A 121,896-nucleotide genomic window follows, 5' to 3' on the forward strand; every position below is an offset into this window, starting at 1 on the left:
CCGAATCAGGCCTGGATTTCAAATATATGTCCTCATAGAGCACTTCTGCTGTGATCTCCATCCCTATTGATGCAGAATTCCATGGCCACAAGCCAAGTGGGTATGGGGTCATTGGAAATAATAGGCTCCATCCTCATCCCCCTTTACATGCTTTTATGAGTGTTAACAAAAGTTGGTAAAAGCATGATGCCATTGGTTAAGAGGCCTGATGCTGGCATACATAAAAGATTAGAAGATGTTGGAACGAGTGTCCGCTTGCAGCTCCTGCATGTCTGCCTCCCTAGGTCTGGGCAAATGTTTCCTTTCAACTAATCCATACCTGAGTGTAAGCTTAAGTGTCAAAAGTCCAATGTTAGTGTTAGCTCTTGAATCAAGCGAACATGTTATAACCCAATAGTCTGATGATGACTGGGATGATAGTGGATGCTTATACTGTGAGAATGAGATGTAAACAAAGTGATGTATGCTGCAATGGATTGTGAGATTTGAAGATAAGAGACTGTAAATATCACTTATTGTAAGAGAGAGACCCAAGGTAGGTCTCAGAAGGACACACTACCTCACCACACATCTACACAAGTAGTGGTCATAAATATACAAATGAGTGCACAAGTGCAGCTTGATTATACGATCACGAGTTTGGTACAGATTATGAAAGAATGCAGCGTCTTGGGCTCCCTACACTATATGTATTGTAACCTGTGTCTTGTGTATGCCATTAATAACTAAAGTTCTCCTCTACCCTGTGGAAATATCTTTGACTTGTATCTGTCCCTGTATGTCTCAGACAAATCAAGTACACTTTAAAACTGTTCTATTTTGCTTCCTGTTCTCATGAAATTGAACTTCCCTGTGCTTTGGCCAAAACTGCGGCAGTATCTTATCGGCCATGCACCACACAAAGCAGGTGATGGTGGTAGTTCCCATTAGCTTATTGGGATACTGGTGCAGACTATAAAACTACAAATTAGAGGGACCCAGGAGAGCTTGGGACCCCCTGTGCTCAGTATTGTCACAACGATACATGAACTAAAGACATCTCCCCTAAATTAAGGGGGTGGTCCAAATGTGATGTTAGGCCGGGCAAGTGTATTCTGATCATGACCACAATCCCAGAGACTATCATGCATGGAAACACCTCAAAAAGTGGAATGTGGACACACACCTGTGTGTGAGTACAGTGGAAGTATTAGCTGTGTGTGAGTACAGTGGAAGTATTAGCTGTGTGTGAGTACAGTGGAAGTATTAGCTGTGTGTGAGTACAGTGGAAGTATTAGCTGTGTGTGAGTACAGTGGCAGTATTAGCTGTGTGTGAGTACAGTGGAGGTATTAGCTGTGTGTGAGTACAGTGGCAGTATTAGCTGTGTGTGAGTACAGTGGAAGTATTAGCTGTGTGTGAGTACAGTGGCAGTATTAGCTGTGTGTGAGTACAGTGGAAGTATTAGCTGTGTGTGAGTACAGTGTAAGTATTAGCTGTGTGTGAGTACAGTGGAAGTATTAGCTGTGTGTGAGTACAGTGGAAGTATTAGCTGTATGGCAATAACATTCTGTGGAAAATAGGCATATTTGGCAATTGATAAAGTAACTTAAATTTTATTTATATAACCAATACTGTATGTTTCCAAATATTTATCAGACTTGTCTAAGGCTTGGTTGATCTTAGCTCAATAATATTTACTATTATTAACTACCACTACCATCTGTACTGTTATAGTTAATAATGTTAATGAGTCATTGAAACAATTGGTCTTGTGGGAACTCAGTGTCCCAGGAGATTTGCTGAGAGATTATTTAATTCTCTGTTCTGTTTAGAGAAATTAGAGTTACACAAAGGATGTTCTCAGTAGCAGGTGAGTGAACTATGTAACCTGAATTAATTGTATATCTATAGTAATGAGCTGTGAGCTAGTTCTGAGGACCACTGACAGGTATATTTTCAACTTTTAAAGAAAAACTAAACCTACATTACAAGTGGTTGACAGCATAAATAGGCAAACTGTGGCACACCAGCTGCGGTAGAACTACAAGTCCCAGCAAGACCTGCCAGGCTTGAAAATTCACAGGTTGCCCAATATTGTTCTACAAGAAATATAATACTAACAGGGAAGTGCCAGAGCCATAAAAAGGATTTTATACAGGTACAGGAAACCCCAGGTGACTGGACGCATCTGTAATAACTGACAGTAGGGAGTGCACCATTCCTTATAATACAAACATTTTCCTAAAAAATACTGAAGTGACAGGTATAATTTACAGGAGTTTATACATATATTAGTATCTTTTGCGGATAAAGTAATTCCACACTTTTTTTTATTCATATTAGACAACTGATTTACATATTATTTTTCTGCTACATTCTTACAAAATAAGTATATTGAAGTTATTTCTAACCCATCTACTTGAGAGCTGGAGATTAAGCGGCAGAGTGGGTATGACTGCTGAGTGTATGTTGTCCCCATGCTTGCACAGATTAGACCAAAATCATAGTGGTATGTTAATAGGCCTCCAGCAAAATACGTGTTCACAGCGTACATGCCTGGTTCAGGGAGTTTAGATTGTAAGCTCTACAGTGTCAGGGAGAGCATAAACAGTAGATGATAGTACTGCGCTGTTTAATACTGTATGTTGGTTCTATATAGAGAATAAAACTAACATTTACCAACCCTCCCATCCCTATGCAAAACAGTTCATTTTAAAGTAGAGATAAACAAAATCGTGACAACATTTTATGCAAATCTAGATTTGTTGCAGAACAATCCGTTTTGCAAAAAAAGGTGTTTATATTTTCAAAAAAGCTCTATAGCAAGTGTCATACAGGAGCATAACTAGAATTTCGTTGCAATTTTTCCATAATGATTGTTGTACTGTGTTTTGTTTCAGCTGTCACCTAATAGTAACAGAGATGGCATCATGTGATTGGTCAGATCCCAAATAATAGTCTGATCCTCTGAAGATCCAATCTGGTCAGTGACTGTGACAGAGCGACAGATCTAAAATGTAATTATGACATTGTTTTATGGGTGTGCAAACAACAGTATACAAGTATAGAAGATTCTCAATTACGAACTAGAATTAGTATTTGGTAAAAGTTAGTTATGACCATTATTATCTTAGTGCATTTTATTTTATGGGGATAATTTCTACTTTACCATTATGCATTTTGACATTTAGGTTTAGTTCCACTTAAAGCAACTATACAATCTTATTTACAAGTTGCCATAACTGCTAGCAACCTGTGATTTATTTACATGTACTTGATAAAAAACAACAGCCTGGATTTTCTATATTATTATCCTCTTGTGCTGAATAAGCCCCATTATTAGGGGTTTCACTATAATTAACTCTGTTACATGTTTTTTACTATTTGATTCTTTGAGTATTTTTAGTAGTTTTAGTATTTTCAACAGCGATTAGAGGTTCAGGTTTGGGTTAATTCCATACATCTGAGTTTTACATATCCATGTTGATACATAGATTGATTAAAAAATCATCCTGCGCCCCTCGCTTCTGAAACCAATGCAAAATGTAATTTTCAATCGACGTCGGACATATGTGAAGCACAAACAAAACATTAATTAGATTTCATATATAAATAAAAAAATAATGTTAACAATGGAACAGCAAAAATAAAGATATTGATGTTGAACTATTAAAAATATTGACTAATTCATTTGCAGACTAACCATTAAATTATAATTATAAAACCAGACAGCAAAAAGAAAACATAATTGATTTGAACTTTGCTAATATTGAGTGATTTTTTTTCTTGCGGTTAGCATTCAGTTATAATTAATGATCAGACAGCAAAAGAAACATGTTATTAAAGTTGAGCTGTTGAGAATATAGATCCATTCATTTGAAAACTAACATAAAATTATAATTAATATTCAGACAAGAACAAAGAGTTATTCAAATTAAACTATAGATTACATTTATTGAGTCGTTTGCAAACTAACAATAAATTATCATTAATGATCATACAGCAAACGAAAAACATTATTAAAGTTGAAGAACTGAGAATACTGATGGATTCATTTGAAAACGAACATTACATTATAATGAATAATTAATAAGTATAATTAATAAGTGTACAGCAAAGCCTTTTGAAGGTGAGCTGTATTGATTCTAATATCAAACTACTTCTGCATCCTCATATAGGTGTTTGCAAGCATAATTAATTAATTAATTAATTATAAATTAGAGGGTGGACAACTATGCTATCTGTGAAGTAATTGCCACCCCCCCCTCCCCACCCCCCTAGGCATGATCTTCTGAATCTCTTATATTTCAAAATTGTGTATGGTACACTGTCTGTACCCTAAAATTACCCTGTGAGCAAACAGCTCAATGTTTCATCTACCTACTCTTCTTTAATGTTTACAAAAAGCTAATTCAGTTGTGGCATTAGGTGTAATTTTTTTAAATCTCCTAAGTTTTAGAATTGTGTGTGCGTGTGCTGTGTATATGTAGGCCCTAGTACAACTGTTAAGCAACTAAATTGATAGTAGTATACAATATACAGCAACAACCCATAACACATTACATAATACATAAAAAACAAAATAATACAAAGACCGGACATCAACTAATTAACAGGTTACACCCAGATAACTTGGTAATGTCGATCAAGTTATTTATGGCACAGTGAATAAGAGGGATGGTAATGTCCAACATGTAGTAGATTGGTCTCAAGAAAAAGGGGGACGCAAGGAAAGAGGGCCAAGCTCATGAGAGCTTACAACATAAAGGGAAGAGGAAGACACAAATAGTGTGGCACCAAATGAGGAAGTGTAAGTGGTACCCATGGCAAAGGAGAAAAGAGGTTTCAATAAAGAAGTGAGTTTTTAGGGCATAATTGAAGCCGTGGAGAGAAGAGGCTAATCTGATAGGGCATGTGAGATAATTCCACAGGTGGGGAGCAGCACGAGAGAAATCCTGGAGGCGGGTATGGCAACAGGTAATCAGTGTGGTAGTGAGGCTACAATCATTGGCAGAGCAGAGGGGAGAGGGAAGGAGTGTGGGTAGAGATGAGGTTGGAGATGTAGGGAGTGAGGATTGGTTGAGAGCTTTGTAGGTGAGAGTGAGTAGACTGAATTTAATTCTGTAGACCAAGGAGAGCCAGAGTAGTGACTAACAGAGAGGGACGCCAGAGATAGCATGGCGGGAGAGTAATATAAGGTGGGCAGCAGCATTGAGGACAGACTGAAGAGGGGCAAGGCAGGAATTGGGTACACCAGAGAGAAGGAGAATACAGTAGTCAAGTCATACTACTTATTAAACTAGCGGAAAAGCATCTCTACTAAGTATCTTGACCTTGTAGATCAAGATTTTATTCACAATGCCAATTCAAAAAGGTTATTTATTGAAATCTAATCACTACCTTTTGGAAACCACACCGGAACCTAAGTCTTAAGTTCTTAAGGCAAATTAAATGACTTTGTTTCCAAAATACACAGATATATCTTGCCACCTCCATGCCAGTTCAAACTCAAACAGTCTCTCTCGATCGAATACTGGAAGATTACTTTAATACTAGTAGGAAGTGGACATCAGAGATGGTCACTTCGAATATTGGTCTATTTAAGCTGCCCACTCTCCTGTGTGTATTCTGAGTGTTTATTAGAGCTGGAAACATTGTAAGTTATCATTGCTGGTGGTTATTTCCCACTTCATTTGCACGCTTTGTTCACAGAGTCTATGAGAGGGTTCACAAACACCAACACCAGCTGGAGAAGTGGGGCTAACATCCGTCTGGATATTTCCCACAGGTTCAAAGGTACTCCCATCATGAAGTTGTCCAGCCATTGTTGAATCTATATGTAGAAAAACTGGTATACCTCAAAATAAACTACAATTGTTGCCAGTGGCGATGAACATATATTGGATAATGATCTTGACATCAATGATGTTGAGTAGGAGGATGATGTTAATGAGTGAATTTAGCAAAATACCCACTCTAAGCATGAACCCAAAACTCTAGTCCAAATTGTTTCTTTTTGCTGATCGAGAGTAACACATACACACCGTGGGTATTGTGGGGGGTTATCATGGTGGTAGTGCGGCTGGTGTGCAGGAAACATTTTCACTTTGGAGCCCATAACAACCAAGAACTTAAAAAGTGAAATTCCCAAGGCTGAAATGCCTGGTATGTAATACTATATATGTCCTGTTTAATCTACAACATATGGGTAGGTAGGTTAACCTAAGGACAACACAACTACAGATACTGTGAGAACAAAAGTTTCTGCAGATACCATCATGTATCAATGCCACCGCCGGTACCATCCTAGTACAATTAAAAAAATACTGGGCTTTGACCACCTGTATCTTTTATTAAACTGCCATCAAACTGCTCATCTGAGGCAACACTTTACATTTGTTTATTTACATACAATACTGTTGTACTAGTTGGAAATGCTGAGCTTTGCCCATCCGTATCTTTAATAAATCTGCCATCTAACTATCTATCTGGAGATGTTTTTCCGCCTGTCCGATGCCAACTCTTTGTACTGCTAGTAAATGTTAGGCCTTGCCGAACTGTATCGTTTTTTAAAATGCCATCGTTCTACCTATCTAGGGCTAACGTATCTATTTACATTAGTCCCAGATTTTAATGACATCCAATGTCATCTCGTTGTAGTGGAAACTAAGACACAACATTTCAGTAAGTCTCGATAGTTAATCTATTGAATAGGTAAGAAAAAAAGGTCAAGGTAATTGGATATTTCATGCTTGATTCAACCGGTCACAGAATAATTTCATATTGGGTTATCCATTCACTGATTATGGTACTGATAATCCATAATCAGTACCCTTTCGCCATTCCACGGTCCACTACCAGCATCTATATCGCATTGATACTCACTCTGCTTGTTTCTTCAACATTCATGTTGTTTTTGTTGCTTTTCTTAGTTTGATGCTGTTCCAATTATTCATATTTTTATTTTCCTGCTCCACTTGGCTCATTATGTATTTATGTTTTCCTTTGGTTAACACTGTGTAACCGATTTGCATATCCATTGTACATTTGTTTTACCTATATACTTCCACACCACACCTGCTATTAGTCAATTCCATACCCTATATTTTCAAGTCCCTAGATGAAGGGCATCGTATTTGTAGCTCATACACATACCAGCTCCCACCACAACTTAGAGCATTAGTGAATCTGCAGATATATCATAATTTGTGTAGGTAACATTTTCGGCCAGCCAGCTTGCTGCAGTCTTTAGTTAATGCTACTACCTATCTGGGGATGCTCTTCCTGCCTGTTTCATGTGTCCTATGCCATCTCCTAGTGTTAGAAATGCCACCCTCAATTGTTTTTTTAAACTGCCATCTTGTTTCATTTACGTCAAGTGCCATCTCCCGGTTGTAGAAGGTCATGCCGGCCATCTCTAATTTTGAAAGACTTTTTCAGAATTGTGTTTATTGTATAATATTAATCTTCCTTTGTCTCTAGGTGTAGAGGCCTTAATTTTGGGTGTCGATATTCTGCCTTTAAACAGTTTTTTAGAGAGAATTTTAAGAACAACAGAATGCGTAGTAGATCCTTCCTAATAATTGACTTCAAAATAATTAGTCCTCAACACTTAACAGTGACGCTTTGTTTCCCAACATCATACTGTGATTTTCTTTTAACTCAGACACAATCCTGTTTATTACATGGAAGAAAATAATCAGACGATGGTGAGCTACTTCATTATTAAAGGGATTTCAGATGTTCCAGAATTGCAACTTCCAATCTTCCTCCTAGTTCTTATCATTTATCTCATCACATTTGGTGGTAACATGACCATTCTTCTACTTGTCTGCCTGGACCCTCATCTCCACACTCCCATGTACTCCTTCCTGAGGAACCTGTCAATCTTGGACATTTCATCCAGCACCGTCAGTCTTCATAAGGTCCTTGTAACCTTTTTATCACATGATAACAGAGTTTCTTTCGTTGGTTGTACACTACAGTTTTATGTGTTCTCTTGCTTAGCTTGTAGCGAGTTGTTGTTATTGGCAGCCATGAGTTATGATCGGTACGTGGCCATCTGCAACCCTTTACGTTACTCGGTCCTCATGAACTCCAGACATTGTGCTCTGCTAGCCACTGCCTGCTGGACTATAGGTTTTGTTGAAGTTGTACCATATGTTGTGTTGTTATCAAAGTTCTCCTGTTATAAATCCAACATTATTAACCACTTCTTCTGTGATCTTGTGCCCCTTATCAGACTTTCCTGCAGCGACACGTCCACCTTGGAGATGTTGACCTTCATTGAAGGACTGTTGCTTTTAAGTCTTACACCTTTCGCTCTAACCATCGCGCCCTATGTTTTCATTATTTCCGCCATACTGAGGATCCGTTCCAGCACTGGGAGACTTAAAGCTTTCTACACATGTTCCTCACACCTTACAGTTGTCGTCCTTCTGTATGTGACCCTCACCTGTCAATACCTGAGACCAACTTCAGCCGACACCTTAGATTCCAATAAGTTGTTCTCGCTCTTTAACACAGCTGCTGTTCCCATGCTTAACCCACTGATCTACAGCTTAAAAAATAGAGATGTTATATCAGCATTCAAAAGAAAACTAAATATAGTAAAACATCAGTAGTATAACAGGCTTTATGTATTACGTTTTCTGCCGAAAACCAATTCGTTGTCTTGAAAAAATTCCACAATTATGAACTTTGAAATATGACGAGAACTGAGATTGGTCTGAGATTAGACTAAATGTTGACGTGTTTCTGCAATGTGTGCAATAAATGCAATTAATGTTCATTGCGCCATTGTGGTGCTCAGGAAAATTGCAAAAATGGATACATAAAAAAATAGGGTGTGTTGATTATAATGTGCCATCAACCATTGCTAGTTCTACCATAAGTGATCAGGATAGAGTAAAAAAAATAGGGCAATTTGTTCATTTATACTGAGACACGTTATCCTGAATGTATCGAACATACCTACAAGTTTTTAATGCAGTGTTCATGATTTTATGTCTGCATACAATGAGGTACCCTTGACACTGGGATGCAGGCTTAAATGCTTTGATCAAAATATGAATCGCTTCCTCATGTTTTCATTTTGCTAGGTACACACAGATATGCAGTGTTCAGGGTAAGCGCTGACAATTGTCTTTTTGTTGTCATGATTTCATCCCTGGTGTGCACTTAAAAAGCATTGAGAGGACCATTTTTCCCATGACATTTAATTAAAATGAAGGACAGTAGTGGATCTAAGGAGAAACAGGACTGCAATATTGGGTCAGGAGGGATTTTTCCTGATTGAAACAGATTGGCAGTTGCTTTATCTGGATCAATTTCAAATATAAGAGAGGGATTGCAGGAGATCCAACTAGGTTGAACTTGATGGACTGTTGTCTTTTTTCAACATCATGAACTATGTTAATCCTCCTGTGCTGTTACCCACATATGGAATTTCCTACCACGCCCAATCAGGCTTTCCCAATCTGCTAATCTTTAGCCACTCTCTGAAAAACCATCTTTTTATTAGAGCTTACCTTACCCCCGATGATACTACTCACACTAACACACTCTTACAATCTCCTTGTTTCAGCTGTGCCCTCTTCCACTTAGAATGTAAGCTCTCTAATGAGCAGGGTCCTCCATACCCTTTGTTTTCCTGTCTACATTTATTTTGTCTACCTTGTATGTCCGTTTTATGTATGTACTGTTTTTCTTACTGTATGGTGCTGTGTAGCACTGTGGCACCTCACTAGTGTACCATAATAATAATAAATAATAATAATAATGGGCTATATTTTTATGAATCCTACATTAGAAAATTTGCTAATCCTTCTTGATGGGACAAGACTGCTACAGCATGGTGCATTTTTTGAGATGTTCTCCCAATTAGAACCAGTGATCCCTCTAAGATGAGCTATCTGGAAATTAAAGTGTTAAAAGCTTAGTCTAAACAGAGCACCACCATGAAGAGTTGCATAGAGAATCTGCTGCTTGGTGCAACTCTGCAGAACAGATATCCTTTTCCAGTCACTAGCTCAGTTTTTATCACTATAATTTCCAGGTTCTTCAGCTTAACAATACATTAATTAGGACATTTACAGTCTAGTTTCATCTGTTATTAGATGTGAAATACAGTAACACCCTTTCTAGTAGAAATTTGCGACAGCCATGCAAGGAACATAAAACCAGGTGATTTATGTCCAAATGGCTGCATTTGTGGTCGTAAGATTTACTGAAAGGTAAAAACCCAGCACTAGATTCAAAGTCGGTCATTATGACGCTTCTACACTTTGCTTTGTTGCACCTTCTGCTATCAGGGAGTTGTTGGCAATAAAGGGCTCACCAGTTGTTAGAGAATAGGCATGCTGGGACTTGTAGTTCTGTAACAGCTGGATTGCCACTTGTCTAAAGCTTTGTTTAGGCTACTGGTGCAAGACCATTACATGGTCTATCCTTGGTCTAAACGACTTGAACAATAGCCCAGGAAAAACGGCATAAGAATAAAAGTAGCAGCAATATATTGAAAAAGTCACACTCCAGGGACGAAACGCGACAGTTTTCAGACATCTTCTGAGTATTCAGGCTCCTTTACAATCACGGAGGAACCAAAATCAAAGAGGAACTCAGTATTACTACAGCCGTTTCCGGACAGCCGATTCAGTAGGTGCACCTACAGGACTTCAACAGAGACTAATTTGGCACACGGCGCAGCAAGATCAGTGAGTAAACCTATTTTTTGCCACTCCAATGTGGAAACTCAATATACTGCGCTTGTCATCTGGATCCCCACGAAAGTTTCATCTACACGTAGATGCGGGTTAGATCCATTCCCTAAGGGGATTGTATTTCTCTGTATCACAGCTCTGTCCGGACGCAGATTTATTTTAGTCACTCCTCGTTGTTTGCTTAGTCCTTGGATTAATCTGGACACTTATCCATTCAACTGGACACTTGTTTTTTGATTGGGGACTATGAAACATGAGCCCTATATAGACAAAGTTCTGTGACTACACGTTCCATCTAGTATGGTATGAGAGACAATTTTACAGATATCTTTAATCATACAATGTTGTGTAGCTGTCGATAGCTCTGATAAATTGTTTTATAATTGTATGAAAAAAATATAAATTGATTTCGTATTTGCATTAATTTTATTAAAGAAAAACTAGTATCACTATAAAAATACACCTAGTGACTGAATAATGAAAGATAGTTATAAATTATATACCATTTCTAAATAATTATTTTTAGCAACAATATATTCACAAACAAACATAACTCTTTCATACCTTCTCTGTAAGTATGACGGAAATTTAGAAGATGTGCGACACCTTTTTTAAATGTCAAAAACAACAACACTTTGTGTATCCTGCCCCTTCAGTTTATTATAGATAAAAATATAATAAATAAGAAATCAATTATATGTACAAGATAACATATTAAAACATAATAATTATTTTACTCGTTGGTAGTGTACAATACGTTTACAAAGAGGGGATATTTCTTTTATCGACTCCGACGTCCAGAAATCCCGCTTAAAACGTCCATTAATGTTTTCAATCAGTTGGAATTGTTGAGACAGATTGGATGAAACCATTACAGATGCGTCAAAGTTTATTTTAATCACAGAAAACATGAAAATATTTTTTGGGGTAAAAAAAAAGCATGTTGTAGTAGAGAAATAGCACCAGGGACCCCAAATACTTCCCCCTCGATTATCTAATGAAAGAAAACAATTTATTGTTTGGCTTGGAGAGTAGACTTCCTGTTACTCCATTCAGGAGAATACTGTTGGACATTTTAAATAAAAGTCATCTCAGATCAACCATTACATTTCTCAGAAATGCCTCTGTCTTATTACAGGCAAATAATGCAAAATATTTTTTTGTTGTTGCCTGTCTTGAAGTACCTTCATTATTGCTAGTGAACAAACTTATTTATGGCAAACACTGTTGCCTGACATGTTTGACCCTCTGGAGACGAGGGGGAGGGGTGATACAGAGAGGGGTCAGTTCTTAAATCTGACCGCTATGTTTAGATGTATTTGTTCAGCCTCACCATCGGACACTAGATCTGTGTCCAATACGAGTGGAAAAATTGGATAGGTCCAGTCTTTCGGAAGTTGGACAATGCACACAACATATGCAAGTTGCTGTTATCACCAATCAGGAAAGATATCATCATAATTTATTTATATAGCGCCACTAATTCCGCAGCGCTGTACAGAGAACTCATTCACATCAGTCCCTGTCCCATTGGGGCTTACAGTCTAAATTCCCTGACATACACACACACAGACAGACTAGGGTCAATTTTATAGCAGCCAATTAACCAACTAGTATGTTTTTGGAGCACCCGGAGGAAACCCACGCAAACACAGGGAGAACATACAAACTCCTCACAGATAAGGCCATGGTCGGGAATTGAACTCATGACCCCAGTGCTGTGAGAAAGAAGTGCTAACCACTTAGCCACCGTGATCAGATTTGTAGCATATTGAGTAACTGTTAATGCCTTAATTAAACCAAATTCGCAATCGAAAACACCAGACGTGACCAACTTTAGACTTGTGGTCCATACGGCTCCAGATGGGTGGATGTCAACGGGTAAAAATAAAGCTCCAGAAGACTCTTAGTAGCACCTCCTCCTCAAACTATTGCCCCATGTGTTATATATTGTACATGAAACCCTATAATGTAGTCACCACTTCTCAGAGCGTTGATGCTTTACAGATCTCCGACGGATTTCTTTGGTATTTCAGTAGAAAATTCAATAAAAGACACCAAAATGTTATATGCACTGAATAACTAAAGCTGAAAAATGGTTTGACATATCGGAGAACTCTTCCCTTTGGATGACAGGACAACCTGAGAGATCATTATGGCTGCTTCCATTCAGCAACAACTGAGAAGAAACTAAAATATTTAAGTCAGTGTTTATTGCCCATATGTTAATTTTGCAGACATGCCCGTGGCATGGATACTACCGTGTTGACACGTTTTATCAGACCAGTCAGTACATAGTTAAATTCCCAGAATTCCCTCATGCCAGTGGCATTGCGTTGCTTTAAATGAAATATATTTATCCTTAAAGCAATGATGTTTTTGTGTTTACATCACATTACAAGTTCTCTGCTACCCTGTGTGCGTTTTCTGGTGTATTACAAGATTCGACCTATACGTAAATGTCTTCCCGCACTCTCCGCATGAGTACGGCTTCTCCCCGGAGTGGATCATCTGATGACTGGCGAGGTGCGAGGTGCAGACGAAACTCTTACTGCACACAGTGCAGACGTAAGGCCTCTCTCCTGTGTGGCTCCTCTCATGTATGGCAAGATGTAGGCTCCGCGTAAAAGATTTCCCACATTCAGAGCAGATGTACGACCCCCCATTCGTGTGGGTTTTATGGTGATCCACATAGTGCGATCGGTGGGTGAAGCTTTTTCCACAGTCACCGCACACAAACGGTCGCTCCCCAGTGTGGGTTCGCTGATGGCTAATAAGGTTCGACCTGCGAGTGTACCGTTTTCCGCAGCTGCCGCAAACAAATGGCTTCTCTCCTGTGTGGGTTTTCTGGTGGCTCACAAGATGGGAGCTGGAAGTGAAACGTTTGCCGCATTCCTTGCATCCATAGGGCCTTTCTCCCGTGTGGGTCCGTTGGTGGATAGTCAGGTGCAAAGCGCGAGTAAAGGATTTACCGCATTCACCGCAAACATGCCTTCCTTCCTTCCTCCGGGTGTTCCGGTGGATGACAAAATGCGAATTAGATGCAATGATTTTACCACTTATAGAGCACACGTAGTCTTTGTGATGTTCGTTGTTTTTATGTTGCTCTTCTGCACAATTATTTACAGCATTTTCGCGTTTATTGCACATTACTTCTTTTTTAATGTTAACCTCAGAATTGTCTTTTTCCCCCATTTTAAAACTGGAAACGCACTGGTTACGTTGAGGTCGATAGTGGGTGGGGCTTCGTCTCTCAAACTCCACCCCTGGTTTCCTAGAGGTCATTTTCTTGTTTTTTGCTGTGGTCCTCCTTTCAGGAATAATATCTTTTGTCGACCATTCTTTCATAGGGCGATTGTTGTGAGATTTCTCTTCCACAGGAAGCCAGGCCTCGTATTCTGCAGAAAGGGGAATAAACAGGTCATTACATGTTATCACATCATTTTATTAAATGTTATTATATAACTCTGATATATCTGATTCTATCCTATCCCAGTACATGCTCGGGTTGTCTGTGCTGCCAAAAATCAAAGTTAAAGTTCTGTAACTAACCTAGAAAACCCTCTAATACTCCCAATCTGGCCTCACACTCAAACGAAGCAGAATCAGACCTGGAAATTATTTGAAGTTGATTTGTCACCTATATACAGTAGAGACAGTCATGTGGAGTAGTGGTTGGCACTTCTGCCCCACAGCACTGGGGTCATGAGTTTGTTTCCCAACCATGGCCTTATCCGTGAGGAGTTTGTATGTTCTCCCCGTGTTTGTTTGGGTTTCCTCCGGGTGCTCTGGTTTCCTCCCACACTCCAAAAACATATTAGTAGGTTAATTGGCAGCTAACAAATAGACACTAGTGTGTGTGTGTGTATGTGTATGTATGTGTGTGTGTTAGGGAATTTAGACTGTAAGCTCCAATGGGGCAGGGACTAATATGAATGAGTTCTCTCTACAGCGCTGCGGAATTAGTGGCGCTATATAAATAAACGGTGATAATGATGATGAGTATGTAGCTTATTATTCAGCCCAGAACCAGTAACATCACTAAGGCCTAACTTTCATGAAGTATTAGTTAGTTCCTAGTGAACGGACAGGCCGCAGTCCCATGAAGTCTATACAATGGCTCCCACCACTGTCTGCAGGTTACAGGTTCATCAACATAACTAAGATAAACCAAATATCGTAACACAAATGAATGAAAAGGTTGCGCCCATTTGTTGATCTACATTTCACTGTAATGGATCATTTTTCACACATATAATTTTAACAATTTTATACATAATGACCATTATAACCATATAACAGAGTATATATGACAGCATCCACTGGTCAAGGCCTCATAGATATTAACAATGTTCAGGGACACCAATAAAGATAAAGAATTGTTAGATGCGTGGCCTGTGTATAACTTCTGTATCTGTGACACAAAGAACTGTAGACTGCAAAACTCTTACCCGGCGTTCCGACAGCGCGGTCGTTCTCCAGCATCACAAACTTGTAGACCTCCTTGCGTCCTTCTATGAACTCCCACTCCTTCAGAAAGATCTGGAAAGCAACACAAGCTTTGGTAGAGAACACAAGAGGCTCAGGAAGTCCCTATTGTCCTCAAGCTGCAGGTTTCACACTCCAACACCAAATCTATTGATGAGATTAACTCTCCACAGTGATATCTCTAGATCAGTGTTGGCTAACCTGTGACACTCCAGGTGTTGTGAAACTACAAGTCCCAGCATACCCTTCCAGCAATAAGCTGCTATATCTTGACAAAGCATGCTGGGACTTGTAGTTTCACAACACCTGGAGTGTCACAGATTAGCCAACACTGCTCTAGATCATGTGTGGCTAATGTCATATATGTATTCTAAAGAACATTATAATGAATTAAGAATTCCATGTCTTGTGTCACAACATGGACTTTCTGCTGCCCAGAATTGCGGAGCGATTTCTACTATCCTTATAAATAGCAGCAATTTGCCATATTTAATCACACGTAAGACACTGGATAGCCATAGAGCGGGTTAAACATTTCGAACTAAATTAGAACATAAAATTAGAATAGTTATAACCTGACCAAATGGACATTGGTTTAAGGTAGATATTTATCCTAACCCACAGTATTATAAACTATATGTTGTGCAGGTTTAAAAAAATAAATAAAAATATTTGAGAAGATTCACCTGTATAATCCTCTAGTTATTGTCTACTGGATATAGCAGTTGTGTGGTTGAAGTCTACACAGTGTGCACTGAATACATATTAGACATTTGCTTCCCCACATAGCAATGCCGGAAAAATCTTAACTTCTCAGATCTTAATGAAGTGTTTATTTGTTAATGTTGCCAAGTAACTTTATTGTGAGAAAGATACATTTACACATCAAACACAAAAAACGTGATGGTGTCAGTACGTGAAGGTATTTAAACCTTAGTTTTCTGGTAGAATTTCCACACGTATTTCTGCTACAAAGGCCTACAAACTACCTTTCATGAATCTGGACTATTGTGACATTTTCCAACGTACGTCTCCAGTCAGCAGACGGATGATAACGGAGGCATGTTCTACTATCTTCTCCATCGTTAGTATGGGCATGTCCGCCTTCTCCTGCGTGTCGTCTGGACGATCTATGATGGTCTTCTGGCTCCTGGAGAAATGTTCTTGGACCTGCTCCCCATTTCTCTTCATGGTTAAATAATCCTGGAAAAAAAACAGAATATTAGAGGATATGATGCATGTAGTGGGGGCTTTCATGGTGGTCTTAGCACCATTCCCTGCAGAACAGGTTCATCAGTATCTACACATTCACGTAAGGACATCTATATCAAGTCCAGGAAACCCAAAACGTCTTTATGGAACCTATGGGCCTCTGATTGTTGTTGTAATACCCCTCCCAGCATGCTCAACAAATCAGGGGAACTCATCAGTTATCACTCATCACTTGGGCAGCACGGTGGCTCAGTGGTTAGCACTTCTGCCTTACAGCATTAGAGTCATGAGTTCAATTCCCGACCATGGCCTTATCTGTGAGGAGTGTGTATGTTCTCCCCGTGCTTGCGTGGGTTTCCTCCGGGTGCTCCGGTTTCCTCCCACACTCCAAAAACATACTAGCAGGTTAATTGGCTGCTAACAAAATAACCCTAGTCTGTGTGTGTATGTTAAGGATTTTAAACTGTAAGCTCTAATGGGACAGGGACTGATGTGAGTGAGTTCTCTGTAGAGCGCTGCAGAATTAGCAGCGCTATATAAATAGCTGATGATGATGACTTATCGCCATACCACCACTGGCAGCTGCTGGCCAAATTCTGGAGGCATTTGCCCACTCATCCATACCCACTGCAATAATCCCATGAAACTCCAGAACATAGTGAGACATTGACCAGGGCTAGATGTCTCCAGCACATCTCACCGCTCCGGTCAGCAGGAAGATCATGTCTATAGCGTGACTTAAGATCCTCTCTGTCACGTGTTTCTTGTCTCTGTTCATCTCCATCATCTGCCGTCCCCAGGACGTCCGGCGGTCACTCTGAAAGACATTCACCACCAGTTAGAGAGACCGACAGCCGATGGTCACCTTCATAGGAAACCAATAGAAAAGGTTTCTCTTGGCAATGTCTCTGTGCACAGTACAACTTCTCATGTCACTTATGCAGCGTGATATTCTCAGTGTGTAATTTGGAATTTATTGCAAGTTCAAATTTAAATGCAGTTGACCTGTTATGAGATCAAGCCCTGTGATCATGTTATGTTATCAAGTTACCTTTATGTACATCCAAACTTCACCATGGGGATGGAACACGGCATTTCCAGGGCCTATGGTAAAATTTTGGGGGAGGGACCAGTGGTGACCGTCTACCCTCCTGAGAGGGTATTGTGTTAGTGTCAGTCCAGCAGAAAAATGCTTTTGAGAAGAACTAGTATCCAACTACTGAAAGCATTATGTAATAAGAACATATAATACAAAATAATGACCAGGAACTAGGAATTACATCCAGCACACTGAATAGAAGTGGTACTGTGCAGGAGCCCATAACAAGAAAGGATAGATAGATAGATAGATAGATAGATAGATAGATATATCTATAATATAAATGATTTATAACAAATGATTTATAACAAATATTTTCTTTTGACGCTTATCTCTGCGATAGAAAATCTAGTATCACTGCAATTTTCCAATAAAATGTTGCGGGGCAACGGAGTAATATTCCTCTGCAATACCGGCAGCGGTAAAGGGAGTCTTACCTCTTTGCCAGCCAAGTCCTGCATGACTCTGTGCATGAATGGCTCTGCTTTGCTGGTTCACACATACACAGTGCTGGGAAACCCTAACTTTTGGATTTTTATTATAGAAAAAATAGTTATAAAAATGATGCTGATAGCCTTATTAGAAAAAAATGATTTATATATATTAAGCATATTTTTCCTGTATTAACTTCAGCTGATGGTATCCTGAGATATTGATATATGAGGATTGCAGCGGTAAATCTACCACCGCGATGCTTCTTCTATAAGAATTCATCGCTGGGAGAGAACAGGCGCAACCTCTTAATATACTATGCAAAGCCCTAACTCTAGTAAAACCGATCTCCCACTCATAGACAGGCCACAGAGAGAGAGAAACATAGAAGGAGAAAGAGACAGAGGAGAATAAAATTAAGTTATACAAAATACAAATTACATTTCTATAGTAAATGTGCTCAGACAGCCCATCCCATGCTACACCACAGGATATTTAGCAAGTCTCTGTAATCTGCTTGTTGTCAGATACACAATACTGGCAGTAGTGATGTTTAGCTAAGACTGGAGCTCTCTACACATTCAATATTTAATAACCCTCAGCTCCTACCTGCTGCAGCTCTAAGGCCCTTTGTGTCCCGATTCATTCTACAGCTGCACTGATTGGAGGCAGCCTGTCATGTGACCTCCCTCTGCCGAAAAGGATTTCGGTACATGTAGTTCCTTCCATTTATAACTGCAGTAAGATGCAGCTGGACCAAGACCACAGATAACGCCGGTGTCATCCTAGGTGTCCACTAGAGGGCAGCACGTGTACGGAGAAATTCTTCCTAGACTGCAAAATAAAGAACAACTACTGTCTGAGACCCCATCAGGGATATTCTGCATTCATTTGTGAAAATTATTCTGCAAAAAAAACTATTGCAACATTGTGCTTTCTCTCTTAGTTTAAATCTACCAAACGTGTAATATATTGTGGTGTCCTATTTTAAAGGATAGTAGATCACATATTATTATAATATTTATTCTTGTTAATTATTTATGATACAATTAGCTCTGTACATTTAAGTCACAGAAGAGTTATAATAGCTTGATTAACCCAGCATTTACTTAATCTGTTTTAAATACCTGGGATCAGGTTATGTAATGAAAATGATGTTACTGGGAAACTGAGTCAATCAATTGATCCATAATATTTCTTTAAACCCAAAATGTGAAATTTTCAAATGTGAGGTAAATTAATTATTTTGTTATTATTATCATTATTGTAAAGCCAGCATACTCCACAGCATTTTACAATTGGGATTGTTCAGTGTTAACCTGATATTTAAAAGCAGCTCTGTTAAAAAGTAAAGTATAATCCCCCCTCCCTTATAGATGCCCCATCCCAAAACTTTAGGGCAGCGTCTGATAAAGGTCAAAAGCTGAGACTGCAGTCATTTCAGCTACTGTGACATCACCGACCCTGCCCCCTTGTAGGAATCCACCAATCCATACAGTGAATGTTTGCAGAGTATGTCTGTCATGCTGTCAGTCACTCTGTGTCTAATGCGTTACAGAAGCCCCTCCCTCCTGACAGTACAACCTGCTGCAGCAGAGTGAGAGTAGGATGGTTTAGTTACGTATAAACTCTCCATTTATTTCATGTAAGTTATTCAGCTCAGTAATACACAGCTCGGGATATATATTAATGTCAAACATTGTCTTTACCTGTTCTTTAAAGTTATCAGAGGATATAGGTGAACTGGCTACGTAGTGGTGTGTGAGGCTAGATAGAGACAATTTAAGGGGCAGTTGTGTCTGATATACCTGGTATTTCTCATTTCATACCGTTCACTTTAAATATTTAGATTTTCACTGTACGTTATTTATACCATCCATAGCCTACACTAAGTATTCGCCTCTATGCTGCAATAAATATGTCTTTACTCACAGAACTGGTAATGATATCATATATTATGTTTGTTTTACGTTTTAGATACTTCTCCTTAATGAATATTAATTTATTAAAGTCCAGAGAATAAGAATATATGGTATGAATTGCATTCAGCATGCAGAAAAAGAGGAATTTTAGTGTACAATTGTATAATATAAAAAATTGGGGCAATTCTAGGGACAAATCATTAAAACCTTGTCCGTAGACAGTTGACAACTATGGTAGCATCCTGGTTGCTTAGCAACCCTGACAATTGGGGTCCTGCACGTAATTTAGCTGAGGCAAGTAGGCACCAGGATAAAGTACAAACAACATACCGGGCACAGTGTATGCAACATCATCATCAACATTTATATATATAGCGCCAGCAAATTCCGTAGCGCTTTACAAATTGGGAACACACATTAATAAGACAATACTGGGTAATACATACAGACAGAGAGGTAAGAGAACCCTGCTCGCAAGCTTACAATCTATAGAAGTGAGTTATTACTAATTTAGTCTGTGGCTTGGGCTTACTCACATACTTCCCTTACTTCTTGACGGACAAACACAGATGTTTAAAAGAAAAAGAAATATGCATTGAGCAATGCATTAAGGTGGAAAACCTCTATAGCCTATATTCAAATATTGCTAATTTCTGTGTGTCTTGGTATAAAATGTGTTATATATAAAACATATTATTCCCCCTGTAATTTGGGCTTTGTATACCCATTTCTGACGCTAGCTCCCTTTGTTTTCCACCAAAGTTTTACAGAAACATCCAGTAAATGAAACTCGGACTTAGACCCAGAGCTTTTGTCAATAACATTGAACACATGACATAAGATATTTATTTGCAGTCTATAGTGAGTGCTTGTTGCAATATTTATCCTGCAAACAGTTTAACTTTTGTAGAAAGTGCATTCACTTGGTTAAATATCTACTAAACAACTGTGATGTATATAATGTATAAGGGCCTGATTCATTAAGGAAAGTAAGGCAAAAAAATGAGTAAATTTTCTCCTAAACAAAACCAGGTTACAATACAAGGGGTGCATATTAGTTGATTATTTTGCACAGAAGTTACATCTTGGCTGTGTTTTCATGTAGCACACAAATACTTGATAGCTTTATTTTTACACTGAAAGTTAAAGATGATCTAGGACATGCCCTAACCCAACTATAAATCTGTCCCCACATTTTAAATGTATCTCCCCCTCCAATGCAACATGGTTTTGCCCAGGTGCAAAGTTACTAATTTTTTTTGCTTTACTTTCCTTAATGAATCAGGCCCATTATGTATATGAAGATAAATGAAGAAGTGAATAGATACTTTACTGCTGTACAAAGCTCTTGTGCAGACCCGCAGGCAGTTGGTTCTGGTACTACTAAGACAATTTTATAGAATGACTCCACCCAAAGCTTAAAATTCAGTTCGGTTCACTAAGTTAAACAATAATACTGAATATGTCTTACCTGGGGTCTCCTGATGTCTTTCTTTCTTTAAACAGATATTCTTCAGACAATGTTATCAAGAATCTATCTCTATGAATTTACCACTTACATCAATGGGAAATTCATAGAAGAGGAGTTTTGATATCATCGCTGATAGGCGAGTGGCAGAAGAAGTGAGGAGAGCATCGCTGGGCCGTTACAGACACTGGGGGGCGCGGGATCAGGATGAAGACCCCAGGTATGTATTATTGTTGTTTAACTTAATGAATGCCACAAAGTTTTGGGTGGAGTTATCGTTTCACTCATATTTGCCCCCAAATTTGTCCCAAGACAACAGAAACTTTAAAAAATCTAACAAATTGTAGCAGAAGTTTCTTTTTCACAAGTAACGTGATCTGAAGGCTCCTGGAGAACGCACCGGGTCACGCCATTATAACCCCACCCACGATATAGTAATACTATTGAGGTGCAGCCCTGGGAGCACAATCTACCTTCCGTATGACAGGCGCTCAATTGCACTTTTCATCCAAAGCAATTGTACTCCCTCCATACTAAATCTCATACTCCACGAACTATGCAATAACATTAACAGCATATCTCCAAGTTCATTGGAATATAATGCAAGCCCCACACCCGAGCTCATAGACAGGGTCATTTAGAGTTGGATGCATACATGTAATTCAAAGCAAACACATGATTGCGTCGGTATGATCGATGTTTTTTCCTAGGGGAGATGCCCACATTTTCTTCATGGGCCCAATTCCCCTAGGCAACTCAGCCCAGTCCTGACCAGGCTGGGTGCCTGGCAGGAGTCTCCGCCTCTAAGTAGAGAGCAGTTACATGACCACGCCTTCACTGTACTTGGCCTACATTTACATGGGCCTTGCCTCTCCCATTCCACCGCTCTGAACACAAGGAGCCACAGGTCAGGTATACACAAAAAGCATCATATCAACGCCAGTGCCCACATTTCTTGTTTGTATGCGTTGTACAAAAAAAATGTGTATTTATGCTGAATAACGGGTCTTGCATCCAACTCTGAGTGAGTCCTATATCTCTTGTCAAGGTCATATTTATATAACTTAATTTCAATTCAGGCGCACAACCAGAAAAACCATTGTATTCCGCCACGTCTTGCTCATGAAGCTGGCCACACACATTATAACTCAGTTAAACTATTTCATATTTTTTTCATCCAGACCAATGAAAACCTTATTGAGATTGGTCAGAATTGGCCGGACTGACTGGTAAATGTCTTGGACCGATAGCTGCATCTACGTGTGAATTTGGTTTTAAGCTGTCAGCAATGTTTGAGATCCAGTTATTCAGTCCAGCTAGACCTATGTAATCTGGCCATCCGCCTCTGTGACCATATTGACCACAGATATTATATTTCGTGGTTGGCTGAACAACTGAATTGCTCATTGTGGGCCTGATTCATGTTCACACATAAGTCTGTCTGCTTCTTACCTCTACGTATGTATGTACCAGTGCCGTAACTAGACATTTTAGTGCCCTGAGCGAGACAAGGCACCGGCGCCCCCCATCTAAATGGGAGTGGCATTTGCCGAGTGGGTGTGTCCAACCTAATGTGGGGGTGTGGTTGGCACTTTACTGAAAGAATTCCGTTACACATATTTGCAAATGCACGATAAGCCAAATGCATGCATATATATATATATTGATATATCTTTATAGATAATTTATAATTATATAAATCTATATAATATAGACAAGTTAACCCGTGCATGATACTCATGCATTCTAGTCAAATCAAGCTACTTAAGGTGTTAAAAAGGTTCTTGTCATGCATTTGGGCCTAGCCCAGGCCTCCTCAGGGGAAGAGCGTTACTTCCCAACACAAGCGCCCTTTTTTAACGTGGTTTTGTCCACATGTCACCACCTCATCATTCTTCTCCATCACCTCATCCTTCATTTTCATCGCCACATCTATCCAGATGTCTATCCAGACACAGGGATCTCTCTCAGCGGTCCTGAGTATCACACTCCTCTCACTCTGTCACCCCCGGCAACCACCAACCACTCCCCACTGTCACCCCCGGCAACCACCAACCACTCCCAACTGTCACCCCCGGCAACCACCAACCACTCCCAACTGTCACCCCCGGCAACCACCAACCACTCCCAACTGTCACTTCTTCAAGAAATATATATATATTTTTTTTAAATCTTTATAAACACTTTTAACAATTAACAAATTAAATTAACAAATTAAAAACATCTTAGTATACCAAATTTCAGCCCTTTCTGATTTTTTTTTTCCACACACACTAAGAATTTAGTAGGTCAGTGTATAACTCCGCCCAGCAGGTAGCGCTGCAGCTTGGTTTTATTTTTTACACACACACACACATACAGACTAACACACGCCACTAGACATTTATATTATAGATAATAATATATAAATCAAATGCTGTCTGTATTTGTACTTATACAAATACAGACAAATACAGCATTTTGTAATTTCGGTTAAAACAAAAAGAAGAACTGCGCACTAACCAAGTAATAATATCTATGAAGCAGCTCGGTATATGGCAAGTGATTCTAACCTACCTAGATAAATTAAAGGAGAGCAAATACCAGCTCTAAACACAGATAATAATGTTTTCTGGTCCTAAATGGCAGGTCTAAAAACGTAAAGCAATAAATGTCTTGGAAATGCACATATAGAATAATAAATAAACATTATCTGTATGTCAAATGGGATCAATTAAAATTATGAATGCAAATGGATTATAATCATACAAATATAAATTCATTTCTAAATGAGGACAATATTGAGGTATGTATAAAACCATATAAATCACTGAAGACAAAAATAAACAATAGGTAAAATAAAAAGGATAGGGCTTGTTATAAGAGTCCAAGGAATCCTTAACAGAAATCCACATGGTCAATGTAGTCCATATATAAAATCCATATAAAAATAAACATATAAAAAAACAGCCTGCGCATGCCAGGTATGAAATAAACAAGAAAAACTAATCAAAATTGGTAAATAATAAAAAATAATGTCATAATCTTTGCTCAGCTGGACGCACTGTCCGCTGAAATACTTGCTGTGTACGTATCATGAAAATTCTCTTGACTAGATGTCAATGCTAAACATGTCAGTGGTAGTGAAGGCTGGCAATGAAGTAGCTCTGCAGTCCGGTGGTGGCGTGCGTTCCACTCTGGAACGCACGCTACTTCCTGTTGTCAGTATCCTGTGTTTAGAGTCCCGACCAATCACATGACTTTCTCAAGGGATGTCCTGCTTTCAATGACTGCTTCTGATGCCGGGAATGAGTTGATGCTTGTGGGGGAAGCTCGCCAGCTTCCCCCACAAGCAACAACTCATTTATTAGAGATGTGGTAGGCACAGTGTGGAGCGATTCAGCCTGGGCATAGAGGCAGGTGTCGGGCGGCTGCGTCCTGGGCGACAGCACCGCCCGCACCTCCCTAGTTACGTCTCTGGTATGTATTACCCAGTATTGTTTTATTACTGTTTGTTCCCAATTGTAAAGCACTACGGAATCTGCTGGCGCTTTATAAATAAATGTTGATGATGATGACGATGCTATAATCTGCGTGACATTGCTCTGTGCCCAGTGACAGACCTAACACCAATGAAAGCAATTGCATGCGGTTCATGACTGAGCGCAAATGCCTATGAATTGAAGGGCGGAACGGGGGAGGGAAGGGTCGGACCAATGTAGGTAATGTACAGTAAGGACGCGCGGAGGGCGTCTGACGCAGATGCAGCCAATTCAAGTCCTGGGTTTCTCTTAAGTACGCTGTGTTCAGATATATCATTTGCACCCCCAACAGAGCAGGTGTTAGAGCTGACTGATAATGATAACTGACACGGTATAGTCTTTTCATTACAAACTACATGGATACGTGCCCCTAGATGGCAAAAAATATGTATATAAGGAAGATAGACTATAAAAACACATTGCGTGTACAGTACGCGTCCAATGCATCTTGATTTACGTATTTGACATAAAATAAATGATGTAGGGAGCATTAGTGTGATGCAGGGGGTACAATGTGATGAAGGGGCAGTCGTGTAATGCAGAGGGGGGCAGTGTGATGAAGTTGTGTGATGTAGGGAGCAGTCGTGTGATGAAGGGAGCAGTCGTGTGATAAAGGGGGTGGCAGTGTGATGTAGGGGGCGGCAGTGTGATGTAGGGGGTAGTAGTGTGATGTAGGGAGCAGTCGTGTGATGAAGGGAGCAGTCGTGTGATGAAGGGGGCAGTCGTGTGATGCAGAGGGGGGCAGTGTGATGAAGTTGTGTGATGTAGGGAGCAGTCGTGTGATAAAGGGGGTGGCAATGTGATGTAGGGGGTAGTAGTGTGATGAAGGGGGCAGTCGTGTGATGTAGGGGGAGGCAATGTGATGTAGGGGGCGGCAGTGTGATGTAGGGGGTAGTAGTGTGATGAAGGGGGCAGTCGTGTGATGTAGGGGGTGGCAATGTGATGTAGGGGGCGGCAGTGTGATGTAGGGGGTAGTAGTGTGATGAAGGGGGCAGTCGTGTGATGTAGGGGGAGGCAATGTGATGTAGGGGGCGGCAGTGTGATGTAGGGGGTAGTAGTGTGATGAAGGGGGCAGTCGTGTGATGTAGGGGGTGGCAATGTGATGTAGGGGGCGGCAGTGTGATGTAGGGGGTAGTAGTGTGATGAAGGGGGCAGTCGTGTGATGTAGGGGGTGGCAATGTGATGTAGGGGGCGGCAGTGTGATGTAGGGGGTAGTAGTGTGATGAAGGGGGCAGTCGTGTGATGTAGGGGGAGGCAATGTGATGTAGGGGGCGGCAGTGTGATGTAGGGGGTAGTAGTGTGATGAAGGGGGCAGTCGTGTGATGTAGGGGGTGGCAATGTGATGTAGGGGGCGGCAGTGTGATGTAGGGGGTAGTAGTGTGATGAAGGGGGCAGTCGTGTGATGTAGGGGGTGGCAATGTGATGTAGGGGGCGGCAGTGTGATGTAGGGGGTAGTAGTGTGATGAAGGGGGCAGTCGTGTGATGTAGGGGGTGGCAATGTGATGTAGGGGGCGGCAGTGTGATGTAGGGGGTAGTAGTGTGATGAAGGGGGCAGTCGTGTGATGTAGGGGGCGGCAATGTGATGTAGGGGTAGTAGTGTGATGCAGGGGGAGGCAATGTGATGTAGGGGTAGTAGTGTGATGCAGGGAGGACAGAGTGATGTAGGGGGGACAGAGTGATGTAGGGGGGACAGAGTGATGTAGGGGGGACAGAGTGATGTAGGGGGGACTAAGGGAGGTAGGGGGCAATAGTGTGATGTATGGGACAGTAATGTGATGCAGGGGAGACAGTGTGATAGAAGGGGCAGTAGTGTGATGCAGGAGGGACAGTGTGGTGCAGGGAGAACAATGTGATGTAGGGGCCAGTAGTGTGATGCATGGGGGACAGAGCGATGTAGGGAGCAGCAGTGTGATACAGGGGACAGTAATGTGATGCAGGGGGCAGTAGTGTGATGCAGGGGGAACAGAGTGATGTAGGGGGAACAGAGTGATGTAGGGGGGACAGAGTGAGGTAGGGGGCAATAGTGTGATATAGGGGACAGTAATGTGATGCAGGGGAGACAGTGTGATAGAAGGGGCAGTAGTGTGATAAATGGGGCAGAAGGGTGATGTAGGGGGCAGTAGTATGATGAAGGGGACAGTAGTGTGATGAAGTAGAAGCTGGTTTATGAAGGGACATGTTAGGGTTGTCTATTCTGATTACTTATCATTTCCATTCGGACCAATAAAGGAAAGAAGATTCCCATTGGTTTTAAAAAGTGTATAATATATAGACAAGGACTCAAATCATCACAACAAATTGTCTGCTGTCGGCTTATTGTGTCAAGTTTATTGTTCCGAAATCCAACACCTGAATATCTCCACTCTAGAAATCCTGTTTGTCCCTGGGCAGCAGTGGAGTCTGGACAGTGTATTATGACTGCTGGAGGAGGAAAGGCTGATCATTTTTATTTTACAAAAGTCAAGTGTGTGAGGATCTGTGGGGACGACGACAGTAGTTTGAATCTTTGCCCAGGGAGCTGAGGAACCTTACACTGGCCCTGACTATATATGTTCCCTTTAAGTCTGTTCATTGCTGCCTACTACTCATAGGTCAAAGGCTAACGGCACATGATATAATTTATTTATTTAAATTCCAGGGTATTTACTCTGTGTGTTTGAATAAAAGATAGACATTGCCCCCTGATTGCATAGCTCGGTCCTCTTCCCCCTAAATATAAGTGGAACGGGAGAAGTGACCATTATTCCAGCACAATGTCGCTCTTGCCTTGCTCTCTACTGCTCTGTCTGCTGCTGAAGAGCTGCATCACCAATAGTATTAGTACAGACTCTTCTCCACCATGCAAAGCCCTGAGTGACTTCAACCACCAGCTGTCCCAGAAAGAGGTGAGATAAACCTTGTCTGTCTGTCCATGAATTCCTACTAACACTACAGCTGTGTCTATACCCTACATGTTTAGGTGTGTGGTGGGGGGGGGGGGGGGGTGTATGGTCACAATATGACAATAACAGGTAGAAAAACTCTTGTTATAGCTGGAGGGAAGCTGGCACCTTTACTACAGCAGTGCTGGGTTGTCAAATGAGCACGACATCATTAATTCCTGGCTGGACCTTCATTTCACCAATGATGACCATGTGCAGGTCCGACAAGTTATAACACTGTAAGTAAAACACGACCTTCTTGACTTAGTAATGATACCGGTTTCTAGTAAATTGACAGAGTGTTGGTTGATGCAAAATGGCTGCCTACACTGTGTGTTTTTTTATGGCTTGTCAGAATAAGTATAAGATACTTCAGATGCTTCTCATAGTCCGTTTTAAGTTTTGCTTCCTGACCAGGGTGTTATTGTCCTATTGGATTACCGTTACCAACCAACGCTTTCTTCCTGGCCATCGTTCCTTGCTTCCTGCCCTTACTGATTATTTTGACTTTAATTTATTTTTTCACCTAGTTTTGAATAATTTTTGGGTATGACGCAGCCTACATGACATCTCTTTCCCTTTTGTTGGTCATTAGTTGTCCCCATATTGATCCTAGACTATAGCAACTTGGGGGCAACCAAGTACTGGTAAACACATTAGGTTCTATTGGACATGGGGCTGCTCAGAGTGAAGTCCATGATTAGCCTGGATATTGTGGATGATCTACTGATGCTGCTGGTGAACTTTACATTAAGCTCCTCAGAGCACAGTGAAGCATTCCAGGCCTACAGCATTGCTACGTAGAACCATAACATTACGTCATATCTATATGTTAGGGACTGCAGCGTTGGGCACAATTCAGGAACTTAGTCTTAGGACAGTACTCTATGTTGTGTAATGTTTAACGCCAGTCACAGGTCTGCAGTCTACCAGTGTCCCCATCCTTTATGTTGTACGTCCTTACTTGCTTATTAATGAGAAACTGAGCTCAAGCCCTTAGTCTCCAGTACAGCAAACCACTGTTCCTACACTACAATCCACGCCAATTCTTAACTGTACTGTACCCTTATATGTCAACTTCCAGCTAAAAATCTCGTTTCATAACCATTTTCATAGTGCAGTTGTCAGCTCCAGACTAAAGGGCTCATTTTCTAACATTGCATTTAGGTGCAAAATTTGCTCCATCTGAGCCAATCATAGACTTTCTTTTATTGTCTAAATTGCACTAATCAGCTTATCATTAATTGTTTGCTATGGTCCAATAAAACTTTCTCAGCTAAATGCAATGTTAATAAATGAGACCTTGACAGTTCTGATCATCATTTATAGAATCCACACCTCAAATAATGATAAACAATGAAGACTATTTCTTTAGCACCCGACTTTATGGACTACCACATTTTCTCTTCCTAGTGTGAATGCATTATTTTTTTTTTTGTGTTTCTTTCTTTTTAAGCACTTACTTTGTGAGAATAGAAGCACATGAAATGCAAATTACCAAAGAGAAGGACAGTTATATTCTGACAGGTATGACGTTATAATTCCTTCATATTTGGGGGGTAAAGGTCAGTCAATGAGGTTACTTTCCATATTACCACTGAATTTTACCTGATTCAATGTTTGCCACGGATACTTCCATCTCTGCAGTAGTATTGGCCACTTGACCAGATATGACAGTGTTCAACCCCAAAATGTGACAGTTTATAATTTGTAAACTCTGTATGCTCACTGTTACCATCTAGTTACCCTATCACTCCTGCTTCACTGTCCTCTCTTGGCTCCATTGCTAGAGCAAAACCCCCCTCCTTCCATCCGCTCAGGTGCCCCTTGTCTCACATCATGTCTCACCACCCCGACGCCCCCTCCCATATTATGCTCTGTCGCTGTTACCTCCTCTGCCTCTTGCTCCTACACCAATAATTCCCTCACCAACTTCTTTTCCACCCACATTTTCCTCCTCACTTCACTTGATTGCCATCTTTCCTAACCCTGAGCCTGTCGTAACCACACTCTCTGCTACGGCCACTTCGCCCCCCGGCATACCAGCAATCCTGCTATCCTTATCCACATCTCCCCACTCTCCTGTGCTCTCTGGAAAGCCACATCTGTCTACAGTAAACTGGCCTCTTTTCACAATCTCTTCATTTCCAACTTTCGTAACCTGTTCGTCATCACCAAAACCTGGCTTTTCTCTTCCAGCACACCTGCTGCTCTCTCTTGTGGGGGCCTATTTCTTTGGACCGACAATGAGGTTATTCCCCCAGAGCCCTCACTTTCCTTTTCCTTCCTTGAGCTCTTCTTCATTCATCTCTTCATCCCAGTCCACCTTCGTGTCACAGTCATCTACCATTTATCTGGTCCTTTCTCTCATTTCCTCGATAACTTTACAACCTGGATTCCCCACTTCCACCTCTCAGACCTTCCCTTCCTCATCCTGGCTGACTTAAATATTCCTATTGACATTCCCACAGATGCAGCTGATACCAAACTTCTCTCCCTCCCTTCTTCATTTGGCCTCTCGCAGTGGACTTCCTATTTCTCCCTCTGTAATGGTCAATCGCTTGATCTCATATTCTCTCACCTTTGTGTCATCTCTGACTTCTCCAACTCTCTGACCACCACCTCCTCTCTTTCAGCCTCTTCCTGTCTCCTGCACCTTTCCCTTCACCTAAATCCATGCTCATCAAGCATAACCTTGACTCTCTGGACCTGCTACCTTTTCTTCATTTGAAACACTACTCTCTCCAATTACTGCTTGCTTCCATCTATCAGGCTGTTTCCCTTTACAACTGCACTCTCACCTGTGCCCTTGACTCTGCTGCCCTAAACATCAATCATAGCATTCTAGACAGACCCGTTTCCTGCAAAAATACTCTGGCACAGCCAAGTGCTGCTGGTGAAAATCCTACTTTCACTCCAAGTTTCTCAACTTCAATTGATTTTTTTCATCCTATAGTTCTGCTCTCTCTCTCTCTCTAAACAATCTTATTTCTTCGCAGTTTTCCATATCACATCACCTCTTTGCCTCCTTCAACTCCCTCCTCTGCTCTCTCCTCCTCCCTTGCCACTCACTTCATCTCCAAAACTGACACCATCTACCAAGAAGTCTTCTTCTGTCAGGCTCCTCCCACTCTACCCTCCCCCTCTTGGTCTATCCACCATGTGCTCTTTCCACCCCATATCTGTGGATGAGGTCAAAGGGGCCAGGTATAGACCTATCTCCTCTAACCTTCTGTGCTCCCCCTCTCCCAATGCCTGCTTCCACCTTGCCCACCTCTTCAAATTGTTCCACTCCACTGGAATATTCCACTCTTTCGTTAAACTTGCTCATCTAACCCATTCTTAAAAATCTCTCTCTCTACCCTGCCACTCTTTTAAACTACCACCCAAACTCTCTCCGCCCTTTTGCCTCCAAATACCTCAACCTGCTTACCAGCTTCCTCTCCTCTCTCCTTAACCCACTCCAATTTGACTCCTCTCTGTGCTAAGTCCAAGGGTCACTTCTCCTTGTTCATCCTTTTGGACATCTCTGCAGCTTTCACCACTATGGACCACCCTCTACTGCTGCACACCATTCACTCCATTGGCCTCTGTGACACTGACCTCTCCTGGTTCATCTCCTGTATTTTCCAACCGCTCTTTCTCTAATTCTACCTCTGGCTCTTCCTCCCCTCCTCTTCCTCTACTCACTTGGTTCCCATTAGGCCCTCAACACTGCGAAGTTATGTGGCGCCTTGTAAATAAACAATACTAATAATAATGTTGGTTAGTGTGGGTGGAAGATGACCATCGCCGTCCTGTATGTGCGCTCATTAAATACGTACAATGTGCTAGCGGTCACGGTGACAGCTGGAAAAGTTCAGGAAATATAGATATTAATTGGGTATTAGACTAAGGATCAAACCCTGGACCTTAACAATATGACAACATAAACCTAGAATCTAACAATTAGCATCTAGTAATAGTCAGATACTAATTAAAAACCCAGAGATAAGCTCATTAATAAAAGACAAAACTGATTTATTACATAAAACAACATAAAATGAATAATAAGCAATATAAAGTGGAGGTCTACTAAAGACAGATAAGTAATTGTATATCAACAACTAGTCCATGTGATATTAGGAGCCAAAGCTTTAGTCCCTACTTTTATAAAGTCCCAGTCACTGGCAGATGATGGAGTGAAAGTCTCAAGACCCTCAGTTGGGGAACAAGAAACATCCCAATTGATGACAGAGGTAAAGTTCAACCCTCTAAATCTCTAAACTGCATCCAGTGTAGACAATATGAAACCGGTGACTGAGTAGAAAAACAGCACTTTAATGGTTCAGGTGTAAACAGTCTAAAATCCTCCAAAAGTTTTGTGATCAGCTTCACTTCTGTCACTGTCTGCAATTAACCATCTATAACTTCAAATTCATGAACTTGGCAGAAATGTAGGATTTCATCATCTTGCAAAAAACATAACCATTGTCATCATCATCATCCTCTTCCTCCTGTTCACGGCCATTCTGGAGACATCTCGCGTCAAATTGAATCTCCCCCATAGGGTAGAGAGGACCCTGCCCGTGAGAACTTTCATTCTTATCTGTGTCTTGCTTATAAGTTGCACTTTAGGCATCTTTTTTTAGCATGGTGGCCATTATTATAATGCATACTTGCCGACTTTCTTCAGCTCCCTTCCGGGAGCCAGCCAGTGGAGGGGGGCGTGAGGGGGACGGGACGGCCAAAATCGCAGCATTTTGGCCCCGCCCCCTGTGACGTCATGACGCAACTGCGTCTTTTGACAGCGGGGGGCGGGGCCAAATGCCACTATCCACCGGGAATCTCGGCGTTTGGGATCTAATTCTGCCCACTTCACTAGGAAGTGGGGCACTTCCTAGTGAAGTGGGCAGTATTCGGGAGATTGCCACACTCGCCCGGGAGTCCGGGAGACTCTCGCAAAATGCGGGAGTCTCCCGGACATTACGGGAGAGTTGGCAAGTATGTTATAATGAATGTCTTTTGTATGTCAGTACTTTAATACACACATACTACAAACTATAAATCTCGCTATACCGACCTTATACTCTTGGTGGCGCCAAATAACTTGCACGACCTTCGTTATACTCCTGATGTCACACACTGTTATATTCATTACGTTATTAAATATTTTTTTTGTTTTCCCCACAGCAAAGGATGGTCATAAATTCACAATTTACCCTGTGAATGACCATGTGATCCTCTATGAAGACGAAGATGGAATCAGACTGTTCTGTAACTATAATTATTCTTTTCTTCCACATATAAGTACTTCCGATAATTCTCCTTATGTCCCATTCATGGTTCCTGTATGTTTGAAGATCTATAATATGTCATAGCAGTTGGCAGCTCCTAGTTCCAAGTTTTGTGTCCCTGGAAATTGTTTTCCCAAAAACGTTAAACTCCATTTATAAATCATTATACAACTTGGAATATTGCCCAATACTGACTAAGTGCAGGTATAATTTCTATTTGCTAAATTTGCTTAACTTAATTCTCAGTATCTGTACTAACTCTCTGTGCTTTGCTGGTTTTTTTTTAACTATTAAGTACCCAAAGACAAAGTGTACTTGGACATTGTGTTCAAATGTTGGCAAGGATGTGGGTGCCATTATCTGTTTTGGCAAGAATTGGTATTAATCAGGACTGATACAAACATAGGGCTGAATTGCAGAGAAAATAACCTTGACTTTTTCACCAAAAATCTTTATCTCACTAAAGTGATTTTCCCATAGTTTAAACTCCAGGTGAACCCAAATTAACAGAGTAGGCTGGAAAAGGCTTATATGACTGTTTTACCTTATGTGGAATATAAAATTAAGTATATGTGACAGGATGGACCTCCTATGCTTCCGTCTAGGTAACTCTCGCCGCTAATGTATCCCCTTGCTGGGCACCTGGGCTGGTAACCCTGACCTCTTGCCTTCAGATCAGGGTTGCTGTGGATGGTTCCTTCTGGCCTATCACACTGGCCAGAGCTGCAGGGTAGCGGGCAGAGCGTTGCTACTGGATGCTGGGTCCCAACCTCAGAACAGCCGGATAAAGGATTATATTGGTCTAATATATATGTCTAATGAATTACAACAGGTAAGTAGGCGTCAAAGCAGGATCTTGAAGCAGTGATGTTTATTAGCTGAAGTAGTCCTAATAAGAACAGTTATAGCTAGTTTGAGGTATTCGTGATCTCCAGTAGTTACAGACAGAATGATACATTCATTAATTACAGTGTAAAATGGTGCTATTTTTATACAGTTTTTTACACACATGTTGGCAGGGAGTAAACCAGCCCCCTTTTCCGACCAGGCACCAAAACATCTGAGACATTACATCAGATATTTTAACTTCAGGATGTGATATATTCTCTAGACTTGGAGTTAACGCAATTTTAAGCTTTTTATTTTCAATAAAAAGCTTATAAAGGTTATGATATGCCTTGTCATGGGGTCTGTTGGATGCCAGTATTTTAGTACACATAATGGGCGAGTAATACAAATTTTGCACTTGTTGCACCTGGAATCCATATTCTCACCATGATTAAGCAATAGCTTTAATACACCAAAGTTCTAAACAAAAGAAAACAATTCCAATATTACTGGATCTTTGCTGCTTTGTGGATACAGCTTAATAATACCTTCCAATGCTTCATCTTCAAGGCCCTTCTATGCAATAGTTTTAAACTTTGCTGGGTCCAAGCAGGAAAAATCTTTATACAACCATTTGTGTTGTACAAAGCATGAATCTAGTGACTGGACAATGAGGTCCATTATTAGGTTCAACACATTTACTCGAAAATCAGCTGGAGAATCTCAGGAATTTCCTTCATCATCTATGAGCTCATCTGTCAGTCTTTACTTCTTCCTCTGCCTCTTAACTGGCAATGTTGGCTCCAAAGAGTCAATTTCCAAAGTTTTATTTTCATCCATTTTCAACTGTGAAATCTTGTCATTATATTTATTACTAATTCCAATGCTTTGCTGTGAACGTTATCAAATGTTCTTGTCTGTTCCTTCAACTTTGTTGTAACTGAATCTACCAAACTCCATGCAGTAAACATATCTAAACCACTTGTCTGTAAATATCTTGATAACGGGGCTGTAGTTTCAAATATACACAAGTAACTAAATGCTGTCAATATTCTTTCAAACTTTAGAAGACTTTGAAGTAAAACATTTGCTTCTTGGTTTGATTTTGCATCAAACCTTTCTGAATCTTGGATCATTGATAAACTTGTCAATAGATTTACAAAAGTACTGACAGCGGCACCATCAAAACATCCAAATACAGTTGTTCCTGCCTTGGATTTCCCTGACCATCTTGTCTCACCAATTAGCTTTCATCGTTTTTATCTTGTCCTAGATGTTTTCCAACAGCTTCTATCCGTACAGCCGTTCTCTGTATGATGTTTTCACAAATGTCGCTAAATTCTGGAGAAACTTGAAAAAAGAAACTGCAACATTTTGGTGTTTCAGTTATCACCAAATTCAAGACATGGGCACAGCACCATATATGAACATGCTGATCAGCCACATCAGTCATTTTACTTTGTAAACCATTATACTGGCCATGGGAGCTTACAGCTACATCTGTACTATCAGTCAAACATTTTTTTGGGATCAATTTTAAGATATTGTAATGTTTCAGTCAATAGATCAAAAAGTCCCTGTCCTGTACCATCATTACTTGGTGCAACTGAAAGTGGTCGCTCGCAGATAACACCTTTAAGCACATACCGAATAATAATGCTAAACTGATAGATGCTTTTTCCTTCTCCATGCTGGTAAGGGTAATATTCCTGAAATTAAAACTTAATTAAAAATACTCCACATTGGGAAAAAATTAACATCTACAATTAAATGTTGAATCCAGCATTTGCCATAAGTTGACTATTTGTACGTTTGCATTTGACAATAATAATTATTATTATTGTCTTACTGTATTCTGCATTTTGTTTGTAAACTGTTGGAGAGTATTGTAGCAAATTTCTACAGTACGGTAGCGACGTCCATTATGTATTTCTGCTAAAAATACATAATGGACCTCCCTGCAAGAACGCGTCAATGGGAATATTTTTTTCTAAATGCATCTATAATTAACAACAATTTTAGCAATCACAGTAATTTTAACTGTAGTAAATAAAAAGTGTCATTATTTAAAGAACTTGCATTATGCATATATATTATTATTTGAGACTGCAGCTTAAATATATTTTTGTACTAATATTATGCAATGAAAGAAAATACATTATATTTAAATTAAAGGGCATAGGGCCACAGTATATAAAAAATATTAATTAAATATATACCTTTATAAAACACATCAAACACAGCAAGCAGGAGGTGAAGAGCTGACGACGCGCACTCAAACTGAGGCCGACGCAATGAAAAATATTTGCTGTCTTTGCAATCTATGCAATAGCTCGATACAAAGTTGACTGCGGCTGCTCGTCATAATCCCAGGCTGGGATTCCCAGCTAAGCTTAATTGCGCAGTGGCAATAGTAAAGATCTGAGATTATATAAGGTATGCGTCGGCCTCACGTAACCCGAATCAGAATTAATTTTTGAGATTTATTTATTATACTCTTAAATAAAAAGTATCCTCGAAAAATTATTTTATTAAATTAGTAATACAACGTAAATTTTAGTTGCATGCAGTAATAATATTGGAACTTCTATTATATTTTCAAGCTACTAAAAGGTCATTAACATTTTTAACATATTGTCTAATGTTTAAGGGGCCCCGCTTCATCTGGGGCCCCCAAGGCCCACTTGCCATCGGGCAAGCTGACACCCTGGCCAGTCCGCCACTGCTTCTACTGGATCAATATAATTATTATTTCAGAAAGGTGAAAATTAATGGGTCACCTACATTGTTACCAAGACCCAGGGGAGGGCTGGCAAATTTTAGCCCGAAGGACTAGACTCGACTCAACAGACTATTAGGAACATTTTAAAGGGAAACAAATGCAGGTGATCCAGCCCAAGGTAGCTCACTATGGGACCAGCCTGGGGGGAAGATGCACAATATCCCTGTAATCAGGGACGTTACTGCCCGTAATGCTGCCTGTAATGGACAATCCCCACATACTCCCCTCTCCCCAGTCGAGAGTATTATTCTTATAATAATCATTACAGAGAAAACAAAACTTTGACAATATAAAACTTAGATTGAAGATAATAAACCATCCCATATGGTAACAATATAACATTCAGGAGTAGAATTCTAGAATGTACTGGATAAATGATAGTCAGAATCTGATTGGTCACTATGGGCAACATCTCCACTATTCCTTTTTAGAAAGTTTCATATATTTACCCTTCAGTCTGCCAATGTTTTTTCCTATCCCTTGGATACAACCATAGAGCAACAAGGATAAAATGAATGCAGGAGCAGTGGATAACGACACCTGGCTCTAAAGTGTCTGCAGTATTGGTCACTCCCCAAATCTAAATAGATACAGGTTCCAAAATAAGTCACTTCAGTAAAGTAACAAAGCAAACAATAATATAAAACAGGAGTATATATTTAAAGCAGCAATCCCATGAAGAAAGGTGAGGTGTGATTTTCTTAAACACAAATCACATTGGCAGACTGTAAGAAGGATCTTTTCTTTTTTATTCTTTCTTTGGTTTGTTTTTTCAAGCTGAAATTAATGATTTATAATTGTGCACAGTGGTATGTGACTACAGTCTACAATGATGGGTCATTTATGAACCACACACGTATAAAACCACAGCGCAAATGGTTTTTGTGATGTCACTTTTACGCAAGTGCTTCTTGGGAAGTGCATTGATTTAAGGGACAAGAGGACAGTGTTTGTCAGGGGTGCAGCTATGGGATGAAATGGGCAGTTGAAGGGTGCCCCTAGTTTGCAGTGAGGAGAAGAAATGAGATTTAATTTTGCAGGATGAAATTGTTTAAATGAGATAAGAGGTGGAGAGGGCGATTTACCTGGGTGTTACCTGCATTACAGGAGTGGGCACAGCCTTTCCTCCCCCCACAAAAGTACTTAATTTCTCCTCCAACTCTGAGTTCTGGACACCTGACTCTATATAACTATAATTTAACATATGTCTAATATACAAAAATTATTTTTCAGCACACAGCAAAGAGACTTCTGGTTATACTGAAGAAGACTTTAGACACCTCTCTCAGTGTCTGGGGCAAATAAAAGTCAACGTGCATTTGACCAGAACCCCTGGTAAGTGTGCAGGTATATAGACAAGATGATAAGATCAGGTTTAGACTTTGGACGAGGTCTTTCAGTATTGAAGGACAAAGGTGGAAAACGCCTTCCACCAGACAATATCTGTAGTAACAATGTACCAAACCCATTGTAGAATTCTGTGTAAGAGTATCTATTGCCTACTAATTGAGAATTGACACAATTTTGTGGGATTGATGCAGCCAACCGTGAAAAAAAAAAGGGAGCCTCTAACTCTTATACTGATCAGTTTCGCTATACAGGACTAGCTCTGCTTCCATACTTTATCTCTGCTTCTCAGCAACACTATCTTAATCAGACATAATACCCTCAAATTTGACTCGGCTCAATGCTCAGCTTTCATTATTGAGCTCAGTCTTCTTTTACTCCCTGAACCAGATTCCCACTCCACGCCTCTTACGCCAATGCAGATCTCTCAACCCTCTCCCAGATGGAATGTCACAAACTCCCATGTCACTGGGGCTGTTATTAGTCATAAGCGCTACGGAATACATTGGCGCTATATAAATAAATGTTGATGATGATGATGATACTTTGTCTCTTCCTACCACCTCGATTTATTCCACAATATCCCCGCTCTCACCCTCCTTTATCATCCATATTGTCTGATTGCTTTTAGATTCTGAACATTCCGACAAGGACTGCCAGGACTACAAACCCATCTCAGACAAGTTCTCCGTGGCTGAGGTAAAAATGACATCTCTCGGCTGAAAAAAAATAAAATAACCGTTACTAAAAGGTCTCAGGGTTGGTAGATGGATTTAAGATGGCTCCACAGATATAGGCTTAAACAGGTGGCCCAACCATGTGTTTGGTCTGTATTATCTACACATAGCAGTGTCCTTTAGTTGTAATGAATAGTATGATACCCTTACAGCGCTACATATACCACTTCTGCAGATCAGTGAATTTGAACTACACACCAAAGTTAAATAACATAAAAAAATTTAAATCACTTTTCTGCGCTGTGGTTTCCTAAACAGAACTAGTAGAGTGAACCATATGAGTATATAAAAAACAGAAAAAATACTTATATCGACTGGTGGTATGGTATTCAATTCCTCTCAGGCGATCTTTGAAATTTTCTGATAGCAATCAGACCATGTAAAGGAAAAAATAATAATAGTGTAATACTGTATGGCACAACAGTGTATACTCCTAAATATCAACAATAGGGTAGATATATAGAAATGAATTGTTCTCCAACAATAATGATTTTGACCATATAGTCGATACAGTTGATAGATGTTCCACCATATATTGCAAATAAATTTCAAGTAGGTAAATTACGTGTGTTGTGGGATGCCCCACAGTCAAATCTACTTACACCGTAGATTCTTTAAACATGGCACTTCAAAGTAAGCATAAACTCTCCGCTCCTCCCTTTTTCTTCAGAGCCTCTCGGTAGATATAAGAAACAGAGAGGTATATATTTTAGGTAATAACTAAAAACATTTATTTAATAAAAACATAGATGTTCCTACCGCGGAGTAAATAGTAATCAGCATATCAAGTGTAAGCCATTCCAGCGGGTAAAACAAACACAGACGGTCATTGAAAAGAAGTCCGCTGCGTCCGGATGTTAACTGCAGTGTGCTAAGGAAACAAACTGACAGACTGAACGTTCGCTGACATCTAGGTCTGGACTGATCCCGTCTCGGCAGGCAGACACAGGAGAAACACAGTTGAAATCACTGACGCGTTTCGATCCTATAGGTTGGATCTTTTTCAAACCCTAAAAGTTTTATAAGTATATAAAGGGCAAAAGGATTAAAAAAGACAATATATGACCCCTAAGAAGTAAGATAGGTAGATTGACTAATGATAATAAGAAAAGAAGCAGAGGTATTAAACACCTTATTTTCTTCAGTATTTAGTAGAGGAAGAAATGGTAGAAATAATACATAAAAATGGAAATGCAACCCTTCCATTAATTAATACTTGGATGACAGAAGAAGAAGTCCAAAGGCGACTGAATAAAATTAAGATAAATAGCTCCATGTCCAGATTTTTTCGCCAAGGACTGTACACAGGACACGCGGTCACCCCCTAAGGTTAGAGGAGAGGAAATTTCACAACCAGCAAAGGAAGGGGTTCTTTACAGTAAGGGCAGTCAAGATATGGAATTCACTGCCAGGGAAGGTTGTGATGGAAGATTCAATTGATATGTGTAAGAAAGGGTTACACAAATTTTTAGCTGAAAAACAATTTTGATATTGAAGGCGAGGCACTGAAAGGGAGATATGTATTTGGCGAGTAAGTATAAGAAGAGGATGGATGGATGGATGAATTAATGGATGTATGGTATCCAGGGTTACGACCGTTAATAAAAATAAAGGACAATAGTGGATCGAGGGAGAAATAGGACTGCAATATTGGGTCAGGAGGGATTTTTCCCGATTGAAACAAATTGGTGGTTGCTTTATCTGGATCCATTTCAAATATAAGAGAGGATCACAGGAGATCCAAAATAGGTTGAACTTGATGGACTGGTGTCTTTTTTCAACCTCATCAACTATGTTACTATGTATCAATATGTTTAGATCCATAAACATGGCCTAATTTCAATTTTAAACACCCACTCACCCCCAATTATTCTGTAGAAACAGTTATTGTATACCCTGCATCAAATGTCTAAATAATTTGTGTCTAGATAACATTGCTCTTATTTTTGTCAGATTTTAGGAAAAAAGATGTTGGTTCTAAGTGCTTATTCAAGTAAACTCTATTCCACGTTGGATCAGAAGATACATTTTGTCCTCAACAATTTTGATATTGAAGGCGAGACACTGAAAGGGAGATATGTATTTGGCGAGTAAGTATAGGAAGAGGAAGGATGGATGGATGAATGGATGGATGAATGAATGGATGGATGGATGGATGGCATTCCTGCCTTCAAGCACTGTGGCCATGGATTTATGATCAGGCCCTATCTCTAAGGCGTTTGTATATTTTCCCCATGTTTGCACGGGTTTGCTGCCTCAGTACCGAAAAATATTGGTTACATTGGCTGCTGACAAAAAATGGACTCTGGTGGTTGTGTGTGTTTTGTGTGGTAGAAAATTTAGATTGTAAGATCCAAATGTTCAGGGACTGATGTAGATGATGAAATATTCTCTGTACAGCGCTGTGTAACATGATGGCACCATATAAACAATAATACATAAATTACGTAGATAGGTAGTAGATGAATAGATAAGATGAGAAAAGTTGCAAAATCATTTTATGCGGATTGTGTTTGAAGGCAGAATAGGACAAGTTCTGCAAAGCTGCAAAGTTCTGGTGACACAATCTCAGATCTTCGAATTCCATTTTTGCTTTACAATTGAAGCAATAATCAACAATTGATTATTTGTAAATGTGCATTTTTCTGAATTTATAGTCTATGAATAGAAGTGGGGGGGTGACTGTCAATTCATCCTGGTGTGTAGTACTGGGATTACTTACGGCAAAATTCCATAACGCAAAATTCCAGAAAAACGTGATAGATTTCACTGTCACCTGTGGAACTGGGTGAATATTTTGTGAATTTAGAAAATTCGAATATAAAGTCACAGGGTGTTGGTGCAATACATGTGGCTAGCACGGCATGTATGTGCCATGGCATTAAGTCTTGCTCATTTGTTTTGCCTTGCACGATTAGAGCATCGATAACACAGTCCTTTAGTATGTGCTTCTGCCCAATATTGCCTTTTGTGAGGATGTTGTTCCCTTGGAGTTCCATGATGACATCACCTTAGACACCATTGCTCAATAAACATTAGAAGTTGCCCTGTCTTGGTCACTGAAGCTCCTGCCAAAGCTGCACCAACATTCATCCCTCTGTCACTGAGGTCCATTGTGCAGCCATAATTATAGACAACCAGGGCAGTCCAGCACCCGGTCCCTGGTAATCAGTACCCGGCCCCCCGCTCTCGGGTGCCCCTGGTTATGAGATATATAGATATATATGACTTAGATCTATGGATAGATAGATATGAGAAAGATATGAAATAGATAGATATCAGACAGATAGATGTGGCATAGATAGATAGATCTATAGATAGATAGATGATGGATAGATAAACAGATAGATATGCATAGATAGATAGCTAAGAGATAGATAGTTATGAAATAGATATACAGGACAGAGAGAAATATAGATATGAGATAAATGGATGGATGGATAGATACTGTAGCTAGATATGAGATAAATAGATACTGTAGTTAGATATGAGATATATAGATAGATAGATCTGTAGATAGATACTGTAGATATATGATAGATATCATCATCATCAACATTTATTTATATAGTGCCACATATTCCGTAGCGCTTTAAAATTGGGAACAAACATTAATAAAACAATACTGGGTAATACAGACAGACAGAGAGGTAAGAGGACCCTGCTCGCAAGCTTACAATCTATGGGACAATGGGAGTTGAAGTGCAACATATTGCATATTGGTCCAGCTAGAATGCAAAGGTATAACGTGCTTAGTGGCTATATGATAGAGTCACATAGCAATGTTCGTCAAAGGGTTAACTGTGTAGAGGGTGGTAATAGGGTAACCTAGGAAAATTAAGAGGGTGGTAGAGGAATATTATAAACTTGTCTGAAGAGGGGGGTTTTAAGAGAATGCTTGAAGGTTTGAAGACTAGAGGAAAGTCTTCTGGTGTGAGGGAGTGAATTCCACAAAGTGGGTGCAGCCCGAAAAAAGTCCTGTAACCGAGAATGGAAGGAAGTAATGACAGTGGAAGAGAGACGCAGATGTTGTGCAGAACGGAGGTGTCGAGTTGGGAGATATTTTGAAACAAGTGAGGAGATCTATGTTGGTGCAATTTTGTTGACGGCCTTGTATATTAGTAGTAGAATTTAATATTGGACTAGTTGAAAAACAGGCAAACAATGTAGAGACTGGCAGAGTGGCTCAACAGAGGAAGAGCGGTTTGCAAGGAAAATCAATCTAGCCGCTGCAAAATAGATTGTAGAGGTTCAAGTCTGATTTTGGGAAGACCAGTAAGGAGGGAATTGCAATAGTCGATGCTGGAGATGATGAGTGCATGAGTTAAGATTTTTGCAATGTCTTGTGTCAGATATGTGCGTATTCTGTAAATGTTCTTTAGATGTATGTAACATGATTTAAGTATAGAGTCAATGTGGAGAACAAAGAATAGTTGTGAGTCAAGGATTACACCTAGGCAGCGAGCTTGCGGGGTGGGATTTATGGTCATGTTATCGACAGAAATAGAAATGTCAGGCAGGAAGCTTCTGTTTTTGTGTGGGAATATTATTAATTCAGTTTTTGAAAGATTGAGTTTGAGTTGGCGAGAAGACATCCCAGATGAAATAGCAGAAAGACAGTCAGTAACGCGAGACAACACAGATGGTGAGAGATCAGGAGAGAATAGATAGATTTGTGTATCATCCGCATAGAAATGATATTGAAATCCAAAGGAGCTTATTAGTTTTCCAAGAGAAGTGGTGTAGATAGAGAATAGCAGAGGACCTAGGACTGAGCCTTGTGGAACTCCAACTGATAAAGAAAGTGGAGGTGGATCCAGAGAAATTACCACTGAAAGAGCGATTAGATAGGTAGGATGAGAACCAGGATAGGACAGTGCCTTCAAGACCTAGGGATTGTAGCGTCTGTATGAGGAGAGAGTGGTCAACGGTGTCAAATGCAGCAGAGAGATCCAGGAGAATTAGAAGAGAGTAATGACTTTAGTTTTCTCATATCCATCTACAGTATCTATCTTTCTCACATCTATGATCAGGCTTCAAACCCTAAAGCCTTTTTAATACATTTAAATCTCTTGCAAATCCTCCCACCCCAAACTCTCTGACTACCATCAGTGCCCAGGATCTTGCTTCCTATTTCAAGGACAAAGTAGAGAAGATCAGACTTGAAATGGTATCATCATCATCAGCAGCAGCAGCTATTTATATAGTGGCACTAATTCCACAGCACTATAGAGATATCTCTCACATACATATCTCCCTCGACAAGCAGATAGCTCAATTCCTTTGTAGCACCCTCTGACGCTCTCTCTTCATTTGATCCCACAAATGAAGATGAAGTTTCTACTCTCTTCTCATCTTCCTACTCTACCTCCTGTCCTCTTGATCCCATTCCCTCACAAATTGGTAGGTCCCTGTTTCCTGTGCTCATTCCACCTCTAACTAAAATCTGTAATCTCTCTCTCTCTCTTCTGGTATTTTTCCATCACTATTCAAGCATGCAGTGATTGGGTCACAATTTCGTTTTTTCAAAATAGGACTAAACTCTCAAATTACCGCCCCATCTCTCAGCTCCCATGCCCTCCAAGCTTCTCGAGAGAATAGCTTACACTCGCCTCACACAATTTCTTACAACAAACAAGCTACTGGATTAGATAGATCTATAGATAGATACTGTAGATGAATATGAGATTGATAGATCAATAGATTGATATGACATAGACCTATCGATAGATAGGTACTGTAGATAGATATTAGATAGATAAATAGATCTATAGATAGATAGATACTGTAGATAGCTATTAGATTGATAGATATATAGATACTGTAGATAGAAAGATAGATAGATAGATAGATAGATAGATAGATAGATAGATAGATAGATAGATAGATAGATAGATAGAGAGATCTCCTCCACAGAGATAACCTCCTGTAACCTCTTATTACTGTATATATTTTCAGCCACAGGTCAATAAGAAAACACCATGCAACTGTGCATTTGGAAGAAGAAAATGGAGTGGCTACCTTGCGAGGTAAAATTTGGGATGGGACTACAGACCTGAACCAATATTCATGAGAATGCAGCCTACAATCCACAAAGACATAGGGACATCGATGTGGCACCAAGTATATAGAATACTTAGACAGAGACTTACTTGCTCACATATGGGGCAAGTGCAGGATTTTCACCACAAAGTCTATCTATAGACAGACAGATAATTCACCATAAATTAATATGCAGAGTATTAAAGTATTAATTCATTAGATACTGGAGAAATCACTGAAGCACTTTGTAAATGGATAACTTGAATTATTATGGATAACTGGAATTATTATGAATATTGATTCGTCAAGTAGAATGACTGCATCAACCGTAGTGGAGCGATACATTTTAAGATGGAGTTAGGGGGAGAAATGAAGGTAAGTAGTGTGGAAGAGTTGAGATGAGGAGGTTACGGTGAGATGAAAGAGTGAGTGGAGGTAAAGAAGAGGTTCCAAGGGTTTTAAATTATGGGCAATTATATTTAGGGCAGATGGAGTATAAGTGGGAGGAGGCAAATAAATAAAGTTTAATTTTATTTTGTTTAATCAGATGGCCATGTTACTAATGTTATTCTAGTCTAAAGTATGTAAACCCTGCATGACAATTCATTGACCCATCCAAGCTAAATGTAAGAAGTAATTCCAAATATGAGTCACATGGCTTCCTGAATGTAGCGGTTAATGAACGTCTCCGTTGCTATATCTCTCCTCTTACTGTTATTTCAGACACCGGCAACAACCGGTCGGTGAAGGTGCACAGAGTTGATGACAACTGCTTGGCTCTCACAGCCACCGCTGAAACAGAAAAAAATGACACCCGATTCCTGTTGATTTACTGTAAGTTTAGATCATACTTTGGCTGCTTCTATGTAATACCTCTGTAGTGAAAATGTAGGAATTACAATTATAAGGATTAACCTATAACATAACTGTGGTGAATAAAGCATAATCATAAGGAACTGCAATGTAAATACTGTATATCAAAATAACCCATTTAGTAAGTTAGAGGGGAATGTACGGAGGTAAGGGTTGGATCAGCGCTCCCTGTATAATGTAAAGCAGCCACTCGGGAAATAGGATTGGGGTGGATAGATGGGGAGGGGGACGGGATAGATTGCCGGGAGAAGGGTAGCTCAACCCTGATATACAGTTAAGTGGTGTTTTCCTGGGCGCTAGTGGGAAATGGAACTGCAACATGAAACATGAAATAAGCACATTTAATTGTAAAAATGAGTTGCAATTCAATTGACAGTAATCAGTGACATGTCAACATGGCTTACAGAATGAAACACAGCATCCAAAATGTGACACACTTGGTTATGCTAAATGGATAAACAAAAAAAAAACAAAAAACAAAATAAAGTCTAAATACAAAGTCCTGTGAGAAATAAATTCCCACTGCCAATCCTTGTATGGCTAAAAATAGAAATATATAATAATGAATCAGTCCGTGGACAATAGCTGGATAATAAACAAATTCCTTATTCGAGACCTAGGCAGTAGTGTCCAACGGATGAAGACCAGAGATTGAGGCTGGTAATCGGACTTACCCTTGAAGTTTTCAGGGCTACAGCTTAGCTGCATAAGCTTCCGTATACCTCTTCTGTGTATGCCTCTAGCTGGTTACCGTGGGGACGCAAAAAGCGTCCTGCTGCCAGGCGGATAACTCGATGTTTCCGGGGTATGGTGCGCATGCGGAAACTCAATTCCGTTTGTGGAGCGGTGTTCAGAAAGGGTCCACGATAGATGTGGTGACAGCCTTGGTAGATGTGTTGAGTATGGGGGTATACACCCAACGCGTTTCGCCCTGCTGGCTTCCTCAAAATACGATCCCTGAGGAAGCCAGCAGGGCGAAACGCGTTGGGTTGGGGTTGGGTTTCATTCACGAATTGCCCAATCCCTTTAGGGGAGAATGCCTACCAGGTCTTGAATGTGTCCGCTGACTGGGCTGCTTACCGCCAATACGAAACTTTATTTGTGAAAATTTCAATCAACTGACCCAACACTAAAAACCATAAAAAAAGAAAAAACTAATATAAAAAACCAGAGCGAGAAACCAAAATAGGGACTGGGTGGGTGGGAAAACTCTCCAGACAGTGAAAGGGGAAGCTGACTGCTGGTACCTGGACCTTATCCTGCTTCCCCCACTACATTCCTGTAAACCTGCCCCCTACTGATTGGCTGACCCCTGCCCCCCAAATGGAGTTAACTCTTGCTATACTGGTACTTTCTTTTACCTGCCCCCTCAGCGTTTATGTTACCTCGGGCTAATCCCCGCCCTCTGTTATCTTTGTTAACATGTTTTTGTTTAGCTAACCCACATTTCTTGTTACAGGAAAGAGACTTTACTAAAAAATGTGTTTGGTAAAGTATTTCTTCTTCTTGTAACAGGAGACATCACAAGGCGAGGGGGTGGTGTTAATGGGAAGCGCTATGCTCCATCTTCTACTGTTGTGTAAATATCTCTGTGGTCTGGTGGAGGCAGGAAGTGGGGCACAGTCCAGATGTCCGCATAGTGCTACTGCGCATGCGTGAACCGGAAGTTTGGCTTTTCATGCTGTTCCTCCGAGATCGCTGATGTGGCAAGACGAAAGTTCTACTTATATACTCTTGAAAATGCTGTCACTTGTAACCGCGACTTTCATATTTAAAGCGGCAATGCAATGGACCCCACCGTAGGATCATATAATGAAGGTATGAGGGTAATTACAATGGGACTTTACTGTACCATTAGGGTTAGGATTAAGGTCAGAGTTAACATTAAAGTTCTTACTTACCATACATGATCCTACGCCGGGTCCGTTGCATTGCTGCTTTAAATATGAAAGTCGTGGTTACAAGTGACGTCATTTTCAAGAGTCGGCCTCTCCTCAGATCGGAACCGTGGTGTGTCAGTGTATACTTAAGTCTGTGTTTTTAACAGGTCGATGAGTTATGTTTCAGATTCTTTTTGTCGCTGTAAACACTGTCGGTGTTTACAGCACCGTTAATACGTACTACACCCTTATCCAGTGATCGTGAGTTCAGACTGTACAGTCAAAGCAGGTCTAGGGGGATAACTGAGTGTGAGCAGCCAGACCACTGACACTCAGGCACAACAGCCCTTCTGGTAGATACCAAAATTGCCAGTCCAGACCTGCGATATTCTGGTACTCTCATAGAAGAGCAGTTTGTCATCCGTTTGCAGCTGACCAATTAAAGAGCTACGGTATACTGGAGTTTCAGGTCAGGTTTGATGTCAGATATCAACCTCAGTGTTGGCTGTATAATAAAGGTTACAGGAGGGCAGATATATGGCACTGGGTCAATCAGGGTAAGTAGTTGTCCTCCAAACCCTGATTTTTCTTTCAATCATTTTCTGACCCACTAAGGAGACCTTTACTTCCTCTTTACAACAGCTCAGGTAAGTATTAGTACATACCACGTGGACTATAAACCTATTTCTGGTGGCATTTTAGGAGTTATTATGGTTATTTGTTATCCTTGAAGAATTGTGTATTTTTTATAGGTGGGCCAGAACCTGTTTCAAGCGAGGATATCCAGAAATTTGTACATCATGCAAAATGTCAGAATCTCTCGTACACCATTGTTCGAAAGGATTCTGCAAAACTAGGTATAAATACATTGTATAATGTAAAGCTAGAGTACACAGGGGCGCTTTTCAGGTATCAACGGTGGGTTATCCTAATGTGGATTCTGGAGGATATGGGGGGCCAGCGGTGGGATTTGCAGAGTGGTGCAGAAGATGTGGATCGGAGAGATAAAGATCAACCTTGCCACGGCACTTAGGACGATTGAACGGGGATAGATGGGTGAGGGGGATGCCAGATAGGTAGAAGTTGCGGTTGCGGATAATAATCCTTTCTATGTGCCTCTGCAGCTTTCTCCTGTGAGGATTCCGCTTATGAACTGGACCATATAACGCAGGAGCAGGTAAGGAAGAGGCGCGTGATGAGCCCAGATCCAAATGGCTGATATTATCAAATAATTAGTGTATTGTAGGTATAGTATTTTATATTATTGTTTATTTAAAATATTTTCTTTGTTTGATTGTCACGTGCACAATCCATTGTCCCGTATTGAACTATCCCCTATAGATACAGCAGGTGGAATGGGTCTAGCTCTGAAGTTTTTTGTTCCTCTTTTGAGTGTTAACAATACGGTGCCTCATGTTGGGTTGGCCTCACACCTCTGCGTCGGCGGCACATACGCCTGGTTACGATAAATCATCATCATCAGCATGTACTTGTACCTGCCCTATTGCAGATGCAAAACATACGCAGGTCTGCATGAGACGCCTTCTCATGAACACGCCTTTAGTGTCCCCGGTCTGCGTTTGCAAGCGGCATCCCTTTCCCATCCCGCCTCTCCCGGTGCAGGTGGGTGTAAATGTCAGAATTAGAGATGCTCAGACTCGGTTCCCCGGCCTGGTACTTTTGCGCACGCTCAGAATTGAAAAAGAGGCAAAACGTCATTGTTACGTCGTCGGATCTTGCGAATTTGGATTCTATAAGTACAGCCCTCCATGGTGATCCAGTGCCATTTCACAGAGAGACACAGAATGGGTAGCACTTGGCAGTCTCTAGTGCAGTTGGGCAACGTCATAGCTAGAAAAGAAAGAGGAGGGGTAGCAGTGCTCTTCAAAGTCTCCAGTGACATTCTACTGAGTTATAGCTCACACAGAAACAGGAGAGCTCCATTGCTAATTGTCATTTAGAAATAATTGTCAATAGAAATAATAGGGCTGGTAGTCTTGTTCTAAATCTGCAGTCACATTGTACTGTGTTATATAGCTAAAACACAAACAGGACAGCTCAGTTGTTCCATTGCTAATTGTCATTGCTGAAATAGAAATAATAGGGCTGGCAGTCTTGTTCTAAATCTGCAGTCACATTGTACTGTGTTATATAGCTAACACACAAACAGGACAGCTCCATTACTCCAGTGCTAATTGTCATTGCTGAAATAGAAATAATAGGGCTGGCAGTGTTATTAAAAGTCTCCAGTCACATTTAACTGTGCCATAACTCACTCAGAAATAGGAGAAGTGGAGGTGTCCTTGTCACTCTCCAGTCTTCAGTCACATTGTTCTTGTCACTCTCCAGTCTCAGTCATGATGATACTAATCCCTCTACCTTATGTGCTAAAGCCTATGTTCGAGCATAGTGGTTTTAAGTCAGGGAATCAAAAATTTAAATAAAAAGCTTGTACCTTTTTAAAGAAAAAAACACCTCTCTAAAAATTGTGAAAGTTTACTGTAGAAAAACATAAAATTGCCAACATGTCATTCTACCCAAAATATTACCAAGCATACCAGCATTAGTTAGCTCCCTTCTCTCAGCTAGATCTCAGCACCTGCAATCAACACTGTCAACATATTCACCCTCACCAGTGTGTACATCATCCTAAAACAATACTAATTCATCCCTGCTGGAATCCACTGTGTACTTTGATGAAATTGCCGGTAATGGCCTTCCTCCTGGAATTAGTGGTTCATTTTACGGCAGAGTTGTCACGATTTTTGGCCAATTCTTTTAGACCAGACCAAATGTCAAAATGTTGTGCTGACTCATCTTCATCACCACTGGGTGCCTTGGGAAAGCTAAGTTTTTTCCTAGCAGCAGTTTCCAGAGAAACTGCAGGAGGAGACTTTGTTGTATCATGTACCACTTGAGCTGTGAGCTTGCTGACCAGGAGCTCATTGCATCTCTTGTGATCTGGGTCAGTTGAAAAGAAAGATAAGACATAGCTCTTAAACCTAGGATCAAGCACAGTTGACAAAATGTAATGATCCGATTTCAAGATGTTGATAACTCTTGGATCCTGGCGAAGTGTATAAAGTACTTAATCTACAAGTCCAACAGAGTTAGCGGAATTGTTTTGTTTAATTTCCTCCTTCAATTTCTCAAGCTGCTTTTCAAAAAGTCTAATTAGGGGAATCACTTGACTCAAGCTAACAGTGTCTGTAGTCTCTTCACAGGTGACTACTTCGAGTGGTTTCAGCACCTAGCACAACATGGAAAGTATTCTCCACTGCGCGGGACTAAAGTACAAGCCCCCTAAATTCTATTCTTCTTGCAGTTGCTGCATTCTCCTACATGCTGTTGCAGAATGCCGAAAATGACCCTAAATACGGGACACAGACAGCATCTCCTGCATGTCACTGTCATTTATTAAAAAGTTCTGTACCACCAAGTTGATTGTGTGAACAAAACAGGGAATGTGATGGAATCCCCCTCGCTGTAATGCTCTAACAATATTGGTGACGTTATCAGAAATCACATATCCTCAGGAGAGTCCAAGCGGGATAAGCCATGTTGCAATGACATACTTTAGTTTTTCAAACAGGTTGTCAACGGTATGCCTCTCAGTGAAGCAGATTATACACAGAGTAGCCTGCCTCTGAAAGATCTGGCGTTGTTTGTTAGATGCTGCTGCTGTTCCTGCTGGTGAAGGCAATTTACCAACCCAGCGGGCTGTCACAGTCATATAATCTTTAGTTTTCCCAGTTCAGCTTGACCCCATATCTGTGGTTAAGTGTACAGAAAGTAGAATGGCATTTTGGAGCCCAATAATTTTCTTTTTTGTAATCTCCTGGTACAGGTGAGGAATAGCTTGTCTAGTAAAATGGTGTTGAGATGGAATTTGGTAATGTGGGACACAGGGCATCAATTAACTGTCTTATTCCTGCTGCATTAATGGTGGATATTGGATGCAGATCTAATCCTAGTATAGTCACCATGGCGCCTGTGATCCGCTGTGCGACTGGGTGACAGCTTTCATACTTGCTTCCTCTTGCAAAGGATTGTTTAACAGTCAATTGTTGTAAACTACTAGTAGTCTTCTTCTTGGTCTGCTTCTGGGTTGAAGATCCACCCCCAGTAGCAGAAGCAGCAGCAGTGGACCTAACGCTCAAGGATTCTTCTGATGTGTCCTGGATAGGGGAGGAGTCATCTCACCTTAGCAATTTGGATGCAGGAATAACTCCAATTACTAGTGAGGAAATTGATGATGAAGGTGTTTGGGGATGTAGATTGCAGGTGCTGGGATTTAGCTGAGAGAAGGGAGGTAGCTGATGTTGGACTGCTTGTTATTTTTTAGCATAAGTTTCTGATTTTCACAAAAGATTTCCATTAACTCTCTTCAAATGGCGTAATATGGATGAGGTTCCTAGATGGTTAAGGTCCCTACCTCTAATGACTGTGGCTTTACAATGCTACAAACGGCTAGACAACTGTTGTCAGGAATTGTGTAAAAATAATTCCACACATAAGAGGTGTATTTTTTGGTCTTATGCCCAGGCATGACAATGGCCTTCTTCTTATCACTGGCAAGAACTGCTTCCACTGGTGCATGTCTTGCCACAAAAAAAAGCAAAATTAGGTGATTTTATCATATTTTAGCTATTTTAAAACAAAAATACAGATCCAAAACCAAAATACGCAAGGGGGGGTTTCGCCAAAACAAAAAACAAAACACGAAGTTAATCCGGATCCAAACCAAAACACGGGGGGCAGTGAACATCTCTAGTCAGAATCACGGAAGTCTGCATAGGAGGATATATGTACTCCCACTTTCTGGGCATGCGCAGAGAGATTTCACGTAAGATACGCAGCGCAAACTGGCGTATGTCCCGCTCTGCATCAGCCCCGCTGTGTTCAAATTCACACTTCGAATGGAAAATGTTAAAAATACTATACAATGTCGTCATTTAAGCTCGAACATGTTCAACCAACTCAAAAATGGTCAAACCTGCTCGCCTTACTCGGATTGATCTTATCTGTTTATCCACAGTTCCAAGATTTTTTTCTACTTTTAGCGGGGAATTCGATTAGCCGATATGTTCTGAGGCATTTTTACCGTCACTACGGTAAAATCTCAGCTAATTTTTTCTCGCACCTCTTTGAGGCACGAGGAAAAATGAGTGGAGATTTTTTTCTTAAAATCTGTGGCTGCATATTATGAGGTTGTGAGGTACATCGCGGCTAATTGAATCCCCCCTAGAGCTGTAGAACCGCTTTGACTAACCACTTTGAGCATCTCCAGTGGCTGAATGTGACCAGATCTGACATGAATACGGTATGTTAGTTTGGTAGTAAGATGTCGGCGCTCACAGGCCATAGTGAGGATCTGTATGTTTTATATTCGAACAGCATTTACCAACATGCCTGGCGCACCCGATTTAGATCAGATTGTTATCAGCTATCGCGGTCAATAGCCCGATATCAACTGAGTTGTTGCATCACATATAACCAGCGTTAGGCAAAAAGAAGTACTTTAAGTCAGTTTATAAACTGCAGGTTGTTGCTTCTTCCTGTTCAGTTTTCAGTTGGTCCCTCTGATATCTCCAGCACCGATGTTAATAACAGGGTGGTCTTATTGTAACTGTTTCACAGGAGCCCTGAAGTGAGAGCTTTCTCTAGTAATTCAGAGCAGAATTGTTCTCTGTCCATCATTTCACTTATTGTATAAATCTCACCGGGCTTCTTACCTCCTTTCCTAACGATAGTTGCTCGGTCGCTGGCATTGTGTTGCGTCTGCCTTCAGATTAGGCCTACCTGGAGATTCAGTGGGACAGTGGGTGCAAATTGATGTTCAAGACGGAGAAGTCAAACTCACAGATTCATTCAGGTAATAGATTATAGTTAAAACTCAATGATTTGGCTTAAATATGTTTGTAACCATATGTCTTGGACGTGAACCCACTATATGCTTGGCGCTGGCTAGATCTGTGGCACGGAGTTTAATGAGAATCGCTTTCACCAGTGACCCCTGACTTCACCACTAACCGATCTAGTCATCAGTAGACAATACAGAAAGACGAGATGAGAATAAGAGTCCTTATACAGGCCAAGGTCAGGGCAGGCAATAATGTTTCAGGAACGGTATAACCGGACGGGATCTGGGTCAAGATCAGGGTCAAGAACAAGCCGGGTCAGTATCAGTAGGTCAGATAGAAAAATACACAAGCACAACAAGCGCTAACACAACCTGTTGCTCGCATACCATAGAATAGCCTGCGCTTATCAGCCAAGGGGAGAGCCTTAACCGGCGCATCATCATCATCATCACCATTTATTTATATAGCGCCACTGATTCCGCAGCGCTGTACAGAGAACTCATTCACATCTGTCCCTGCCCCATTGGAGCTTACAGTCTAAATTCCCTAATATAGACACACACTCATAGACAGACTCATACAGACAGACAGAGAGGGAGACAGACAGGTAGAGACTAGGGTCAATTTTGATAGCAGCCAATTAACCTACTAGTATGTTTTTGGAGTGTGGGAGGAAACCGGAGCACCCGGAGGAAACCCACGCAAACACAGGGAGAGCATACAAACTCCACACAGATAAGGCCATGGTCGGGAATTCAACTCATGACCCCAGTGCTGTGAGGCAGAAGTGCTAACCACTACGCCACCGTGCTGCTAAAATGCTCCAAACCGGGAATGAGTTTATAGAATGCACCTATCCAGGAGGGCCTATACAGAATACACCTATCTGCTCTTCTCACGACTCGTGAATAAGGGACACAACATCCGAAGGACATGTTCAGTATAATTTCATTTTTCCCAGTTTCTGGAGCCTTTATTTATACACAAACTAGAAACTGTGCTTTGCCCTGTAATTTCCTTAACCACCAGAGAGGCGCTATAACACTAGGGTGGCATACGGTGGCAATTAGTACACAAGTACTGTCTACCTTACTGTTGTTGGTCTGATGAGCATGTAATAGTTTGTCTCCTGTCTATTTTATTTTATTGTAATTCCTACTTCAAACTTCTTGGCAGGTTTCATACAGGAATCCCAGTGAAAGTATCTGAGAAGAGTTTGACTGTCATAACAGGTAGGAAATCACCAAAGTTAATTAGACCTCCGTACCCTCCCTTGGCTCTCTGTGAGCACAGTATCACACTTCAGGCTCTGTTGTGTTTCCCCCTAGATCTGGCAGATAAAGTGACAGTCACGCTTTATGAACTGGGCGAGGATTACATAATGACAAACATCCATGTCGAGTGCAACTGGGGAAAATATAACACCCTCAACCTATTCTGTAAGTAAAAGAATAACGCCTGATTGAGCTCTTACATAGAATGCAGAGACAACAGCGGTCTCTGCACAACCTGTAGTGTAATACAGCACATTTTATTATGCCCAGTTATTATTGGGTTTACACCAAAGCATTTTTATTATACATTTTCATAAACTCTTTCTTGATCATCTCATTGGAGTATTTACAGCTCATCAAATCAGTTTTTCTGAATGTTCACAGCAGCACAAAGTATTACAGTGTGGGTGTTGATCTTGTGGGAGACAGAGGAAAGTCCACTTTGGGAGGATGTGATGAGAGTGGAAGAGAGACGCGGATCTTGTGCAGAGCGAAGGTGTTGAGTTGGGAGATATCTTGAGACAAGTGAGGAGATGTATGTCGGTGCAATTTTATTGACGGCCTTTTATGTTAGTAGAAGAACTTTATATTGGATTCGCTGAAATACAGCCAACCAATGTAGAGACTGACAGAGTGGCTCAGCAGAGGAAGAACGGTTCGCAAGGAAAATCAATCTAGTCGCTGCATGCAAAATAGATTGTAGGGCTTCAAGTCTGACCTAATGGGCAGCCTAGCACTTTACAGCGCCAGGGAGCCCTCGAGGGCCACACACCCATCGCGATATGACCACACACCCCTGTCGGGGACAGACATGATGAGGGGTAAAATAGAAAGTCAACAAGTATGGATAATTATACAGGAATGTAGGAACAAGTATGGCAGTAACCTGCAGCTCGGGTAAAGTATGTCAGTGAGGGAATCGCGTTTACACTTTACGGGACAATACAATACTGTCCAGTAGGTAAGAGGTTATATACAGTATATCTTGTTGGGAATGGTTTAGCTAAGACATGTATTTAATCAGACATCTGTTTGTAATTGATTGGTAGCTGGATAACTATGTCTTTATTTTTCAGCTAAATCGGGAAATGCAGATGCTAAACAGATTGAAAGATTTAAGCTTACGGCCACCTGTCTCGATCTTCCAGTAATAATTACTAAACAATAAGGGTGAGGATACCTCAATATATTAATACAAACATAATAAATCAATATTAACACAGAATAAAAACTGCCTTTATGACACCAGAACAGGGCAATTGCTGCCACAGAACTTACTGGGATGGGGAACCCCCAGCCACACCGCCAGGGAACTGAAGGTGTCCCTGGCTGCAGAAGTCATCCCAGGGTAGCATGACACGATCAGCTCACATCCTACCTGGGTACAACATTTTCTGCCAGGCAGGGTCGGCACTACCATTAAGTGAACCTAGGGCACCAATGGTGAACGGGCACCTAAATCACTGAATGAATTACATAATGGCAGCACTACTGGTCTGAGGAATACATGATACTACTGGCGCCTCCACCGGCCAAGACAAGAAGCAGCGAGGTTCAGGCACTGCTTCCAAGTGTGGGCGTGCCCTCATGGCCTGCACCAGCCCTGCATCCAGGTACACCCTACCACTGATAATATATTGCTATGTGGCCAGGGGTTTCCCCAATTCTTTATGTAATGCAGGAATAAAATGCCCCATCGTTCACACTTGTTGAAGATGCCCACCCAAAATGTTTATTTTACAGCGGAGATGCCATATCTGGGACCCTTGCAGGGGAACATCTCCATGGCTTATACACTAAGGACATTTAATGAATACACCCCACAGTATATTGTGTCGATAAATCTGATTGGATGGCCAGGGTATGTCCAATCAGTTTCATTGACACTTTCTACAGAGTGGTGCATTCATTTAAACTTCTGAAGGATGGTGCCCCTGGAGATCTGACCGTTACTGGTGGTAGCAGGGAGATTCTCTGGGGTCCTGGATAGGAGAACATTTTTAAAATAAGAACTTAATCACACGTGTAACCCATTGATATGACTTAAACAGTAACACCACCAATACCTTTTCTGTTTTCTTCCCTTCCCAGGTAGGAAACCACTGGAACCGGTGTCAGAAAACCAAATTGTTTTAAATTTATGCTTTTATAGTATACATATTTATAGTATACACATTAACAGTATACACAGTTTATCCATATAGAACAGATGTAGAATATCGGTCTCATCCCAGGCTGGCTGAACATGCTGAGAATTTTAGACATGGCGGCCGGGGCTATTCCACCACCTCTTATTGTTGTATAATATAAAGACTTAAACTATCAATGTTTAAAGGGCTGGAAATTCACCGGCCACTGGCTTAGCCCAAATAAAATCTAAATACCTTTAAACCTATTACCTTTAAACCTATTCCATCAATATGCCTAAGTTATAAGCAATAAGGTCCTCTCCCTCTCTAGAATTGGTAACTGATGTCTAATAATCCTACTATTACTCTACATATATGGAGCTGACAAGCAAATCAACCACAGCTTGAGAAGACATTGGTGTGATAAGGTCTTGTTCTAACCACTGCTTCCTAGCTGAGCAATCATTCTAAATTCACTAACATAGAAGTAATATGGACTCCTCACAGTGTGACATATAGAGGTTTAGAGGCTGGTAGAGTGTTTGTGCCAGTATTATACTGTCAAATATGTCTGATAGCCGCCCCTCAATGGCTCCTGTCTCTCCACCTACATGCTGCCCTATAATAAAAGAAACCATGCTTACTAATAAACAATAAATGTAGAAATGTGTTGTGTATAATGTCTTTTTATTCGTTTTGAATGTGGGCCAGGCAAACTTATAGACTCAAATTTAATATTGGTGGATCCTACAAAATGGCAGCTCCCGGTGTGTGTGACAGAAATAGGAATGCATGTACATTATACGCCTGCATGACTGAATTTCTGACTATTATTATTGTTCTCTGTGAAGACTTCACAAAGGCAGTATATATTATCCAGAGCAGACACATTCCACGTACAACCATTTTCAAACGTAAAATTAGAGTTGTAATAACAAAATGTATTGGGGAGAAGGTGGTGAATGCTGCACATGAGACTTCTCTGTCAGTAATCCATTGTAATGATATGGTAACGGACCCTCATAGAGGTCAGAATGAAAATATTACATGTGACTACAGCTTGCAGTCAACCAATAGCAATACAATCACATACAGGACTTCTATACAGGAACTATTTTACATACAGCGTTATGGGACCCTTTACCCAGAAACCCATTATCCCAAGAGTTTAGAAAGGCTAAAAAGTTAATTAAACTACATAACCTTTATGCTTTCTTACTTTTGTACCATAACCTTCTACTGTCGTAACCACACTTAACATAACTAATAAAAAAGACACTGAGATTTAGATTACTAGCAAAGAAGGTCACAGTTTATTAATATTATATTGTGGTGGAGAAAGTGCACTGCAGGTCAACTAACCCAACCTGAACCAAGCGTGTATGGCTAACGGCCGGACTCCTCTTAGAACGAAACAAATCCATAACTGCTTGGCCGGCGCTAAATCTGGGGTCAGGTCCCTAAACCCCCTCTTCACTCACAATGGCGAGCCCTTATAGGGAAGCCAGGGGATTCTCCCTATAAAGGATCATGAGTCACGTTCCTGGAAGGGGGCAGTGCCCTTCGCCCAATCAGCGATAATACTGTATGACCCAGCCGTTGAACGCAGTGCCTTCCTACCAACCGTGCCTGCTCGGTGTCGGTAGGGAAGAATTTGGCTAAACCACGTAAGGCACAGGAGCAGCAGGGTCCATAAACAGGAGAGGGTGGGAAGGATCCCGTGAAGAGAGTGAGGCCGGACATGTGACACACAGGGGCCTATATAGAGAAACTTCAGCCACTCCCCCATTCATTCTGATTGGCCGGCCTGGGAAGAGGAAGCATTAACTCATTAAAGGTAAGATTTAAAGCTACAAGCACACAAGTATGCGTTTAAGTGCTTTAGTCTATATGGGACTCTTTTGTCATGTCGCTGCAGAGTGCAGCGATTATGTCACCAAGCCTTTCCTGTTACAGTCACTGCAAAACAATTTGATAAACCAGGGGCAGTGTGGGTAAAGATTGAGGGGGAGATTTTTAAATTCTGCTCTTGCAAATTTTAGGCAAATGACAGAAAATCCCAACAATTCCAGACTCACTATTTCATACGTTTGTATATTTGTGAGGGTTACAAGATGCCTTTTCCTGTTGTATCACCTAGTGCAGTCCTGGCCAACCTGCGTCTCTCCAGGTGTTGTGAAACTACAAGTCCCAGCGTAAAGCGTTACGGAATTTGCTGGCGCTATATAAAAAAATGTTGATGATGATGTACACGTTTGCACAATTTAGCTATAAGTCCTTCACAGCCAGAGGTAGACCGTATCTTTATTAGTTGACTCAGGCGCATTTCCTAAGTCTTTGACGAATTTCTGACATCTGGCCAACTCTTTTCAAGGATCTGGGAAATCAGACATAATTGAATGTTGCTCCGATCTAGCCCAAGGACAATGCATTGCTACATGTTTTATAGGAACTACACCATCTTTGTCCGCTTTCCCATTGGGAACTGCTATTGTGCGGACAGAAAAACACCAACCGAATCGCTGCATTCAGGATTAATTACAGGAATTACTGTCTCAGTACAATGATTGTTCTCCCTTCTATTACTTGTCCCACTACTCTCACCAATTTCAGCCGCTGCAATTGCTGGTGGGACCACTCCCCTTCCTTGTCTGCGCTGTACTTCTAGCATGTTAATAGCATGCGCAATGGCTGAAATTACAGTGGGTTCATCATCTTCCTCAGAAACATTACCTTTAAACCGACTTAAAACAGGATATAATTTGCTTGTTTCATTTTTATTATCTTTGGTATCGGCTGTACTTACTCCCCCAACCGCATAGGGTGGCGGGGATGCGCCTGCGCTCAGTTCTCCACGCTTCTCAACTCTCCCTTCCGGTGGGCACATGCGCTTCGCAACGCTTCCTTCCGGTGTGCAACTGCTGCTCTGTCACAGGTTCCCTTCCTGTTGCCACAACTTTAAGCGGTCATCGTTTTCAATTCTCGTTTTTGTTGATTTAATCAAACGTACTCTATCTCTAACATTATTTAACACCTCTGGATCGAAACTACCAATCTTTGGAAAAGGTCTCACACAATCCTTGGTCATCTTGACCCATTTGTACAGTACGCCGCTGCGTACGCACCATATTTCTTAAACATAAAAAAAACCTCGCCAAACCAATCAGCCCTTCCTTAGGCAGCACATCATTGACCATCTCTCTATATCTTAGCACCCATGTGGAAACAGAATTTTCCCCAACGCTTTGCAACACACAACTACCACTAGAGGTTTTTATTGGCCGTGGACGAATTGCTCAAGCTGCGTCCACTCACTTCTTCTCAAATAAGTACCACTGAACAACAACACTCAATTGTCAACGTACTCAACGAGGAAAATCTAACACAGAAACTGGGAGCACAGAAATATTAACTTCGCAATACCCCGCTTTCCCAGCACACCTGTTTGAGTGTATTCCCACTGGTAGGACTGGTTTTACCCAACCTTGCCAACGTAATTCCTCCAGCTACTCTCCCAAGTTAAAATCACGGTCTCACGCTGTACCGTGCGGTCCGATTGCACAGCTTAGAGATACTATCACTAAACTTTGCGATTACTATTGGGCGTGCTGCGAAAACCTCTTGTTTTCGCCACCAGTATACCTGCCATGTATACCGTCATCGGCTGTGCCACCTGTCTCATCAAACAGAAACCATTACTCTCTGCTTAAATCAAATTTTCCCTTCAGAATCACACAAATCACATACACATACACCTTTGTTTTCTGCGCAGAAAAATTACTTTCCCAAATGATCGTAATAACTTTTCAGAGGCTTTAACAATTGATCATACTATAAATATAACAGACTATCAAAACGACTGCTTAAACACGTGGTAACAATACCGGAAATACACATATGCAACGCAGGAAGTACACATACGCTATTCAACACATTTAAAACGCAAAATGACAATAAAAAGAAAGTTTTCTTTCTTGTCCCTAGATTCAAGTTGGGGCTCCTTGGATTACACAAAAACAGACATTCGGTTTCAAAACACAGACTGAAAAACAGGTTTTGAACAAATTGCGTTCTTACCCGTATATGACGCATCTCTCCACCCTTGGTTGAGGAGCCGAAATCCGTAGGCTTTGCGAATCTTCCAATAGTGTAACCTACGCTGCAAGCCCCCAAATTGTTATGTACGTCTAGTCGCTGTCCAATAACGATTGTCCACTTCTAGTGATGTGGTTCCAAATCCCAACGCGATTTAGTAGCAAAAACCAGCAGAGTAACAATTCAATAAAATAAGTACAGCTGTTACATACGCAGGCGCCCTGGACCCAAATCCTGAAGTCTGTGGTCAAAGAGAGACTGTCTGCTGGTCCCAGAACTCCTGCTTATATACAGAAAGGTATACAGTGAAAACAATACAGATGATTTGGCATGATCTGGCATGTTTCCATAGGTGCAGGCTTTCAGAAATGTCCAGTGTAATGCAGGTCATTGGCCAGTTCAAACAATGCCCTCCAAGGGTGGGGGTCAGCTCTCCGACAAATGCATACTAATCTTCCCAACGAAAACTAGTTCAAACTGGTCTATTTACATTACACACACAATACAATTCTGATCACTTATTCCCTATAATCCATATTTTGCATACACAAGGTCCGATCCTTTGTGCGATTGAACCGGACGTCTGAGTATAAATAGGGGATTAGAATGATACCAGACATGATATGTTTCCAGTATCCTGAACCTTAGGTCTCACTAACATGTATATAACATTATACTATTTAACTATAAATTCTAAGCTACATTTCATTACAAATAACTATGTGTTGCAACTATATTTATATGAACTAATTACAAGTGTATGTGTTTCTGTAAATGTGTTTATAAGTGTTCGTATGTGTTGTGATTAATTACGCTCCTCCACGCTGTAGCGTGCTATTCACATCATTTCAGACATAGACAATCAGATTGTTAGATATTAACTTGAAATGACCATGTCCAATTATTTAACCTCAACAGCTGTTTTCAGCGATATCCTTTGCACCAGCTACAGGGCAGGTGTAAGTGCCGACTGATAGTATCTGTCTACATACTGCCAGTAACGTCTAGGCAGAGCATACTTACACCCAGATTCCAACTACGCTCAGTTCCATGCTCTATTTTAAAACCCAAGTTTCATGCAGGTTGAACATAAGTCAGGGCCTGTGTGACCACATTATGTTATTCCTTTGCACCATCAAGTCTTGAACTATTTTCTTTCCAATTTCGCCACTAGGGGCACTGTTTTTGTGACTGATGTAGTCGAGCAAGTTTGACAGCAATAACGAAAATATGCAAAGAATTTCAGGTTCTTTGTAAAGAATGAGCTCTTCCTATGTTTTTTTCCTAAACATCGATTAAAAACAAATGCTATTTATAGACTGTATATATGTTCCCTTTAAGTCTATTCATTGACTGACTATTTGCTGATTACTACTCATAGGTCAAAGGCTAACGGCACATGAGATCTTTTATTTATTTAATACCAGGCTATTTACTCTGTGTGTTTGAATAAAAGATAGACATTGCCCCCTGATTGCATAGCTCGGTCCTCTTCCCCCTAAATATAAATGGAACGGGAGAAGTGACCATTATTCCAGCACAATGTCGCTCTTGCCTTGCTCTCTACTGCTCTGTCTGCTGCTGAAGAGCTGCATCAGCAATAGTATTAGTACAGACTCTTCTCCACCATGCAAAGCCCTGAGTGACTTCAACCACCAGCTGTCCCAGAAAGAGGTGAGATAAACCTTGTCTGTCTGTCCATGAATTCCTACTAACACTACAGCTGTGTCTATACCCTACATGTTTAGGTGTGTGGTGGGGGATGGGGGGGTGTATGGTCAAATATGACAATAACAGGTAGAAAAACTCTTGTTGTAGCTGGAGGGAAGCTGGCACATTTACTACAGCAGTGCTGGATTGTCAAAGGAGCACAACATCATCAACTCCTGGCTGGACCTTCATTTCACCAATGATGACCATGTGCAGGTCCGACAAGTTATAACATAGTAAGTAAAACACAATTTAACTAATCAAGCAGCTCCACCAGACATCATATGGTTGTAATAATTTGCATCTAATAATTAGTGCTTTTATTGGTTCCCTCATGACATAGATACCCAACTATCACTGGTTTACCCTTCCTAGTGGTGCCTCAACATTATTGACTTAGTAATGATACTGGTTTCTAATTTGACAGAATGTTGGTTGAGGCAAAATGGCTGCCTACACTGTGGGGCAACAAGACTCAGGGGCAAGAACTGAATATAATCATTTATTCCTGTTTTATTCTGAACCTGACCATCATCAATAAGATGAATTTCCTGCTTTATTATGGCTTATTAGAATAATTTAAGTATAAGATACTTCAATTATTCTTAGTGGCATTTCTGGGCTTTTCATGGTCCGTTATAAGTTTTGCTTCTTGACCAGGGTGTTATTGTCCTATTACCGTTACAGACCATCGGTTTCTTCCTGGCCATCATTCCTTGCTTCCTGCCCTTAGTCATTGTTTGGACTTTGATTTATTTTTTCACCTGGTTTTGTATAATAATTTTTGTGTTTGACGCAGCCTACATGACATCGCTTACCCTTTCTTTGATCACCAGTTGTCCCCATATTGATCCTGGACTATATCTACTTGGGGGCAAACAAGTACTGGTGAACACACTGGGCCTGATTCGCTAAGGAAAGATAGGCAAAGAATTGAGTACTTTTTCTTACTCAAGTTTTCGGGACAAAACCACGTTACAATGCAAGGGGTGCAAATTAGTTTATTATTTTGCACATAAGGAAAATACTATCTTTTTTTCATGAAGCACACAAATGCTTTATAGCTTATTTGTACACTGAAATTTAAAAGTTGATCTAGAACATGCCCTATCCCAAATACAAATCTGCCATCACATTTCAAATTTACCTCCCCCTCCAATGCCACATGGTTTTGCCTTACTTACTTACTTTTGCTTAACTTTCCTTAATGAATCAGGCCCATTTGCTTCTAAGGAACATAGGGCTGCTGAGAGTAAAGACCATAATTGGCCTGGATATTGTGGATGATCTACTGGTGCTGCTGGTGAACATGACATTAAGCTCCTCAGAGCACGGTGAAGCATTCAAGTCCTACAGCATTGCTACATACAACCATACCATTACGTTATATGTATATGTGAGGGACAGCAGCATTGGGCACAATTCAGGGACTTGGATGCAAAAACACCTTATCTTGCCACTGTTGGTACCACTTATACTATGTAAGGACAGTGCTGTATGTTGTGTAATGTTTAACTCCAGGCAGTCACAGGCCCCCAGCCTAGCAATGTCCCCATCCTTTATGTTGTATGTCCGTACTAGTTTATTAATGAGAAACTGAGCTCAAATCTTTAGTCTCCAGTACAGAAAGCCACTGATCCCTTGCTACAATCCATGCCAATTCTTAACTGTACTGTACCCTAATATGTCAACATCCAGCTAAAATCTCGTTTGATAACCATTTTCATAGTGCAGTTGTCAGTTTCACCCACTAACTTCCTATATTGCAATTGGCTGTTCCAGCTCACAGTCGGTTGGGACATCTAATAACAAAACAATAAGCAGTTTTGCCCCATGGAAACAGCTGTCTGTAGAGGAAGAGAAATCTGCCACAGAGTTTTTATCCATTTTAATTAGGGCTCCTATGTGTCTCGATTTTTCCGGGACAGTTCACTTCAAAGATAATTATTTTACCATCATTAAAACTTGTGATGAACCCAGATTAACAAAATAATTAGAAATAAGTTTTACCTTATTTGGGACCTAAACAGAAGTAGGTGATTGATTTTTTGGCATAAGCAAATTTTAGGCTCATTTTCGAACATTGAATCTAGGTGCAAAATTTGCATCATCGGAACCGACCAGAGACTTTCTTTCATTGTCTTAATTGCACTAGTCAGCATATCGTTAATTGTCTGAGATGGTCCAATGAAAATTTCTCACCTAAGTGCAATGTTAGAAAAAGAGCCCTTGACAACCTCTTACCAGTTGTTATCAACATTTCTATTACAGTTTATGGAATCCACACATTTTCTTTTCTCCTAGCGTGAATGCATTAATGTTTTGTTTTGTGTTTCTTTCTTTTAAAGCTATCACTTTGTTAAAAGAGAGGCACATGAAATGCAAATTACCAAAAAGGACAACAGTTATATACTGACAGGTATGACGTTATAATTCATTCGTATTTGGGTGGTAAAGGTCAATCAATGAGGTTACTTTCCATATTACCACTGAATTACATTACCAGCTTCCACTCTTCTCACTCACTCCTCAACCCACTCCAATTTGGCTTTCATCCCCTCCACTCCACAGAGACTGCATTTATTAAAGTACTAATAAACTTCTCTTTGCTAAGTCCAAGGGTCACTTCTCCTTGTTCATTCTTCTAGGCATCTCTGCAGCTTTCGACTCTATGGACCACCCTCTACTCCTGCACACCATTCACTCCATTGGCCTCTGTGACACTGTCCTCTGCTGGTTCACCTCCTACATTTTCCAACCACTCTTTCTCTATTTCTACCTCTAGTTCTTCCTCCCCTCCTCTCCCTTTACCCACTGGGGTCCCTTCTCTTCTTGTCCTACACTTTCTCTCTTGGCCAACTAGCCATTAGGCCTCCACTAACACCTCTATGATGATTACACCCAAATTCACCTCACCCCTGACCTCTCATCTTTGCTCCACTCTCGTGGACCCAGCTCTCTCTCTGCCCTCTTCTCGTGAATTTCCCAGCGCTTTCTCAAACTCAAAATGTCCAAAATTCATCTCATCGTCTGTGCTCCCTTCAAAGTCCTAACACCATCCTTCACCATTGATAACACTATGCTTTCATCTGGTTTTCATGTCCTCTGTCTGGGTTTCATCCTAGACTCCTCCCTCTCCTTCATTGCCCACATTCAGTTACTCTCCCAAAAATACCATCTTCACAACATCGCCAGTATTAGTCCCTTCCTCACCTTTCATGCCACAAAAACTCTTATGCACTCCCTCATTATCTCTCATCTCGACTACTGTAACTTCTTCCTGTTTGGCTTCGCTCTCACCCACCTCTGCCCACTTCAATCCATTGTCAATGCTACTGTTAGACTAATTTTCTTCTCTTGCTGCTCTGCTTCTCCCTCCCTTCTCTGCAAATTGCCACACTGGCACCCTATCCCCTACAGAATCCATTTCAAACTCTCACCCTCCCCCCTCTACATCTCCAACCTCATCTCCTTCCACACTCCCATCCTCTCCACTCTGCCAAAGACTGCTGCCTCACCTCCCTACTCCAAGACTTCTCTCGTGCTGCTCCACTCCTGTGGAACTCTCACCAATGTTCAATCAGACTATTCCTTTTGGTAGTTCAGTCTATTCTTACCTGTGTATCTTTGTCCCATCCCTCCTGCATGCCCATTTTGCCACCTATTACTGTGACTTATGCACTGTAGGTTATAGTTATGCTCCAGCTTTTAGGATGTCTTATATGCTTCACTCCCCATTGTACAACGCTGCGGACTTATGTGGCGCCTTATAAATAAACAATACTAATAATAATGTAAACAATCAGCAGAACGGTTTCACAAAGAATTCAGCGTAGATCATCACAGGAGCAAAAGAGGTTTACAGAGAGACATGAGGCACAGGGGGAGATGATATTGCCGACGATGTGGTTAGAGGACATCGCACTGCAATTTATGATAGGAATCTCCGCTCACCTTTCCTCTCACCTCTATGGGAGATACGGAGTGTAACGCACCCCCAGTATCCACCAGGGACCTCCGCAAGGAAGTATGAACTTTGCTGCGAAGGGTGTGGAAGTCGTGGTTCTTCGAGATAGTCACCAACTCAGTGGCTTAAGAGGACAGGAATGGTCAAATGATCAGGGTCAGATCCAGTGGATAATGAAGTACACAGGGGTGATCCAAGGGTAGTCAAAAACAAGCCTGAGGTCAAATCAGAGCGAGTAGTAAAGTACCAGAGCAAGATCCAAAGGGCAGTCCAGAAACAAGCCAGATCAGGAGCCAAAATCAGGAAACAAGCTTCAGGTGTAGCAGGAAATGCTGGAGTAGGTGTGAACCAATACTCTGACACCCTAGTGATGACAGAGGCTTTTTTATATACATTAAGGTTAGCCCTGATTGGGCAGGAGAAGATTTGACGGCCAGAACACAGCTGACGATGATGAGCCGGGAAAGCATCCCATTGCCTAGCAACGGTGCGCAACTCCTACAGAGCATGCTCGTCGGCCAAACTAAGGGAGAGCGTCCCGTTGCTAGCAAAGGGGCGCAAGTACACAGAGGAGGCAGGCAGCCGTCCCTGGTACATAGAGGAAGTGCGGGGACATCGCCTGACACGGACATTCCGGAGACACCTCGTGACATTTAAATCTCCCCCATGGGTAGAGAGGACCCTGCCCGTTAGATCTTACATTCTTATCTGTGTCTTGTTTATAAGTTGTACTTTAGGCATAATTTTTTAGCATGGTGGCCATTATTATAATGTATGCCTTTTGTATGTCAGTACTTTAATACACACATACTACAAATCATAAATCTCGCTATACCGACCTTATACTGTTAGTGGCGCCAAATAACTTGCACAACCTTCGCTAAACTCCTGGGGGTAAATGTATGAAGCTGAGAGTTTTCCGGCCGGTTTGAATAACCAATCAGATTCTAGCTATCATTTATTTAGTACATTCTACAAAATGATAGCTAGAATCTGATTGGTTGCTATAGGGAACATCTCCACTTTTCAAACCCGCCAGAAAACTCTCAGCTTGATACATTTACTCCCTGATGTCACACATTGTTATATTAATTATGTTTTTATATGTTCTTTTTTTTTTCCTCACAGCAAAGGATGATCATAAATTCACAATTTACCCTGTGAATGACCATGTGATCCTCTATGAAGACGAAGATGGAATCAGACTGTTCTGTAACTATAATTATTCTTTTCTTCCACATATAAGTACTTCCGATAATTCTCCTTATGTCCTATTCATGGTTCCTGTAGGCTTGAAGATATATAATATGTCATAGCAGTTGGCAGCTCCTGGTTCCAGGTTTTGTGTCCCTGGAAATTGGTTTCCCCCAAAAAATAAAGCTCCATTTAAAAATCGTTATGAAACTTGGAATATTGCCCAATACTGACTAAGTGCAAGTATAATTTATATTTGCTAAATTTGCTTCACTTAATTCTCAGTATCTGTACTAACTCACTGTGCTTTGCTGTTTTTTTTAAGTAATTATTAAGCACCCAAAGACAAAGTGTACTTGGACATTGTGTTCAAATGTTGGCAAGGATGTGGGTGCCATTATCTGTTTTGGCAAAAATTGGTATAAATCAGGACGGACACAAATATAGGCGTGAATTGCAGAGAATATAACCTTGACTTTTCCACCCAAAATGTTTATCTCACTGAACTGATTTTCCAATAGTTTAAACTCCAGATGAAGCCAAATTAACAGAGTAGGTTGGAAAAGGCTTCGGTGACTGTTTTACCGTATGAGTAAACCTCAGGCCATATAAATGTCCTTGTTTTTCATTTCAAAATAATGCAAGACCTACACTTGAGCCTCTAGTGCCCAGATTGATCAACAGAAAACACTCACATCAAATCAAATAGAAAGCGTCATCATTGACTGATGATAGATCAATGTGGAACCTTCTGGGATCAGGGAGGATGTTATTCACAAATGAGGTTAAATTAGCAACTACCTCACTAGGATTTTGTATTGCTTCTTCTGGATCAACACAACACATTTATTATTTCTGAAAGGTGAAGATTGATGGATCACATACATTGTTACCAAGAGCCTTTGGAAATAGGTGCATAGGGTTCTGGTATTAAGGGCAAGGTTGAGAAGAGAGTTACAGCTAAATGTCGGCCCCCTACCTTGTCTTCGTTCTGTCTTATAAGACCCAGTTTTGTTTTTTTTGTATCTGCTGCTTTTTAATGGCACATAGTATTCTGCTTCCAAAACGTACCTGTGTCACCAGTCTTAATTACCTCCATTTACGGCACAGAAAACCTGTAATCAGGGACGTTACTGTCCATAATGCTGTCTGTGGTGGATAGTCTTTCCGGATACCCCTTCACCCCAGTTGAGGGTATTATGTGTATAATAATAATTACACAAAAAACAAAACTTTGACAATATAAAACTTAGATTGAAGATAATAAACCATCTCCTATGGTAACAATATGACATTCAGGAGTAGAATTCTAGAATGTGCTGGATAAATGATTGATAGAATCGGGTTGCCAGGGGCAACATCTCCACTTTTCCTTTTTAGAGAGTTTGATAAATTTACCCTTCAGTCTGCCAATGCATTTTCCTATCCCTTGGATACAACCATAGAGCAACAAGGATAAAATGAATGCAGGAGCAGTGGATAACGACACCTCGCTCTAAAGTGTCTGCAGTATTGGTCACTCCCCAAATCTGCATAGATACAGGTTCCAAAATAAGTCACTTCAGTAAAGTAACAAAGCAAACAATAATATAAAACATAAGTATATATTTAAAGCAGCAATCCCATGAAGAAAGGTGAGGTGTGATTTTCTTAAATACAAATCACAGTGGCAGACTGTAAGAAGGGTCTTTTCTATTCCATTCTTTCTTTGGTTTGTTTTTTCAAGCTGAAATTAATGATTTATAATTCTGCACAGTGGTATGTGACTACAGTCTACGATAATGGGTTGTTTATGAATCACACACGTATAAAACCACAGTGCAAATGGTTTTTGTGATGTCACTTTTGCGCAAGTGCTTCTTGGGAAGTGCATTGATTTAAGGGACAAGAGGACAGTGTTTGTCAGGGGTGCAGCAGCCTATGGGATGAAATGGGGAGTTGAGGGGTGCTCCTAGTTTGCAGTGAGGAGAAGAAACTAGATTTAATTTTGCAGGATGAAATTGTTTAAATGAGATAAGAGGTGGAGAGGGCCATTTACCTGGGTGTTACCTGCATTACAGGAGGGCGCACAGCCTTTCCTACCCCCACAAAAGTACTTAATTTCTCCACCAACTCTGAGTTCTGGACACCTGACTCTATATAACTGCAATATAATATATGTTTAATATAAAAAAAATATATTTTTTTCAGCAAACAGCAAAGACACTTCTGGTTATACTGAAGAAGACTTTAGACACCTCTCTCAGTGTCTGGGGTACAGAAAAGTCAAAGTGCATTTGGTCAGAACCCCTGGTAAGTGTGCAGGTATATAGACAAGATGATAAGATTAGGTTTGGACTTTGGATGAGATTTTTCGTTATTGAAGGGCAAAGGTGGCAAACTCCTTCCACCAGACAATATGTAATCCTCCTGGGGCATCTGTGTAATAAGCATGTACCAAACCCATTGTAGAATTCTGGGTAAGTGTATTTATTGCCTACTCACTGAGGAGGCAGCCATTTTGTTGGGTTAATTCATGGAGCTAGCCATGTTTCTGATGCCAACTGCGTCCATGAGGCATCAGCCTATCAGTCATCATTCCTTATAGTAACTGTGTAACTCACGTCTCAGTGACGTTTCGAACTCCCAAAAGAAGAGACGCAATTTCTCAGCAGGAGGGATCTACCTGTCTGCAAGGTGGGGGCGGAAACATTATCAGGCCACACCCACCTCTTCTTTTCATACCGAACAGGAAGTATGTATATTCCACTGTAAGAAGGCAGTATGGGCTACCAAACCTAAAAATCAATTCACAAAAATATGTGTAAAGGTACCTCAACAGAATATTATATATTTGACAGGGTATGCACACAATGATGTGTACTCTATGGTATGTACTCTATGGTATGCACACTGTGGTGTGTACTCTATGGTATGTACTCTGTGGTATGCACACTATGGTATGTACTCTATGGTATGCACACTATGGTGTGTACTCTATGGTATGCATACTATGGTGTGTACTCTATGGTATGCACACTATGGTGTGTACTCTATGGTATGTACTCTACAGTATGCACACTATGGTGTATACTCTATGGTGTGTACTCTATGGACCTGAGTCATTAAGGAGAGTAAGGCAATAAAAGGAGTAAGTTTGATCCTGAACAAACCATGTTACAATGCAAGGGGTGCAAATGAGTTTATTATTTTGCATGTAAGGAAAATACTGCCTTCTTTTTCATGTAGCACACAAATACTTGATCGCTTTATTTTTACACTAAAACTTAAAGTTGATCTAGGACATGCCCTACCCCAACTATAAATCTGTCCCCACATTTTAAATTTACCCCCCCCCTCCAATGTAACATGGTTTTATCAATCTGCAAAGTTACTCCTTTTTTGCTTTACTTTCCTTAATGACTCAGACCCTATGATCTTGAGCTGCATTGATCACAGATTTGGATCAGAGAGTTATGGTGGTTAAAGTGAAATATTCAGAGTTCCCTCTCCCACATCGAATGTCACAAACTCCCATGTAACTGGGGCTGTTATTAGTCATCTGATATGTTCTCTCTTCCTACCAACTTGGATTTATTCCACAATGTCCCCGCTCTCACCCTTCATCATCCATATTGTCTGATTGCTTTTAGATTCTGAACACTCCGACAAGGACTGCCAGGACTACAAACCCATCTCAGAGCGTGCTTCAGTGGCTGAGGTAAAAATTACATCTCTCAGTTGGAAAAAAAAAAGAACTGTCACCAAAAGGTCTCAGGATTGGTAAGATGGATATAAGATGGCTCCACAGACATAGGCTTAAATTGGGGCCCCAACCAAGTGTTTGTTCTGTATTATCCACACATAACAGTGTCCCTTAGTGTTTGTTCTGTATTATCTACACATAACAGTGTCCCTTAGTGTTTGTTCTGTATTATCTACACATAACGGTGTCCCTTAGTGTTTGTTCTGTATTATCTACACATAACAGTGTCCCTTAGTGTTTGTTCTGTATTATCTACACATAACAGTGTCCCTTAGTGTTTGTTCTGTATTATCTACACATAGCAGTGTCCCTTAGTGTTTGTTCTGTATTATCTACACATAGCAGTGTCCCTTAGTGTTTGTTCTGTATTATCTACACATAGCAGTGTCCCTTAGTGTTTGTTCTGTATTATCTACACATAGCAGTGCCCCTTAGTGTTTGTTCTGTATTATCTGCACATAGCAGTGTCCCTTAGTGTTTGTTCTGTATTATCTACACATAGCAGTGTCCCTTAGTGTTTGTTCTGTATTATCTGCACATAGCAGTGCCCCTTAGTGTTTGTTCTGTATTATCTACACATAGCAGTGTCCCTTAGTGTTTGTTCTGTATTATCTGCACATAGCAGTGCCCCTTAGTGTTTGTTCTGTATTATCTACACATAACAGTGTCCCTTAGTGTTTGTTCTGTATTATCTACACATAGCAGTGTCCCTTAGTGTTTGTTCTGTATTATCTGCACATAGCAGTGCCCCTTAGTGTTTACCTACATGTAGTGACTGTATTATTTGTGGTACACCAGCAAACGATTTCAAATATTTTTGGCTCCACGTAGGCCAGCTTCTATGACAGGGCTTCCATTTTGTGCCTGTCCAGCCCTGGCTGGGAGGCTTTTCAGGGGATTTACCCAAAGTGCCAGCTTATGTTGCCTTAGCAGCTACTGATTTAACACATTTGTACATCAATACATTTAGATCAATAACCATGGCCCTAATTTCAATTATAAACTCTCACTCACCCCAATTATTTTATAGAAACAGTCATTGTATACAAGACCCTGCACCAAATGTCTAAGTAATTTGTGTCTAGATAACAATGCTCTTTTTTTCTGTCAGATTGTAGGAAAGAAGACGTTGGTTGTAAGTGCTTACACAAATAAAACCTATGTCGAGGGGGATCAGAAGCTACAGTTTATCCTTTACAATCTTGATATTGAAGGGGAGACACTGAAAGCTAAATATGTATTTGGCGGGTAAGTATAGACAAAGGATGGATGAATGGATGGAAGAATGGAGTATGAATGGATGGATGGATGGATGAATGGATGGATGGATGGATGGATGAATGAATGGATGGATGGATGAATGGATGAATGAATGGATGGATGAATAGATGGATGAATGGATGAATGAATGCATGGATGGATGGATGGATGAATGGATGAATGAATGGATGAATGGATGCATGGATGGATGGATGCATGGATGGATGAATGAATGGATGGATGGATGAATGGATGAATGAATGAATGAATGAATGAATAAATGGATGAATGGATGGCACTGTGGCCATGGACTCTATTCTGACCAGAACCAATCTGTATGGCACTTGTATGTTCTACCTGTGTTTCCTGCCACAGTACAGAAACATACTGGTTTAATCGGCTGCTGGCCCCTGGTGTGTATGTTTTGTGTGGCAGAAAATTTAGACTGTAAACTCCAAAGACTCTAAGCTGTGTAACATGATGGCACCATATAAACAATATCACATAATTTACATAGATAGGTATTAGACGGATAGATGAGATGAGCAACGTTGCAAAATCATTTTTTGCGGATTGTGTTTGATGACAGAACAGGACAAGTTCTGGTGACACAATCTCAGATCGTTGAGTTCTACTTTTACTTCACAATTGAAGTGCGTATTTGAAAACGGGCATTTTTCTGAATTTATAGCCTATGAATAGAGCTGGGGGACGACTGTCAATTCATCCTGCTGTGCAGAACTGGGATTACTTACAGCAGAATTTCGTAACCCAAAATTCCAGAGAAATGTGCCAGATTTCACTGTCACTTGTGGAACTGGGTGAATATTTTGTGCAACATATAGAAAATGGAAATCCCAACTAATGTCACTTAATAGGGTGTTGGGACCCCACGTCAGGGGGGGGGTGATTTAGCATAGTCATGCCCCTCCTTCATACTGATTGGCTGGTCCTGGTTGACCCCACCACCTTTGATCGACGTCTTGCCACTTTAAAGGTATGCTTGTGCTTGCCCCCCCCCCCCTTCCCCACATCTGCCACTGCCCCACGTGTGAATGGCATGTATGTGCCATGGCATTAAGTCTTGCTTACTTGTTTTGCCTTGAACGATTAATGCATTTATCCCACAGTCCTGCAGTATGCGCCTCTGCTGCCCAATATTGCCTTTCGCGAGGATGTTTGTCCCTTGCAGTTCCCTGATGATATCACCTTAGGCTGGGCACACAGAGATAACAAATTGGTCGAAAGTTTTTGTACTAACGATTTTCCAAACGACTGCAGTTCCAATCAGTCTGATGATTCATGTGTACACACTATACACAATTTACCTTCATATCTGTGCTCTTCAACTGGTCCAAGAGAAGTGAGGTCGTTTAGAGAATGACAGCACAATATTCATTCGGTCATTCATTCCTGTCACAAAGTAATCTTTACCTTTATCACAATGTCATTATAAATTCTGTGATTTGATAACAAAGTATTCAGTCTCAGAATGAACGGACGAATTATTCCACCTACAGCACTCTCTACATTTAACAGACACAGTTGCTAAGGCTCTCTCTGGGTGGACAGGCGGTTGGAGTGAGATTTATAGTTCTGCTGAACAATCAAATGAAACGACGATCTGTAGTTTGAAATGATTCTTGTTCATTGCTGAAGTATACACACTAATGCGATACTGGCCCGAACGGCCGTTTATCGCTTGACTGACCCAATTGTCGGCTAAAAAACCTGAAGTGTGCACCCAGCCTTGGGGACCATTGCACAGGAAAGATTACACGTCGAGCTGTCTTGGTCCCTGAAGCTCCTGCCAAACCTGCACCAACATTCATCCCTCCTTCAAAGTCACAGGTCCTTTAAGCAGCCACGCAGGCCATAATTATGGGCAAAACATATAAAAACTGGAAGATACAGTGCGGAACAATTTTTTTTACGTCAAAATAAATAATCAATAATATATTGGCGGGCGCCATCTTGGATTCAGGTCTGTGCGTGGGCAGACCCGTCTTTTATCTTCTCTGGTTTTCAGCCATAGGCTGATTTAGTATCTCTCCCCCTCATCACCTCCAGCTATTTAAGACACCTGGATCTTCCAAAGAGTGTTAGATCTTCATGTCCTGTAACCTGAACAATTGCTGGATTATTTGGCATTCTGGTGATTCGGTATCCTGGCATCCTGTACCTGTATCTCTTCAAATGCGCCTGGTATCCAGAGTCATAGACGTCTAACATAATCCTGGTATGATGTGTCTGAGCTTCTTCAATAGTACTTGGTATCCAGCATCGTGTGCTTCTAAGCTAGTCCTGATATCATGTAGTCTATCATCTTCTCCTGTCGGTCTCACCTGATACCCATCGAGAGAACTGCGGCCTGATAGATAGATAGATAGATAGATAGATAGATAGATAGATAGATAGATTTGAGATAGATAGAAAGATAGATGGATAGATTTGAGAAAGATAGATAGATGATAGATAGATATAAGGAAAAATATATATGTATATGTATATATATATATATATAGATAGATAGATAGATAGATAGATTTGAGATAGATAGAAAGATAGATGGATAGATAGATTTGAGAAAGATAGATAGATGATAGATAGATATAAGGAAAAATATATATGTATATGTATATATAGATAGATAGATAGATAGATAGATATGAGATAGATATGTAGATAGATAGATAGATAGATAAATAGATAGATATGAGGAAAAATATATATGTATATATATATATATAGATATATAGATAGATAGATAGATGATAGATAGATATGAGGAAAAATATATATGGATAGATAGATAGATAGATAGATAGATAGATAGATTTGAGAAAGATAGATAGATGATAGATAGATATAAGGAAAAATATATATGTATATGTATATATATATAGATAGATAGATAGATAGATAGATATGAGATAGATATATAGATAGATAGATAGATAGATAGATAGATAGATAGATATGAGGAAAAATATATATGTATATATATAGATAGATAGATAGATAGATAGATAGATATCTGTTGTGAAAGTCAAATAATTGGATGAAGTAAACTAAATTGATTATTATTCTTTTACTGTTCGGTTGCGATTAGTACACCACATGTAATGACGCAATCACACGGGTTGATAACACACACATTTACATTCACTCTTACACTTGTAAATTGTACACATTTGTTAGGGTTCCAATCCACATTTATTTATTAGTAAAATGTATTTGAGATTATTTATACATAAATTATATTATATTAAAGGTATCTAAGGCTCAGGGTATAGGAAATGTATCATGTTTAGTGTCATTTTGATCTGCACATTGCCATCGGTAATCTGCTACTATTGCCGATGCAATCGCTTCCTGAGATCGCTAGTTAAGGAAGATAAAGGATTAATACTCAAAATGATATTGTGTTTGGAATTTAAATAGGTTAGTTTAAACTGGATTAGGTTGGTTCCCTTAGGCACAACATGTGCTCAGCTGTTGGAGTGAGCTGGCCCCCACTTTATCAGTAATCCTTTGAACTGACCTATGATTTGCATTGTACTGGACTGACCTGCCCCTTGGACCAATGAAGAAAGACCTTAGATTATCTTTGTGTACATGGTGACATCAGCAGTTTTTTTGTTAACTGAAACTGCACATAAGCTCCCTGGGCCAGTTAGCTCTCTCTCTCTCTTCCTGACTACAAGGCTGAATATGAACCTGGGCCCAGGACACACTTGCGAAATTGTAATGTATTCGGTTTCATACTTTCCTGTTTACTGTTATATCTTTAATGCTTCAGCATGGGTTACTGTAAATCCTGCTATCTTTTGCTATTAAATCTCTTTCTGCGTTGGAACCATAATAATCGCAGTGGACAATGTTTATTGGTAGCCATAAAACGAACATTACACTGTTTTATAATCTATGAAATCTCCTCCACAGAGATAATATGCTGGGACTTTAAAGACCTCCTGTAATCTCTTATTACTGTATATATTTTCAGGCACGGGTCAGTAAAAAAACACTATTCAACTGTGCATTTGGGAGAAGAAAATGGAGTGGCTACCCTACGAGGTAAATTTTGGGGCTGGACTACAGACCTGAACCAATATTCATAAGAAAGCAGGGTACAATCCACAAAGACATAGGAACATCACTGAGACACCAAGACAGAGACTTACTTGCCCACATATGGCAATTGAAGGATATTCACCACAATGTCTACCTATGGACAGACAGATCATTTACCATAAAGGAGTATGCAGAGTATTAATTCATTAGATACTTGTGAAATCACAGAAGCACTTTGTTCCTAGTAAATGGATAACTTGTATTCTTATGAATATTGGTTCAGCAAGTAGAATGACTGCATCAACCGTAGTGGAGCGGTACATTTTAAGATGGGGTTAGGAGGAGAAATGAAGGTAAAAAGTGTGGAAGAGTTGAGATGAGGAGGTTATGGTGAGAGGAATGAGTGAGTGGAGGTCAAGAAGAGGTTCCAAGGGTTTCAAATTATTGGCAATTATACATAGGGCAAATGAAATATAGGTGTGGGAGGCCGATAATTAATGTTTCATTTTCTTTTGTTTAGTCAGATGGTCATATTACTAATGTTATTCAAGTCTAAAGTATGTAAAACCTGCATGACAAGTCAATGACCCCCCTCCAAACTAAATGTAAGAAGTAAATTCAAATATGTGTCTCCTTTTCTATCACTCTCCTCTTACTGGTATTTCAGACGCCAGCACCAACATGTCTGTGAAGGTGTACAAACTAGACGACAACTGCTTGGCAATCACAGCCAACGCTGAAACAGAAAATAAGGACAACCGATTCCTGGTGATTTACTGTAAGTGTAGATCATACTTTGCTTCTGCTATGTAATACCTCTTCTCTCCGTAACTCCAGACGTTTGCCTTTTTCCCATAGTTTGATCCTTCCCCCGAGGAAACACTAGTGGAGTATTTAGTCTAGTTAGGGCCAACTTGGCCCAAAAAGCAGAACTAGAATACAAAGTTACAACAATACAACATTCAAAAAGTTAATAAAATTACAAAGAGATTCATCATACCCTCGGCTTCTCGCTATAGTGGCTATTGTTGCTAACACTGATCTAGTGCACTAGTAGTGTTTGGGAACTCAAACCAGATCACTGATACTCACACACCCTTCTGGCAGATTCCAATATTGGCAGTCCAGACCTGAGATATTCTGGTACTCACATAGAAAAGAGGTTTGAGCATGCCCAGTGCCCTGAACAGACCGTTGTCTGAGTGTCTCTCCCATTTCTCTCCATTGCTTACATTCTACATGCTACGTAAACGCTCATATGAGAGTATCCGTGCAGCGAGTACAAGAGTGTTAAGGGCAAGTAGGAAAAAGATTTTAGAGGGGGCATTTGTAAAGTAAAAGTTATTGCAGCCCCACACCACATTATGCCAAGTCCATACATAATTGTACACTGACCTGGTTTGGTGTAAATGGGAACCCGCACGGCACTAGAAGTGAAGACCATACCTTCTTGCGGGCGTCCCTGGTAAAAACCTACGCCACATTGGACTGCGCACTTACATTTACTTTGAATATGCAAAAAAAAAAGATTTAAAAACCTGTACACAAATTGCTAGTGAATCACACCCTGGGGCAGAGATGGGCAGCAGGCGGCCCTCCGAGTCTTCACCTGCCGTGTACAGCTTCCACCTGCTTTATTGTCAGATTTGTTTGCTATAGCTTGTAACTGGTGGTAATCGTATTAACGATTACGAGAATTCCGACTACCTTCATACCTACAAAAAAAATCCGATTGCATAAAAAAAAACGATTGCAAGAAAAACAGACTTACCTGAAATCCGAAACACTTAACCTGCGGGGTGTACTCATTGCCGCTTTAAATTAACATTCATATAAGTCGCGTTTAAGTCAAACCAAACTGCCGGACACCTGGGTCTTCGGAATCACGGCCTGTCAGCATGGCGGTGCCATCGGACATCTGCATTTTCAGATTTCAGGTAAGTCTGTTTGTCTTGCAATCGTTTTTTTATGCAATCTGAGTTTTTGTGTAGGTATGAAGTTGTCGGAATTCTCGTCATAGAGAATCCGTACCCAACCCCTTGTAACACTTGTTCATAATTCCTGTTTGTGAGGACCGCAGTTCCAAGTGGGTTCTTTGAAATCACCTAGGTAGATTGTTGACGTAGTTTATTCTGTAGATGGCAATACAGATATGTGGATATACAATCACAAGACGGATGCGATTCCTTGAAGCCACATCATACACAGCATGTGACCCATGTCACAGAAGCACAGTTCCTAGTCACTAATCCACTACTAATCCAAACAGTCAAAAACACAGGTTATATTGCCTTCATTATTCCCATGCCGGGCGGACTAGGGGCGGTAACCAGCTTGTGATAGGTGGGAAATTGATAATGCTTAACCCTGAGTGTAATCCCCCATTGGGGTTTGGGGACTGTTGGGGGAGAAGGTGCCTATGAGTATAATCCAGGGTACTAGTATACAATGACCTTATTGGCCAATCATGAAAAGGTTGATCGTATCTGCATATACTAGTTATTTAACCCAGACCTATGGTTCTCTTTTATCCATGATTAAATACTCCACCTGGCCACATTGAAGAATAACTTGTCTAACGTATAGAACAATTAACATAACATAGGTACTAGTAACGCCCAAATGTCCTGTGCATAGAGGAGCCATTTAAATCAAAGTATAATGGTAGCGGAGGAGCGGGACCAGGGCTATAAAAGTCCATTAACCTGATCCTTGGGGGTATATTTACTAAATTGCGGGTTTGAAAAAGTGAAGATGTTGCCTATGGCAACCAATCAGATTCTAGCTGTTATTTTGTATAATGCACTAAATACATGACAGATAGAATCTGATTGGTTGCTATAGGCAACATCTCCATTGGTTTCCTCACACTGCTGATATGTTATTACAGATATGTGTCTCTTTCTTTGGTTAAGGGTATGGTTTTAACTTATTACCAAGGGGTAATATGCAGCCCTTAATAAGATTATAGGGCCGCAGGAGCCCGCAGCTCCTGAATCATCTCAGCGGGTATGTTTATTGGCAAAGACAGTTGGAACACACAGTAGTCCACAATGGCAGCTATTGATCCAGGCAGTAGAGAGGTCCCAAAAACACTCGGTTATAGAGACAGCTGTGGGTGTGTATGAAGGAGATGGTAAATCCTACAGTAGTCTTTAGTTGTGATGGAAGTGATAGAACTTGTGCTAAAGGTATGAATGTAAAACAATACTCTATGGATCAACTTCTTGCACATGGGGTGACAATCCCAATGATGCCGGCATCATGTCTCCATGGACCTTTTATAAGGTGCATAATAAAAGGTTCAGTGGGATTTTTGTTACCTGTTTCAGAGAATGGAGAGTGACAGGAGAAGGTCCCATCCAATTTTGAAAGCAGGGCATGTGTACAGGTGATTATGGATTATTTAAGGAAAGTTAAGCAAAACTAAGTAAGTAAGGCAAAACCATATTGCATTGGAGGGGGAGGTACATTTAAAATGTGATGGCAGATTTATATTTGGGGTACGGCATGCCCTAGATCAACTTTAAATTTCAGTGTACAAATAAAGCTATCAAGTATTTGTGTGCCACATGAAAAAAACAGGCAGTGTTCTCCGTTTGTGCACAATAATAAAGTCAATTGCACCCCTTGCATTGTAAATGGTTTTGTATAGAACACTTTAGTAAGAAAACTTACTCAATTTTTTGCTTAACTTTCCTTAATGAATCAGGCCCAATATCTTTAGTCTTAGTTAACCTACAGTGCTCCTGCTAACTTACACTTGCCATTGAGATGGAATCTACGTGTAGGAGACCAGACCAATCAAAAGTGCTACAGGAGTATACTGGAGTTTCAGGTCATGTTTGATGTCAGATATCAAACTCTGTCTCCTAATTAAACTCAACACTGTTGGCTGTATAATAAAGGGGTGCAGAAGGGCAGATTTATGGCACTGGGTTAATCGTGTAAGTAGTTGCCATTCAAACCCTGATTTTTCCTTACTTGATTTGACCATGTGGACCATAAACCTATTTATGGTTTCATATTAGGAGTTATTGTGTTTATTTCTTATCTTTTTAGAATTGTGTATTCCTTGTGACATTATTCTTTTTTGCAGGTGGGTCAGAAACTGTCTCAAGTGAGGATATCCAGAAATTTGTACATCATGCAGAATGTCAGAAACTCTCGTACACCATTGTTCGAAAGAATTCTGCAAAGCTAGGTATAAATACATTGTATAGCGTCACATTAGGGGCACAGTCCTTGTCCTAAAATACTGCTCAGCCTGGCCTTATTTTTAGGGATTCAATGAGATGAGGGGGCGTTGGGACTTTATTTACGTCATGTGGCACTTTTCTGTGTTTTGAAGTTTTGTTTTACATTGGGCACCTAGAAATACGTTTGTCTGCCAAAGTGCAACAAAAAGACACAACATATGTCCTAATAGTAGAGTGAGCCCATCGGCCAGTTCAGACCTTTCTTCTATATTAATAATCTTGCTCGGCAGAAGCAGACACTTTAGTGCATCTACTCCATAGTTGTGAGTGAGAAATGTGATTTTGCTAAGCTGACGCCATCTTGTTGCCTTATAGCCATTTTGTTCTCTTATAGCTTAAATACAGATTAGATACAGCTAGTTTGTAGGAGTTATTCATTGTTTGCAGGAGTCTGTGCCCATGATCTTGAATATAGCAGAAACAGGAGATAAACCAACTCCCCCCTGGGGAGTATTCCTGTGTGAAAATGAAAGAATGTAGCAACATCTGTGTAAAGGGAGCATGAGTGGTTAAAACCTTTTGGGGCGTAGTTTTCTGTAATACGTGATTTTTGCTATATAGATAGGGACTTGTAACTAATAAAGCAGAGCTAATTGTACACGCAAACCATGCAGTGTTTTTAATTCTCCCCAGCTGATGAGCTCATAACTGATAAACTGACACTTACAGGTGAACAATTTGATTGAGATTCGACTTGAGTGAATGACTTTCACTCCGCCAAACTATTCCCATTGGCTCCTCCACCAGTGCCGCCATCTTACTCTGTAAAACGTATATGCTCTGACAGAAATCAAGGTGCCCTTGTACTAAGCAAGGCACACGGCACCTCGCAAGACAATTTTGAGCTGCGTCCCGACCATTTTGCCTTTCATAAATGAAACCCACTGAAGGTGAGGGATTAATCATCCATACTGGCTGGCATGTCCTCAACAGACAAGAGCATTCATAGTAAACACGGGCGATCTTTGAATGCAAAACATTGCTATCAGCAGTGTTAACTTATGGCCAAATTCCGCCCAGCATCCAATATGAATGTCCCTATGCAGGGACAAACGCAGGATTTCTAGAAGGGGGGTGGGGTTCCAAATACTTGATTTCAGATAAAATGCCTGAAAAAAAAAAAAACACTTGCCATAATAATAATAATAATAATAATAATAATAATAATATAATGTATATAACTGTAATAACATATGATAAATAAATTATATAAGAAATTAAAAGAGTGAGGTATAAAGTATGCTGTACACATATTAACCTCTTACCAAATATAATATAATACCTTTGTAAATTAATACAACTCTACAAAGTGAACACTAATCTCCCTTCATATCCAAATAAATAAAAAATAAAAATGACAATTTGTGTTACAGTCACTCACCCAGTGCTTCATATCACCTCAGCCAGGAAACTGTCAAATATCACAAGAAACTTACTGTTACTGCATTCACAGAAACACCAGAGCCAAAACATAAGTAAGAACCATACACTAGAAACACAAGTAAGAACTACAGTGGCCATTTTGTTGAAGCCAACATTCATTAAAACCATAGCATACAAAAATGGGTCTAGACTGTAGACTGTGTTACAGGTTTTAATGCAGGCAGGAGGGGGGTTTCAGCTGGGACTCTATGCCAATTTATTAATATCTCCCAATACCCTAAGTATAAAACCACCAAACTTAACTATACATTAACTATGTAAAAATGATCACCTAAGTAGCTGGGAGTTACTCAGCTTCCTGACGATACTTGCAAGCAGTGGTAATAGGTAATAATATTTAACTGCCGGGTAAGTGAGCAATCTTGTACATGTGCAATGGAACTGAATGTCCTGGGCTAGCTAAAATAAATACACACTTAGACAACATTATATAATATATAACATACGTTAGCTTGATATGTAAGAATTTTAAAATGTAATTTACTTCAATAATTTAATGAATATTATTTAAGCATTACTGCATTAAAAATGCTTGATAAATAGGCTTCCCTATGAAATTGTAAGTTGTGAAAACTTACCGCCAACAGGTTTACTGCTGGTGGCAATCCCTCTGCAATGTACTCCTACATTGTAAATGCAATATATTAGATGTTACTACGTTCCATGACCTTAATAAAAAAATATGAGGCCACTGGAGTTTGGAAATTTGCACAACTTCATTGTAGAATTAAATGCGCTTTTATTAAAGTATACCCCTGCTGTACTGTTCCTCTTCCCAAAATCCAGAATTGCACCAGTCATCTGACTTGAGTGGGATATGATATGGAACGTATTGTCTGAGCAGGCACAGGGTGAAACAAGTGGCCATCCACATTGGACCAGCCATAGATTTAAGAGAGAGAGGATTTAATGATGATGTCATACACTCCTATTGTCATAAGCCTATTAACCTACTAGTATGTTTTTGGGGTGTGGGAGGAAACTGGAACACCCAGAGAACACACAAACTTCACACAGATTAGGCCCTGTTCAGGAATCAAACTCATGGCCCCAGCGCTGGGAGGCAGAAGTGCTAACCACTGAGCCACCGTGCTCGTACATGTAACAGTGTAGATGTGTTTATAAAGGAGTAGAGCAAGATCAGACTCAGCCGAGCTCTTCAGAAATGCTAAGCTTGCCCAGTGGGATGTGGCACCCCCGATGTAACTGTGCCGATACCCAAGCTTGAAATGTTGGGAGGTGTGGGTTTGAGATGTATGACGGGGCGGTGCATTGAGGGCTTTGCAGGTGAGGGTGAGTCATGTGATTTGGATTCTGGAGGATGTGAGGAGCCAGCGGTGGGATTTGCAGAGTGGTGCAGAAGATGTGGATCGGAGAGATAAAGATCAGCCTTGTCACGGCACTTAGGACGATCGAACGGGGATAGATGGGTGAGGGGGATGCCAGATAGGTAGAGGTTGTGGATAACAATCCTTTCTATGTGTCTCTGCAGCTTTCTCCTGTGAGGACTCCGCTCATGAACTGGACCATATAACGCAGGAGCAGGTAAGGAAGAGCCGCGTGATGAGCTCAGGCCCAAATGGCTGATATTATCAAATAATTAGTGTATTGTAGGTATAATATTTTATATTATTGTTTTTCTAAAATATCTTCTTTGTTTGATTGTCACGTGCACAATCCATTGTCCCGTATTGAACTATCCCCTATAGATACAGCAGGTGGAATGGGTCTAGCTCTGAAGTTTTTGTTCCTCATTTCAGTGTTATAGATACAGGGCCACATGTTGGGTTGGACACGTCTGCTCAACAGGCCGGGACATGTCGTTCCGCAGCAGCTGATCATCCACAGATTGCTCAATCTGTGCGCATTTTATAATTGCTGAGCTGAAATGTGAAATTAAAAACTCGCAAATAAAAGACAATAAAACAAACTATAAAATATTGCCTTATCTGCCTAAATGACAATGTATAGTATTTTCAACATAATTTTTTTTATATCAAAACACCAAACATACTGGGCTAATGCAGCGGTGGACACAAAATGGATTAACTTACACTTAAAAAAAGAGCGCAGAAAACAAACGTATTTCCGCCCATTTGCAGAGCTGTGCGCATCTTGAGATGCATCCGCCTCCGCGTCAGCAGCACATGCAGCTGGTTCCGATAATTCATCATCAGCATGTACAGTCATGGCCAAAAGATTTGAGAATGACACAAATATTATTTTTCACAAAATCTGCTGCCTCAGTTTTTATGATGGCAATTTTCATATACTCCAGAATGTCATGAAGAGTGATCAGATGAATTGCAATTAATTTCAAAGTCCCTCTTTGCCATGACAATGATCTTTATCCCAAAAACAACATTTCCACTGCATTTCAGCCCTGCCACAAAAGCACCAGCTGACATCAGGTCTGTGATTCTCTCGTTAACACAGGTGAGAATGTTGACGAGGACAAGGCTGGAGATCACTCTTTCATGCTGATTGAGTTAGAATAACAGACTGGAAGCTTTAAAAGGAGGGTGGTGCTTGAAATCATTGTTCTTCCTCTGTTAACCATAGTTACCTGCAAGGAAACACGTGCAGTCATTATTGTTTTGCACAAAAAGGGCTTCACAGGCAAGGATATTGCTGCTAGTAAGATTGCACCTAAATCAACCATTTATCAGATCATCAAGAACTTCAAGGAGAGAGGTTCAATAGTTGTGAAGAAGGCTTCAGGGCGCCCAAGAACATCCAGCAAGCTACAGAACCGTCTCCTAAATTTGATGCAGCTGCGGGATCGGGGAACCACTAGTGCAGAGCTTGCTCAGGAATGGCAGCAGGCAGGTGTGAGTGCATCTGCACACACAGTGAGGCAAAGACTTTTGGAGGATGGCCTGGTGTCAAGAAGGCCAGCAAAGCCACTTCTCTCCAGGAAAAACATCAGGGATAAACTGATATTCTGCAAAAGGTAGAGGGATTGGACTGCTGAGGACTGGGGTAAAGTCATTTTCTCTGATGAATCCCCTTTCAGATTGTTTGGGGCATATGGAAAAACGCTTGTCCGGAGAAGGAAAGGTGAGCGCTTCCATCAGTCCTGTGTCATGCCAATAGTAACGCATCCTGAGACCATTCATGTGTGGGTTTGCTTCTCAGCCAAGGGAGTGGGCTCACTCACAATTTTGCCTAAGACCACAGCCATGAATAAAGAATGGTACCAAGACATCCTCCAAGAGCAACTTCTCCCAACCATCCAAGAACAGTTTGGTGATGAACAATGCCTTTTCCAGCATGATGGAGCACCTTGCCATAAGGCAAAAGGGATAACTAAGTGGCTCTTGGATCAAAACATCAAAATTTTGGGTCCATGGCCAGGAAACTCCCCAGACCTTAATCCCATTGAGAACTTGTCAATCCTCAAGAGGTGGGGGGACAAACAAAAACCCACAAATTCTGACAAACCCCAAGCATTGATTAGACAAGAATGGGTGGCGATCAGTCAGTATGTGGCCCAGAAGTTGATTGACAGCACGCCAGGAAGAATTGTAGAGGTCTTCAAAAAGAAGGGTCAACACTGCAAATATTGACTCTGTGCATAAACTTAATGTAATTGTCAATGAAAGCCTTTGACACGTATAAAATGCTTGTAATATTACTTCAGTATACCAGAGCAACATTTGACAAAAAGGTCTAAAAACACTGAAGCAGCAAACTGTGTGAAAACCAATACTTGTGTCACTCTCAAAACTTTTGGCCATGACTGTACTTGTCCCTGCCCTATAGCAGGAGCAAAACATACGCTGGTCTGCATGAGACACCTTCTCGTGAACAGTCCTTTAGTGTCCCCAGCCTGCGCTTGTCTTCTGTCTGTGTAGCAGGATATGTGTTCTCCCACTGTCTGGGCATGCGCAGAGCGATTTCACGCTCTGCATCAGCCCCGCTGTGTTCAAATCCGTCGTTCGCATTGAAAAATGTTAAAAATATTATACAATGTCATTATTTAAGTTTGAACATGTTCAACCGACTAAATAATGGTCAAACCTGTTCGCCTTACTTGGATTGATTCTATATGTTTATGGTTATATTTAGTTAAAGATTTTTTGGGATTTTTAGAACTGTAGAACCGGTTCGACGAACCACTTTGAAACAATTTTGAGTATCTCTAGAGGCTGAATGTGATCAGATCTGACATGAATAGGGTCTGTTAGTTTGGTAGTAAGATGTCGGCGCTCACAGGCCATAGTGATGATCTGTATTTTGTATATTCTAGCAGTAATTGCCAACAAGCCCGACGCACTCGATTTAGATCAGATTAATACCAGCTATCGCGGTCAATAGCCCGATATCAACTGAGTTGTTGCATCACATATAACCAGCGTTAGGCAAAGAAAAGTACTTTAAGTCAGTTTATAAACTGCAGCTTGTTACTTCTTCCCGTTCAGTTTTCAGTTGGTCCCTCTGATATCTCCAGCACCGATGTTAATAACAGGGTGGCCTTATTGTAATTGTTTCACAGGAGCCCTGAAGTGAGAGCTTTCTCTAGTAATTCAGAGCAGAATTGTTCTCTGTCCATCATTTCCCTTATTGTATAAATCTCACCGGGCTTCTTACCTCCTTTCCTGCTTATAGTTGCTCGGTCGCTGGTATTGTATTGGATCTGCCTTCGCAATAGGCATACCTGGAGATTCAGTGGGACAGTGGGTGCAATTTGATGTTCAAGACGGAGAAGTCAAACTCACAGATTCATTCAGGTAATAGATTATAGTTAAAACTCAATGATTTGGCTTAAATATGTCTGTAACCGCATGTCTTGGAGGTGAACCCACTATATGCTTGGCGCTAGCTAGATCTGTGGCACGGAATCTAATGAGAATCGCTTTCACTAGTGACCCCTGACCTCACCACTAACCTAAGAATAAGAGTCCTTATACAGGCCAAGGTCTGGGCAGGCAGTAATGTTTCAGGAATTTCAGGAATGGTATAACAAGACGGGATCTGGGTCATACACAATCAGGGTCAAGAACAAGCCGGGTCAGTATCAGTAGGTCAGACAGAATAATACACAAACACAACAAGCGCTAACACAACCATAAAATAGCCTGAACTTATCAGTCCAGGGGAGAGCCTTAAAGAGCGCATGTAGTAAAATGCGCTAATGGGGCCGTGAGTTTATAGAATGCACCTATCTAGGAGGGACTATACAGAGTGTGCTGTACTGCGCTGCACAAGAGTCGTGAATGAGGGACACAACATTCGCAGTGGCGGCAATGCAAGGGCATGTTTATTATAATTTCATTTTTCCCAGTTTGTGGAGCTTTTATTTATACACAATGTAGAAACGGCGCTTTGCCATGTAGTTTCCTTAACCACCAGAGAGGCGCTATAACACTAGGGTGGCGTACGATGGCTATTAGTACATGAGTCCTATCTACCCTACTGTTGTTGGTCTGATGAGCATTTGATAGTTTGATTGTCTCCTGTCTATTTCATTTGATTGTTGTCCTCTCTTGGCAGGTTTAAAACAGAAGGAGTCCCAGTGATAGTATCTGAGAAGAGTTTGACGGTCGTCACAGGTAGGAAATCACCAAAATTAATTAGACCTCTGTGCCGTCTCTTGGTGCTCTGCGAGCACAGTATCACACTTCAGGCTCTGTTGTGTTCCTCCCTAGATCTGGCAGATAAAGTGACAGTCACGCTTTATGAAAAGGGCGAGGATTACATAATGGCAAACATCCATGTCGAGTGCAACTGGGGAACATATAACATGCTCAACCTATTCTGTAAGTAAAAAAGTAATGCCTGATTTACCTTTTACATAGAATGCAGAGACAACGGAGGTCATGTATGAAGCACAACTTGTAGTGTAATACAGCAAATTTTGTTACACCAAGTTCAGCCTTGTGTAATGCACTGTGTATTATTGAGTTTACACCTTGTTAGGAACTCCAGCAGCCAATACCATAAAACCCGGAGTCTGCTCCGAAAGTCTGGTGTTCACTGTTGCCCCTAGTGGTGGGGACAGACTTGGCTGCAGACTAATGGAGGGTCGTGAGATGGGTACCGGCTGCGGAGAACCCAGGAATGAGGAGTAATGGCAGACAGCGAATCCAGTAAACTAGCCGAGGTCAGAGGTCACTTGCAAGCAGGAATAGTCGGAAAACACGCCAAAGGTCGGGGTCACAGGCACAGTAGCGTGATCCAAGTTATAGGCTGAAAGGTCAAGGGTCACTGGCAAACAGGCAGAGTCAAAGTCCAGGCAGGGGTCGTACACAAGAAGTCGATCCACAGGTTGTCACCAACACGATACAGGAGCAGGCTAGCCGACAGGCAAACTGAACGCTATAACCCGCAGGGAGGCTAAGCCCTCCCTGCCTTACATAGTAACATGGGCCAATCAGGGTTTACCCCTGTGATGATTGACAAAGTGAGGGGCCAAACAGATAAGGCCAGATTAATTAGCCCACAGGCAGACCATTAGCGCATGTGCCCGGCTTCAGCACTTGCCGGGGCGCAGCGCTTCTTACAATCGGCGTCCGGCCGTTGCCTTGACAACAACCGGGCCCGACTAACAGAAAATGACGTCCCGGAAGTGAGTCGCGGCGGTGCCCGCCCCCGCCGCGGCTCCTAACACACCTAAGCATTTTTTACTACCCATTTTTATAAACACTTTCCTGACTGTTCACAGCAGCACAAAGTATTACAGTGTGGATACTGATCTTGTGGGAGACAGCAGCCAATCTACTTGTGTCATTGTGTAAATGTGACAGTAGCATTCTAATGATATTAGGATGGGAGGAATGGAGACAAGCAAGAAGATAAATAGTGGAAGGAACTTGATCCCTCTACAGCACAGAGTAGTGGTGTGAGGCTCCTCTCAAACTGATGTTGGAAGATTGTGGAGTCAAACACAGCTTTATATGAAACATGTTTTATATATGTTTTGTTTACTGTAACTAAAATGTGCATGGCTTGCAAAATACACTGCTCAAACCACTTTATTTCATGTATATATAGACAAAAGCAAAGAAAAGCAGTGGAAGGTAGGGGATGGTACTACAAATTACAAATTAAAAACATCTTAGTATACAAAATTTCAGCCCTTTCTGATTTTTTTTTCCACACACACACTAAGAATTTAGTAGGTCATGTATAACTCCGCCCAGCAGGTGGCACTGCAGCTTGGTTTTATTTTTTACACACACACACAGACAGACTAACACACGCCACTAGACATTTATATTATAGATATATATGTCACCTCGGAGATTAGTGACATGGATAAAAGCATTGTGCCTTTATGTGGTCATGGAACTCTTCAGGGACTTATAATATACAGCTAGGGGGGGTACATTATCCCATATAGCATACTATTCATAACACATGACCATCGCCCTGTGCAAGAATTAGCTCCTCCACAAAAGGCACCATGTTGCCCAACACCCCTCCCGCGCCCAGAATTCACTCTTCACTTGCCGCAGGCACCAGGTACATCTGCCTCTGGTGCCCGGGGCACTGGCTCATCATGGTACCTCCCAACTTCCTGCGAGTCGGGACAAAAAGTACCAACCGTGGGACAGTCCCCTTTATACTGGAGGTATGTAAATGGATCCATTGGTATTGTACGTATCTGCAGGTAAGCTTAAATTGGCTAAATATTTCACCTTCTAGCACTGCAGCTTATTATTATGTCACTGGTGTGAGTGGTTTTCTAGACATACTCAATATTTAAAATGCCACAGTAAGATTTACAAATGTGCTAAACCAGTTATGTCATGCCTGAATTAGAGAGGGGCTTATTAAATATATAGATCGATAAATCAGAAAAGCCCAATATGTGGCTCTTGCATTAGGAAAAATACACATAAAAATCTCTCTCAAATTATAATGGTAAAAATATGTCTAAGCTGATACCGCCCTAATGATTGTGTTCTAGACCGTTGCAACAAAACAGGCTCTACAGAGAAAGCCCACCAGCCTAAGAAATGTTCTGCTATGCCCAATAATGTCAAAGGGAGACAGTCACCAGCTGCCCCACTCACGGGGCAGCTGGTGACTGTGTCAATTTGTGCTGTTGCCTGTCTAGACCAGTCCAATACACTCAGACACACCGGCCGCTCTAACAAATGCTAGAATTGACAGACTGCTGTTCCAGGCCTGGGAGTGTTAGATATTTTCCTTTAACAGCAGGTGATTCTGAGCTTCCTTTGTCCCATTTAGGTTCCAGCCCTGAATTATGAGTAGCACTGAATTGTGCCTCCTTGGCTTCCTTTACTCCATACTCAAGAAGTTTCTTATAGGAAATAAAAATTTTAGCATATTCAGTAGTGGATTTATTACAAGTCTTGTAAAGATATTTAGCTTATTAGTATCAGATAAGTACACACGCCCAGAATGTCTGTGAGACTAGCGGACTCCCGGGAGAACAAGCAATTCTCCCGCATACTTCCCACTACTTAGCGAAGTGGGTGGGGCCTCAATGACTCCATTCAAGATGAATTAGGTATTATTATTGAATTAAGTAATTGGTTTTTAATTAGGAACAAGTAAGGCCCAGGTAAAGTACGTCAGTGAGGAAATCATGTTTACACTTTGCGGGACAATACAACACTATCCAGTAGGTAAGATGTTATATACAGTATATCTTGTTGGGAATGGTTTAGCTAAGACATGTATTTAATCAGACACCTGTATTGATTGGTAGCTGGATAACGATGTCTTTATTTTTCAGCTAAATCGGGAAATGTAGATGCTAAACAGATGGAAAGATTTAAGCTTACGGGCTCCTGCCTCGGTCTTGCAGTGAAAACTTTTAAAATTATTAAAGAATAGGGGTGAGAATACATCAATATATTAATACAAACATAATAAATCAATATTGACACAGAATAAATACTGCCTATATGACACCAGGACAGAGCAACTACTGCCACAGTGTTTACTGGGGTGGGCATACACAATATGTAGGGTGAGTGGCCAGGGGACTGGAGGGCAGCGGGATGTACCTGGCTGAAGGGATAGAATGCGAGCATCTCACGGTCAGTGCACCCCACCTCACACCTGCCAAGGTAGGGGCACGTGCCCTCATGGCTTGCACTGGCCCTGCAGTCAGGTACATCCCACCGCTGCGGAGACCCGCTACCATATCATGATAAATATTGCTATGTGGTCAGGGGGTTCCCAACCCTTTATACGATGCAGGGACACATTGCCCCATCCTTCACACTTGTAGAAGATGTCCACCCAAAATGTTTATTTTACAGATGAATCCCCTCCCCATTAGCGCAGATGTCAGGGACCCTTGCAGTTCCTGGAGAAACATCTCCATGGATTATACACTAAAGACATTTAATGAACCCATCCCATCGTATAACACGTCGATAAATCTGATTGGATGGTTAGCAGGACTTGTCCGATCCGTTTTATTGACACTTTGTACAGAGTGGTGCATTCATGTGAAGGGTTTCTCCCTTGGAGATCTGACCGTTACTGGTGGTAGAAGGGAGATTCTCTGAGGTCCAGGATATGAGACTTCTGTAAAATATGAATTTAAATCATACGTGTAACTGACCGACATGGCGTAAACACCACCAATACCTTTTCTGTTTTCTTTCTTCCCCAGGTAAGAAGCCACAGGAGCCAGTGTCAGGAAATCCAGTTTAAAATTTGTGCTTTTATAGTATACACATTGACAGTATACACAGTTTATCCATAAAGAACAGATGTAGACTATCAGTCTCATCCCAGGCTGGCAGGACATGCTGAGAATTTTAGACATGCCGGCCTGGGCTATTCCTTCACCTCCTATTGTTGTATAATATAAAGACTTAAACTATCAAAGTCTGAAAGGCAGGAAATTCACAGCCCACCGACTTAGACTCCTGAGTGTGATCATACAGTGGTTTAGAGGCTGGTAGTGTTTGTATTTAGGAAGTAGATACTGTCAAACATGCTTGCTAGCCGCCCCTCAATGGCTCCTCTCCCTCCACGCTGTTCTTTTTAATGAAATAAACCATACATACTAATAATAAACAATAAATGCATATATTGTCTTCCTCTTCATTTGTGAGTGTGTAGGTGTCTGGTCCATTTAAAGTGATACAATAGGTCTCTACCTATAGTGCTTTCTGTTCAAAACTCATAGTTCCATAGTTAAAACAATAGACATTAGGGGGTAAATTTAACAAGCTGCGGGTTTGAAAAAGTGGAACTGTTGCCTATGGCCACCAATCAGACTCTAGCTGTCATTTTGTAGAATGTACTAAATAAATAACTACAATCTGATTGGTTGCTATAAGCAACATCTCCACTTTTCAGACCCGCAACTTGATAAATTTATTCCTAGGACTGTAAAACCCATTTAAAGTACAACCACCCCCCTAAAACACAATGGATGTAGCATTTGTTTGTGTTGAATTAATAGTCTTAAGATTACCGCCTATCGTTATGTAGGAACTAGTGATGTCACTTGTGCACAAGTGGCGGGAAAATTTATAGGGTCCATTTGAATATTGGTGCATCTTTCAAAAATGGCAGCTGTGTGTGTGACAGAAATAAGACTGCATGTGTATTATAAGTCTGCACGTCATTTTGGATCCCAATTTGCAGGATGCAGAAGATTTGCCTTCTCTCCTGGGAGTCCTACCCGGAATTCGGGAGTCTCCCGTACATTCCGGGAAAGTGGACAAGTATGCTCTAAAATGTACAATAAAATGAAGCAGAAAAATTTCCCCGAGAAGTGAAAATGTTGTGTACTGTATAATAAATCTCAGGTAAATCTGAGATCTGAAACTGTTCACTGCTTGTTACTGAAACATGTTCTTAAAAACCTGAAAGTGAACATCGGATCGTGTTCATTTCTAATACACGTTTACACAATTTAGCTTTAAGCCCTTCATAGTCAGAGGTGAATCCAATAATTATTTAGGTTTTGTGCTCTGTTGGCTTCACCGAGAATCACTTTTTCCTTTAACCACAATCTTATTTGGTTTGAAAAGCCAGGACACAGATACCAAACAAAAATCTTTTAATTCCCAGAAGGGAAAAAAACAAAAAACAAAACTAAACAAATAAGAATAAAAGAAAATCAAAAACCACAATATACAGAGTCTATAAAAAGTAAATTTAACCAGAATATTCAGAGGACCCTAACTAATGGGGTCATTAAAGCCCAACTTCAGAACTGCTGTGCATCTCATATGTACAAAGAAAAATGTGTGGTTATCAATCAAGTGAAATAATGACTTTAATGAAGCGGATACAATGGTTATGAGGTGACAGCCTTTTATGGCAGCTATAGCTGGAGACGTGACATAGCGCATTAGAAGGCTTCTTTAATGGAAATAATGTACTTTAAGCCATAGCGACCAATCAGATACTTGTTTTTAGTCTACAGCTAGATATGCAAAGATCTGATTGGTTGTTACAAATGAAGTCACATATTATGATACAGGATGTAATGACAAGGAAAGCATTATAAGCAGACTTTCCACAAAGGACTATATTGTAATAAATCCAATTGGTTACAATTTTCTGGAGCTTTATCAATGTTATTTTGAAATGTGGCTGGCCTGAGAGAATCTCATTCATAAATACATTCAATAGATTACATTACATTATACTAGGAGGAAAATTTGAAGCAACGATGGAGAGCACAAGATAAAGGGGGGGGGGGGCGGTCACCAGTGACTAGACCAGAGAATGACCAGCAAGGAAGAGGGGGAGAGGCCATGCACATACATTCAATAAGAAACGTTTCCCTGCAGAGGAGACATTACGCCAGTATGAAAGAGAGGGACCGTGCACTAACCACGTGGAGTGTTAACCTGTTCAATAATGAGGGAGTATAATATAACCCTAACTCATGGAACATCAGATTAACCACTCTCTATTCATCTTCCCAACCCTTAGCCACTAGATTAGCCAATACGAAGACACTGATACAGGACCTGCAACTCTGCTGCCGTGACTCTCACAACGAGACGGTTACGAGACACTAGGCAGCAGCGCTCATGAACAACGGTGATGTTGGAGATGCACTCTGTCACTCTCTTCTGGCTGTCTCAGTGCTGCATGTTGCCAGCGTTCTCGTGGCTTGGTGGTGGAGCGTCTCTTGCTCCGGAGGGTCCCTTCTTGTGGCCCCGGATACAATGAGCACTGTTGCAGCAGTCGTCCTCGTCTTCACTTTCAGTTGAGCTTTCACCGAAGGCTCTTGGCTTCTCGTAGATACAACAGCCTGTGGCAGAAAAGAGACAGTCGCAAAGGTCACGAGACAGTGAGCAGGGCTGACGGAGAGGGGTTTTCATTCTAGCCACTCTCATTCTGCATATAGATAAAATGTAATCGATTTGAAGGCACATATATTCCTGTAAGCAAACTTAGTATAAGAACTATCCCCCAGAACGGTGTCTGTGACTACAGTCTAGGGTACGTCAGTCTCTCTCAAGTATCTTCAGTTTCCACAAATTCCTGGAACTGGTAAAGATATTATTTATGTTTGATTTTTATATGCTTATGTAATCTGCAGCTCTCTAGATGCTCTGGCACTAGATTCCAGTATGCCCAATGCAGCCTATAAAAACTAGACAGTCACAGGTTGTCCAAGTCTGTCCTACAGCCTCCATCACAGAGAAGACTCTATACTGTCAAGTTATCTCTTTTTACATCAGCTTCAGAGCATATGTCCTGCTGGAGAAGGCTCTGGAATTTTGTTTGATCTCTACAAATACATCACTGGATCCGTCTAATCCAAACAAACCATATATATTATGGAAGAATTCAGGTCGAAACGCATTGGTTAAAAAAAGAAAGCAACCATAAGATGCAGCTGCCTACACCTTCTTGTCTACTCCATCCACCCCCATTGAGAAAAGAGCTGTCCGGGCAATGGAGCGTATCAGCGTCTAGGAGTTCCACCTAACTGGGGGTGAAGCAGCTGGAGCGCGTTGTGCGTTCCACAGATGAATTTCAACACCGAACAAGCAGAATAAACAGCACCGTACCCAAATACCAGAAGTTAGGCCTAAATAAACCTTTTACCAGGGCCCAATACCCCTTCCTCCACCTACAGCAAGTAACCACCAGCAACACACTGAATCGCATCACCCCTAAACAGCAGAGCACAGAATCCAGAAGAGTATATTACATACACACAGCTTTCCACAGGTTTGATAACAGCATTTTATCTGCATTTACCGCACGACCGTCATTAAACACCATAGTACTCAATGTGAAGCATAAACATAGAGAGGCCTTAATACTGGGAGACACGAAGAACCATAAATACCGAGGGCAATAAACAGTTTGAGCCTAGGACACTGGGCCCTATAAACAGTGTAGAATTATTTTTTGAGCCTCAACATTGCGCTCCATAAACACTGGGAACAGTAGCCATTGCCAGTAACAAACACTGTCAGCTAATCACATTGCAAGCTACACACTGCAGGCTATCAATACTGGTAACCGATAGGCATATACAATTCACAAAAGAGCTATAAACCAACACAAAATAGCATAAACATTCACATCATAAGAATATACGGACTACAAGGACAACAGACACATTTTTTAAAGAACCTCACAAGAACTTCTCTACATGGGAAAATGAAACAATCTTCCAAGACAACAACCCATATACTTCACTGACTCAAGGTGTGCCCCTTCTTCTCTCCACAGAATTGTACAGATTCTGTCATCCAGACACCCTCATATATTCAAGAAGCTCCATTCACAGGACAATGCTGGAGACAACAGACTCGCCGACTTGTGCTGGGCGGATTAGTAAATTCATACACAGCAGCATGGCTAATATCACTGCAACTTCAATGACAGATATCAGTTTATTGCCCTGTGCCAGATGTTGTGGTGGCTTCAGGTTCCTGTAATGTGTTGAGGAAACACTGCATAGAACTTTACTTTTTAATAGAGTTGCAGTTAAATGTTATGGGATTTAGCGGTCCTTTCAGCGGTAAATAACCTCAATTAGCATTCACAGATATATACATAAAGCCTTCAGAATCTTATCAGGAAGATATCTGAAATAAATGTGTGTTAATGCAGCAAGATTTGTTTTTATACAAAAAATAAATCATTTTTCAGCATTTAGACATGAATTCAATCCTTAGGTTGTCAAAATTAGATAACAAATGTATTTCCTAATATAAAGTGACTTGGTTCATGGCTGGAATGAGTAGATGTATCCAGCAATTTATATACATTATTATACAGGGCAGACAGGGGTTGGAGAAGCAGATTTCTACGCAGAGGATTAGAGAAGCAACAGTTTCCATGGTGACTTCATGATGACAACTATCGCACCGACACCCACAGTCAGATGTCACCTAAGACATTTATGTTCCAAATGTAGCAGTCCCCAAAGAATTGTGGGCTACAGAGTCCTCACTGGGCAGATTGGACAGCACTGGGACCCACTGGGCCATATTTGAGAAACAAGAGAAATGTCAGTTGCCATGGTGACAGGAGGAAGAACTCGTAGAATATAGACAGGGATAGAATAAAACTGGGATGTTTTAGTGGACTAGGCTGCCGTAGACACGTAAACAACTATATTTTTATGATCCTCTGCCGGCCGAGAATCGGTTGTAGTTTAACAATAGCTGGAGCAAAACATATTACAGACAACAGGTCTTTGAAATAAAAGGTTGATAAATCGTATCCTGAAATATAGGACAGAATATAGCACAAGCATAAATTGGAGTTATGAGAACAGTAGCAGATGATATAAACATCAATGCTGACACCTTGCACCTTTACTGACCGCTATACAAAAATTAATATCTATATATAAGGCATACCTGCTAATATTTCCAACAAAAATCAACACACCTTTCAATGCCCTTGATTTTCCCAACACCACCCCATATTTATATTGACCATGCTGCAATCCACACTCCCTTTTACCTTTACTATAACTACAGGAATGTCACCCACAAAAACTGTACTGTTGGGGGGGGAGTGGGGGTTCATGTATCCGATAAATCCACTGTCCGCACAATGTGGATCTACAGTATTAGGTTTTTATAAATGTCTAACAAGCAGAATTATGTTTGGACAGTGGCATATTCACACAGAGGACTCTCACATTTTGATGAGCGCCTTCCCAGGTTCTCATTATCCACGGTGTCGCACGTCCACTCCACTTTCTTATCAGGTTTCCTCTTCCGCAGCTTTAACGTCAGTGAGCGCGGTTCCTACAACAACAAAAAGAATATAATCAGACAAGACAGTCATCTTTTTATAAGACCAGAGAACCCTGTGCAGTGTTATTATACACTTTTATGCGCAACAAGACCGCGCTGGATGTGTCAAAAGAATTCAGAGGAAAAAGGTTCATGTATCTGGGGCGGTATATGGAGTATATAGGTAGGAGTTGAATTGTGACAGGGGGGTGTGGGTGTGGGTGTGTGTGTGTGTGTGTATGTATATATATATATATATATATATATATATATATATATATATATATATATATACACACACACCCCCCACTGTCACTGGAGACCACTGGCATAATTTACCTCCAGTATACTCTATGCCCCACAACGAATAAATACTGACCCCAAACCCTAGCAGTACCCTGGGCACAAGCCCACAACCACCCCATGGCCCTCTACATGCCGCAGAGCTGCAAGATAGGGAACAAGCCACGGGGGCCACAATCCAATGATGAGCAAGGCAGGGAAGTATATGGCATGGTAATGGTAAAGGTGAAATGGGCAGTTGGGCCAAATCATGACACCACCCCCAGTGTGGGCCTGTGCCCTGGGCTGGCTGTGTAGGCAGGGGGGAGGCTGTGCCCTGGGCTTGTTGCGTAGGGTTGGGAGGCTGTGCCCTGGGCTGGGCGTGTAGGAGGGGGGGGGGGGGGCTGTTCCCTGGGCTGGTTGTGTAGGAGGGGGGGGGCTGTTCCCTGGGCTGGTTGTGTAGGAGGGGGGGGGGCTGTGCCCTGGGCTGGTTGTGTAGGAAGGGGGGGGGGGGGGGGCTGTGCCCTGGGCTGGTTGTGTAGGGGGGGGGCTGTGCCCTGGGCTGGTTGTGTAGGGGGGGGGGGGCTGTGCCCTGGGCTGGTTGTGTAGGGTGGGGGGGCTGTGCCCTGGGCTGGTTGTGTAGGGGGGGGGGGGGGCTGTGCCCTGGGCTGGTTGTGTAGGGGGGGGGCTGTGCCCTGGGCTGGTTGTGTAGGGGGGGGGGCTGTGCCCTGGGCTGGTTGTGTAGGGGGGGGGGGGTGCACACCGCCCCTGTGGTCTGATCTCCCAGCACTAATGAGGTCACAGATTGCGTCACTCACCGGCTGGGCCTCGCTCTCGGTGGTCACGGTGCTGGACGCGGCTCCTCCCCCCACCGCCATCCCGGTGGATTCTGCCATGTCAGGTGAAGCCACAAGAAATCGGGATCAGCCAGCAGACACCTCCTGTTCGGGTAGAGTCCAGCTCCGCCTTCCGACGCTCTATCCCTCCACTTCCGCTCCTCTCACTGGTTAGCGGGTCTCGGAGCCGCTGTTGTGTCTCGCTGGTGCCTCACATATCACACGTCCGGTACTGTACATACGGCTGTCAGTCACGGTGTATTATACTAGTCACTGTGTACATTCCGCCTGTCACTGGCTTCTGCCAGGGAGCAATATGGCGGAAACATGTTATTTGACATTAATTTGTAGAGATCTTTTATCAAACTGTGATAAAATGTCTCCATCGCTTTCCCCACAGATCTACGGCGGCGGCCATTTTGGCGGAGACACAGATACGTTCGTGTGTAGGCAGAGGTCATAAGCAAAATGTCTCCGGGGTGCGGACAGAATTGTGCACACAGTAGTTAGCGTAACATCCAATGAGACCAGGTTTTGACTCCGTAGCTCATCCAGTCAGCGTCAGAGAAACCCTGCGCCCCACATGTGTTATTTATGGATGGATTCCTGAGTGGTGGCGGCTCCGTCCATACTGCGCCCCCCTGAATCCTCTGAGCACCCGGGGAAGGGGCAAGAAGCGTCAGTTGCCATGGTGACAATGTCCCAGTAACAGCTTCCGGCGGAAATGGAAACGACAACGGGGAGGGGGGCAGAAAGAGGGAAGACAGAGGCACAAGAGACCTGATGCAGGGGGAAGGATCACGTGACCTCGGGGTAGGTGCCCGTGACGTCATGGTCTGTCCTAGTCCCACCTGTGACGCCATCCCCTCAGCTGTGTTTTGACGTCATCAGTCCATCTGTGTGTGTGTCTGGTGTCATTTCCCCTCACTGTGTCCCAGCACCCCCTTCTCATTTCCCTAGCACCCCCTGTACTGTCCCCAGCACCCCCTTGTCATGTCCCCAGCACCCCCTGTACTGGCCCCAGGACACATGAAGGCAGAAGGATACATAAGTTACATATCATGGACCCTTCCAACATGTCTGCTGCAAGAATATGGGAACCTTGGGGCTTTCCTCTTGCTGTGGAATTACAAGTCCCTGTGAGCCCCACCTGCCTTTAACTGTCCGTGGGGCACAGAGTGTCAGGGGAGAGAGGAAAGTGGGTTCTGGGACCGGATCCTGGAGCATCATGGACTGACCAACTAGCATCTGAGAACCCCCATGTGTTCCATGACTGGGTGTTAGCTATGTCTACTGCGGTGGAGAGAATCCCTGGGGAGTAGCAGAGCACAGAAACCTGGGGGAGGGGACAGGGGATAGAATCCCGGGGGAGGAAACAAGGTGTCAGGGACAGGGCGAGGAAAAAGGGGATAGGGTCCCAGGGAAGGGGGCAGGGGACAGGATCCTGGAACATCATGGACTGACCAACTAGCATCTGAGAACCCCCATGTGTTCAATGACTGGGTGCTAGCTATGTCTGTACTGAGGTGGACAGAATCCCTGGGGATTAGCAGGGTACAGGATCCCAGGGGAGGGGACAGGGTGCCAGGGAACAGGATTCCAGGGGAGGCGATGGTGCCAAGGGACAGGATCCCGGGGGAGGGGACAGGGCGAGTAGACGGGGTAGGGTCCCAGGAGAGTGGCAGGGGACAGGATTCTGGGGGAGGAGATGGTGCCAGGATTTTGTAACGCGAGCCTCTACACTGGTTGCTAATAGAAGTGTATTATTATTTATTTTTATAAAACTGTTTTTGTTGTTTCTACTTTTACTATATTGTTCTCCCTTCTCCAGTGTAACGGAAAAGGTATACCTTTGTATTCATACGTTTCATGGACCTTTAACATGCAATCACTCCCGCCTACAAGACTTTCCCCAGTTATGAAATTCCCTCCCATGCCCATTTGGACTCTCCCACCACTAGCAAATCTTTAGACACTTCCTGAAAACCCATCTGTTTATTAGAGCTTACCCTACTCCCACCTACACTACCTGACCCTACTCCCACCTACACTACCTGACCCTACTCCACTCTGACATTGAAAAGCAAATATTGGATTGGTTTTATTTTTAGTGCAGATTTGCCCCTTTGAGTAGTGTTACCCCCAGTAAACGTGATTTACTAGTTGCAACGTATATTAGTGCGCGATACATTTCTGTTTGAACAAATGCAAATAGATTTCCGACTTGCACATGAGGGGCACAGCATGCCCCATTCCAAGTTTTGGGACTGAGCTGGTAAAAGCATTCTGTGTGACCTGTTGCGGGTCTGACTGAAAGTGCACAGAGTGTGTAGAGTGAGAATTTTGCTTCAAATTCCATCACAAGTAGCCCTACCCTCATCTGTGTGGCATAGTGGTTAGAATTGTTTCCTCACAGCATTGGGGTCATGGGTTCGATTCCCACCAAGGTTCTTTCTGTGTCTGTCGTTTTTACGTTGTTGGGTACAACGGATTATTAATGCAAATATCTAATTAGCCAATCATCATCATCATTTATTTATATAGCGCCACTAATTCCGCAGCACTGTACAGAGAACTCATTCACATCAGTCCCTGCCCCATTGGAGCTTACAGTCTAAATTCCCTGTAGCAGCAACTCAATACAAAGCATGGAGACGTGGTCAAGAGGTTCAGTTGTTGTTCGGATGAAACACCAGAATGGGGTAGAAATGTGACTTTGCCCATGGGATGATTGTTGGTGCCAGACAGGGTGGTTTGAGTATCTCAGTAACTGTTGATCTCCTGGGATTTTGATGTACAATAGTCTCTAGGGTTTACAAAAAATGGTGCGCAAATCAAAAAGCATACAGTGAGCGGTAGTTCTGAGGGTGAAAATGCCTTGTTACTGAGAGAGGTCATGGCCAGACTGGTCCAAGCTGACAGGAAGGTGACAGTAACTGATATATAATCAACAAGAGTCTGCCAAACTCCATCTAGAAGATGTTACATGATGTGGCAGAAAGTCTTGTGCTTTGTCAAGAATAAAGGGGATTTTTTTGCCTTAAACGCTAAGCCTTGGATATGGCGCACGCTAGTCGGGTAACACCATCTCCGCCGTAAAGTGTGACAGCGGTCGTATCATGATATTGGTGTTGTCTTTTATCATCATCACCATTTTTATATATATATATATAAATATATATAGCGCCACCAATTCTGCAGCGCTGTACAGAGAATATTTGTCATTCACGTCAGACCTTGCCCAGTCTAACTTCCCTAACACAGACTAAGGTTAATTTTGTCAGCAGCCAGTTAACCTACTATTATGTTTTTGGAGTATGGGGGGGGGGGGAAACCGGAGCACCTGGAGGAAACCCACGTAAACATGGGGAGAACATACAAACTCCACACAGCCTTTAGCAGTCAGAACTGACTATCTTGTTTGGATCTATGAGAAAAGAATGGTGCACAGAACAGAAACATTCTGGAAGAAAACATGCTATCCTCTGCCAAAAAGATCAAACTGGGGAGGAAGTTTGTATTTCAATAGGGCAATGATCCAAAGCACGTTACAGCAGCCAAGAGCAACGCTGGAGTGGCTTAAAATGAAGAAAATATTTGTCTTTGAGCTGCTGAAATTAATCCTATTGAAAATTTATGGAAAAATCTCAAACTTGCCCTCCACCCCCTCCCCCCAACTAACCTGACCCAGCTGTAAGTCATTGTGTTAGAGGGATGGGTAACAAGTGGTGTTCAATATTATTAAATAATCCATAGTCCATCCCATATTGAAAAAACTAATTCAAGATTGTAAGATTCTTAAGTGTGAAAAGGGAACGGGTCTGAATACATTTTAAAATCACTATTTAAAAGCCTATGTATAACAGAACAGTGTATGTCATATAAGTTGCAAACAACAGGGAAGTAATTAAAAAAAACAATATTGTCTATTTAAAAAAAAGAAAATGAAAAGCTGATGGAAAACCTAATACTGACCAATGGTCTAGTTCCTAATTTCACTATGATTATATGCACTGTGTTTTACTTGGTGTTTCAGACTTTGTACAGTAAGTTGTGTTATGTGAGCTCATTGTGAAAGTGGAACTTCAGCTGAAATGTCATTTTTAACCCAATATTCCCTCCCAAACTAAGGCTGGGTACACAGTACAGAAGATTTCTCCTGATGCGATTTCATTAGCGATTTTACACAGGACTGAAAGTCCCGATCAGCAGCAGATTCCTGTGTACACACTATACGCGTTTTATAAGATTCACCCTAAGATCTGTGCTCTTCATCTGTCATAACCATCGGCTGAAAAGATCATGACTCTGTAAACTCTACGGAGATCTGCAGAATTGGAACATCGGTCCATTGTTGAACGAAAGTTTTAGTCCATTCATAAAATCAAATCAAATGATATGATGACCTTTGGAACGATAATCATTTATCGTTGGAGCGTACACACTAATGCAATTCTGGGCCGAACGGCTGTTTATCGTGTGATTGGCCTGGTAATCCGGTGAAAAACCTGATGTGTGTACCCAGCCTAACAGAAATGTGGGTGTCCCATACCGAGACCCCCACAATAACTCATCCGTCATTGCTGCAACGCTTTGTGTCCCTGCATTGAAAACCAGGGGAAGAGGAGGTTCTTCCAGATCGGTGTGTTTCTAACATAGAATCCTCCACCGTCTGCTAGTTGTGTAGAGGAAGGATATTGTGTAAAAATGATACTTTGGCTGGAGGTACCTTTAGGGCAATGTCTTCTTAATCAGACATCCTGGTTCCTGCCCTTTACCTGAATTCGAGAGTGAGCTTGTGTTGATTCACGTTCTTCGCGTTACAAGTCGTTCATAGTTCTTCAGTTGGGTTTTATGGAAAAGTTTGCATTGATCACTGATGGAAAGGCTGAGCCCCAGGGGTCCTGGCTTCAGGAAACGGAGGATCTCCACCTCTATTTGCAAAATGCTGGAGGCATGTTAGGTTAAAGAAGGTTTTGTATATTGGACATCCTCTACCACCTTCTAACCCTCCAACATGACCTTCTGATGTAAAAAGCTCCCGAATCTCCAGTTGCAGTAACCTGTACTAAATTTTATTTAATTGCAGTACATATTTTTTCTTGTATTATGTATAAAGTATTTTACCAGGAACAAGTACATTGAGATTCACCTCATGGTCATGTCATTTATTTATATAGCGCCACTAATTCGACACCGCTGTACAGAGAACTCGCATCAGTCCCTATGGAGCTTACAGTCTAAATTCCCTAACACAGACACAGCCAGACTATGGTCAATGTGATAGCAGCCAATTAACCTACCAGTATGTTTTTGGAGTGTGGGAGGGAACCGGAGCACCCGGAGGAAAACCCACACAAACACGGGGAGAACATACAAATGCACACAGATAAGGCCATGGTCGGGAATTGAACTCATGACCCCAACAATCTTAATTATTAACAGTTTATTCAGCCCATGTTGTCTCAATAGAAAAATAGGTTGGAAGATTGGGAATAGGACACGATGTACTGGGTGGAATCAGTCAGCACCTTGAATTGCATCCAGTTTAGATTACTTGTTTTATATCTTAGAAACCAGGCTATAATATACACGTTATATGTAATTCCTCACACACAGTGACTTCATGGGTCATTTTTTTTTCTTCCATACAGACAACGCTATGACATCACGGTGACGTCGGAATGAGGTCACAGAAACGCCTGTGGAGATGGAAGACTGGAGCAAGTAAGACAATCTTATGGTACTTGTGTATTATATACTTTGTCTATGTGAACATGACAGGGGAACTATTCTCTGCTTCTAAAAACAAAAGTGCTAAAGTTACTCTGCAGGGAGACTCCTGATTCTTTGCGTCTTTGGAATATTATTCTTGGGGCTCGTACACAAGGGTTCTCTGTCGGTGTCTATAGTACTGTATGTTGTCAGTACCACAGATTGGGCTCACTGAACACACAGATTAGGTGAGAAGTGACTTGCTCTGTCCAAGAGTAATGTATAATAGGCTTTGTCTCTAAAATAAGTAATGTTGCTCGTTATTACTGCAGCGCATTGTACGTTGTCCATAAAGCCAGGGGCAGCTGCGACACCTCTAAGGACGGGTACAGGGGAGTATTTTATTGGAAGGGGGTCGTCCGTCGCATCAATGGCCGTGATGTCCACGTGCCGGCAGTATTGTGTAGATGGAGAGTGGAGTTATATTGACTATAATCTCCGTGTCTGGGATTCAGTTCACGATTGGTCCTCCATGACACATCTCTGCTGTAGTAATATACATTAATATTCCGTATTGTATCACTTACATTTAAATCGCTTCTTCTTTTAAACTGATTTTCAATCTTTCCTGTACTTTCACTTGTTTGCTTGTCTTTGTCCCGCATATATTCTTAATACACGACTTTACCTTACAGTCTCTGAGCGCTTTCTAGTACAGCGTAACTTTATTTGTGCTGTCCTGGGTAACACCGATGTGCTCTCTGTATATCGGGTGTTTAAAGACCTGCTATAACCTTCACACGCTTCATTGCGGGTTGGCAATCAGAAATCACATCCGTTTAACAGTATTAATAAACAATTAAATTTTTCCCCTTTTAAATTAACGTTTGAAACTCCGAACATGGACAGACATGTGGGTGTAGTGAGAGGTCAAAGGACAGAGCAGATACCTATATATTACAAAAGACAAATGATGAGAACTGGTGCACAGGAAGAAGGTGCTATAAGCAGGTGGTTTGCTTATATCTTCTAATTTGATGCTATAGGTTACAGTATATTATGTCCCCACTGCCAATTAGCCTTGTACATCCCAAATACAAATGTCTGTGCAGCAGTAGATGGACGTGGAGGAAGGATCATTGGTGTGCAGCTGGACAGGCCTTTGAGCCTGAGTTATTTTGCCTGAGGCTTGGCTGTTTTGCAACAGTATCCCAAATAGCTGTGACACAAGGACCCAGAAATAAAGGATACTATGGTAGCGTGTATTGTATGTAAATGGTGTCCCTATTACTAGTGTGATTATTATCTTTTGTTTATAATGTGCCACAAATGGTCCGAAATGCCATGACATTTACAGTAAATGGCTGCTATCAAAATTGACCCTAGTCTCTGTGTGTGTCTGTCTGTGTGTATTAGGGAATTTAGACTGTAAGCTCCAATGGGGCAGGGACTGATGTGAGTGAGTTCTCTGTACAGCGCTGCGGAATTAGCGGCACTATATAAATAACTGATGATGATGATAATACACAATACACAGACACCTACATAACTACACTATACGTGGTCAATGGAGTACACGAGGACAGAGGACCCTGCTCGTAAGCGTTTATATCTTGGAGCAAGTCTGGCCAACATGTGGCTCTCCAGGTGTTGTGAAACTACAAGTCCCAGCATGCTTTGACAGTAGACAGCCGGCCGATAGCTGGCAAGGCATGATGAGACTTGTAGTTTTATAACACCTGGAGAGCCACAGGTTGGCCAGGACTGTGCTAGAGGGAAGTGGTAGACACACACATTGAGCGGCACTGAGTAGGGGAGAAGAGATGCTTAGTTGGGTGGGTTTCCTCCAGGTGCTCTGGTTTCCTTCCACACTCCAAAAACATACTAGAGGGTTAATTGGCTGCAATCAAATTGACCCTAGTGTGTGTTAGGGAATTTAGACTATAAGCTCCAATGGGGCAGGGACTGATGTCAGTGAGTTCTCTGTACAGAGCAGATTTCCTGTCCTTGTTGAAAATATATTTGCACATGCAAACAAGTAATACACTCACTAGACAGTGATTTTCCACCTCAGCATGACTGAGCACTCTAGTGTTCAAAGGTGGATCCGCTCAGGATTCACAAATCACTGATTGATGTAAGGTACAAAGTGCATGAGAGCAGCAGTAAATCTTTTTCCATTTTATTGGGCTAAGTTCTAAAATAAAAGCTGAAGAGAATCACACCCTCCTTTTTTAACAGCTCAAGTAATGTAACAGAAGTGGACCTCCCAAAACTAATAGCGCAGCGTTGTGTCATCGTGCGGTCCCCTCCCTGCCCTTAGTGTGTAGCCCAGTGCTGGCTAACCTGTGACACTCCAGGTGTTGTGAAACTACAAGTCCCAGCATGCTTTGCCAATATATAGCAGCTTATTGCTGGAAGGGTATGCTGGGACTTGTAGTTTCACAACACCTGGAGTGTCACAGGTTAGCCAGTTTAGAAAAGTTATCCAACCAGGTGTTGCTGTGACACAATCTTGCCCTTTGCACTATTCTACGGATCCGCTGGATCGATCACCGACATTCTGCTCCATGAGGGGATCTGTCATAATGTCTTTTCATTTTTATGGCCTTATTATAACAATATAACGAATAGCCACAGCACAGAGTTACCCAGAAATAAATAGTACAATTCTTGTGTGTATTGTGTACATTAAATACAATTATGGTGTCGGTATTATTAGTGTGATTATAGAACAGATCTAGTGAATGCTAAGTACTGTCCAAACCAGCAATACCAGATTCGAGGATGCGTTTGTGCAGGAGAAGCACTTAAAGCTGTGTGTTGTAGTGACGGAGGTTCTAGTGTGATAGTCTGAGCTCCGTTCAGTAACCTTAGCTGGTTAGTGCAGATATTGTACATTGTCCTTCTTACAGTCACATGAGCAGAGGGCAGCAAGACCGGAATTATCATCCGAGAAACCAGTTCTCTCTGGTGGGGGGTGTAACAGTCTCTTCCAGCTATTGTGGTAGAACTTGTATATCTCATCTATAGGGAACCTCTATGTACTAACCGAGGGCTGGAGGCAGAGGGGGGAGTAATATTGAGGCCGCACAGGTTTGTAATCAAAGTTTATTCAATTTTGCTTTGTGTTTACTGGCCCTTTAAATTGTCAGTTGAATACTCTGGAAGCTGCCATATTGGAGAGAGAGTCAAACGTTTTCAATAATGAACGGTAAAGTTTCTGTTGTGTGGTAAGGATTTTATGCTGGTCAGCTGATGGTTGCCTTACTGCGAGTTTGTTTTCAGTCACAGTCGTGTGTGTTTGGGTTTGAAAACCGCTTGAAAACAACAGGTGTATTTACTAAGTGCAAGAAAGTGCAGGCGTGCAAGTATTCTTTGGGCTAGATTTACTAAACTACGGGTTTGAAAAAGTGGAGATGTTGCCTATAGTAGCCAATCAGATTCTAGCTGTTATTTATTTAGTACATTCTACAAAATGATAACTAGAATCTGATTGGTTGCTATAGGCAACATCTCCAAACCCGCAGTTTAGTAAATATACCCCTTTGTGTATAAGTGCCCCCAATTGGCGAGGTGCGCCCTCACTTCACAGCCTTTGGAAAGACCCCATAAAATCAATTTATGTCTACGTTTGTAGATGTTCCAGAGAACGGTCTTATTGAAAACTGTGAAAATATCGCTTTATAATCCACTCTACTTCCACTGTAAGATCACCCTCTTCATTAATGTAACTGTGCCTGTTTTCTCCTAATATATTATAATGGTTTAGCTTCAGCTCTGTGTTGCATTAATCCAGAGAGTGAGGGGCCACCAAGGACGACTTTATTACAAGGAACACTTATGTGTGTGTTAAGATTTTTATTTCATTTGGTAGAAATGCTCTTTCCGACACCTGGAACTTGAATTATAGGGACGAAATTCCGATTCCACAGTTGCAGGGATCAACCCTCCTGATCAGCATGTTGATTCCTGTGTACACACTATACACGTTTTACACGATTTACCTTCAGATCTGTGATCTTCATCTGTCATAACCATCGGCTGAAAAGATGGGGACTCTGTAAACTCTATGGAGATCTGCAGAATTGGAACAATATCGTTCCATCGTTGAACGAGATTTTTAGTCCGTTTATAAATTCAAATCAAACGATACAATGTGCTTTGGAACGTTGATCATAAATCAGGTTTTTCGCTCAATTATCAGGCCAATGACACGATAAACAGCCGTTCGGCCTGGTATTACATTAGTGTGTACACTTCAACGATGAACGGTTATCGTTTCAAAGCTCATCTTATCGTTTCATTTGATATTAGAAACAAACCAAAATTCTCATTCATTGATGGATCAATGACACTCCAATCCTGCAGTGTGTATGTACTCATGACCGGCAGTGTCCATAGATCTCTATGTAGCGTGCAGAGTCTCCATCTTATCATCCGATGGTTATGACAGATGAAGAGCACAGATCTGAAGGTAAAATGTGTATAATGTGTGCACATGAATCACCAGCTGATCGGGACTTTCAGTCGTTGATAAAAGCATTAACAATATCACATCAGGAGACATTTTCGGTAATATTTACTGCAAGAAAGGCCTCCAGTGCCCCCAAATTCCTTTCAGTGCCCAGGGCAATCTGTAGATGCTACCTTCCTATAGGAGTGGGTCCATCACCCCCTCCCCCATTTATTGTATGGAGAAGACATGTATTTTGAGAAAGAGCTGCAACATTTCTGTGTATGTGGTATAAATGTCACACGTATGATATCAGAGCTCTTACACGTGTTCCAGGTGGTAGCGTAGGGAATAGAAGTCATAGTTAAATATGATGCAAAATTTTTAAAAAAACAACCTAACCGTAGCAAAAACTGTGTCTCATATAAAGGGGTCTCCACACAGTCGTGTGTCATACGTGTGTACTAGCTCCTCCACGCATGTTCAAGTGTAGATGGTGTGTGTCACCGATGTACTCCTGTACACGTTCTGTAACACGCACTTGTTTTATCAAATATGTTTTATTAAGGAATCGCATTTAAATGACATGTAGAACTCAGGCTGTAATGTTGTATGATTTGACAGCAGGCAATACATGTGCTTTTAATTAGCAAATGATATTCGTTAATCAGCTACAATGTTTTTCTTTGCTTTAACATTTAGAAATATTATTTGTAGTTGCAGAATATATTACAATAAATTAATAAGTAATTATACTTTGGGGTTACATATTTATGTAACTATTCATCTTTTTCTTTTTAATAAACACTAATGTATCCTTAAATATTTAGCTTGAATAAATCTGTTTAATTAACATTATAAGTTCAGACTCCTATCTTTTTACAGACAATAAGCTCAGTTTATATACAGTGTTCTGCCCAGAAAGTTTTGCCAGCCGGGTGGCATTAAGAAGCAGCCGGGTGGGGGCAGCTGTAATACTTTACAATAATATTGTGATATGTTGGAGGTTAGTGCCCACAGCTGCCAGGACTGGTCAGACTGGTGGTCAGTGGTGTAACACACACTGCGGTCTAGTGCTCACATTGTGCCTGTTCTAGTAGAATAAACCATTGTTTCTCCTCTTAGAATAGGACTCTGTTGGGCTCCGAGAGCCGGGTGGATCCCCCGGGATATAGGTGCTGGGAGGACACTGATAACGTCTGTAAGGAAGCAGTATACTCAGTGCCCGGCGCAGCTTCCAGCTCAGACAGGAGGGTTATAAACCTCAGATATTGCAAATAAAATATTTTTCCTCCTTTTCCTCTTTTCAACACCTAAATATAGTCTCCTACACACAGGTACAAACTGTGACAGAGATGTTAATTGTTTCCTACAAACATACAAGCTGTAATATATAGTCTACTACACATATGTACAGGCTGTAATATATTGTTTCCTACACACGTGTACAAGATGTGATATATTGTATCCTACACACGTGTACAAGATGTGATATATTGTATCCTACACACGTGTACAAGATGTGATATATTGTGTCCTACACACGTGTACAAGATGTGATATATTGTATCCTACACACGTGTACAAGATGTGATATATTGTGTCCTACACACGTGTACAAGGTGTGATATATTGTATCCTACACACGTGTACAAGATGTGATATATTGTATCCTACACACGTGTACAAGATGTGATGTATTGCTCACACACACACATGTACAGCTGTGACACATGCTCGCTCACACACACACACATGTACAGCTGTGACACATGCTCTCACACACACACACACGTACAGCTGTGACACATGCTCTCACACACACACACATGTACAGCTGTGACACATGCTCTCTCACACACACATGTGCAGCTGTGACACATGCTCTCACACACACGTACAGCTGTGACACATGCTCTCACACACACATGTGCAGCGGTGACATATGCTCTCACACACACACATGTACAGCTGTGACACATGCTCTCACACACACACACACATGTACAGCTGTGACACATCTCTCACACACACACACACACACACACACATGTACGGCTGTGACACATCTCACACACACACACGTACAGCTGTGACACATCTCTCACACACACACGTACAGCTGTGACACGTGCTCTCTCACACACATGTACTGCGGTGACATATGCTCTCACACACACACACACATGTACCGCTCTGACACATGCTCTCTCTCACGCACACATGTACAGCTGTGACACACACACACACACACACGTACAGCTATGACACATGGGCACAGGGCTTGTTGTGCAGTCTCTGCAGCGTGTCTGTGCTGGACTGGGTGATCAGAGGCTCCGCCCCCCTGAGGGCTGTCTCTCTCCTGACTGCCTGTAATACTTTTTCATCTGACTTCCTGAGGACAGCAGGAAGAAGCCAGGGGCAGTCGCAGAGAGACAGTGGAGGAAGCAGAGAGAGTGTCAGGTGAGGGAGATCTGCTGGACGGGGGAGGGAGGGAAAAGTTAGTTGTAAAGTTGTGAGTGTGAGAGATTGGCCCAGAGCAGTCCTGAGATCTACAGGTCAGATTATATCTATTGTATATGTGTGTGTCTGCTGTACTCTTCCTTCACTCCTCTGTATCCACCTGTGGAACTACAAGTCCCAGCCTGCTGTATGTGTTCCGCAGTAACCTCTCCATTTCTTATCCTGGCCTCACACTCTCTCCCCTCACCCTGTTCAGTACTTTCGTACGTTTCCATATGGTTCAGTGCTCATTCCCTATTTACCGAGTATGACAACATCTCTAAGTTTTACATTCAGCCATTTAACTGCGTTTTAATCTTGTTTGTTCGCTATTTTAAGCTCCTAATCTCCTATTAGACAGATGCTAATCTGCAGACGGGTGAGACCGTGCCAGGAAGTGAGAGCTGAACGTGGCAGCACAGCAGGGGCTACAGACAATGTGAGGAAGGCTGGTGATTAGGGAGAGGGCAGGGGACAAACATGGTCAATTCCTCTGCTAAAGTGGAACAATCGTCACATTTTTCTAATTTCAGGAAGTTGGACAGTTTCATAGTTTAGGCTGTTTGGCGTCTCTTACATTTTATGAGTAGCAGCATCAAAGCTGGGAACACTTTGTAATTATCATGTAAATCACTCCATTCACCACCACTGAGTACGCTCCCACGTTATACCAACATATCACATCTGTTGATTTAGTTTTATAAATTTCCTAAAAATCACGATCCACAATGAAACGATGTCGGGCACATGTGGCAGTGTGTATGCCCACGGCCAGCAGTGTAGGCAGATATCTGTAGTGTGCAGAGTCACCATCTGTTCAGCAGATTGTTATGAGAGAGGAAGGTAATTCCTGTAGGTGTGTACACAGGATCTGTGATCATCGAGACATTCAGTCGTTGGTGAAATTGTTACAGAAATTGCATCTGAAGTAAGATACATAGGTGTGTACCCAGCTTAATGTGTACTGTTGTCTGTACACAGTGGAGTCAGCTGGTTTGTGGGCTCAATCAATACTCATGAGACTGCAGCTTATAAATGCACTTGTTCTAGTGACATCACTAAAACTGGTATATACAGCACTAGATCATCATCATCATTTATTTATATAGCGCCACTAATTCCGCAGCGCTGTACAGAGAACTCGCTCACATCAGTCCCTGCCCCATTGGAGCTTACAGTCTAAATTTCCTAACATACACATAGACAGACAGACAGAGATTAGGGTCAATTTAATAGCAGCCAATTAACCTACTAGTATATTTTTGGAGTGTGGGAGGAAACCAGAGCACGTCTCAGTGACGTCCGAGGCACTCGGTTACAGCACTAGATCCTAGTGACGCCTGAGGCACTCAGTTACAGCACTAGATCTTAGTGACGTCTGAGGCACTCAGTTACAGCACTAGATTCTAGTGACGCCTGAGGCACTCCGTTACAGCACTAGATTCTAGTGACGCCTGATGCACTCCGTTACAGCACTAGATTCTAGTGACGCCTGAGGCACTCGGTTACAGCACTAGATCTTAGTGACGCCTGAGGCACTCCGTTACAGCACTAGATCTTAGTGACGCCTGAGGCACTCCGTTACAGCACTAGATCCTAGTGACGCCTGAGGCACTCCGCTACAGCACTAGATCTTAGTGACGCCTGAGGCACTCAGTTACAGCACTAGATCTTAGTGACGCCTGAGGCACTCAGTTACAGCACTAGATTCTAGTGACGCCTGAGGCACTCAGTTACAGCACTAGATCTTAGTGACGTCTGAGGCACTCAGTTACAGCACTAGATCTTAGTGACGCCTGAGGCACTCCGTTACAGCACTAGATCCTAGTGACGCCTGAGGCACTCCGTTACAGCACTAGATCTTAGTGACGTCTGAGGCACTCGGTTACAGCACTAGATCCTAGTGACGCCTGAGGCACTCGGTTACAGCACTAGATCCTAGTGACGCCTGAGGCACTCAGTTACAGCACTAGATCTTAGTGACGTCTGAGGCACTCAGTTACAGCACTAGATTCTAGTGACGCCTGAGGCACTCCGTTACAGCACTAGATTCTAGTGACGCCTGATGCACTCCGTTACAGCACTAGATTCTAGTGACGCCTGAGGCACTCGGTTACAGCACTAGATCTTAGTGACGCCTGAGGCACTCCGTTACAGCACTAGATCTTAGTGACACCTGAGGCACTCGGTTACAGCACTAGATCCTAGTGACGCCTGAGGCACTCCGCTACAGCACTAGATCTTAGTGACGCCTGAGGCACTCAGTTACAGCACTAGATCTTAGTGACGCCTGAGGCACTCAGTTACAGCACTAGATTCTAGTGACGCCTGAGGCACTCAGTTACAGCACTAGATCTTAGTGACGTCTGAGGCACTCAGTTACAGCACTAGATCTTAGTGACGCCTGAGGCACTCCGTTACAGCACTAGATCCTAGTGACGCCTGAGGCACTCCGTTACAGCACTAGATCTTAGTGACGTCTGAGGCACTCGGTTACAGCACTAGATCCTAGTGACGCCTGAGGCACTCAGTTACAGCACTAGATTCTAGTGACGCCTGAGGCACTCAGTTACAGCACTAGATCCTAGTGACGCCTGAGGCACTCCGTTACATCACTAGATTCTAGTGACGCCTGAGGCACTCAGTTACAGCACTAGATCCTAGTGACGCCTGAGGCTCTCAGTTACAGCACTAGATTCTAGTGACGCCTTAGGCACTCCGTTACAGCACTAGATCTTAGTGACGCCTGAGGTACTCCGTTACAGCACTAGATTCTAGTGACGCCTGAGGCACTCCGTTACAGCACTAGATCTTAGTGACGCCTGAGGCACTCCGTTACAGCACTAGATTCTAGTGACGCCTGAGGCACTCCGTTACAGCACTAGATCTTAGTGACGTCTGAGGCACTCCGTTACAGCACTAGATTCTAGTGACGTCTGAGGCACTCCGTTACAGCACTAGATCTTAGTGACGCCTGAGGTACTCCGTTACAGCACTAGATTCTAGTGACGCCTGAGGCACTCAGTTACAGCACTAGATCTTAGTGACGTCTGAGGCACTCCGTTACAGTACTAGATTCTAGTGACGCCTGAGGCACTCCGTTACATCACTAGATCCTAGTGACGCCTGAGGCTCTCAGTTACAGCACTAGATCTTAGTGAAGTCTGAGGCACTCCGTTACAGCACTAGATCTTAGTGAAGTCTGAGGCACTCCGTTACAGCACTAGATCCTAGTGACGCCTGAGGCACTCCGTTACAGCACTAGATCCTAGTGACGCCTGAGGCTCTCAGTTACAGCACTAGATCTTAGTGAAGTCTGAGGCACTCCGTTACAGCACTAGATTCTAGTGACGCCTGAGGCACTCCGTTACAGCACTAGATCTTAGTGACGTCTGAGGCACTCCGTTACAGCACTAGATTCTAGTGACGCCTGAGGCACTCCGTTACAGCACTAGATCTTAGTGACGTCTGAGGCACTCCGTTACAGCACTAGATTCTAGTGACGTCTGAGGCACTCCGTTACAGCACTAGATCTTAGTGACGCCTGAGGTACTCCGTTACAGCACTAGATTCTAGTGACGCCTGAGGCACTCGGTTACAGCACTAGATCTTAGTGACGTCTGAGGCACTCCGTTACAGTACTAGATTCTAGTGACGCCTGAGGCACTCCGTTACATCACTAGATCCTAGTGACGCCTGAGGCTCTCAGTTACAGCACTAGATCTTAGTGAAGTCTGAGGCACTCCGTTACAGCACTAGATCTTAGTGAAGTCTGAGGCACTCCGTTACAGCACTAGATCCTAGTGACGCCTGAGGCACTCCGTTACAGCACTAGATCCTAGTGACGCCTGAGGCTCTCAGTTACAGCACTAGATCTTAGTGAAGTCTGAGGCACTCCGTTACAGCACTAGATTCTAGTGACGCCTGAGGCACTCCGTTACAGCACTAGATCTTAGTGACGTCTGAGGCACTCCGTTACAGCACTAGATTCTAGTGACGCCTGAGGCACTCCGTTACAGCACTAGATTCTAGTGACGCCTGAGGTACTCCGTTACAGCACTAGATCTTAGTGACGCCTGAGGTACTCCGTTACAGCACTAGATTTTAGTGACGCCTGAGGCACTCAGTTACAGCACTAGATCTTAGTGACGTCTGAGGCACTCCGTTACAGTACTAGATTCTAGTGACGCCTGAGGCACTCCGTTACAGCACTAGATTCTAGTGACGCCTGAGGCACTCAGTTACAGCACTAGATCTTAGTGACGTCTGAGGCACTCCGTTACAGCACTAGATCCTAGTGACGCCTGAGGCACTCCGTTACAGCACTAGATCTTAGTGACGTCTGAGGCACTCCGTTACAGCACTAGATCCTAGTGACGTCTGAGGCACTCCGTTACAGCACTAGATCCTAGTGACGTCTGAGGCACTCCGTTACAGCACTAGATCTTAGTGAAGTCTGAGGCACTCCGTTACAGCACTAGATCTTAGTGAAGTCTGAGGCACTCCGTTACAGCACTAGATCCTAGTGACGCCTGAGGCTCTCAGTTACAGCACTAGATCCTAGTGACGCCTGAGGCTCTCAGTTACAGCACTAGATCCTAGTGACGCCTGAGGCACTCAGTTACAGCACTAGATCTTAGTGACGCCTGAGGCACTCCGTTACAGCACTAGATCTTAGTGAAGTCTGAGGCACTCCGTTACAGCACTAGATCCTAGTGACGCCTGAGGCACTCCGTTACAGCACTAGATCTTAGTGAAGTCTGAGGCTCTCCATTAACTAAGCCCCTCCAAGGTTGTTACATTAAGTGTGGTAACCGTTCTCTGGGATTCCCACCTTCTGCACTGTAAGTACAGCTGAAGAGAGAGGCCCTGATTTGGAGAAGGCCACAGATAAAGTCCCCGCCTTCTACCCCCCTGTCATGACAACACTGCGGCCGCCAGTACAAAATTCCAGCACCTTTCCAGCTGCGACCATTGGGTTGGCAGAAGCGGGGCATTGACTGTATTGAGGGCAGGAGTGACATTAGGCCTTTGTCACAAACTCCAAATTGAGTCCCTCTTTTGGGGTAAAACATGTTAAGCATTGGGCACATAAAATATTTTTTGTAAATTTTTGCCATGAGTACAACCTACTTTTTACTGGGCAGGTATGTAAAACATATCCGCCAAATTCTCCAGTCCGACAGCTCCTCTGATGTCCACAAGATGTTTGTAGCACACTAGGTTGGCCGAGCAGTAACAGAAGTCATCCAGGGACATTGAAGTATTCGGATTCCGCAAGGGATTAGCAATCCATAAATGGTGACCTTTCTGAAAACTGATGTCACCCATCACAGTCCCATTCTGTCAGCGTAGAGAAAGTGGAAGAAAACGTCTGACTTATGTTTTTTTGTTTTGTTATTACTCAGTTCCTCTATTTTGTCCCCTACATTGTACTTTATTAATGCAAACAATTGGAAAGGTTATTTTAAAGAGATTGTAAAATCTTTCTATGTAGTATGAGATGTATAATCTTGGTAAATCTGGTTCTTGTACTGAAGTGTCAAGAACTTTGCAGTTTACAAGTATGTAATTAAGTTGGTATTTGTGGATCTAAAGCCTCTGCTAAAAGTTCTCATACTTCACCCTCCCTTTAGGTCACTGTTTGCAACATGTCCACTAATCACTCAGTAAGAACAGTTTATGCTTCACAAGCCAAAGGGTCAAAGAAACAGAGGTTTTTGTCAGCAAATACAAGTCAATTACTAGGTCATGTCATTTATCTCTGTTCTGTTCTTTGTCCGGATAACCGGTCACGTTCTGTTCTGTTAGTTCCTGCTCTGCGTCCCTGGGTTCTGCTGCAGAGAATAACAGGTTTAAAGGGCTACTCAGGAATATTGTGCTGTTATGTGTACATAGCTTAGTGATGACCTCTTGTTAAAGTGGGCGAGTCACCTACACACAGTGCAGGCAGACTTGTTTATGGGCTGAATAAACATTCATGAGAATGCAAACTATTACATCACTAAGAACTAGTGATGTCACCGAGGCTTCAGGCACAAAAGAGTGATGTCACCAGATCCTAGTGAACTGAAAGGCTGACTATTAGTTAAGCTCACAACCGCCTCTACTGTGAGTCATACTTGCCAAGTTTTAAAATATCAAGTGCAGGGTGTGGGCGGTGCCGCAAGTCATATACTTTAGGCCACGCCCCCTGCTGCAAAATTCCGTCATCGATTTACAGGGACTGCAAATTGTGTCATTGAGGGTCCCCTTACCGTCCACTTCATTAGGTAGTGGGCAGGATCCGGCCTGCTCTTCCTCAGGTCTTAGAGAACTACTCGAAATCTGGGAGTCTCCCAAACATTCCAAGACAGTAGGCAAATATGGTGGGTGTAGGTGATGGATCCACTTTAGACTAAAGGGGCTGTGTGACTTTTTTGGACGCTCTGGCATTCTTGCATCACAAATTGACAAAGGATTGATTTAGTATTATTAAATATATATTAATAGCAACTCTAAACAAAACTTGCCTGTCTGCTCATGATGGGAATAAAACAATAGTTCGGTATGTATCGCACGTAGAGATATTTTAGACAAGGCTGTGACTTATGGGGAAATACTTTTTACTATGCACCCTAGGCTTGCCGTCAACCAAATTGACAATGCAAATTGTTGTATGTAAAGGACAGAAATGATTGTTAAACCGATTGCCCGACCTGAATTAGATTTTTATTGGGTAGAACAAACAATCAAATCTTATGCCTGTAGTGTCCTGCGTATGTTTGTAAATGTTACTGGATCTCTCTTCATATAGGTCATGTATCTTGTGGGACTGATATATAATATTTCCTTTTTTCTCCAGGTGGATGGATGGTAAGATTATCCGGTCTAAAGAAGCTCTATTAATCTGACTCTGCACAGGGATAATTTCAACAACATTAACAGTTTTTACCAAGACATGGAACCGTTTTGAGGAAGTGTGACTTTTGAAAGACCCAAGGCCAAGTTGAAGCTGTATATTCATTACATATATCAAGGTTACATTGAAGATGGATTTAGCAAAGCTTTAGCTTTAACACTGAACTTTCCCTGAACTAAGCAGCGTGCCTACACTAAATCTTATTTCTGGGATTTGAACTCTGCATGCCCATTTGAGAGCCAATCGCTTTTCTAGGCACCGATTGGGACCCCCCAGGGGAATGCCGCGCAAGGTCAGCGTGGCGGCCTGGGGGGCGGCCCTCTTTATCTTGTGGAATGCCGTTCTTCTCCTCTACCTCATGAGCCGCCCAAAAGGTCCCGATGCTTTAGACCTCACGAAACACGTCATCCGACTGGCTGAAGAGGCAGAAGCTGAGTTGGAGAAACAGAAGGGGCTTCTTCAACAAATCCACCACTACAGTGGCCTGCTGAAACGCCAACCTGCTCCACCTAATGCTGCCCGTGGCCCCGAGCTCCCCCAGCGACTTGCTAATGTCTCCTTTCCATCGCCACCACCTGTGGCCTCAGAGTCCTTCTCCGTAGTCATTCCAGTCGTCGTGGTGGCATGTGACCGGCCCTCGGTCAGGAAATGCCTGGACTCTCTGATCAAGTACCGGCCCTCGCCGGAGCAGTTTCCCATTATAGTGAGCCAGGACTGTGGCCATGCGGAGACCGCAAGAGTCATTGAATCGTATGGCGCTGCTGTTACGCACATTAATCAGCCTGACCTATCCGAGGTGCCGGCGCCCCCTGAACACAGGAAGTTCCAAGGCTACTACAAGATTTCCAGGCACTACCGATGGGCGCTCAACCAGGTATGTGTGTTTGGACAGAAACAGTAGGGTTTTTTTATTATCATTTATTTATTTTTAATATTTAACATAAAGGAGTTTCAATGCTACCCTCTTCCCTTGGACCCATTCTGTGACCTGTTTGCAGGAGGTGGAGCAAATCACTTTCCAAACAGACTTACCCTGCCAAAGGTGTGTCATTAATGCAGCACCTGATTAGACAGGCCTTGTGGCCAATCAGATGCCGCATTAGTAACCAGAAGATGGACAGCAGTTAAGCTCCACCACCTGCCAATCAGAATGGCATGCTTCTGTGATGTCACTGGCTCCTGTTAAGTGATAGGCTGAATACTGTTTCTTCTCACAAAACGGCTACATCTGCTGTGTGTAGACGACGGGGACGTTCTTGAGCAGTAACTACAATGATGGTAGCTGCACTGTGTATTACAGTTCTATAGTAACCGTGACCATCTCTTATACTGACAGGAGCGTACTCGCTGTGCCCTAAGAAACATTTTGTCACATGATCAGACTCCAGATTCCAAGACAGGCTTCCGATTGGGTCTGATTGGTCACATGATATTAGTGTCACAGGATCTTCAGCACATTCTTTCAGCAAATAGAAATAATGTCAAAGGCGGTATTGCCGGTGGTAGCAGGCATAGGTCAGTTTTAGAGCTGTCTTATTTTTTGTATGAAAGATTATCTGTAGTATTTGTAGTTATTGCAGTAAGGGTGTTACTCAAACTATACTAATAATGTTATTTTTTTTAAACTGCAGGACAGATACGTCATAGGTCTATAAAAGACCAGCTCATTTTTTCACAAACCTTATAACGTGCGAAATAATGTATGTAATGAGGAGCAAAACAGGACTGTAGAAAATTATTATACAAGTCTCTATAGGCATGTATTCTAAAACCAAAGGGAGGATTTTACAATAACGCCCAAGAGAGCATGAAATGTTTGTGTTGGAGGCTACATAATGCCACATCAGGAGACATCTGAAGGTTTTGTGACCCGTAATATAATGAGTCACAGAGACAGTAGACTGATTAGTCTGATGATTGCTTTCCATAGAAGTGTGTAGAAGTTAATGACACTTGGACAACATCTAATAATGTCTCTCTTCTCTCCCCAAATTTTTCCTGCTCAGATCTTCAGGGTTATGGGTTACAAGGCGGCCATCGTGGTGGAGGATGACCTGGAAGTGTCTCCAGACTTCTTTGAATACTTCCAAGCTACACATTCCCTACTCAGCAAGGACCCCAGCTTGTGGTGTGTCTCTGCCTGGAATGACAATGGGAAGGAGGCTCTGGTAGAAGCCAAGGGCAGTGCCATACTTCATCGTTCCGACTTTTTCCCAGGCCTCGGCTGGCTGCTGCTCTCTGAGCTGTGGGAAGAACTTGAACCCAAGTGGCCTGCAGCGTTTTGGGATGACTGGGTCAGGCGTCCTGAACAGAGACTCGGTAGAGCATGTCTGAGACCAGAGTTGCCTCGCACTCGAACATTTGGAAGGAAAGGGGTTAGCCAGGGACAGTTTTTTGACCAGCATCTGAGATTCATCAAGCTGAACCAAGACTTGGTGGCCTTTACTAAAATAGACCTTTCATATCTTTTGAAGGAAAATTATGACCCCTGGTTTCTGGGGCAGGTTTATGGGGCACCCAAAGCCCGAGTAGAAGAAGTGCTTCAAGGGCAAGTGCCAGGGGGCAGGACGGTGAGGGTGGAATACACCACCAGGGACACCTTCAAGGCCATGGCTCGGGCCTTTGGTGTTATGGATGATCTGAAGTCAGGGGTAGCCCGAGTTGCCTATATAGGAGTTGTATCTTTTACACACAGGGGAAGACGGGTGTTTTTGGCACCCCCTAAGGACTGGGCAGGTTATGACCCATCATGGACTTAAGCCGGTCTGTTGTTGGTACAGGTTTAATAAGAACATGGGAATCAGGCAAATAAGACAGTAAGTATGAGTGTTTTTTTGTTCTGTATGAGAGGTTGATAGGGTCCAACGCGTTTAGGTGCTATCTAATACAGGTCTCTGCAGAATTAAAGAGCTCCAGGATGCCAGAGACATGATAGAACATCAGAAACCACTTAGCTGGACAGGACTAATTACAGTGCAAAGAAGCAATGAATGGTTCTTCAGAAACCACTTCAAGTTGTTGGAGAGATGACCAGCAGTCTTTGGACCTTGGGAATAGTGCGGTGAGACAGCTACCTATGCACTCAGGAAGAGATCATCTCAGCCAGCCATGGTTCCCGGCAAGGGGGGAGCTTGGCTACTCAAGTCTCCTCATTGTTTTAAATCACCTCAATAAAGTGACCTTTATACCCAAATGAGTTCGTGTCCTAGAGGCATACTAGGACATGGATGTCCTTGTCCTGTGTATATGGCTTGCATATAAAATTATTTTCATTTACGTTAACTGCCCTGAGACTGTTTTTCACCACTATATATTTTTGTAATATGTTTTATACTGTATATTGATCCTGATTACCTTATTCAGCACCAGCACTGTTTCTTGGTTTTTCTCAGTGTCCCGTGCTCGGATGGGAGAAGTAGGAAGTAAGTAGTCATCACAGGGAAATCTGCTGTCAAAGTGGTTCCTCATTAGGTTGACATCTGTTT

At 41.8% G+C, this 121,896-nt stretch overlaps 5 protein-coding genes across 11 annotated transcripts; 3 read left to right on the forward strand and 2 right to left on the reverse strand.

Annotated features, from left to right (window-relative positions):
- The first annotated feature begins 7,665 nt into the window (after nucleotides 1-7,665).
- LOC142101419 (olfactory receptor 8D1-like) lies at nucleotides 7,666-8,604 on the forward strand. The gene has a single exon (XM_075185878.1). It carries the CDS (start codon nucleotides 7,666-7,668, stop codon nucleotides 8,602-8,604), a length of 939 nt encoding a protein of 312 aa, XP_075041979.1.
- Nucleotides 8,605-11,235: 2,631 nt separating this feature from the next.
- LOC142101925 (uncharacterized) lies at nucleotides 11,236-18,766 on the reverse strand. The gene is made up of 5 exons (XM_075186370.1): nucleotides 18,542-18,766; nucleotides 17,102-17,218; nucleotides 16,219-16,392; nucleotides 15,153-15,243; nucleotides 11,236-14,099 (listed from the first exon to the last, which is right to left on the reverse strand). Exons 2-5 carry the CDS (start codon nucleotides 17,186-17,188, stop codon nucleotides 13,111-13,113), a joined length of 1,341 nt encoding a protein of 446 aa, XP_075042471.1. The 5' UTR covers nucleotides 17,189-17,218; nucleotides 18,542-18,766; the 3' UTR covers nucleotides 11,236-13,110.
- Nucleotides 18,767-27,543: 8,777 nt separating this feature from the next.
- LOC142101927 (uncharacterized) lies at nucleotides 27,544-92,567 on the forward strand. 3 transcript variants are annotated; one of them, XM_075186373.1, is made up of 16 exons: nucleotides 27,544-27,728; nucleotides 27,876-28,003; nucleotides 29,221-29,291; nucleotides 32,937-33,020; nucleotides 37,884-37,985; nucleotides 38,629-38,696; nucleotides 40,688-40,824; nucleotides 44,693-44,763; nucleotides 45,500-45,610; nucleotides 48,282-48,386; nucleotides 48,654-48,706; nucleotides 53,283-53,404; nucleotides 54,570-54,625; nucleotides 54,722-54,832; nucleotides 91,254-91,356; nucleotides 92,145-92,567. In XM_075186373.1, exons 1-15 carry the CDS (start codon nucleotides 27,597-27,599, stop codon nucleotides 91,352-91,354), a joined length of 1,452 nt encoding a protein of 483 aa, XP_075042474.1. In that variant the 5' UTR covers nucleotides 27,544-27,596; the 3' UTR covers nucleotides 91,355-91,356; nucleotides 92,145-92,567. The 3 variants fall into 3 exon arrangements, with proteins under 3 accessions (XP_075042474.1, XP_075042476.1, XP_075042475.1); XM_075186375.1 differs by lacking the exons at nucleotides 91,254-91,356; nucleotides 92,145-92,567 and adding exons at nucleotides 55,744-55,837; nucleotides 56,763-57,462 and having other exon boundaries at nucleotides 27,547-27,728; XM_075186374.1 differs by lacking the exons at nucleotides 91,254-91,356; nucleotides 92,145-92,567 and adding exons at nucleotides 55,744-55,837; nucleotides 56,759-57,462 and having other exon boundaries at nucleotides 27,548-27,728.
- Nucleotides 92,568-93,533: 966 nt separating this feature from the next.
- PPP1R11 (protein phosphatase 1 regulatory inhibitor subunit 11) lies at nucleotides 93,534-99,154 on the reverse strand. Its single transcript, XM_075186389.1, has 3 exons — nucleotides 98,820-99,154; nucleotides 97,623-97,731; nucleotides 93,534-94,757 (listed from the first exon to the last, which is right to left on the reverse strand). Exons 1-3 carry the CDS (start codon nucleotides 98,895-98,897, stop codon nucleotides 94,585-94,587), a joined length of 360 nt encoding a protein of 119 aa, XP_075042490.1. The 5' UTR covers nucleotides 98,898-99,154; the 3' UTR covers nucleotides 93,534-94,584.
- Nucleotides 99,155-99,427: 273 nt separating this feature from the next.
- MGAT1 (alpha-1,3-mannosyl-glycoprotein 2-beta-N-acetylglucosaminyltransferase) lies at nucleotides 99,428-121,693 on the forward strand. 5 transcript variants are annotated; one of them, XM_075186381.1, is made up of 4 exons: nucleotides 99,428-99,650; nucleotides 104,492-104,580; nucleotides 118,355-119,285; nucleotides 120,418-121,693. In XM_075186381.1, exons 3-4 carry the CDS (start codon nucleotides 118,692-118,694, stop codon nucleotides 121,168-121,170), a joined length of 1,347 nt encoding a protein of 448 aa, XP_075042482.1. In that variant the 5' UTR covers nucleotides 99,428-99,650; nucleotides 104,492-104,580; nucleotides 118,355-118,691; the 3' UTR covers nucleotides 121,171-121,693. The 5 variants fall into 5 exon arrangements, with proteins under 5 accessions (XP_075042482.1, XP_075042481.1, XP_075042480.1 ...); XM_075186380.1 differs by having other exon boundaries at nucleotides 104,492-104,564; XM_075186379.1 differs by lacking the exons at nucleotides 99,428-99,650; nucleotides 104,492-104,580 and adding an exon at nucleotides 111,378-111,471.
- The last annotated feature ends 203 nt before the right edge of the window (nucleotides 121,694-121,896 follow it).

The sequence above is a fragment of the Mixophyes fleayi genome, chromosome 9 (assembly GCF_038048845.1).
Source record: "Mixophyes fleayi isolate aMixFle1 chromosome 9, aMixFle1.hap1, whole genome shotgun sequence".
Classification (NCBI taxonomy): Eukaryota; Metazoa; Chordata; class Amphibia; order Anura; family Limnodynastidae; genus Mixophyes; species Mixophyes fleayi.

Bases quoted from the DNA above. Each gene is read 5' to 3' on its own strand.
- LOC142101419 (XM_075185878.1), top strand. From the start codon at position 7,666: ATGGAAGAAAATAATCAGACGATGGTGAGCTACTTCATTATTAAAGGG.
- LOC142101925 (XM_075186370.1), bottom strand. From the start codon at position 17,188: ATGATGGAGATGAACAGAGACAAGAAACACGTGACAGAGAGGATCTTA. The intron at 15,244-16,218 runs GTACGTTGGAAA...GTTGCTTTCCAG, and splicing joins TCCGTCTGCTGACTGGAGAC to ATCTTTCTGAAGGAGTGGGA. The intron at 14,100-15,152 runs GTAAGAGTTTTG...CCCTTTCTGCAG, and splicing joins CCGCGCTGTCGGAACGCCGG to AATACGAGGCCTGGCTTCCT.
- LOC142101927 (XM_075186373.1), top strand. From the start codon at position 27,597: ATGTCGCTCTTGCCTTGCTCTCTACTGCTCTGTCTGCTGCTGAAGAGC. The intron at 28,004-29,220 runs GTAAGTAAAACA...TTTCTTTTTAAG, and splicing joins GTCCGACAAGTTATAACACT to CACTTACTTTGTGAGAATAG. The intron at 40,825-44,692 runs GTAAGTATAGGA...ATATATTTTCAG, and splicing joins GGGAGATATGTATTTGGCGA to CCACAGGTCAATAAGAAAAC.
- PPP1R11 (XM_075186389.1), bottom strand. From the start codon at position 98,897: ATGGCAGAATCCACCGGGATGGCGGTGGGGGGAGGAGCCGCGTCCAGC. The intron at 97,732-98,819 runs GTGAGTGACGCA...TTGTTGTTGTAG, and splicing joins CCGAGAGCGAGGCCCAGCCG to GAACCGCGCTCACTGACGTT. The intron at 94,758-97,622 runs GTGAGAGTCCTC...TTTCTGCCACAG, and splicing joins GGGAAGGCGCTCATCAAAAT to GCTGTTGTATCTACGAGAAG.
- MGAT1 (XM_075186381.1), top strand. From the start codon at position 118,692: ATGCCGCGCAAGGTCAGCGTGGCGGCCTGGGGGGCGGCCCTCTTTATC. The intron at 119,286-120,417 runs GTATGTGTGTTT...TTTCCTGCTCAG, and splicing joins ACCGATGGGCGCTCAACCAG to ATCTTCAGGGTTATGGGTTA.